Raw genomic sequence first — 144,179 nt, 5'->3', positions numbered from 1 at the left:
CTGTTCGTAAGTTCCATGTCATGGCAACATTTATTTTTGATCAAATAGGACACCACTAAAGCTTTGAAATAGAAGACTTATTTTTTTTTTTATTCCTAATCATCCCATCATTCCTTTGACGTACATTTACTGATTTCTAAGTATTTTCCTTGCCTGGTTTCTTGGAATTAAATTAATGGAAGTTTCAAAACCAAATCCGTCAAAAGAAACTCCTGGATTTTTTTTCATTTGTTTCCTTTTTTTTTTTGCCACTGGAAAAGCTACAGAACAACCACAGTTAGCTAATTACATACTGTTAAAGTTATAGCAATACGTAGTTTTCAAATTGGAATACTTATGAGAGGTTTTCGCACTTAATGAGAGAATTTGTGATAAACGGATATTAAAACTGATTAGCTGCATGTCACCTTTATATTTATAATCATTTTTAACAGTATTTAATTGTTATGATACATGATAATAATCTTGATATGATAATACAGTCATGGAAAGTAATGATACTAATTTGATACCAGGCTGCTGCCTGCATTGTCCAGTTTAATAATTATAACATCAATTGTTAGTGTAAAGTAGACTCATTTTTCTTGGGTATTTTTATCCTGACTGTCTCTTTCCTGAGACTTCGACTTGCTTATCAAAGAGTTAATAAGATACCAAAGTCAAGATGTCTAAAGAAAACATTTAAAGTCAATTGTTATTTCCATTTCTCCTAATTTCTCATTTGTTAGATATCAGATGCATAGGCATTTAATGCAGTTTTGATTCTGAGGAAATGTTTAGTAGTTTCAATATTTTAATATTGTTTTCCTTTTCCTTTTCTTGCCTAATTTTAGTTTTTTAAGTTATTCATTTGATGAATTTCAGTGCCATGCTTTCTTTTCTGTCCTTAGGAAATGAATACATAGGTCCTTCCTGAATTTTTTCCATTACTCATTCTTTTAGAATTTATAATTCAAGGGAGGAGAGAGAGATAAGAGAGACGAGAGAAGACAGAGAAAGGGACAGAGACCACTTTCCAGATCCAGAGAGAAGGTTGAAGCTGTCCCAGAAAGGTGGGAGAGTCCAGTAATGGTTAGAGCGCTATAGAAAGGACAGAGCAGAAGCACCAATCTACCCCAGGCTACTTGTGAGCCAATTCAAGACATTCAGGAAATCTTAGCGTGAATATACAACTTGCCAAGTTTCAATCAGTCTTTAATCAGCTTTTACTCTGCTAGGCAGGATAGATCACACCAACGTACCTATTATACCCTGCATTAGGTGATGAATTTCTTTTGAATCTCAAGCACTAAGTTCCATCAGAGTGGAAGGGAAGAAACCTTGCTTTCTGACTTTAATAATCAAGTAAGTTTTCAATAGAAAAGGTGGCATTTGAGTTAGACCTGACACACTTGTCACAAAGAAGGACAGAATAGCATGCTTTTTCTCCATGTCTTGAATACTCCATGTCAAGAGAGCAGAATGCATTGCTCAAGGAGAGGCACTAGGTAATTAGGTAGGGCTGGCTGACCAAGTTTGAAACCCATAATAAGGGTTTCAAAAGTTAGGAAATAATACTCATTTTACACAGAGAGAGATTTAAGTGATTGGAATTTAATCATATTAAATTTAGTGGCAATATTTTAGGTGGTTTATAGTGAGGGGAATCCGAGAGGCTAAAATAAGCCTAGTAGTTAAGTTGAGACCCTGTATATAGAAGTAAAAGTGAGAATCAACTGAAATGAAAAGAGTCATAAAACGTTCTTGAAGATGCTTATTTTTTTAAATTTTTATTTATGTAACAGATCAATAAGTTCTTGTTTTCTGTTGGATATTGTTTCAAGTACTTATAAATATTAATTCATTTATTTTATAAGACTTATTCATAAATAGTTGGATAGAATGAGGAACAATTGTAAAAAGACCAAATGTGCACATGGTCAGAAGAATTAACACAATGCAAGTGTAATGGAAGTGTGATTTAAAACAAGTCGTGCCACTGGATGGCCTATAGTTTGTATGTTTAATGAGAAAAATCTATATGAAAGAATTTAATAAGCAGCAAAGACTTGAACAAATGCCCAAGATATTATTCTAATTACTCAAAATTGACCAGAAACATTAAAAAAATCATATTTGAATAGGGTTGGAGCCAGTCAGTAGATTATCAGAATAACAGGAGAACTAGTTAATATATAGCACTTACATCTAGGGAATGGTGGAAAAAAATGTTCGCATGATAACAGAGCTATATAGCCATTATCTGGAAACTGCTATGTGATTATTTTTCATGTACTTCTTAGCATTTTTTTTTGAGATGGAAAATCCTTGGAATGCTCTATTTTCCTTTTTGCATTAAGAAGGCTTTCATAAGAAACTCATTGTGCCAGAGTGATAATTTTGCATAGTTTAATAGTTCCCATGAATCATGAAACTACTTTCAACCCACACATCGTTTGACCCTTGTCAGCTTTTACACACAATCCCAAAAGACAGAATTTGGATAAAATAAAGAAGTACGAAGTATAAAAAATTATTCTGGATTAAAGACAAAGATGAAGGAAGTATTTTGATTGCTATATCTGTGTGCTTTATGATATGCAAAGCAAAATGATGCACCATGTTCGTGTGCCTTAAACAGGAGTGATAGAGTTAAGTCAGAAAATGAAATGAAATGCTGTGGATCCCACAAGGGAATGAATTGGTTTGATTTTATTATTTTTAAAAATGATAGCCATACTAACTTTTATTTGTGCTACTGTTTCAGTTTTGTTTCAGTCAGTTTCAGTTTTGTTAGTTATATAATCCAGAAAAAAATATGTTGTGGACTTCTTGGAGAAAAATCTACTTTCTCCTTTGAAAATTTCATCTACCTTCATTTCAAGTAGTATTTGTAGGCTTCCTATTATCAAATGTTTATCTGTAGGACTAGCCATTCCCAGATTTCTAGATTAATACAGTTCATCTGCTTGAACCTTCCTGTCCAACTGTCACCCACATACTAAGTATCTCTCTCCTGGCTATTGAAATTAACCTCTGAATGGATCACCTGACAGCATTCTCTTCCCTGTCCAATCAGTGCTTCACACGGTTATCCAAGTGATGATACCATGATGCAAATCTGGTTGTATGCCGTTAAAATTTTGTACTTATTTCCTAATGCTTAAATCATCAATCTGAACTCATAGTTTTGCTGCTATACTACACAAAGTTCATGCCCCAAGTTTAACAAACTCTCTGAAATGCATTTGAAAATGTCAAGATAGGTCCAGGTAGGTCTTACACAAAACAGAGTGTGGGGTGAGGTCACCTGAGCGGTGAAGTGAAAACTTAGAGACACGCATGCATGCGTTCATTGTTTCATTCATCAGCGTGTGTTTAGTAGGCATTTACTAGGTGCGCCATGCTGTGCACCCAAAGACTGGTGTGACATAGTCTTTACCCTTGAGCTGTTTTTGGTCTCCCACGAGAGGCATCTAAACCACCATTTGAAGTTATACATGTATTTGTGAATAGGTTAAGAGGGGACACCTGAGCAAAATCTTGAAAGACAATGGAGTGTTATTCAAGAAAAGAAAGGAAACTGAGTTCTTTGCAATGGTGTAAGCAGAGCTGTTCTCGGTAAATTGCAGAAATGAAGGACAGACACCAACTATATGTTTATACACTCTCATTAAATGTTTATTTGGGTGGATCAGATTCATTTGAAGTGGCTAGGATGCCATGAAATAGTTTTTCCAGTCATGGTCTTACAAACAACAACAAAACCAAAACAGATATGTATCATTCAGTTTTTTAGGAATTCCAGTGTAAATGATGCACTTTTTTCTTTCTTCTTTCTTTCTTTCTTTCTTTCTTTCTTTCTTTCTTTCTTTCTTTCTTTCTTTCTTTCTTCTTTTCCTTTTTTTTAAGATTTTATTATCTGAGATAGAGTGAAAGAGAGAAAGAGAGAGAGCACAGGTAGGGCAGAGAGGCAGAGGGAGAAGGAGAAGCAGACTCCCGACCAAGCAAGGAGCCTAAAGTGGGACTTGATGTCAGGACCCTGAGATCATGACCCAAGCCAAAGGCAGACACCTAACCGACTGAGCCACCCAGGTGCCCAACACACTTTTTCTCTGATTTAAGGCACAAGGAGTTACACGATATATATAGTTCTTTATTTCTCTGTTTATGGCTATGATATTCCTTTGAAGTTGGGAAGCTGTATACTAAGTTATGGATATTGGCTTTGAATACTCCCTGGTTATCAATAATCACCACTACTCCTATTTCTGTCTATTATTTATGGACACAAGAGAGTCAATAAGGGCAAAGTGATGACAAAAGAGAATATGAAGAGAAAAAAGCTGTAAGGGACTTTAGGATCTACTAGGGCTTTGCTAAAACTGCTGAGCTCGATTGAAGATTTAAAAGCTCAAACTAATGTTAAAAAGGAGGCATTCTTCAACTTTCTAACCTCGAGTTCTGAATATAATTAAAGCTTTATGATTAAGCTTTGATGGAACAATTTCCAGGTTTTCTTTTTCTACTTTTGCAAGTTTTTTTTTTAACTGTAATTATTCTTCTATTTAGAGGTTTAATTGCTTAAATTTACCACTTGAGCAATTTTAGTCAACCAAAAGAGCTAGCGGATATCCAATTTTTCTGTTCCATTTTTCTTTTATCTTTTATTACCAATGTGTTTACTGTTAACTAAGGACTTAAATGTTCAGCTCTTTTTTGCTCTGTGTCAAAAACAAACTGGCGGCAAGTTAGAGTTGTAGTTACTTTGATGAGAAGCTAAGATCCCTAATGAATTCTAGAAACTAGGAAAGTTGGTTTGTGAGGGACGTGGATATGCGTGAGAGATGTACAGAATTAATCCAATGAGGAAATTTGATTCATGCCCCAAGGCCCACGATGCCTGTGAACCAATCATTACATAAAGACTTTTTTGTTGCCCCATGCTTTTGGCCTCTTAGTGAGGTTATTATTTTGGCAAATGATCTATCTTAATATTACACAAGGGAAGCTTTGTATGGGCAGTGCATCATCAGAGTTCTCTTGTTCTAGAATAATGTAAGGAAAAGAATGTGTGCAATATCAAACATGAGGGTCCAGAATAAAAATAGTATTCCTTTGTTACATAAATGTAAAAGTAATAGCAAAAAGCAATGACTAAAAAAGAACACTGGAATTATGGAAACTCAGCATCTTTGGAAGATTATCTTCAAATTACATGTTCACATCACCAGTGACAACATTAATATTAGTTAACATGTGTTAAGTGTTCTATATGTGCCAGTCATTGCATTACAAAATTGTTGGGGATTATCTCACCTATTCCATTCACGTACCAAAGTAATCAGTTGAGTTATTAATCACATAACCCAGATGAGAGAAGAGAGGCTCCCATATGTTAAAAGTTTACTCACAGTCACACTTTCTGACCCAGAATTTCGACTCAAGTCAACGGTTTTTGATGTGGTATTTACAGCCACCATATTTCCTTCCAATAATGATGTAAATTTTAATTTCTCAAGAAATGCTTAATGTTATGTAATAAAATGTTTTGTTTACTGTTACATTAAAGGAGATTTTTGGTATTAAAATGTGCATGTGAAGCCGAGGGAAATTTTGAAACTGTGTCTGCCTGTCTTCTGTATTCTTAATCTTTCTAAATTGTATTTGAATCATGGATTATTTTAGGGTTCATGTATTCCTAGGAAGTATACAGATATGCCTTAAAAGACTGATGACCTTCCAGAATTGTAACTTAAACTTCATGTACATGCAATTTGTTATACGTTTCAGCAATGTCCATATTACAATCCTCCCCACCAGTTTAGCAAGATGGAAACTCTACTCCAGGAGGATGCAGCAAAGATGAAGCTCCCTCTCCCTCAGCATTCAGTCTAGGTCTTAGGTTTCTCCCAGGAGTGCCAGGCTACGAGCATTTCTAACCACCTTCTCAATCTTGATGTTGCAGAATCTCTATTCTAGGCAAAATCTGCAGAGAGGTTGGGGGCAACCTTTGTCCAATCAGCCCCCACTTGGAGGGCAGAAGCTCTACTCCAGGTGTGACAGGCTGAGAAAACTGAGTCCTTGTTGTCATCAGCACAGCTCAATCATAGGCCAGTGGTTTTCACACTGAGAAGGGTAAGCTCAAACCAGAGGCTATCACCCACAGTCAGTGCCCCACTGATAGAGCAGGATTCTCACTCTGAGAGAAGCAGGCTGCTGTTCCCACCCCAGCTCTAGAGCAATGATTCAGAGGAACTGGCCAGCGGAAGAGGCAAGATGTAAGAACAGAGAGCTCCAGGACTCTCCTTAAGAGGACTGACTCTGTTTGGAACAGAGTGAGGAAGTTCAAGCTTAATGATGCTGTGTCAAAGCAATGAAGATTTTGATGGAAAGTAATTAAGAGGAGGATGGTGGAGGTGTGTCTGGGTGGCTTGGTCAGCTGAGCATCCAACTCTTGATTTCAGCTCAGGTCATGGTCTCAGGTCCCTGGGATCAAGAGCTGGGGTCAGGCTCCATGCTCAGCATGGAGCCTGCTTGTCCCTCTCCCTCTGCTCCTCCCTCTGCTCTCTCTTTCATTCTCTCTCTCCCAAAAATAAACAAACAAATAAATAAATAAAATCTTTTTAAAAAGAGGAGGATGGTAGATTTATGACAGCAACAAGAACAATAGACTAGTTCGAAGTTTAGAAGTCAAAATACATGCATGACATTTATTTGGATTTTAGCATTTTCAATCTCACCACCTCTGCCAAGGATTAAAAGTTTATGGACCCATAATTCTAAACTCCACTTGATCTTTCAGTTGCTCTATCCACCATCCTTCCTCCAACACTTGCCAACGCTGTCATTTCTGCACACATTTTTGGTGTCTCTAGCTATTGTCCTCAAATTGAGCACATTCCTCATCAATTATTCCTATTGATATGTTAAAATAGAATTTAAGAACAGTCAATGCATTACAGAAAATACAGTCTCTTCTTCAGCATGTATTCACCAGTGATTTTGAACTCCTATAATTAGAATTACCAGTCCTTCCTTCTGGAATTCTTAATGCCTAATTCAGTTACTTCCCAAACCAACTGTGGGGCCACTTCTTTACATAACACCAAAGTTGGCAAATAGCCTTTAGCTTTAGCCTGAGAAACATCTCATGTGTATGTGAATCCATGTTCTTTAATTAATAGCAGTAAGTTAAATAGGTTTCTTTGTTTGTTTGTTTTCACAACTATGCTTTCCATTAACAAATAAATTGTGGAAGGCAATAGAATTTGTTTCAATTTAGTATCTTTCTTTTTTTTTAAGACATTGCGTAGTTCACAGTTATTCTGACATAGAAGTTTACTGAATTTAAATTTATTTAATAAATAAATATACTTAAAAATTCAAACAGTAGCTAAAATATTCAGTTAGAATGGAGAGAAAGCTGATTACTATATAAAGAAGGAGTCAATGTAATACAATTAAGTGACGGTTTATTCTTTTTGTTTACTGCTCATCTAGTATATTCTAAATGTACTACTAGTTTGGTTTCAGTTAATATGCATACTTGTGGCCTATAGAGGATCCTGTATTAAAATAAGAAAGCAGTTTTATAAGAATGGCACACTAAATCTTGAATATGATCTTTGAAAACACTTTCATATCTAAAATTCTATGAGTCTTTTTCAGCTGTTTCTGCTAATAGAAATATGATCTATGGTTTAGAAGAAATGTACCATCGTGAACTTCCCTGTAAATTTCCTTTAACGAAATTCTCTGTTCTTACTAGTAAAATAGGAGATTATATTTTTGGAACAAAAATTCACTCCGAAGATTAGATAAAATTTGTATATAAGTGTGCAATAAACTACTGTCTGAATACTTAATGTTAAAATAACTGATAATATATAAATGTTCTAATCTGCAAACTATAAATAATTTTCCAAGTCTGAAATCCTTTCTAGAAACTCGTTAGAAGCCAGAATCATATAAGAAGATAGATCCTTCTGGTCCCTTGTACCCACCCACCCCCTTCTTTTCTTTTTAATGCTGAAAATTTTTCTTAAATATTTTTGTAGGAAGATTTTAGCTTCCATTTCAACAGTTCATATTATGCCAGAAAATAGCTTTTATAGGAGTTAGGGCTGGAAAAGACAATAGAAATTTTATGGCTCTAATACAACCATGGTGTTTTATAGCTAGGAAAACGGAGTTCTAAAAATTATGAGGAATTTCTAAGGCATTCACTGAAGTAGCACTAGAATCTGCATTTCTTTGGTACACTAGACTTTTCTCATAATCGCAAGAAGTCAAAACACTTGTGTTACAGTTCTGGTTGGAGAATTTTTGAGGAAAAGTGAAACTCAATTTAGTTTTTATTATTCTCTCTTCTCTATTTTTCTCTTTTTCTAAACTTCATAATCAATCTTTCTTCTGCCTGTCTCCCATAAACAAATTATCTATTTTCAGTAAAGCCACATTTGATGTCAGGACTTCCTCAACAGCCAGTCACAAATGTCCTTTGTAGTAGTTGGTAATTTAATTCACTGCTTTATCAGTCAAATCCAACAGCTACTGTTTGACAGGCAAGGGTTACCAACCTGGGTAGCTTTTGACATGGATTGTTTACTAGCCAGAATCACAAATCGATGACTCTGGAGCTGAATCCTGCTGCAGGTGTATATTTCTTTGGTTGCGCTGAGTTTTTAAAAATTGAATCTGAATGCCTTTATTGAGGACAGACTCACCGTGTGTCACGGTTCCTACCTGCCTAGTACTTTTGTGTGTGACACCTGATGTTCCGTTAACGTTATGATTATGGAGCTGAAACCAACATGAATATTGCTTTGTGTTTGTTTCCTTTTGTTATTGGAGAAGAGGAAGCATGGATGTTTTCTTCTCATAGAAATAACATTTGGAGAGCGTGGCAACTGTCATCAGAGTAGTAGAGCTACGGATGCTTCAAAGTCGAAACCTTGAGAACATTAAAAACATTTCTGACTATGCATAATATTTAGACACATTTCATACCTCTCATTCGCTAAATAGAAAGTTGCATACTCTCTAGGAATGTGATTAAATGGGTCAGTTTTTAAACGTTGTCTTACTGAATGCTGCTATCTTTTGAATTTTTTAAAAACAGCTAATTATAGAATTTCAAAAAATGGCATTTTAATATATATCTTTGAGTATTATGGTATTAATACTTTTGTAGTCATGATTTTAACTAGAAACACAGTAGTAATATTCTACTTAGTCTTTCATAATATTAATATTATACTATTAAAATGAAATGCTAATATTAAAAATATTGCCTTTTACCATAAATGCAAGGGCAAACACCAAATTGTAATGATTTTATAATCTAATTAAATGTCATTAATGAAAGCTTTAAAATATGTATAAACTGTAGTTTCATTTAGTAAATTGGAGAATGATCATATTTGACTACAATGGTTAAAAAGGCTAGACTTACAAATAATGCTAAAAGTGAGTTTTTCTGTAAGAAATTTGTCATGAAAATTAAATATTGCCTGCATAAGACAATAAGAAATATTATGTTGCAAATTTTGTTTCAAATATGCCTCCTCTGCAAATGTATTAAAAATTAAAATCAAAGAAATTATACTTTTTCTTTTCAACAAATATTAACAAATAATGATTAATCTGAATCTGAATGAGCACATCAAAACATCAGATAATAAAAATGATTGGAATCTTGTTTGCAAACAATCTAAATTATGAAAATTAATGCTGCATGATCTAAATACATTTTAGTTCTTCATTGACTAAGAAAATGTGATCTTTCTTTTGGTATACATAAAATATATTATAGTTGTTCATACAGTTTTATGAAGAAGAATTTCCCATTTTAAAGTTATTAGCTGTTTTTAGCCATAATATTGACAAATGATGTTTATCACTTTTTCATTATAATATTCTCAATATTTCCCATAAGCATCTATTCAGTTTCATTTCATTATTTTAGTATTTGATAATTTGCTTACCCTTTCAAAGTGTGAAATATATAAATATGCCATTTTGTTTTTTCCAATAGAAGAGAGCTTTAATTTTTTTGTATTTTTCTTGAAAAAGCCCACTTCTATTGTGCGTTGGATCTAAACCAATGTTTTGATTAATATTAATACAGCCATGGATTTGTGTGTGTATGTGTGTGTATTTCAAAATTTGTATTCTACATCACAACACTAGGAAAAAAAAAATCTGTCCCTCTGCCGGACTAGTGTTAGTTTGATGATTATACTAATATTAACTGCTTCACTTGAGTAAGCAAAGAAGAAGTAAAATACCAGTCAGACCAGCTGTTAATTCACAGAGTGTTGTACTATGCTTATTAAAAATACCCAAAAGATGTACCTTTGTGGTTCAGTCTTTTGAATTAGAATCAGAATATTAATCATGCCTCAGGCCTAAATTAAACATTGGAAGGCCCCTTAAGAATTTTCACCAAATTTTCTTGGATTTTTCTTTATTGGGTCTTCCTGGACTCTGTTTAGCTCTGTAATTGCTTTGCTCCTTTGTTGATAGGTTAAAGCACAATGTGATTTTCTCCATGTCATAATATTTAAGAGGGCGGCTCAATGGTCTACTCCAGGTTGCAACGTGCAGCTGAGACACTGATTTATAACAGAAATAGTGTTTACAATGTCAAATAAAGTGTGAAGAGAGAACAATTATGTATCTCAAAGTCCATAGTTATAAAAGGATCTGAATCATTACTGTCTTCATATCATTTGTATCTAAAGGGGTTATCTTAAGCGATCATGCCAAATTTGGTTGAGTATGCCAATGGAAGAAAACATAAGGAAAACCCATCAAAGATGTTTAAAACATATTATTGTCTGATTTTAGAAAATCGTCATTATTACTAATGAATTACTGATTACTTATATATGGACACAATTTCAAGAGTAGAAGTGTGTGATTAACAGTATCATTTGTGCATATAGCTCTATTTATACGTGCCATATAAATTCCAAAAAAATTGGCATGGTCTTGAAATATTTTTTTAATGTTTAACACTTCTCTACTATTTCACTCTCAAGGTAAAGGGATGAAATGAAAGCATATATTAATTTGAGGGAGACTGCATTATTTTTAAAAATAAATAATGATAATAAAGGGCCACTGTTATTCATATATCACAAAATTTCTCTTCCCATTTCTCAATTGAATTTATGATAAATTACTAATATTTAAGTAAGAACTCCATTAATTATGAACTCCCCACAATTATCTGTGGAGAGAGAGAGAAAAAAAAAAAAACACACGTCGGCCGAAATTGATATTTCAATTTATTAACCCATTTGTTTAAAGCAACATGCTCTGAGTTTTAAAGGTTTGTTTAATAATATTTTGGCAGAACTGATACTACATGTGCTTTATCTTAGTGATATCTATATATTACATAACATAACAGAATAATAAATATAGCCGTGAAGGATAAAAAGAAAGAAAAAAAAAACCTTATCAATTCCCAGTATTGTTAAGACAAAAACAAAAATAATTATATATTTTGGGGCAAAATGATAAGAACTGACTCACTGGTATGTTCACTAGTAACCACAAATACTCCAGGATGTATATTAACAAATAATGCTCCAATATTTTTGTTGCAGTATTTTAAAGCTAATTCCAAAAGCTTGTATTTCAGCACAAATCCTTCAATACATATCCCTAACAATTGCAGCTTATTTAAACCAAACAAAATTAAAAAATATAATTCCTTAATATCATCTAATGTCTCCACTTTTTAAATGAGCTCTATTCTTTTTCAAACAGCTTTTGAATAAGGATATAAATAAAGTTTATATGTTATACTTGGTCAATTAAACCTCTAAAATCATTTAAAATATATAATGACTCATCCTTTTCTTCTTCCTTTTCTTCTTTTTTTAAATTAACATTTATTGATTTAAAATCCTGGATATTTGCCTGAAGAATTTCCCACATTCTGGATTTGGTTAATTCTCCCATATTTGCTATAAAGTTAGAGTCACATTTAGAAATTTGACTAGAGGGGCGCCTGGGTGGCATAGCGGTTAAGCGTCTGCCTTCGGCTCAGGGCGTGATCCCGGCGTTATGGGATCGAGCCCCACATCAGGCTCTTCCGCTATGAGCCTGCTTCTTCCTCTCCCACTCCCCCTGCTTCTGTTCCCTCTCTCGCTGGCTGTCTCTATCTCTGTCAGATAAATAAATAAAATCTTAAAAAAAAAAAAAAGAAATTTGACTAGGTTCAAGTTCAACTTTAAATTTCCTTCAAGAACTTTTTCTTTGCATTCATGGCTTGATCAACTGTGTGAATCAAGTGGCCTAGCTTTCTGCTTATCTTGGCTTTCAGCATGCCTTCATCAGTAGACTTAATCATTTCCAGGTTTTGATTTATTTTTTTTAATTTTTTAATTTATTTTTCTTAAAGATTTTATGTATTTATTTGAGAGGGGGGCACAAATTGGGAACAGAGGCAGAGGGAGGGGGAGAAGCAGACTTCCCACTGAGCAGGGAGCCCACGCAGGCTTGATCCCAGGACCCTGGGATCATGATCTGAGCCGAAGGCAGACACTTAACCGACCGAACCACCCAGGCACCCCTCTAAGTTTTGATTTAAAGTGAGAGACCTATGTGTGTTCCTTTCACTTGAATATTAGTAGCCATTGTGGAGTTATTAATTGGTCTGACTTTAATTCTGTTGTGTCTTGGGGAATAGGGAAATCCAAGGAAAGGGAGAGAGACAGGGGAACAGCTAGTTGGTGGAGCAATCAGAACACACACAACGTTTTTCTTTGGAGTTAATCATGATATACGGGCTTGACTTGTGGTGCACAAAACAGTTACAATACTAATATCAAATATCACTGATCACAGATCACTATAACAAATATAATAGCAATGAAAAAGTTTAAAATATTAGGAGGATTACCAAAATATGACACAGAGACGTGAAGTGAGCAAATGCTGTTGGAAATATGATGGTGATAGACTTCCCTGATGAAGGGTTGCCACAAACCTTCTATTTGTAAAAAACTCAATCTCTGTGACGTGACGTGTGTCTGTATGGTCAAATAATTTTGTTTAAAAGTTGTTTGAAAAAAAAATTTCCCTGTGGACGTTGTGCAACCACTTATGTATAGTTAGATTATCTTTTTTTCAGTTTGTTTACAAAATTTAGGAATAGTTTTCTATTTTTTATTATTATAATTTATGTGAAATACATCATATTTCTATTTTTAAAATGACGTACTTCCAGAAAAGACTAACTTCTAGACCACTCCCATCTCTATCCCTCCCTCTTTTTTTAGGTATCCATGCTTATTTCTTTTCTGTGCATAGGTATTAGAAAAATCGTGGTGAATTTAAAATATATTGGCCAAGAATTCCCCTAGAGTAACTACATAAGAAATATTAATAATAAAGAAGCAGAGTTAAATATCATCAGTCCAAAAAACTGTATCAGCAATATGACAAATTATATTTCTAAAGGTAACAGACAAATTAAAACAAGCAATAAACAAGAATATAACTCCAAGGCATATCTAGTATCTCAACAAGGCAGGTAAATAAAACAAATGAGAGAACTGATGGTATTATAATGCTACAGATTTTAATAGTACCCTTAAAGTCTCAGAAAAGCAATAATTCAATATATTAAATATTAGTTGTTAATGTGAGAGAAGGGGAAAAAAAACCTTCATACTAATGTACAAGATAACTAACTCAAGACATTTAACTGTCCAGAAATCTTTGGAAAATGCTGTGTTTTAATTCATCAGGTATACAATTATCAAAAATGACAAGTTAGTAAAGAGTTGGCTGATGTTTGCTATGCCAAATATTGCTGCATGTTAAATGGAGAAAAAGCTTCTTGATCATAATCAGGGAAATAATTTCTGTATTATTGTTAAGAATGTTTATTGGGTCAAGAATTTTACAGGAGAATTAAATAGATTACTACAGAAGAGTTCTGTAAGCTTCTGAATATTACAATTCTAGGTCTCCACTAATTGAACCATTTAATTGGAAAACATCTTAGTTTGCAACCAGTTCTTTACTAGTTAAATGAATCAGAGAATTAAGTCAGCTATCTATTTGCCTTGAAAAAAAACATGTTTTCTTGAAAAGTTTCAATCATTTAAACTTTTTTGGTTGTTTTGTTTTCTCAGATTATCAACACAATTACCTAAAATCCTCCATTCTTTTGACTGAAGAAATATAGTAATTTCTAGTTTTGTTTATGATGTATGCAACAGGAGAGAAACATTTTTAATATTTTGTATCTGGTGAAGCCACAGAAAAACTTTGTAATTTGGATCAATGAAAATACATCAACAAACACAAGATTTGTATGAATAATCATGTATTCTGGTTAAGTTTTTCTATTTTTATTGCTGATCTGAAATCATGAAGACGACACTTCTCTGTATCTTCATGGCCATCGGGCAATTTGTTCCTTTAGCATTTCTTTCTCTATACCACACAAGAGTTACATAAGTTATTATTACCATCACTATTATTATTGTTATTTGTGATTAGGCTCTCTAACTTTGAAATGCATGACTGTCAGCCAAAACAACTCTTTGAATTGTTTCTAAATTTTACTGAACGTTGGTTGTATGCATTCTTTATATTCATTCTCCTTTTGGCTCTGCCTAAAGTACCCAGATTATGGTTAATAACTATGATAGGCTTAGTAATGGCCCCCAAAGATATCCAGATATCTAATTAATTAGATATCCAATACATGGAACCTGAGAGTGTTACATTATATGGCAAAAAGAACTTTACAGATGTGATTAAATTAAGGATTTTGACATGGGGAAATTATGTGGGTCTTAAATGTTGTCACAAGTGTCCTTACAAGAAGGAGGCAGAGGGAGACTTGAGTATAGACAGAAGAGAGGAAGGTAATGAAGCAAGGTGCTCTGCTTCTGGCTTCGAAGATGGAGGAAGGGATCAAGAGCCAATACAAGGAATGCAACTCTAGAAGTTGAAAAAGGCAGGAGAACAGATTCTCCCAGAGCCTCTGGAGGGAGCCCAGGTCTCCTAACACCTTCATTTTGGTCTAATGAAATCAATTTCAGACTTATGGCCTTCAGAATTGTTAGGATGGATAAATGTATATGGTTTTATGTCACCAACTTCATTGTAATTTGTTATTGTAGCCATTAAAGTAGCATACAATGAGCCTATTGGTAAATCCCATGGATAATTGAGAATGTGTACTTGATTGAGTCTGAACTAATGAGATATAAAAGGACTTTAGCTAAAGCTTCTGGTGCAGGAAAATATATTCCTTTCTCTGTAGTTCTCTCTTTCCCATTGGCCAAGAATATGTTCTGTCTTTTGCATTTATTAACTTTCATCCTTCAACCTTGCTATAATCACTTAATAGTTCCAGGAGATTTTTAAAGTCAACTCTTTCATATTTCCTACATGCATAATCATGTCATCTTGAACAAAAACATTTTTACTTCTTCCCTCCAAATATGTATACTTTTATTTCCTTTCTTATCTTATTGCATTAGCCAGCACTTCCAGTATGATGTTTAAGACAAGAATTTGAATTTCCAAATTCTCTTTATTGATGGAAGAAGAGCTCTTTCTCCAATCTTGGGAAATTGATCTTTATCTGTATATAAATCATAACATTTTCATGTGGGAGAGATGCTTCATAAGTGAATGTTGGTTCTTTATAAAAATTCTAACACCACACTTCCCTGATCATAATGGAAATTAGATCCAAACATATCCAGACAGAGAGAAAAGAAGCCTGATCCACAATGAGGTAGCCTGCATATTAATATGTTGCAAGATCTTGAAATAAGAATCAGCATAAGTCTGGAGTACCTGAATATAAGTTAATCTTAAGTATGCAAGAAAAGGAGATAAATAAAAAGAAATAAATATTAGATTGGAGTGAGAAGAATTTATTATGTTGAATTCAACTGGGCATCTGGCATTGACATTAACAGTCTTTTACGTAGCTTAATTAAAGCCTGCATTTAACAGTGGTCTAAAATCAGTGAAGGTATAATTCTGGCATATTTTTGGCATGCTGTAGGCTCAGAAAAAAAGGGGTACTGGAGTGAATCTATGATCTGTAACCCACTCGGATCGCTCCTCAAGCATTACTCAGATGAGGCTCAGTGAATTCTCCCAGCATCCTTGCAAAGATAAGTGGTGGCTGTCTTCTATAGGCAGGGGATAACAGCAGAAGGCATCACAATGGAATGAGGTTCTTTGGCTTCTGTGGAAATAGTGGGATCACTGAGTGAGAGAGGCCAGATTATGGCTTTCAAGCATTAAAGAAAAGGTGCCTACAAGACAATATAAACCACAGAGATGTAGAATAACAGATAAGGAACTTGGTATTACCTAATTAGTAGTGTTATAGACAAAATAAATAGGGAGCCTACTAAATTATTGCTTAATAAATACAAAGAGAAAAATTGTGTTTGACCAACAAAACCTGATATAAAATGACATGTGGGGATTGGTAGTTTCTTATTCAGTTCATTGTCCTAACTTTGTCTTGTCTAAATTTATTGATTGAAAATTAATCTCCATGAAGTGATGCATTCCCTTTTTACAATACAGTAAACATTTCTACCTACTGGTTCTTGCTCTTCTCTCCAGAGCCACACAGATGGAATCTCTATTCTACCAAGTAATTCTTCAAAAAACCTAACACAGTTTGATCTTCAAAGTTTTTTTTTAAGATTTTATTTATTTATTTGAAGGAGAGAGAGAGGGAGAGCACAGAGCATGAGAGGAGAAGTGGACTTCCCACTGGGCAGAGAGCCCAACGTGGGACTTGATCCCAGGACCCTGAGTTCATGACCTGAGCCAAAGGCAGCCGCTTAATTGACTGAGCCACCCAGGTGCCCCTTGAAGTTTTTTTTTTTTTTTTAAGATTTATTTATTTATTTGAGAGACAGAGAGAGCACACAAGTGGGGGTAGAGGGGCAGAGGGAGAGAGAGAAAATCTCTAGCAGACTCCCTGTTGCGTGCAGAATTCAACTCAGGGCTCGATCCCAAGACTCGGAGATCATGACCTGAGCCAAAATCAAGAGTCAGATGCATAGCCAAGTGAGCCATGCAGGGGCCCCTCTTCAAAGTTTTAAGTTTCCTTCATTATTCTGATTGTCAGTTGTATTTTTGTTTGTTAATGACGATGTCTTGAATCTTCAATTGTGTGAGTTGAAGCCTAAAAGTTGGTCAGAATTATCACTGCCATGGTTCTGTTAATAGTGCTTCTAATAATGAAGCTAAGATTGAAATAGCTCTTTTGCCAGCTTCATTGCAAAGTTGAATATAATAAAATGTAATCTTAAAAGTTCTGGGAAAATGGAATAAACAGTTGTTTAAAAATGTATTTTTATTACAAGTCCTTTATAGAGTGCTCTTCTCAAACCCATACTACTTGTCCATTCATTAAAACATATCAGAAACTCCTTCCTGAAATGGGCTTCATACATTTTGCCTTGGATTTAATGAGTTCAGTGGTGTAAAATTGCCTTATATTCATGATTCATTTCAAGCTGAGGTACAGCCAGAGGAAACATGGTGAAAATTTAGGCCAGAATGGACTTCATACTACAAGTGATATATTTTACCCACCAAAGATTGCTATTTCATATGACATGCTCAGTTTTCATGACACTCAAAATTCTGATATTTCAAAGGACACTTATATGTGCTAACACAAATAAAATCAATGTTAATTTAAAAATGGATCTAGAACAAAATGCTCATAAGAGAGGTTGCCATAAATTTAGCCTACTTCGTTCTCCCACCACCTTGGTAGTAATCAACGTATGAACAGAATGCTTCGATTACACCTTTTAAGAAAACCAATCCAGTATACTCTTAGGTTGTTGGGGTTCTCGCCCCCCTTTTACGCTGCTATTAATAGACTTATTTTATTCAGTTACTATTTATACAAAGATATCAAAAATTTTACAGTTAATATCCCCAACCTGAAATCTGAGAAAACAAAAGAAAGTAGCTCATGTGTTTCTAATTAATATTTGGGAGGAAAGTTTTAATGAAATAATCCATAATCCCTCCTGGAATGTTTAATTTCCAAGCCTAAACCATTCCTAACATTTAAGTACATACCCTCTGAAAAACCTCTCCATACCAAACCAAACTAAATGAAACCAAAACAAAACAAAACAAAACACCGGAACCACTCTGAAGATAAGCACACTTAGTAAAAGAGAAACAGGCATATATGCCCGCTAGAGGTATTTTGCAAGTTAAATATCTATTTCAGTGCGTATTAGGGCTTTGCATAGAATTGCATGGGCCATAAGCAGCTAGGTTTCTTTAACTGGAGTCTTTGGAGTAGACATTTGGAGGCCAGTGAAATCCTTGAAACTGTATACACAGTTTTCAGGATAAACGTACAATGTGCATCTATCTAAAAAAAAACTCTCAGATTTGTCAGATTTCCAAAGTAGTGTAGAAAATGCACTCCCCAAAAGATTAAATAGCTTCGATAGATAAATAGGTTGTGTGATATATTCATAAACTGATAGTCTGTGCTTTTAAAATTAGGGTTTTTGAAGGAGACACTGGAGCTTTGAAGTGGGATATTCATGGGTAGCGGGAGAGCAAACTCTAGATGGTAGATACAGTTTAGATCTGGCTCTATCTGATCTGGCTAGAACACTATAGATATTAGTTCTTTTAAAATATCTCCGGAAAGGCTAACACAGTAGGTGTGTTTAGAGCTCTTCAGAAGAACCAGATTGGGAGGCCTGGAGATTAATGATCTTTGTTGCATGAGGCCAGGTATAAACTCAGGGAGCCTCCTAGCCAGTCCTCCACATTATCATGGCAGTGGATTTATGACCTGACCTAAAGAGGCAACTTCTGTTGAAGAAAGACAGATCCTTCACATCTATGGGCCACAGTTCTTTAAGAAGTGAAATAAAATATTTTATTGTAGAAGAGTGTTTTTTTTTTAATGTGGCTATATTTAACGTATAAAGAAACCAAGCTGGAAGCAAAACAAAACTGATAAACTGATGAAATTAATATCACCGGAGAGGAAATCTACAAATTTTCTAGTCAGTGGGACTTATCAAGAACCTGATTATTTGTGTCTAAATTTAATTTACATAGTTGTTAAGACAAAACTCACCTTTCTTGAAAATATACACATTATATTTTGGAAGGAGGATTCCATCCTGGGGGATATTTAAAAAGCATTTTGATCATTGTCCTGCAAAATCTCAAAATAATATGAAACTTCTTCCTCTGTGGTTAGAAATGAAAGTGCTCCAATGTGACCAGCTGGACTTAAAGTGTAGTTCTATTTTTTGCTAAGAAAATATTGGTATATTTTTTATTCTCGATAATCAGGCTATTGTTGGATATCCATGTCTCTCAAACTTTAGTTGCCACAGAATCACAGAGGAACCATGTTAAAATTCAAATTCTGATTCCGTGGTTCTGGACAGGGTCTTGAAATTCTGCATTTTTAGCAAGCTCACAGGAGGAGCCAATATTGCTGGTCTCTGGACTACACATTGAGGACCAAAGCTCTCTACGATATGCCTATTATGTGTCCTCAACACGCTATGCAATGAAAACATGTCCAATTTCCTATAAGAGGCTTATTTTTATAGAGATAGCGCCTACCCTAAATGACATTGAACTAAAAATAAATGTATGACATAGCTCTGTACTGAAAGAAATAGCAGTTGATAACTGAAGTTAACATTAAAATACCATGCGAGAAGTCAAAGGTTTAGGTTAGGACTTTTCAAAAATTGCTTTCACCTGATGATTCCAGAGCTGTATAAAGTGTCTTTGCCTCGTACCATTGCCATAAACGCTCTACTCCCTTTTAGTGGATATTTTTACATAGTTTATCAGGTTAGAAAATGGGGCAGTCTTATTGACAATTTCTCTATCATTTATTCAAATGGTGAGATAGCTTCTGGCAATAGTCTTTTTGAAGAGTGACTTAAAAGTACACACACACACACACACACACACACACACACACACCCTGCATTCAAAATTCAGCGTTCATATGTAAAACCGGGTGGGATGTACCTAGCCAAAGCTGCAATCAGCACCTATTTCACCTGCGGAGAACTGGCAGGGTCTGGGACCACTGTGCGGCTTGCTTGCTAATGTACAGTACATTTCTTTTAAAACGGAGGTGCGTGTGTTTTTTGACTTTGGCAGAAAGGACAAAACAGGAGCATAATGAACTATAAATTTTAGTGTATTTATGAGTATTTATAGCTCACCCTAAGGTTTTGCTTTCTGTGTTTTTCATATTTCCTCTGAACTTGGCTCCGGCAGCAAGTTCAGTATGTTTGACCTTCTGACTGGAGCAGCAAATCGGGTCCACATTAGCTGGCAAATGTTTTATTTTGTGGAGAGACTTGCAGCATGCGGAAAGGCTAGGATGAGTCCTAATGAAACACGCGGACGGCACTACGTTTAGGCAGAAACTTGCACTTATTCTCCCTTCAGCTGCATTTTTAAAGACAGAATTGGTAACTGACGTTTGAAGTCACAATACTAATTTTTAAAAGAAATGCAGCTGCCATCGTTTTTCCAATATGCATTATCATTTGTCCATAGGGGAGCTTTGGAATGTGACAATCCTTTTGAATGTGAAGGGACAGGTAACTATGCGAGCCTTCTGCCGATTCTTGAGACCCTTTACAAACTGCGTAGATTTAAATCTCTGGACCTAATTGACTTGTATCAGCGTGGGGAAGATTACCCAAGTTAACTGTGTTAGGCTTCCTACAAGAAGAGAATACGGTATTGATTGACAATGACGTCTCTGCCACTTCAATTGCGGCCTAGGACTTCACGTGAGATGTTTCTCTGCTATTCTAGCTTATTTTCCTGCCCGCCAGCACAGCATGGCCGCGGTGGGATAAGGGAGGGAAACTGTGTGTGTGGCCTCCCCAGCAGGAGGAAATCCTGCAGGCCCACTGGTGGGCGGAGGCCCGCTGAGAAAGGTGGCAGAGAAAGGTCCACTCTAGGGACCGAGGCTGTCACTCAAAGAGCCCCTACCAGGTGGCAAGGCTCAGGGGGAGGAGTGTCCATCAGAACAAAATACTCTTATTTTCATTCAATAGAATAAAAAAAAGTGTTTACAATTGTGTTCATCCAGATTAAGTATTTAAAGCCTCTCTTTCCTCCTTTTGCCATTTTTTCCTTAATCACCTCATTAATTTCCAGTTTGGCTTAAAATATTCAGCAGGCTGGAACTATACGGCTCATTTATTCTATGTTACTTTATTTACTTTTTCAAAGTAAAATGGATAAAATCAATTAATAAATTTAAGCCCATTTACTATGATTTCAAGAGCTGCTAAATAATATATCTTCCTTTCTTCACTAAAATGCTATAAAGTAATTCATCTGTGAAAATAAGGCATACTCTTTCTCAAGATTTTTAGGAAAGTGGCAGATCGTTATCATTCTGAGGTTTAAGTCCCGTTCGGCCCAGACCCAAGATATGGGCTACCTTGCCCACACAGAGATTCTAGCATATGCTATCGAAGCAATATTTCATCACTGGCTTGTGTTACTTGTAGTCAAAGCACAAAGAATTAATAGATCAATATTCTGATTCGCTTCTACCTGGACATAGTAGTGACTAGTGGCTCTCTTTCTAAAAATGATAGATTCCAAGGATGTGTTTGTTTGGGTTTTAAACTAAACATGTAGAAGGAAGGCCAAACTGCTCTTCAGCACAATTTGGAGAGCATATGGTTAATAATAGTACACAGACACACGATCTCTGCAATGTTGTCAACTATGTTGGAATGAGTAAAGTTACGTCCAGTGGGAAGATAGGGAAGGTATGGCTTCAAACATGAGAAGGCAAAGGAAAAAGAATATTGCCCAGAAAAGAGAGAGAGAGAGAGAGAGAGAAAAGGAAATTGTAAATGGTCTAGAGAATATCTGCAGACCTGCCTGAGGACAGTAAACTTCTAACTATAATAATCTGCCAGTTTAGGTGCAGGCTGTTCTCCCAGCTATTAAAAATAAATAAATAAATAAAAATTTAAAAAAAGGAGTAAAACCACCAGAAAAAAGGCTTTCAGGAACACAGGTCCATCAGTATGTGATATTAAAGGGAATTCACACAGGGCTGTCAGGGGCATTGCATGGCATAAGCAAGGTGCTTGGACCAATTCATGGGGTGCAGTCAGTGCTCCATAAACATTAGATGTAATTGAGATACACACACACATGCACAAATGCATGCACAACATACACACGCCGTGAGATGTGTGTGTGTATCCCTAGCCCTAGCTCTCTACCTCTCTAGCTATCTCTATCTCTATCATCTGTATCTCTATCTCCATATACACCAACTACTTATGGAAGGAAAGGAAAAGGAAACAGACGGCTATGAAACAAGTGTGCACAACTTTCATAAGGCTAGCAATATTTACCCTTTCATTTTTAGTATGTAAATACAAAACCTATATGCTTATTGTAGAAAAATAGGAGCTGTTTTTGTCCCGCGCAGCTGTATTACAACTCCAGTTCACACGATATGCACTGACAAGGTTGACAGTTTTTAGATATATATCTTCAGACCTATATCTTTCTCTATATCTTCACTGATAAATTTAACCACATAAATGTAGTTGCTATAACAAACATCCAGTGAAAGATATTTTTTAAAAGTTTCTCTTAAATGTTTCTCTCTCCGTGTTAATGACCTGATAACGTTTTGTTACGGCTTTCTGAAAATGTGTGAAGTGTTCTGACAGTATGTCAACAAAGCGTCAAACACGGAGAGAGAATCAGGAATTGGAATCATAGTGTCACCAAGTGTTAAAGCTGGACGGGACCTTCGAGCCCCTTCATGTTGGAAGTGATGGGGCCACAGCCCAGGAGGATTAAGTGATTTGTTCAAGGTCACTCACAGAGCGAGTGAGGACCCAGGAGGAGAACCTGGGTCCCCTGGCTCTCAGTTCTGTTCCCTGTTAGGTTTGCGATATAGCCTCTAACTATATTAATTATTTTGTTTTGTACAGAACAAAACACAGATTGTACAAATGAAAGAGTCCGTGCTTTTTTGGAATCTCAGTCATTTTAAAGGTCATCACATCGCTCATTAGTCCAAGTTTGTAGCTAGCTACCCCTAGTCGTTTATTTAAGCATTTAGTCCACATGTAACTCCTGGAGATATTAGCTTCTCTGATAATGAGGAACAGTAGTTGTGGTTTTGAATAAATAGAGTCATCTTCTCATTGAGGAAGCATATTTTTTTCTTTCCTTTTTTTCCTTTCCTTCTTGCATTCTTACTTTTTTAATAGATATATATTTTCTCTTAGCCCCACTAGATCCTGACAGTCAAGTAAATAGAAATTATTATCGCATATGCACATGCATAAACATCATGCATGGGACACCTGACAGATGACAAAGCACTTCCATATATGAATCCTTATCATAATCGCAAATTACTTGAGTGTTCTCAAAAACCCGTTTTATAGGTGGGAAAACAGAGTCAAAGACTTGTGATTTTCCAAAGTAAAGGTCAAAACTAGGTCTTTTATCTTTGAAATATGTTCCCTTTATACACACACACACACACACACACACACACACACACACACACAATGGATCATAGATCTTTAGTGGATAATTAAGTTAAATGACACTATTGCAGAGTGTACTCTAATATTTTAGAGTTGATATAAAAGAGGATTAAATAAACTTTTCTACATAGTTCTCAGGGAGAAAGGCCAATATAGTATTAGAAAAGCTAAATTTAGACTAGTTTTTTGGTGCTTTAAAATTTAATCTTTAAAATTCTGAGCCTATGTTGAAAGGTAAGATTGATTTTCCATATTTTAAAATTAATTTTATAGCTATATATATGTTCATATATTCAGAGAACATACTTTATTTATAATCTCAAAGATATCTATGTTTAATTTGGATAATCTTCAATTGGTTCCCATTACTTTCACTCTGTTTTGCTACTTTATCTTTCCTCCTTTAACCACTTAAAGAATTAACACCCCAGTCCTAGAGCTTATAAAGAGTATTGGACCAAGAGTCGCAAGACCTGCATTCTATTCCTGTCTTGTCCAATAACTAGCAATGTGCCTTTAGTGTAATCACTAAATGTCTGGGTCTTAGTTTAGTCTCTTAAAAGAAGACGGTGTTAGATCAGATGATCAACAAGGTCCTTTGATTGTTTTAAATGTCTATGATTTATAATGTATCTCTCCCATATATTGATTTTATTAAATTAAGATTTTATGTTATTTGTGTTTTTTTAAAGGAGACACATAAGAGAAAAATCTAAATATAAAAGCAGAACAATTCTATAATTATTACACACATATGCCTGCATGAAAGCACAGTCATAATTTCTGGGGCTTCATTAACATGCCAGCAAAGTAACTACCTCTTTCAGTGGAAAACAATAAAAACAACTGGTTCATCTTTAGAATAAATTGGTGTTGAATGTAATTACTCAGTAGTAAATCTATTTAGTTAAGTAGTTCAAGCAGTTCAACTACATTAGTTCAAATGGTACCCTGACTTGGTTGAGATGTGGACACTGAAACTAAAAGATATAAGACAAAAACCTTGGGGGGCCTGAGTGGTTCAGTCGGTTAAACAGCGACTCTTGGTTTCAGCTCAGGTCATGAGATCAAGCCCCAGGTCAGGCTCTGCACTCAGCGGGAAGTCTGCTTGAGATTCTCACCCTCCCTTCTTCCTCTGCCCTTCCCTCCACTTGTGCTCTCTCTTTCAAATAAATAAATAAATAAATAAATAAATAAATAAATAAATCTTTAAAAAAATAAAAACACGGGACAAAACCTTGAGGCCATAAGCTATCTTTCAGTCTTCAGAATATGTGAATCCATTTTTGGTTATATTTTTGAACATGGTAACATGTTTAATAATACCATGATTAATCAGCAACTTCATATGTACATATAGTCTTATGTACATGTGTAATACTATGGACCCTCCCAAGAAATAATTATACTCCACCTACATGTTTTTAAGATCCTTCATAATATACACTTTAATATGATTTGAAATATGTTACAAGTTTACATTTTTAAGGTCGGTAGGGGTAGTATGCTTCTGACATCAATAGTATTTTCTTTCTGATATTTTCTTTCTTGAACATTTAAAATTGTCTAGCATCGGGTAAACATGAAGATATATTTAGTTTGCCATAAATATTTCTGGAGTAAAATGCCTAATAAGCCCAAATCTGAATATTCAAAATGTCAGGGGCATTTCACGTGCACACATACTCGCAGAACCTGTTGGCTCTCCAGACAGCCTGGCGGGAGTTTACAGGGTCAGCACTATCCAGGCAACATTTTATTCTCTTCTGCTTGGGAGGAAGCTTCTAGTCAGTAGGTGCTGATAAAACCACATTTCTACTTTTGTTTAAGATGCAGAAATTCACTGTTTCCTGGGGCTGCTGGAACAAAGTACAAACAAATTTAGTGCCTAAAAACAATAGGTCGTTGTCTCACAGCTCTGGAGACCTGAAGTCTGGTATCAGTTTCACTGGGTCAAAACCAAGGTGTTGGCAAGTAAGTCCACACACCCTCTGCAGTCTCTAAGAGAGATTCTGTTCCCAGACTCCCAGGTTTTGGTAGCTGCTAGCATTTCTTGACTTGTGGCCACGTCACTCCCATCTCTGCCTCCATGGTCACATTGCCTCTTCCTCTGTGTGTGTTATATCCTTCTGCATGTCTTTTCTGAGGACATCTGTGATGGAATTTAGGACCCAACCAGATAATCCAGGAGTGTCTCCTTATCTCAAGATCCTTAACTTGATCTCCAGTGCAAGAAGTTACCATATAAGTAATAGTTAAAGGTTCCAGGGATTAGAACTGTGACACATTTTGGGGAGTTACTATCAGCCTACTACATCTATCCTGCATTCACTCAACAATGTGTAGTTAGTGTGCAATGAATGCTTAAACTGTGCACCTGAGAAAAAGATTCCCTGTCACTTATGAGGTACAGAAAATTCATGCATACTTGCGACATTTTAAGAATACTAGAAAGAAGATGGGAGACGAGATAAGGTGCAGTACTATTTAAGATCAGGAAAATGCACTGAAACTAACTGAAATGTATTATTTAAGATTTGAGTTTAATGAAAATATAGTGTGACGATTTGATTAGATCAAATGTTTTTCACACCCAAATTTTAAATACATTTCTTTTATAATGCTCTGGCAAAAATGGCTTTTCTCTTGCTGTCTTCTATGCTTAGACATGCATTTCTTTTCAGCTCCCTATTCCTCTCTTCTTGTCTTTTGTGTCTCAGGTCAAATATAACAGCAGTGAAGAAGAGGCTGTATCACGTAACCTTGATACACTTTAAATAGCCCTAACCGCTACAGGACATTTTAATTATTTGTTGCTTGTTTTACTATTTCACCAATCTCTCCACAGGATGTCAGCTTTATTAAGGTCAAGATCTTTTCTGTCAAATCTCAGCCCCCAGAACTGCATGGACCTGGCATAACTGGTCTCAATGGGTATTGCTCAATAAAGTAGAGAATCCTTAAAGATTTTATTCAGACGTCACTCTCTCGAGAAGGCTGTCCCTGCTAAGGACAAATTCCCCCCTCCTCTATGCTCTCATCTTACAGATGTTGTACATAAGCCTAACATTCATCAAGTTGCATTTTATTAATTTATTCATATATCTGTCTTCTAAGTAAGTTCCATGAAGGCAAGGATTTTATCCTAGCCCTCTTCCTATCTATAAATTAATATCCATATTAGTTTCTCGTGCATAAAGGCACCCAGTGAATATTCTTCCAATGAATTTCTCTTTGAGAACACTCAAACTTTCATAAAAGCAGTTTGTTAAATCCATCCTTGACAGTTCTGTGTGTCAAGATGACTAAGCCATAGAACCTTACTAGTTCATCAAACACTAATCTCCATGCAGCTGTGGATGGGGTTAACATCTATAATCAGCTGACCTGAAGGAGAGGAGATTGTCTTCTATCATGTGGGCAGCCCTCATCTAGTAGCTAGAGGTCATTGAAAGCAAAATCTGAGATTTCTCAGACAAGAAATCCTGCCTCAGGATTGCAGCATTAACCCCTGCTGGAGTTTTCAGGCTGTTGGCCTGCCCCTGCCCTGCCAGGACCCATTTTCCAGGAACTCTAACTGATATACCACCCATCTTTCCATTTAGGCCTAATTTAGGGCAACGGTGAGAATGTAACCATGTCTCACCAAAGTAGCCTTGAACCAAGTTGGTAGGCTTTAGAAGTAAAGGCAACAGAAAATTGAAACAGACAATAATATGGCCATAAAGGAAAAGAAAATAAATAAACTCTGAAAAATTGAGCAAAGAGCTAAATGACCATTCAGAACAGTAAAAGATGACTTGAGATTATATTCCAATAGTAAAATATTCAATTATGTTCAATAACATTAACTTTAGAAATTAAGTTAGTTCAAATTAGGATTTTGGAGGGAAGATTTAAAGTATCAACTTCTTTGTGGTATACCATGAGAAAAGAGGGATATCTTTATAGTTAGTTGAAATACTTCACAACAGTTTGCAACTTCTCAACGAGTGGGGTAAGAAAAAAACGTCTTTTTTCACCGGGGTCCATAGTCTCTCATGGTTCATCTCCTGGGAAACAATCTGAGGGTTTCAGAGGGGAGGAGAGTGGGGGGAGGGGGTAACAAGGTGATGGGTACTGAGGAGGGCACATGCTGTGATGAGCACTGGGTGTTATACTTAACTAATGAATCACTGAACACTGCATCAAAAACTAATTATGTACTATACAGTGGCTAACTGAACATACTAAAAATAATAAATAAATAAATAAATAAATAAATAAATAAATAAATAAATAAATAAAAGAAAAGGCATTTTTCCCCCCTTTAGACTGCCACTTCCTCCCAGGAAAGGAGGCAGTGTCCATTAGAAATAGTTACTTTGAGGTTTTCTCTACTACTGACTGAGCAGTGAAATTCTGTGATGGGCTGCATTTCAAAACCCCTGCCATTGGCCTCCTCCTGAGGCCAGGAATAAAGATGGGAACTGACTATTTTCATCTCTTCACCTTTCCCATCCCACCCCCTCCTGTAGGACCTCTTCTTAATCAAAAGCAAATACAAAATTCTACCTACACTGGATACAACTACTTAAAAACACTGCTATCTTAACAGATCTCATTTAACAGATTTTGAAAAGAGATGCAAAGAAGCACATTTTGTGAGTTCTGGTATTGGTACTGTGAAATATATTTTCTTACTTCATTTCCTATGTTGTTTTCTACGTTTTGTGCAATAAAATAAGAGCACAAATAGAAGATTATGGCTACTGACATCTCTCCTGAGGTTTTGATATGCTAATTAAAAATGATTCAAGTAGGCTGGGTTTGATCAAAGTTGACTTTCTAGATGAAGAAAGAAGCAGCAGAACATATCCTGTTTTTGAGGGACTCAGAACTTCAAGGTGGCCTGGGAAAAACCAGGTGGAGATGACATCAGGGAGTAAAGGGAAAGAATGCAGGCTGCTGACTTAGAGTCTGACCTGATCTTTTCAGTTTCCAACACTTCTAAAACCCCACTTCTTCTGTAAATGGCCGCACTCCTGACCTCCTAATTTCTATAAGGAGCTCCACATTTTTCCAGTTTTATGTTCAAGCCCTCTTTTACTTTACTTCTTCTCAGTTGCTCCTTTACCCCAAATCCTTTCTGTTCACCATTTTTTTTTCTAGTTTTGTTATTTATCATTTTTTCTGCATTGTTTTATTGCACTGCAATCACTCTAATTCATTTTCACAATCTTACAATGTTCTTTTCTCTAGACACCCAGACATGTAATCTCTCACTCCTGCAGCCTTTCATGAATTCACAGTAACCAGATTAATCTTTGTATAATACAACTATCAGGCTTCTCTTTGGCCTGAAAAATTCAGTGTGCCCATGGATGGTTTCAGGGGAGTGAAGATTCTTTCATTTGTCACACAGGTTTTTCCAACTAGGACCCTACCTGCCTTCTTTTATCCATCAACTTTTCATAGTAGCCAGGTTAATCTCCTGTCTTCCAAAATGATACCCAAAGTGAATTCTATCTAAATGCTTTGCCTTCCTCAAAAATAGAGCCAGAGACTTCTTATTTAAGAATTGATGGACAAATTCCAACATAAAGCCTTCTCTTTACCCGCACTTCACCTGTGGTGGGTCTTTTCTGAGATACAGCATAATGTAGTAAAAAGAATCTTATAGATACAGATTGGAAGCCCACTCTGCCCCACTCTGCCATCTACTAGCTGTAGCAGGGTGGGCAAATGACTTCACTACTCTGCATCTGTTTTCTGAAATACAGAATGGGGATTAAAATGTTTATCTTAGTCGAATTATTTATTTCATTGTGTTTATTTTTATGTATGGCTTCTCTCCCTGCGTTACAATGTAAGTTTAAGAAGGTAGAAATGCTGTCTGCTTTGCTAGTTAATTTCTCCTCCCAGTACCCAGACTGATGTCTGGCACAGAGTAGGAAATCCACACTATTTGTTAGAAGAATAGATGGTGAGCATCTCGTAAAAGCTTCATAAATGATGGCCATCATCCTCATCATCATTTGTCATTCAGCATCTTTTTTAATGTTGCCCGGCATTGCTTTTTATTTTATAAATGAAGTCAGGATTATGTTATTTTTCCTTTATAGGTACTTAGTGACTACTTGGTGATTGGCCCTGTCCAAAAATGTACCGTAGCTAATACTACACTGGATTACATGAGGTTGACTATTTGAGGAAATGAGAGTCTGAGAATAGAATCAAAGCTGATTCAGTGGCATTTTTTCCCTAGAGACAACACATTCACTTCTTATTGCAAGTAATCCAACCAGAGATTATCATCCGCCTCTAGGCTCTTCATGCCACACATATTTACTTTTTAAGCAGCCATTTTTAATTATTTTCTATTCCCCTTCAAAGCTCATAAAATAATAATATGTCACATTTTAATAGGGCCTCAGAGAAAATGATTTCTGACCAACACATGAGACTTTTAAAAAGTCAGATCTGCAGGCATGTATGTGAGGAGGGATGATGTTATTAGTAGGATTCTATAGTGAGATTTCAATGGTGCTATGAGAACATTAATTCTAACAGCTAACCCCCGACTCAACCCAATGCACCTCCACAGGATACTTCAGTCACCTAATTGGTCAGTTAGTCTTACCTTATGCAAACATCTGTCTCTTGGGAGATATGATCTTCCTTTTTTTTTTTTTAAGTAGACTCCGCATCCAGCATGGAGCCCAACATGGGGCCCAAACTCATGACCTTGAGACCAAGACCTGAGCTGAGACCAAGAGTCAGATGCTCAACCGACTGAGCCACCAGATGCCCTTTGAAAGAATTTTTCCATTCAATCTTTTTCCTATGCAAGATTTGGTAAAGAAGAAAGAAATCAGAGAGTGCAAAGCCAGCACTGTCTCATGGAATTTGCTACTTCTGCTTCCAGAAGCTCTGCAACCCACCAGAAACTTACCAAACCTTCCTAATCTCCTTGTTAAAACAGGCTACTCCTCAACGCAGAACTACAAAATAGGTGTCATTATCCCCAATGAACAGACCAAACTACTGAGGTTCAGCAAGCTTAAACAACTTGTTCAAAGTCCTGCTTCATAATCTGAAGGCCTTTACTTACTTATGAAAATCAGACACTTGAACAAGGATAATCAATTATTGGCTTTAAATAATTTATTTTTTGTACGTTTTCTTACCAGTACTGTAAAATCATCTGTGTTGCTGTGAATTAAAGAGGAACCTTTCAAATTCCTCTGTTGATTGTCTCTCTCCAAGTGCCGGCGACCATAAAGTAAAGGGAGAGGAAAAAGAAAAAAAATATTTGATTGGTAATCACAGTGATTCTGTCCTACCTATGTACTTACTTGATAATTTTGGCTGAATAAATTGTGAATAGTTCAGGGAAAAGAAAAGTATGTTCTATTAGCAGGAATTTTACATATAAATCTCTGGTAAGATAGTCTTGAATTCTGAATAATATCTTTTTGTTCCTTTTTTTATAAAAAAGGAAAATTAAAAGTATATGTTGTTCTTAAATCCCAAAATTATGGTTCTGAAATTTAAGCACCTATACTTTTTATGTGCCCTCTCTATTATTTTTTGTAACCATTACATAAATATAGATTCAGAATATTGTGATTGAAATTCCTAGAGGGGATTTTTGTGAAACTTAACAGCAAAATGTCGTTGACACTCGCTCTGTGTTACCCTAGGGCTATAGTTTTGATCACAGTCTGAGTGAGTTCATTTCCGTCAGCGCAATAAGTTTTATACTCTTGTCATAGGTAAATTGTACAATCCTTTGCCTTTTTCAAGTACAAATGAAGTAAGAATGGATTCAGTTATAATATTTTAACTAAGATGTAAAGAAAATAATAGTATCAAACAGATTTAACATCAGGCCCCTTCACTTCTGAATGCCTGATTAAATTTACTGTAAAGCTAATATAAATGTAAATACACGCACATTTATACACAATCATTTTTAACATCAAGCTCATCATGGTAAGCAGAAAATAGGAACTAATGAGGTAGGCATTTATCAATGACTCTGTAAGAATGCAGTGGCCACTTTGTTACTATATCATGTAAGCAGGGCCGTCCATTATGTGTCATCCTTCACTTTTAAAACATTTTCAAGTGCCTATTCCCCTTTGCACAGGTATTAGACACCAGTGACAGTTGCTTTGAATTTTTTAAAAAAGTACATTCTGATCATAGGTTCCCAAGAAGGTTAGATATAAATTAGTCATAAAGCCAATGAAACAGACAGGAAATGATTAGGCTGTATAATTATTTCTAAATGTACAGTGTTTTTAACACTACTAGTGTTTAATTAAGGAGAAAACGGAGGCCGTTTTATTTTACATGATTATTTAAGACCTCAAAAATTAATGTTCTTCTTACTCTGTGATGCTGCGGTTCTAAAGCAATGTGGAAGACAACAAAGTCCCATTTGATAGTCTAGCCTTTCAGCGAAGAGCTCTTCTTCCTGTCTTTGATGTAGGAATGGTTTATTTAATCAATTATTAATCAAAGTTATGGCATTCTTCTTATATATTTAGGTAAAACTAAAAGATGACTTTCCTGAGCCTTATTGCTTAAATAAAAGTTTAAATAGACTGAAAACCCTTGACTTTGACATGGAAGACATTGCAGGGATTTCAGTTTCAGAGAGCCACCGGTCTCCACTGGGTGCTTAGATGAAAGGAGGGGGTGGGGTAGTGTGCGTGTGTGCGCGTGTGCAGTGTGTGTGTGCATGTGTGTGTGTTCACTGCAATTTTATAGAAGTAGATGATGAGCCTGGGCCAAAGTATCCAGAACACTTTTGATAACCTTCCTTCTGATAACAAAAGCCAGTACAGATAATTTGATTAGTGTTTTCTTTGCACAGGTGTTAAAGTTGACAGGAAACAGCTGAAAGACACAGCATTGTGGTGCAAGCCGGGCAGCTGGACACTTTGTGCATGGAGAATCTTGAGCAGTTGGTAACATTTGGCAGCTTAACATAGAAAAAAAAAATGACTGCTAGCAAAATCTCAACTGCTGCTAATTAGCAGCAATGAACTGTGGGTAGGACGGTGCATTTTAATGTGAGAAGATTTTTACAGTAACCACCACACGAAGGGGGGGGGACATAGAAAGAAATGCTCCCTAGCTGACCCTCGTGGCAATCCAAGCTGCATATTGCAATAATCCTGTAAATTACTATGCTTTCTTATACAGTAACTTGGAGTTAATTAGTAATTTAACATTCTTCTACACTATTAAATGTCTTTCTTGCATTATATTATGTTGTTTCATGGGCTTACCTTAACACTAATGGGGTTTTGTTATATTTTCTCAAAACAGTAACAGTAAAATAAAACTGAGCTAGAAAATTAATTAGTTATCTTCTACCTTTGATTTACCTGTTATTAACAAATAAGTGGTGGTACACATTTTTAAAAGTAGTTTCGGAGGTTACGTTGAGATGAGTGTACTTCCAGGATATATTACAGAGGAAAAGTGAATAAAAATGAGTGGTGTACATGCTTCCAGAGACTATGGTATAGATGCGGAATGCAGTGCACACGCGTCTCGTATTTCTCTTCCAGTAGGGAGGGGTGAGAACTTGTGGCTGGAGGAAGGCAAGGGGGGAGAGAGGTAGAGGAGAAAAGCATATTTAACCACATTCACTAATTTTTAAGAGGATCTTTGCAAGGAAAAAAAAATCCATACTATTCACGTGTTTATGTCATAAACCTTTAATGTGCTAGAGTGAGGTAGTGGATTTTACCATATAGCCATATAGAGAAGAAAAACATGCACGTTTTTGTAGCTTTTTGGTTTGTAAATATTTGCCAAAGGAGTTTGTAGGATTCTGTAACTGGGGAAACTGCAACTCAAAAATTCAAATAACACAAATCAATGCATGCAAGGTTCACTGTCAAGTAGAAAACCCTGAGAGGAGGACTTGTGAAAATGAAATTCTTCTGTTTACTTGCACAGAATAAAGAAATTGAAATTATTAGTACTTTTAACAGTTCCTTAAGCAGCCATCTCTTTCTTCCCCTGCAAACCTGATTGAACGAAGCAGACAAATAAAGCAGTATTACACACATGCACTTTAAAATGGTTATTGTACACCTGAAACTGAAATTCTACTGCATTCTGTATATCAAAGATAAAGGAGGTGTTTTTATTTGGTGTCTCGATGATCAATGTGAACTGGAAGGAAGAACAATTTAGTAAAAGCAGGGCTTCAGAAGGAAAAAAAAAAAAAGCTACGGATGTGTACGTGGAAAGGAATGAATTCAGTACAAAACATTTCCAAAAGATTTCGTCTCTTGGGGCTCCCTCTAAAAGAGTGTCTGCTACCATTTAAAACCCCATCCTTTGCAGCTGGATTTGAACATTCCATAAAAAATTCATCCGCGCTTTAAGAGATTTCTGCTTCTCTGTCCTCTCTATTGTTAGACAAATTGAAGTGTGCACTCGGAAGGAGAGTGGCAGTGAACTGCGAATTTATTTACTCATTCGATTCTAATATTGAGAGAATCTACTCGCTCCGTTCAAAGGGTAGAGCAACAATGCAAGTGACATCAGGTCACCCAGCACTTCATAGCTACCTGTGAGATAGAATTGTTCTCCTTGCAGATAGGAAGTGACTGAAACCTCTTTTTCTCATCAATGTCTATTATGATTGATGGCTCTATGGTCACATTGAATATGCCCTTTTTAAATAATTCACAATGTCATCACCATAGTACTAGTTTATAACTAGCCTGTTATTTTTACCTTTGTCCATTCACTATCAGAAGGTTAGATAAATTAAGTACTGTGTAGATTTTGGTAGCATTATAACCAACCAAAGTAGAGAGTTTATAGCCCAACAACAACAAAGCATCGGTTTTATTTTTTTTTACAACACTCTGAATGTCTCCCTCTCAATAAATCCTAAAAGGAAATTCTGATAAAGCAGAAGCACTTGTAGCATACTTTAACCTGAAACCACACTTTGGTATTAAGTCATCATAAGACTTTCAATATAAAAAGAGTCACGCTGCATTGACAGGGATGAAATTTTACCTAAATTCTATGCTTACTTTAAAATAAAATATTATATTTATCTAATGACTCCATAGCAATAAAATTTACAGCTCACTTTCAAATACCTAGTGCATGAATTGTTAAACCAGAATTTGTACAAGAGCAGTAAGAGCTTATATTTTAAAATATAGTGCTTAATATTGGGCGTGTGCTATATGAGAAATAACATTTCAGTTTATTTTCTAACTTGATTAAAAATCTGTTTAATCCTTGAAATGTTGTTGATGACCTTCAGAAGTCCTTAATCTTAGAAGATACATTTAAAATTATTATTTAGCAGCTTTGTTGGATGGATCGGCACTAAATAGTCACTGAAATGAATAATCATGTCTCTTTGATAAATTAAATTTTTAAAAATTGTTTTACATGCTAATCATTGATATATCAATTATACAAATTCAAAATATCAATCAAAGGGTTATATATTGTGTTAAATAACCAGTTTCCTTAGATTTTTATTTCAATGTTGGGATCAACAGTAATTTAAAATATTTTATTTATGGACGTTTTCTCACAGAGTATAAATGCTTCAAATCTAATGTTAAGAACATCTCTTTTCATAAAACTTGGGCATCTTGTATATATTCAATCTATAATAAAATGTATAACTTTTAGAGATACATTGTGTGCTTAATGGGAGTGTACCTTTATAAAAATTAACCTTGGTGTTTTTATTTTCAGTCTCCTAATTTTGGATTCTTATTTGTTGATTTTACTATCAAATTTTGTTTCTCAAGCTATCAATATCAGGTGGAATGAAGGAATATAAAACTTGTCTGGACTTAAAGTTTGTGATCAAAGTCTCAATATGTTACCATAATTAAATGAGGCAAAAGTGATAGCTAAGAATTGCCATGTGATCAAGAACACTATAATTGAAAGTACAGAGCTTCTGTGCATTTATTCACCCAATAAATATTTATTGGTCACTAGGAAATGGAGAGACCTGGTTCTGGTTCCTATGATACTTGCATTCTATCAGACAACAAACATTTTTTTTTTTTTAATAAATAAGGCAATCTCAAGTGACAAGTGCTTTGGAGAAAATAAATTAAGATAATGTGCTAGAGAAAGAGACTGGGGAAAACAGATCTTAAAGGCTCATTTAGAGTGGGAGGTCAGGGAAACCCTTCCCGTGTGAGTGGTATGGTGTGGAGACAAATAATAAGCAGGCACCAGTCATGCAAAGATATGGGGCCAGAGTATTCTGGATCATCAATTCCCAACTCCTGCTATGGAAAAAAACATACCTGGGATTCCAAAATGACTGGAGTGTTGACGGAAAGGCAGATACAAGACAAAGGCAGGGAGAGAGGCAACAGCTGGGGCAAATGGGCATTTAGACCTTGAGATGGATGATACTCTATACTGTGTATAGAGCTATGAAGCTGAAGAGTGACATCCTTTGGTTTACATCTTACAAAAAATGCCGGGCTGTAGAGTGGGGCAAATATTCGAAGCCTTGCTAGCATTTGCATCTCTATGCTGCTTAACTTCTGGAAGCTTCAGTTTCTTTGGCTCCAGTAGAGAGAGAGGCTCAATGAGAAAGATCAGTAAGAAAGTGCCTAACACAGTGCTTGGCAACTTGAAAAGGCTCAATTAATGGGACATCTTTTCTTTGCCCTTCCTTTTGAATGTAGAGTTTCAAAATTACTAAGCTTATCATTACTGATGTTTATTAATTCTCATTTTTATATTAATTCAATTTATGTTTGTGAACTAAATGAAGTAAAAAAAATGATCAAGATAGCTAGCTGTTTCATAGGAGAGGCCGCATAAGTAACTAGAAGTATTAGTAAATTAATTACATTTATTGAGACTTTAGGATGTACCAGACACTATTCTAAGCTTTTCACATACGTTAGCTGATGTAATGTTATAACAAAGCTATGAATTCATACTGTTAGGCTCCCATGTTACAAATGTAGAAAGAGAGGGCCACAAAGATGGTAAAACACTGAAAGGATCTAATATGGTTAACATATATTTCTCAATTTATAGGTTAATTGATACATATATAAAATGAAAATTCAGTTGACTCTTAGCATCATCATTTTATAAACTAAGTGGCTTAAGCTTTTAAAAATATGTATTAAAGATAATTAAATAAAGGTTTGCTTATTTGAAAAGAGAATAATCTTTTTTGTTAGTTTCAGACTCAGACCTTCCCTTTTTTAATTTTTTAAAGATTTTATTTATTTATTTGTTTATTTGAGAAGTGGGAAGAGATTACCAGAGGGAGAAGGATAAGCAGACTCAGGGCTGAGCGCTGGGCCCAACGCAGGTCTTGATCCCATGACCTTGAGATCACAACCTGCGCTGAAACCCAGAGTCAGATGATGAACCAACTGAGCCACCCTGGCACCACAGACCTTCCCTTTAATAAAACTAAAAAGCAATTTTATTTCAAAATGATTTAAAAATATTTAAAAATAACTCATAGATTTTTCTTTTCTATATCAGTTTCTTCCTTACCCTTAACCTAAAGATAGCCTCAAAGAACATGTGAAATATAAAAAATATAAAATCTATTAAAAATTTGACAAGTATTTAATTAGAGAAAAATCTCCTTGCATTGAAATATGAGTTTTAGCGTTATGAAATGAAAATGAGCACTTTAAATGTACCTCAGAGCCTATTATCACAAACAAATACACAAATAAGCAAACAAAAAAACCCTTCTAGTCAGAATGGTAGTGGAAAAGTTCGACTGTGATTTTTGTTTCATAAAACTTTAAAGAAGAGCTCGCTTCATGTGTATGGCAATTTAATGACTGGAATAAGACATGGACAACTCAAGAGGAAGCTAAGAAATCAGATTTAACAAAGAAGGGATAAACTTTGAGAACCGTGGAAGCTTAAAACTCACCTTTAGTTTTTACTTAGGATGGAAGAAACCATGCAAGGGAAAGATTTATGTGATAGTGGAGGCATGATTTCACTTAGCTAATAAATTCTATTTTGTGAAAATAACTCTTTAAAATAGGATTATCTCTAGCTATCCTATTTACAATTTCATTGGCTTTCTATAGAAATAGCCACCCTCAGTATGCCATTTTGCAGGTTTTGCCTCACTTTAAAACACTCATTCATCAAAATAACCATAATAATAACTTTATTACATGTCAACTATGTTCAAGGTAATCTGCTACACGGCTTGAAATCTAAAAGACAACAGTAAATAATGCCCAGGCACAAGGTATTCAGTTGGGTGATTTGGAAGAAATAATACAATTGGATCAGAACTCCCACCAATATGGACCGGACTTGAACATGTTAAGCTTGGCAGTTCACATGATGATGTCATTAATTATTTCACTTCAGTGAGATTGAAGTTATAGTTGTTATTTTTCAGGAAAGATTCAGGGATGACTTTTTATTAATTAATGCAAACATTCAGTCTTCTCAATAACTTCTCCGGTGAGTGAATATTGTCTCCTAAGTCCATGAAGACTTCACATTCCAAGATGACTGATACCAATCTTAATTACTGAGAAGTATCAGCAGTCTCTGCTCAGCAGGGGGAAGATAACACCAACTGTTTCTACCCTAGGAAAAAAGCTCCTAGATAGTTCCCATAGGGTGAGACTTGATAAGTGATAAAAGAAAAAAAAATACATCCAACCATCCATACGTGCAAATAATCCAAAGAAATGAACTACAAATATCTCAGTGCAAAGAAATTTAAATCAGGAAACTTAAGGTATATGGAGTAACAGCAATCTGATCAATGGCTGTCATAAATCTGAAGGCATGAAGGTAGAAGTTGGCATAATAAGAAGAGTTGATTCTTCAAAGGGAAATCTTAAGAAGGTGAACAACAAAGTTCTAAGGATAGAGTTTGTGGAATGAGAAGTGGAATGAAGAATAACAACAAAAAAGAGATGGGGAAATAGAGAATATTAGGAGTCCTGGGAATGCAGTATCATTGAAAAGAAGGGGGAAAATTTTTTCATCTCTATTTTCTTTTTAAAAAAGTATGCACACTGGCCAAGAATGGTGAGAGCAGCTTCAGAAGAATTATTTCTTTAGGAGAAGGACAGGGAGACCTGGTTATGGGGGGATAGATATGAAGGTAGTAACACTTACTTTCAAAGTTTGACAACTGTTTTTATTGATCATGATGGCAAAAATGAAAACAAAGGCGTTTGTTAACTTTAAAAATATTAAGAATGTATAAAATTATAATCCAGTCAGTGTACTTGGTATTTTGAAATAGGCTTCTTATATGTGTTTATTAACACATTGTGTTACTCTTTCCTTACATAATTATCCTCTAAAACATAATATAGAATTACCTGTGACCAAAAATTTCAGGAAAATTTGAGAGGAATTTTCAGAGATGAATGTCACTGGTCTTGACACATGAAAATGTGTCACTTCAGAGAAGGTTTAAAGCCAATTCCAAATAGTTACCAAATCAAGCCACAACTGCAGATTCGAACTCCAAGAACAGTATCAGAGAATCATTTGATATATATATAATGACTAAAGTATTGGCAATTTGAGTAATACCCTGCTATCTACTTTATGACAAAGCTACATATAACCAGGGTTCTAATTAAAGTGAAAAAAAAATAAGTTTATGGTTTGGAACCCAATCAGTCTGGGAGCAAAATATCAAAGCCATGAGCAAATGGGCTCACTGCATTAAGGAAAAATTTTTTTTCTAAAACAAAAGACAACTGTCATTCTGTCATTTGGAACACTCTCTTAAGTATAGCATAGCATAGTATAGTGTATTATATTGTCATATACTATCACATTCTATAAGGGGACATTGGAGTTAACGAAGACTGAAACAATCATCTTTCCAAATCCCCATTTATCACACACTTTTCTAGGAACATAATAAATAAAACAAAGTCCTTGCTCACATAAAGCTTATAATATAGTTTTAAAAGATGAGAAAATTCAAAGAATTTAAGTTACTTTTCTAACCCTTTTTATCTCTCAAGTTCCCTTGGCTAAAAATGGAAAATTAAAATAAGAATTCAAGTCATCTGACCCCTAATTTACTAATATTTCTAATACTCTGGTCCTGGAAGTCAGAAGAATTATTCCAGTTTGCTCTTCATTGGCAAATACTTTAGAAATGGCATTTGCATATGACATATTCATTTCTTTATATCTTTAAAAAATGTTCAAACCAATAGTATCTATGGTTTGTTTGATCCTTTAATAGGAATGCCGTTCTCACATACTAACAACACCTTTTTCTTTCTTATATGAAGAAGGTAAGAAACAGGGACTTAAAAGATGGCTTCCTAGTATAAAGATGTCCCATTGAACAATGAAGCAAATGTATTATTCATATTGTGAAGTTATGTGCAGAGTAATTGAACTAAGCTTGTCTGTGACAGCTTTCCACATAAAACATCTAATTTAAATTTAAAAAATTCTCATTACTATTACACAAATTTCACCAATCTTACCACATTTGTGAGTGAATGAGGTGGTATTAAAAGTAGTATTCAAATTTTGTAAGTTATTTGTTCATATGCCTTGAGATTGGGTATTTAGCCCCCTACAAAATACTTCTTTTTCCAAAATATTTCCAAGTTTTGCCAATATTTCTTTTACATACTCTGCTACAATTCTGCTATGACTAACTCATGCCTAACCTGTTTTACAGCATCCTGTCTGGTGCCCAAGCATGTCAGTTTCCTACTAGTAGTTGCCTCCACTCTATGGAGCATTGGAGTTATCACCAATTCACCACCAGCATAACCATCTCTACAAGATCTTGATATTATCCAACCTTCCCAAATGAGCACCACATTCATTCCTACTCCTCCTCTAGGAATGGTAATTTACGTTTGGTGGCTATACTGTTCTCTCACAATGCCAAAAGTGATTTGGCAATGGTGGCCAAGAGGTATACTCTCTTATTTGTTTGTAGTCTTTGAGGGTTGTCTGAAGTGGTACTGATAGGATCCCAGTATTACAGAGATACAACTCTTAATATTCTTACAACACTCTACCATGTATTTGGTCCTATCTTAATGAAGTAATATTTATACTATGGAACTGTAACTCCCCTTTCAACATCTGGTTAAATAGGACAAACTTATACTTAGCTCCTTAGCAATGACTCAAACAAAACTGAAATTAAGGTTTTAAAGAATCTTAAAAATTAAATGTGAATGAAAGAATAACACCTTTAAAATAGAAAATGAAAGGCTGGGCATTGCTGACTACTCTTCAAGATGTCTTTTTAAATACCAGGACAAAGAGCAAAGGTCAATACTTGGGTATCTATCTTATAAATTCTTCACCCTGCATAAGTAATTCTCTAGTAACTTATAGATGGTCAACCCATTGATGAGATATTTAGCTATAAGAAAATACTGATTCTGCCAAAAGTTCAGACTTTCTAATGCAGAATCTGTACTTACATGAATTACTTCCCTAACATGTAAAGAAAAGGAACACTCACTGCATCTTTCCCCTTTTTGTTTTTAATGGATAGTATATTAGTGTTTTGCACCCTATTTGCAATAGAAAACATTTGAAGCCAAAATGTTGTCTTGTTATTTTTAGTATTAATATAAACAGACAAAACAACAAAAAGTAGGAACAATTAAAAAGAGGACCAACTTTATTATTGCTGTTGGCTGATGATCTTGTCTGATCAAAATACAGCAATAAGCCATGATCTAAGAACAGACTAGGATTACACAAGAGCTTTCTGGATGTGGCTGGAATGTGAGAATTCCACACTGATTGTACATGTGCTTTGAAGGATTGATCTTCTACAAAAACAAAATAGAAATAAATTACCCTTATCCATACGAAACACATTATGAGCAAGATTGGTTTTCCAAAATCCATGTTAGATGGGATTGTAGTGTCTGAATGGAAGTCTACTTTATGAAAATTATAATTATTTTGATTTTTATCCACAATCAGCTTGAAATGTTGCAAAACTCTGCAGGTGCTCGCTGTTATAACAAAACCATGGGAACAGATGGTGCAAGGTACCAGGCCAGCTCAAGGGATTAAATGTGAGGCTTTTGAAATTTAAAATTAAAGCTGGGTGATCTTGGGAAAACGTGCCTGCCAAATATGGCTGCTTAAAAAAATAAAAATAAAAAAAAAGTTATCCAAATTCTCTTGACAAGCTTATTTACATTCAAATGACTGGGAAATATTAAGTAGTTATAAAGTACTCTTGGCGGGGGTATGCCCTACCTGACCAAATTAAAATATGAAATGCTCACTTCCATTATGGTGCTAAGGCTTTGCATGCAGAGAACCCCCTATTAGGTTTAGTTTCTAACAGGAGCCAAGTTATTTGGGCAAGGTGGTACATTTTAGGTGCTAAAATAAAGATAATCTAAACACTATCTCTTTTAAATGGGCAGAGTGAAGGGTCTTGGTTGAGTCACTGATAATGAAATTAGGGCTTTACATCAATTGCTATTGACAGAAGAAATGAGAAAGTAAAGTTTCAAAAGTTAAAATGGTTACAATTAGATTCATTTATCTTAAGAAATAAACCCATGCTAAAACATACATGAATAGAAATATTTTTAAAATTTCAAAGTTGTTATACTTATTTGGGTATTCCCAGTATATTCTTTATAATAAAGTAATGAATAATGCCTTATAATGCACATTAGCACATTTGAGCAACTGCTATGTAATATGAAACTTATGTATATTAACATTAATACTCCCAATTTTTTTTGCAAGGCAAACACTATTATCTGTATTTGTAAATGTAGAAGCATTCTACACTGCTTGCCAGTAAGTTTTGAAAAATTGAGTGTAAGAATAGGTGAGTTTGGCCTCAAATACCATTTTCTTTTGTAGTTTCCCAAATATACTTGTAACTGTCATCTCATGAGGCCCCATCGAGAATACATTAGGTCAGTGCATATGTTATAATACCTGTTTTAAAGATGAAAACAACAGAATTTTTTAGAGGAACTGGGAATTACAGTATATCACAATGGTAGAGCCAGCCATAATGCATGGGTTTCTTGTGCTCTAGTTTAGTATTATTTCCACTGACTGATTTATCTGAGGATGTGGGTATATGCACTTTAGCTTTTGTCTTTTCCTCGGGAACATCTATCTTGTGGCTAAACATTATCATGTTTCTTCTTTTCTAGGTTATGGTGTTGTTCTTGATCATGGGTTAGAATTCTTTATATATTCTCTGAGAGATTTTAAGGTTTCTAAGAGGTTGACCTATACATGCAAGACATTGGTCTAGGCATTTGAGATGTAACGGGAAGTAAAACACAGACCCTGATACGAGGCTGGTCACAATCTGGTAAAATTGCATTCTATCTCAGATAATGCTGATGACTTAAATATTTGATCTCATCTAATCTCTTCAAAAATATGTTGTTAGTATCGTTATTCCTGTTTTAAATATGAAGAAATTAAAGACTCTGAAAGATTAAGTCGTTTGCCTGAAGCCACAAAGTTAAAACATGGGGATGCTGAAATTTATATACAGGTCTAATTGAATAAAGCCATAGAAAGGGAGAGAGAATATACACAATTGAAGTAAGTGAGAAAATAAGGTAGGGTGCTATAATTGGAATATAAGTAAGATAATAAATAAAAACATTCTGTTTGGGGGCAGTTCTCATTATAGGTGGTAACATTTGGGCTACATTCTTCTTGAAGGAAGGGTTTGCACCCTGGCCTAGAGAATGAATGGATCTCAGGTGGGGGAATACTAGTGTCAATAAAGCCATGAAGTCATGAAATTTCATGCCACATTGAGAGAAAAGTGGGATATGTGTTTGCAAGTCTTCCTCATGGAAATAAATAATATTATGCATATATATGGCAAATTTGAGGAAGGAGAGGTTCAAGGTCATCTATTTATCTTGGATTTTAGAAGGCTATTACAAATGTTTAGGCAAAAGATCACAGTGGAGCCACTGTACAAATTAACAATTTATCTTTGCATATATCTCGCTCAAGTACCCAACAAAATATTTCTAAAGCTACACCTTAGATTACACAGGAAGACTTGGATATATTCAGGAAAAAAATGCTTACTTTGTTTAAGATAATGTGTTATTCCTTCCTGAGGTTCTACAACGTTTTTCCTGGCTACTGTCTTCTTGGGCTCATTAACAATGAAAGCTCCACGGCTTCTTCATGAAGGACGCATTTTTTATTTCGAATTTAAAAGTCTTGTACATTGTACCTATATTTTGACTGGACAGAGAATTGACTATAAATGAAATCAATTGTGTTTTGTAAATCTTCAATGAAGGTCTATTCAGAGTAAAATATGAATTTACTCATTTTACTGTTTAGTGGATGAATTTTTCCCAGGGTCCTAGATATCAGACGCCGTTTTGTACCTGTTAATGGTGTTAAAATAGGAACACGTGTAGTGCAGATTTGGCATTCTCAACAGACCCAGAAATGGAACACTTGCACAGTTTTATGTCTCTTTACTTAGCCTCTGTTTGTCTGTAGGAATATTTCAATATTTCTAAAATTGTGGCTATATTTGCAGCAATACAAAGTATAGCTATACTAAATTGATTGGTTATTCAGTTCAATATGCGAATAGCAGCAGATAAAACCAAACACACATATATAGAATAAATTTAAAAACTATAGAATAAAATTAAAAACTATAGAATAGAATCAAGTGCAATGCATTCTGTTATTTTTACTCACTTTCCTATAGAAATATTTTTACCTTTTACCGAATCACTCATAAAATATCCTGGACATACATCGGCATTTTAGCAACCATAATTCCTCATGGACTTTGTAAGGAGAAAAGCATCTATTTCTCTTTATTCACTGAAATGCTAAAAAGCGTCAGCTCACAAGGACTTAGAGAATAATAGACTCAATGTGAAGTGGGGCAAAGATTGTGTTCAGATTGTGTTTCAAGAATTTCACTGGCATCCATTGTAATTATTACATCATGCACAAGTGTGGGACATACAGGTTTTCTGTATATTTAGAAAAGACCAAAGCTAATTACAGTTTTATAGGAACATTTGAGCACAAGGAGGAGGTGTGTACTTTTCACGCAGCCATAAACTTGGTGACCAGAGTTGTGCAAGGCTGCAGAGGCCACAACAGTTTCTTCAAAATTAAAGCCTCTTGCAAATCCAATCTTACTGGACTATGTTTGCTTGTACCTTTGTTAATGTGCTAGATAACCTATTAATTATAACCTTATTATTCATATGAAAAATATGCCCAGAGGACAATTTAATCATTTATTAAGGCACTTTATGTACTTTCCCTCACTTTCTTTCCCAAGAGTTTGTGTTCATTAACTAAATATGTTATAGTGGAAAGATTCTGGAAGGCACACTAAATTCATTGTACAGTTGGATCTCACGACCTTGGAAAAAGAGTGTTCAGGCTCCAGTAAACCAAGAAGCTGATCTGACGGTACCAGTTGCCAAAGGCGTGGGAAGACCTGATAGGGGCAGAAAAGCAGATTGATGGGGTTGTGTGCCATTGGCAGCCAATTTGGTAATAATAATTGACTGACTTTCTTATCTTCCTCCTTTCATACATGTGACCTATCTTGTGTTAGTAAAGATCTTAAATACTTTAATTAGGTGTTATAGAGATGGGATGGAGAAAAAGTCTGCGAGGATCAGACCAAACCTTTCTGATTTGCACACTGGACATGTGATTGGGATGTTTTATTTGGCAGGTACAGGCTGGCAAGCAGAACAAATTTAAATTAACTAGAAAAGGGAAAAAGGTATATTCAGGGAGCAGTTTAAATTAAAAAAGAAAAAAAGAATTCAGAGCGAAGGCCTTTGTCTCTCTCCTCGCGCTGTGTCACCGGAGCACATGTGGCTCTTTATATCAGCCTGCCCTGTAACAAAGCCAGTGTTTATTCTGGCTGATACTTGGAAAAAATGTAAGCTGCAGAGTAAAAGCATCAGGGACCATGTGAAGACATTAATTATAAATGTATCGTTCTTAAAATGTTTTTGTTCAAAACTTTACTTTCTAGGAAGATTTTCTACTTATATAAAAAAATAACTTGTCATCCAAGATTCTTTTATTTTCCAAATAGAAAGACAATGCCTTCACTACAATATATGCAGAGACAAAAATCCCATCAATACTATAACCAGGTAAAATGTTACCCAGTGTAGGAATACTACAGCACATCAGAATTATAGTTTCTAACATTTTGATACATAGTAATGATTTTGGTGTGAAAGAATATATTACTCTAAGAAAGAAAAAATACATTACGTTGGTTGCATCCAAACTTTAAAGTGTTTCTTATTTTAAATTATCCATCTCTTTTCAATTTAGAAAGAGTTTGGTTGCATTCACTCCTATTTTTGTAATATCTTAGGATTTTAAAATATCACTCTGTTTTGAAATGTAAATTAGGACACGTTGGTAGGAAAGGAATGGATTATGAGTTTTTATGGGCCAAAACTCTAATATCCAACCATATGGTTCTAATCTGAATTGGAATATTTCTTTTTTAGTGGAAATAATTGGATTTACTCTGAGTCATTGAGACATTATCAATTTAGAATTTTCAGGGAACTTAGAAAGTATCTTCATCTAGATGGGGAAATAGAGAGTTAAGTCATTTCCCTCCTATCAAGCAGCCAATGAAAAGCATAGCTGTAACATAGTCTATATAACACCTTTCTTCCACACATGTCCCCAAAATGCATGGAATACATTCCTCAACTTTAGAGGTGATTCATAGAATCAAAAGTTAGAGGAGAATAAAAGTTGTATGTCAAAGGAGCTATTTCAACCTGCAAATTAACTCAGAACAAATTGACATTAACTTTTCTTACCCCAGAGTAGAAAGAATCTTTTGCAGATTCTCTTCACTACACCATCCTAACAAATAAATCAGACTACTTTTCCTTTAAGCATCTAAATATTCACTGTGAAATAAAATAGGGTTTAAAAAGTCAAAGGACACTTGCAAATACTTATGTTTTGATATATATATTACAGAATTTACAGTCTTCATAATATGTTGTTTCAATTTCTATGGAAGTAGAATGATCTTAAAATTATTTAAGTTATATACTAACAATGACTATCTGATAACACTTAGGAGGGTCTAAATACCATGTATTTTAATGTAAAAGTTTTAGGGTTAAAAAGACCCCCACATTTATTTTATCTTGATAACAATTGCCCACCTAGTAGATTATTGTGGTCATTTTGATGCCAGGCCAGCCATGTGCACTGTATTGGCCATCATCCATTACTCTTGGGACATAAAATCTTGGGAAAAGTTTTTGATAATAAACTTAAATATGAGAAAATCAAAACAAAATCAAATGGCGCATTTCAAAATCAAATCAAGGGGAGTTCCTCTTTTAAAAGAGAAGAAAAATAAAATCCCCTTCTCTTCTCAGAAATAACTTTAAAACAAAGAAGAAAACAAGAAGCAAAGTGTGTATTCTTCCTTGACAAAACTAAGAGGTGACTATAACCTCAAACAATAATTTGTGAAGAAGCACAGCTAAATAGAAGGAAAACCAAATGAGATATGTAAAGATGCTGACAGAAGAAGTTTATGGTTTCAAATCTCAAAGTGGCAGAGCAGAATTCACTAAAAAGAGAGGTTCATAATAAAGAGTCAATCAAACAAATTGCAGCCTGGAATAATAGAATGGGTGTGTGTGAAAAGGAAGCACAGATATCAGGAATGAATTCCATGAAGGGTAAGAAAGAGAAACCCTGCATTAGGAAGAAAGAAGGTTAAACTGCCAGCATAACAGCTAAGAAAAAGTTAAAGTAGCTTGTGTCACAAGGGAACTTCCTACTATCCTGGAATATGTCCTTGGCTCCTTCTCTACATGAATCACCTCTAAACAATCTGTTCAGAAAGGACTCATTCAAAATTAATAATAATAATAATAATAATAAAGGAATGAATACAGTCTCTGTAGAATAACAATCAATAAGGAACTAGCACAATATTTATAAAGACACTGTAATGGAAAATATGAGAAAGAACTAGAGACAATGGTAAATGAAAGATACAAGTTAGGAAAACTGTTACCGAGCAGACAAAAATTGAAAGAAAAATTTTGCTCTGAGTTAAATTAAAACAAACAAACAAACAACTTAGTGAACTATTTGTCTTTATAAACTAAGAGCCCAAAGCAGATGTACAAAAGCTTAGAAGAGATATGATTTAAAACTAAAGCTCACCATGAGCTGGTAGTAATCAAGACAGAAGAGAAAGAGGAAAAAAAATGTGTGAAGAAAGGAAGTCCATAGAGAAAGCAGTTCAAAGGAAATTTTCATTTTTGAAAATAAAACAAAAACAATAAACAACAGTTAAGGCACAGTACTGAGGAGTTAAAAGAATTTTTAAATAAACTGCAAATGAACAAAGGTTTCTAACAGATTAGAGAAAGTGTATGTATATAGTCAGAAAAAATGGCTAACATATTTGATGTTCATGAGGATGAGAAACAGAAAGAGAAAAGAATAAAATGTTACCAAAAATTTGAGAAAATCTGAATCTACAAATTAAAATGGCATATCTTATCCTAGGAAATGCAAAACAATCAATACCCAGACATAGTCTAGTAATATTAATTAGTCTAAGCAGCAGCATTATCAATCTTTGGCATGTCACATGGAAATAAAAAGCAACCATCTCCTAAACAGCTTTTGAGACAATGAAGAAATCAATCCAATATTTTAAAAATGTCTAAAAATAATGATAACATAAACTTGCACATCAGAACTCTGTCAATTAAAGCAACACTCAAAGGAAAATTAATGCTTTAAATATTTATATTAATATAAAAGTAAGAACAAAAATAAGGTAAGGCTCAATAAAGAAGTTAGAAGAATGAAACCAAAATAAACCTTAAGAATCATAGGAACAAATCAGTAAAGAGGAAAGCAGAGATTAATATTATATATAGATAAATTTAATAATGAATCTAATAACTTTTCCTCTCCAAAAGAACCAATGAAATATAAACATTTAGCTTACCTAATCAAAAATAAACTGACAAAAATACATGTACATAAAATTAGAGATGGCACTCAAGGAAAAAAGATAGAGGAAATTAATATAAATAAGCAATACTTAAGTGTAAATTCAGAAAAAATAAAAAAGAAAATCTAAATAGACCACCATTGTAAAAATAGAGGTTGTAGTCAAAGAGCTACCCTCAAATGAGTACCAAGCCAATTTACTTTCACAGAGAAATTATACTAAACCATTAAAAGTCAAAACTCAGGTGAATCAGCTGTTTGAGGATATATGGGGGAAAAATTCATATTTTCACATTGCATTAATATAACTGACATAAATTACAAGCAAAAGAGCATACAAAACAATCATATAAAATATTGGTATTATAAAAACCCTGAATAAAGTACAGCAAATAGAATTTAATAGTAGAGTTAGGCCCCTACCTCAACATATACCACAAGATGGGTTACATTTTTCAAACAAACAAAAATCTATATAAGGACTCTAAGAAGACATGCTGGATTTTAAAAATAATCTCATGGTGTTTCTATTTATAAAACAAAACTCAGAAGACATAAAAAAATTGATAACTAGAAATACCTGAACAAATGAAATATTTTGCATGGCAAGATACATAATAAATAAAAGCAAATACAACATTGTAACTTAAACAATATACACATTTCCATTTTCTTAATATAAAAATAAAGTATATAAATAAAAAGATCAATAGCACAATAAAATATCTTATAACTAGTTAATGAAAAAAATACAAATGATCTTATAAAAAGTTGTTTAAAAATCACTTACAATGAGATAAATCCAAAATAAAATTTTGAGAACCATTCTTCATCTACAGGTGGGCCAAGATCAAAAGGTCTGCTGTGAGAGATTACAATCTTCTTTAAAGAATACTACATTTTAAATTTTAAATGGACATACTCTGACCCAGTAATTCTACTAGAAGGAATTTATCCTAATATTGTTGTCACACATTTATAAACGATTTTTCTCCTTTGAGATTTATGCAATATTGTTTGTACCAGCTCAGGAAAGACTAAAGAAACTTTTTCTCATTTGTTTGTTGGGGTTGTTTTTTTTTTTTTGTTTTTTTGTTTTGTTTTGTTTTGTTTTGTTTTTTTCCCGTATTATTCTGAACATTCACGAATGATGGTTGTTTCTGAAAGGAAGTTGTGATACTGGGTACCTTAGATTGAGTTATCTTAGAAATAGATGTTGAGACAACAAAGAGCAAAAAGTGTTCTTGGGTGTCGGTATGTGTAAGGGAGTAAAGATCAGTGGGAAATTGCAGTCTAGTCACAGAAATGACAGAGGCTTACACTGATTCCACAGGAAACTCTGGAGCTCAGATGGCCCCTCAGATTTTCCTTGCTTGATGCAAGAGGATAGAGCTGGGTCTTTACAGCCTTGGCCTCAACAAAACAAATGCAGTGAATGACAAGGATAATTGAGAGATAATTGTCAGTCAGAGAAATATATAAAAATCACCACACATTTTTTTAAATTGGGTTATTTGGTTTTCTTTGGTGTTGAGTTGTATATGTCTATATAGTTTGCCTATTAACCCCTTATCAAGTATATCATTTGCAAATATCTTCTCCCATTTGGAGGGTTGCTTTTGTTTTGTGGGTGGTTTCCTTTACTATGAAAACATTTTTATTTTGGGGTAGACCCAATAGTTGAATTTTGCTTTTGTCTCCCTTGCCAAAAATGCAAGAATCAACAGGTATTGGCAAGGATGTGAAGAAATAGGAACCTTTGTGCACTGTTGGTAGAAATGTAAAATGGTACAACCATTGTGGAAAACAGTATGAAGTTTCCTCAAAAAAAAATTAAAAGTAGAATCACAATGTGACCCAGTAATTCTACTACTGAGTATTTACCCAATGAATACAAAAACATCAATTCAGAAAGATATATGCACACCTATGTTCCTTGCAGCATTCTTTATAATAGCCAAATTATGGAAGCAACCCAAGTGTCCATCAATAGTTGAATGGATAAAGAAGATGCTGTGTATATATTACCCAATCATAAAGAAAAAGAATGAAATCATGCCATAAGCAACAATATGGTTGGATCTAGAGGGTATAATGTTAAGTGAAATAGGTCAATAAGAAAAAGACAAATACTATGTGATTTCATTCATATGTGAATTTTAAGAAACAAAACAAATGAATGAGAAAAAAACTATAAGCAAAACAAACTCTTAAATACAGAGAACAAATATGGTTGCAGAGGGGCAGTGGGTGGGGGATGGGTGAAGTAAGTGAAGGGAAGTAAGAGTACACTTATCTTGAGGAGCCCTGAGCAATGTATGGAATTGTTGACTCATTGTATTGTACACCTGAAACTAATATAGCACTGTATGTTAATTATTTTTGAATTAAAAAATAAATAAATGAAAAATTTTAAAGAATCATCTGCAAAAGACCATTTCCCCCAAGCTGTTCCACAATTTTCTAGTCTATGCAAAATCATGGTGGGGAAGAAGATGGGGAGTTCTATTTAATAACAAGTAGAACATCATCTGAATGAAGTACTATGTTAACAGTGAACAATCTGCTTACTTCATGAACTGACAATTGCTGAGCTTCAGCCTACAAAGGGACATAATAACAAGGACAATCAATTCAACCATGCCTCATATCCCTGTCTTCTGTGGCCACTGGCCAAAATGCTATCCCCCTCCCCCACCATCAGTAATAATCTTTCCCATACTTCTTTGTGTTGCTTCTTTCTGAGTTTTCCACTGCCTACATTTCTCCCAAACCTTTCATCTCCAATTCCTCAATCTCCTGTTTCAGTCTATCTATACAAAAACTCCCACTCATCCTCAGTCTTCTTGGGTGCCTGGGTGACTCAGTTGGTTAAGTGTCTGCCTTTGGTCCTGGGACTGAGCCCCGCATCCAGCACCCTGCCCAGCAGGGAGTCTACTTCTCCCTCTCCCTATGACCCCCATCCCCCGACTCATGCTCTCACTTGCTCTCTCTGTCTCTCTCAAATGAATAAATAAAAATCTTTTTAAAAAGAAACATTTCTTCTACCTCCTTAAACTTAATAGGAATGCTTCACATTTTAAGCACCACACTGCCCCAGCAGCCTTTGTGTGTAGGTGCAGCTTTTTTTTTTTTTTCACATGTAACACATGGACATGAATACAATTATACAACCAGGTAGCCATCTGAAACAAAATAAATATCTCATTCTCCCCGTTGTCTCTTTTGTGGAGGGGAACATCTGCAGCATTGCTTTTTCACCTGTGCAAAACCCTCCCTCCCATTTTGAGCTTCAAGTCATGTAGCTGTAACATGTACTTTCCCATTTGTACTCTTTCTTCAATATCCTAGATGATCTGAACATTAATATGTTGGATTTTATGTACACTAAGGCAAAAACACCCATTTCCAGAAAAGAGAGAAGGCAGAAAGGGCTACCTCCGTTCCTGACTTTATAGTTCTTGAGTTGAATTCCTTGAGAGGTCTAGCTATCTTGGCAGCCCTTAGATTCTGTTAAAAAGTGTTGGATTTCTTCCAGTTAATTATTTTTAGTTCTTGGGTGAAAAATACTTGTCATAGTGAAAAACACACCGGCTGCTTGGGAGTCAAAATAACTGAGTTTGTTCAACTTTTTACTTGAATCCTGTTGAGCAAATTTCTTTGTATTTAGGTCTCAGTTTTTCATCATTGGCCCCCTTAAGGACAGTATGGTGCAGTGGATAGAGCCCTGAATTTATGGTCAATGACCAGGTTCTTTCTCCTGCTGTTACTTAATTATCCATTTCATCTTAAGAAAGTCATTTAACCTCCAAAACCTTAATTTTCTCCTATTGGTGATGACTCAAGGGAGTCATCAAAGCAAGTAGTCAAAGGATTTAATGAAGAAAGAAAGAAGAAATAAAGAGAGAGAGAGAGAAGAAAGAAAGAAAGAAAGAAAGAAAGAAAGAAAGAAAGAAAGAAAGAAAGAAAAAAAGAGAAAAAGAAAGAGAGGGGGGAGGGAGGGAAGGAAGGAAGGAAGGAAGGAAGGAAGGAAGGAAGGAAGGAAGGAAGGAAGGAAGGAAGAAGGAAGGAAGGAAGGAAGGAAGGAAGGAAGGAAGGAAGGAAGGAAGGAAGGAAGGAAAGAAGGAAGGAAGGAAGGAAGAAAGGAGGAAAGAAAAAGAAAGGAAGAAAACTGATACTCAATTAGAACTTGACCATATGATTATGGACAATTATTTAGCCTTGTTAGATCTTATCTATTGGATAATCTGTTTTCACACTTCTTTTTCAAACCAGGGAAACCCTTTAAATGAAACCTGAGTGGGACCCCATTTCTAAAACTAACGTTTATCATTATAGGGTAGTGTCATAACATTCAAGTGTTATTGAATGATGTCAGAAATGATGTCACCTCCTGCATACATTAACAAATTAGCAATGGCAAATATTATTCCATAAGACCATATAGTTCAAACGGTACAATAGCATGTTTTTTTCAATTCTTTACACAGTAAATTCCCCTAGGCATAAACCGAATTCTTCTCTGTAATAAAGCTATAGCATATTAATAAATTATGATTTATTGAAGTATGCTTCCTGTGAAATAGTTTGTTCATTATTGTCTTAGTGAAAATATTCCATTCTTCCGACTTCCTATAGAAGTGTTAGGATAAAGAAACTATAACACATATGTGTATATATTTTTTAATCTCTGCAATGATATTAAATACATAGATATATAAGTAGATACAGATATATGCTACTGTTATAAGCATGAAAAAGTTGCTTTCTGTCTTCTTTCTGGAACCATGCATAATTTTTTACTCATGTCCTTTCAAGCTCCATTTAAAAATCTGTGTTGGTTATACAAATATGTATTTTAAAATATTAGCAACCTCTTTATCTTACCTGAATCTGTTGGAATTATTAATTGATCCACCAAAGCTTCCTTATTCACCAAACATACAGTTAACATTTAAGTCTTTTAACAGTAGTTTCTAGTTGCTTGTAGATGTTTTATTCAATAATAAGGATTATATTGTGTTTAATCCTATGAAAAGATACTGTAATTAATTGGCAAATTGCTGCGGCATTGGTAAGTATTTTAAACCTTAATTACTTCTTCCTTTTGCTTTCTGCTTCAGATCTTCAGTTAGGAAAGTCTGGCACACACACACTTAAATAAAAAAATGAAAGAGCATTTAGTCGAAGAACCAAAATGTTAATACTGAAGTTTCTTTATTTTACAGATATTCAAAGTCTAAATTGTCTGGTTCTTTCTAAAGTTCTAAATTAATGGCTAGGACAAAGAGAGGCTTAATTTGTGGGAAAGAAATCTCAGATGCAAAGAACTTACTTATTCTTTTAAGCTCCGAAGAAATGTAGTGCATTTATCAGCTTTGAGTGGATATCATTGTGTTTATAACAGAGTGGAGGCACCATGCAATTTTGCTCCTGAAATTGGTTTATATAGATGACTGGTTGCTGTGAAGTGTGTGTCAGAGTTCCATGCAGCTGTTATGAAGTAGTACAATTGTCATCGCTTCTTACATGGTTGTTGAGAAGAGCTTGAGAGCCCAGCTCAGTCAGCTGTTGAATAGATAACCCAACACAGTTAACGTGGCATACATTGTAAAGAATTACATGCCTGCTACAATGAGCTTTGGGCCTTTGGTCTAGATAATAATCCTGGTGGGTGTACCACGTGTAGTGGCTGTCTGATCATTCAGATATAACTGACGAAACATAAAGAAAAATGTCAGTCGACTGAAAGAAAAATGCCGCTGCAAGTTTGTTTAAGGTTCATGTAAACGGCTATGTGTATTTTTTAACCCCAAGTCTGCCAAGAACTTGACTGCCATGTTCAATGTCTCACGAGGAAATGCAGGATCTGGAGATGATGACCTATTTAAGGCTGCATTTAAATACGCTGGTGTGCATGAGAGCCCTGTCTATTGCTTTTGGTTACAGAGATGAGCATTTCTGTTTCATAGGAAATGAAACCTTTTTGAAAAACAACTACATGTACAACAAATAAATAAAGCAAAACTAGAAAAGATAATTATTGACAACTTTTGAGTAATGATGGCATTTCATTTGTTTTCCAAAAAACAATCAGAATGGCAATGTGGATATTTTGAGTGATTATTAATTAAAATGAAATTAGAAAGTGTGAAGAAATACCACTGTTTGCCATTTAAGCATAGACACAAACACTGGGATAATTAACATGTTAAAATAATGTTCTTGAAACCCAGAGGGGATGAAAACAACTGAAGTTATAGGATTTCGAACTTAATGCTTCTATTTTTTTCCATTCCCTAACTTGTGTTTCTGGACTCGGTTGTCGCAGCCCATATGGCATGTCTCAAACATGGCTGGAATTAGGACTGCTTTGATTCCTATGCTCATTGGGAGGATTTATGGATATAACATCTGCTTAAACTTGGAGATTTTTTTTCATATCTGGTAATTTATATCTTCAAAACTCATCATTTTTTCTCTTTAACATCCGTAAATATAACTGATTTATCAGCAGATAATTGCAAATAAAAAAAATAACATCCTGGTTTTCTTTAAATGACCCACATAATAGGAAATGGTTTTACAACATAAGCTAATTTCAGGTTCTTATTATTTGTAGCTAGATTCTACAAATATGTTTTTATAGTTTACTTTCAAACACACTTAGGGATACTTAAGTGTTAGTAGTATATTCTGAAAACAAGAAAATTCATTTAGTCATTTCCCCAGATCTCATATTGAAGCTGGAAAGAAATTTTCTATCTTTCAGCTCAACCTCTTACAAGAAGCATGAAACACAATTTGTATGACTCATTTTTTTATAATGATAGTATGAGAAATATTTCAAACAATATACCATATACCATTCAAAATTTGTTTGTTTTAACTTCTATTTTTATTACTTACCTTTCTGGGAGTTGTCTTCTGTTGAACACATTACTTAAATCTGTGTCTCTCAAAAAACTCTCTAGGCACAAAGTACATCAGTCTCTTGATACAAAATTGCAGTTTTAGGCTTAATAACCTGCATTGTTCTTCAAGATCCTTTATATACACATTAAAATCAGAGGATATTTTTATATAATATTAAAGCATATTATGAACTTGTAAGGAATATTTGTAGATCCATTAAAATCCAGTTTTCTGTGATGATCATTTTTACAGTGATATTTTGTCATTAGGCCACCCAAGAAAAACGAACAACTCACACCCAATTAATTATGACTTTTCCCATATATTCACCTCTCAATAAATAAACTCTTCAAATGCTATCTTTGTTTATTCCTGAAAGATCTTAAACTACGAGAATACCTGAACAATAAACAAATGATATTATTCTCTGTCCTACTCTTTGTGGTGTGGATTTAAAATTTCCAAAATAAAAATGTTTAAACACTTTGTATTAAAAAAAATGGAAATAAGGAAGACTTAACATGGCCACAATTGTTTTCCATTTCCTCCCATCAAAAGTGAATCCATTTCCCAAGCTCTTAAATCTAGACTGGTCTTTGAAGTAGCTTTGATCAGGGAATGAAACAGAAATGCCTTTATGAGACTTTTGAATAAAAGCCTCTAAAGTTTCAAAGTTTCCACACTTTTGTTCTTGGGACACCACTGCCACTTCAGATGGAACCTGGTCTATCCTGCTAGAGAGGCTATATGGTGAAGATTCTAGGCATTGTATCTGACAGACCAAGTTACCACTAGACTCATGAGTGAGGCCATCTTGGAATGTCCATCTCTGGTCAGACCTCCAGGTGACTGCTTCCGCATGAGTAATACTAAGCAAGGGCAGAAAAATCACCCAGTGGATCCAGCCCAAACTATAGTCATGAATAGCTAAATGATCATTATTTTTAAGCCACTAAGGTTTGGTTGGTTTGTTATATGACAAGATAACTAAAACAGATGATGATTTTCAGATGATTTCTTTCTTTTTGTTTTTTAAAAAACTATTTATGTGTTTATGTTAGAAGAGAGAAAGAAAGAGAGAGCACAATTGAGCACAAGTGGGGGAGGGGCAGAGGAAGAGAGTGGGAGAGAGAATCTCAAGTAGACTCCATGTCCAACGTGGAATCCCATGATGCAGGGCTCGATCCGATGACACAGATATCATGACCTGAACCAAAACCAAGAGTTGGTCACTTACCTGAGTGAGCCACACAGACACCCCAACTGATGATTTCTTTCTCTGAGAAACATTTTTGTATAAATGGCAGCACTATAATAGTAGCAATTTCAATCTCAAGATATTAAGTTCTTGTTCAACAACGCTCACTCTCAATGCAAGAACCTAAGAACAGTGTATACTATTTGTGGTTGAAGAAACAAACTCAGAAATATTTGTCTCTGTATTATCAGATAAACCATCTGAATAATGAAAATTTTATGCATACTTGAAAAATACTTGTTTTTGTTTTGTCTAAATGAAAACAAATGTGCTATCCCCCCCCCCCCCATATGAACTGGTTAGCTTTTTAATACATTGACTATGTTTCGTTACTTGGAGGAAGAAAATTCATCCTCCTCTTGATATAATGGGATTGCTGACTGTCTCAACTTGATGATCATTCCTACAGAAGACATATTTCTTGGATATATTAGAGCTAGTCAGCACCACCCAGTAAGGAAAAGATGGCATTTTTAATATTAATTCTTATTTTAAAAAGATATTAAAATGGCATAGTTTGGCTGACCCAGGAGCTAGCTAACAAATTGTTTGTGAAAATATGCCACTTGGTGGTAAATATACAGATTGACAGTGATTTTTATAGAGATATTTCATCTATTCAAGCCTGGCTGCATTTCTGAGCAGTAGGAGTAAGTTATAGTCTAAAAATATAATACATTTCTGTCCTTCCTTTGAGACAGATATATTGGACATTTATGAGTTTGAGTTACTAGTTTCTTTTCCTCACCCATCACTTCTTTGAAAACTGAAACAACTTAATGAGGAGATTTCTCTTTGAGAGTTACTGCCAAAATTTTATTTCAATGGGAAATGCCAGTAACATCCTGCCCAAGATCAACATATTCCTATGTGAGAGGCCAAGCTCATACTTTGAAGCCCATAGCTTGATAGGCATTACCTGATGTAAACCCACTTTTCACAGAATAAGCAAGTAAGAAGCAAATTTAGGGAACAAGTAGGCTCATTACTATTAGGGTCTCCCTGGTTCTAGACCCTTCAGATGACAAAAACAGAAATTATTCTGCATACTAACTCAGATTCATACACACACACACATGCACACAAACACACATTCCTATATGTAATTGTATGCATCTAGATTAAACTAAGAACGAGTTCATACTGAAGTCTCTAATTCTAATCCATGACCATGTAAATCAGTCTAGCCTTTTCCCCTTGCTTATCTGTACATACTACTCCAAAAATGAGAAAACTGGCTCCCACTACAGGCTACCCATTTATTTCATTATTCAATCCCAGTATACATATGTGGACATATCAGAATTGTTCATCCATAACTGTGGGAAACAATTTTATCAACTATGCTACAATGTTAATATGCAACCCTCCCGTTGTAAGTATTAGAAGTATTTTTTTCACCTACAGAATATCTGCAGAGATTTGTGGAAACCCTCAGCTACACAGAACTTCATAGAATATTTAGCATTGCTTGTCCTCACTCAAATATGACGTTAGTGCCTTTCATCAATAGAACAAGTAACTCTACAAATCTAAACAATTGCATCCTATTGACAACCACTGGCCTACTAGAAAGCCAATATTAATAAAATAAATAAAACTCCCTTTAAGAAAGCATAGGCAAATTTTGCACAATATAGTTGCTATAAATGTGTATAGACAGAATGTTTATATTCTGGCAATGTTCCATAGATTTCCCTTGGCGCAGTCTTCAGTGGTCCTAAGAACACCTAGAGTTAAAACATTGAGTCTGGTGTTTGGGTCTCAAACACATGGGAAAGAAAATCTGCCAAAGAATGAAAAATATATTTTAAAAATATTTTAAATGTTTTTTAGACTTTTTTTATTTGGGGAATAAAGAGCATACTACTAAGAGGGTATGAGGGTAAATTTTGGGGCTCAATTAAAAAAGAAGTACTTTCCACTTAAGGAGAATTTCCTTCTTCCTTATGGAAGCAAGTCTGCATTTGGAGCCTTGTGTGGTTTTCAGGTAACTTTACTCTACTTCACAGCTAAAGTCCCTGTCCTAATAAGAACTGATAGAAATGATTTTTGAAAACAACTACAAAAGCACTGGAATTGAGAAAGTTTGAATCATACTCAAAATTAAGGAGTTTATGGTGACATATAAGGATAATGCTGTTATTAGAGAACAATTTTTACAAATTAGTAAGTAAAATATGAATATTTGGGTTTTTGATTTTTGGGTTTTTTGTTTGTTTGTTTGTTTTGGTCTCCTGATATCTTGCAGTAGGGCAACGTGTACAGTCATTTCAAAAGTCTTAGTGATTTTTGTTGAGTACATACTTACTTTATTTTTCCATTGTATTACTTATTTCCATTCTTATTCATTGGGTAATCTCAAAAAGTACATGACTTCTACTATTACACCTGTAAACTAAATATTCTCTAGTACAAATTGCAGATCTCATTCACTTTCTCCAATCTATAGACCCAATGGCATATAAACCCGAATATCCCAGACTTTCTCATTGTTTTCAAATGAACAAATCAGCTTCTTATTTTGAACCACAGGACCTCATGAGATTCTTCTTCTAGAATTCAGCCATCCATATTTTCTGCCTGAGAGACTTCAGATAAACAACCAGAAGTCATCCTTGACATTTTCCTTTTCTTCACACTTTTTATCTAACAGATAACAATTGCAGTCAAGTTTAGCTCTTAATATATCTCATATCTGCTTGCTCTTCTGTATCTCTACCACTATTGCTTCACTTTAAGCCTTCATCATCTATATCTGGAGTATTGACATAGATGCTTGGTAAGTTCCCCTCACTGTAGTCTCACTTACTTTAAATTCCAATTCATCTAACCTAATCTGATCTTTTAAAAATGAAAATCTGGTCATGTTTCTCTTATTCTTAACGTTTTTCATGATTACCCCATAGTTCAGTGATAACCGAGAATTCTACGATTTGTTTCATTTCTGTAAATCTAGCCTCCACCCCCAGCTACCTCCTGAATAAAGAAACTAATTCCCTGTCTCTCAATTAGCCATGTGGTATAGTCATGGCTTTGGATATGCTCTACATTGTGCTTGGTATACTTTGTCTTTTCCTTGGTCTGTCTGGTGATCTTCTATTAATTTCTTTACTAACTAACATGGGGATATTCATTATTCTCTGGTCGTTATATCAGTAATCCATGGTCATAGTAATGCTGTATAAAAAACAAACACAGTACCTCAGTGGCAGTGACAGCAAAGTAAGGCATTTAGATGGCTCTGCTGATCTTGGCTGGGTTTACTTGTATGTCTGAATGTCAGCTGATAGCTAGCTAATGTAGGCAGGCCTCGACTGGGAAGATTAGCACAGTTTAGCTCTGCAGGTGCTACTCATCCTGGATTAGCCTGGGCATGTTTTCACAACAACAATAGAGGTACAAGTAAGGGCAAATGAAAACACCCTAACTTTTTGAGATTTAGGTTCAGAAATGGCACACGGTTACCTTAACTCATTCAACTGGCCAAATGAGTTGCATGAAATAAGGAAGCATACTTCACATTCATGGGAAGAAATCTAGAAGCATGTAGATTCAGAGAAGGGCGAAAAATTGAAACCATTAATATAATGGTCCAACCATACCTCTTTAGAGCATTTTCATATTTTATTAAAATTATTTTTACACGCTTTTTATTGCATATTCTTTAACATAAAGGTCATGTCTTTTTAGCTCTCTATTTCACATATACCTAATAATTCTTAATAGGTAATTATTAAATAATAGGTCACCATAATTTAATGAAAATCAAATACATAAAAACATACAAAATATGTATTTTATGTTACTTATGACATTTAATGAAGAACATATGTAATATAACTTTATAAATATGTGAATGTTTTTCTATTTGCTAAAATAAAATTTTAAAAAATACTAAAAATCCTATATCTAAAGAGTGATAGCATTTTTATAGAGCAATCATAAATATAAATATTAAATATATAACATTATAACAACTAAGTAATTTGTATGGCAACAGTTCATACGTCCCAGAGAGATGATTATAATTTTTTTATTTGGTTTAGTGGGAAACTATAGCTATAAATTTGTGTTCACAAAGCTTAATACTATGAAAAACAGATAATTTGTTCATATATTTTCATTGCTTTTATTTCTTAGCTTTGCTGTATACTGTAATGTATGAATAAAATAAGTCACTGCTAAAAGAATTTGTTACTCATTTTGTATGTAATTTGGTTTATAAAAAGGGCACATTATGAAAGAATATTAGAATACCTAGACTTTTTGCCCTGATTTCCTCTTGTCTCACTACTCACCCTCCAGAACTTTCTGTAGATGAGTGTTTTTGTCTTCTTTTTAGAGTTAGATAAATGGACATACTTTGGAAATTTCCTCATAATTTCAAAGTCTCATTGGCTATGAAATTCAATAGGATTGTTTGATATTCTTTAGATATATTTAGATCAATTAATAGAAGCTGCTTTGACTGCTGTTTCAAAGCTAGCCTTGGGAAGTTTGTGCCCAACTGGGAAATTTCCACAGTAATGGAGTATGAATTGTTAAGAAACTTTTAGAAAATGAATGTAATTTGCACAGCTAAAATGCCCATATTTTAAAAACTTCTTTATGACATCTCTGCTACAGAAAGTAAAGGTTTTTTTTTTTTTGCTTTGTTGTTTTGTTTTGCTTTGTTTTGTTTTGTTTGCAGTTGCTCCAAACTGCAATCATCACGTAATAATGTCAAGTTGTGGTTATTAATATTTCTTTTCCTTTTTTTAACTTCTATATTGATTAGCTTTTTTCACTGGCTGTAAATATCTTTTGGCTTAAAAATAAGAATAATAAAATAATGTATTTTGTTACAAGATCTCATTATAATTGTTTAGAGTTGAAACTATAGAAGAATCACGATATGGAATATTAAAGAATAGTTTCCGATTTATGAGATTCACTCCTGATTAAAAATGACAACTAATAAGAGCTTATTACTTGGTTTCCTCATCCCTTCCCCCATTATACTTTATTGTTCTTCTTTTTGTTGTATATTATGACCTTTAAACAAGTTTCCTCATATTGTTAATTTGTGGTCTTGTCCTTTAAATTAAGGCACTTCGATGAAATTTGTTTACTAAAATTTCAATAGCATGCTAATTGTTATGATCCATCATGTATTTTCAAAGTTTAGCTAAGATCCCAAGCTTGACCCGCATTTACTTATCCCTGAATCATTTAGGTGATCTTTGTGGACAGATATATTGAGCATTACTGATATGAGATCCTGGGCCTTGAAAATGTTCATTTTGAGCCCTGAATTTCTCTAACCTGATGCTTTTAAATTTTAAACCCATCTAATTTCTCTTTCTGGTAGTTCATTATTACTGTATAGAAACTCAACAGATTTTTGTGCATTGATTTTGTATCCTGCAACTTTACTGAATTCGTTACTTTTAACAGTGTTTGACGGAGTTAGGTTTTTTTATTTGTGTATCATGGCATCTACAAATAGTGGCTAGTGCCAGTTTTACTTCTTCTTTCCAATTGGGTACTTTTTTATTTCTTTTTCCTGCTTAATCACTCTTGCTAAGATTTCCAATACTATGTTGAATAAAAGTAGCAAGAGTCTTACTCCTGAATTAGAGCTTTTCACCATTGAATATGATGTTAGCTGTAGGGTTTGTCATATACCACCTTTATTATTTTAAGGTATGTTCCCTTTATTCCCACTTTATTGAGAGTCTACCGTAAGTGGATGTTGAATTTTGTCAAATGTTTTTCTCTGTATCTTTTGAGATGATCTTATGATTTTTATTCTTCATTTTATTAATGTGGTGTATCACATTGACTGATTTGCAGATGCTCAGCCAACCCTGTATTTCTGGAATAAATCCTTTGAGCATAGTGTATGATCCTTTTAGTGTATTGCTGAGTTTGGTTTGCTGATATTTTGTTGAGTATTTTTGTCTATTTTTATCAGGGATATTGGCTGTAATTTTCTTTTCTTGTGACATCTGTGTCAGATTTTGGTATCAGGATAATTCTGGCCTCATAAAATGAGTTTGAAGTGTTCCCCCCTCTTGTATTTTTTAAAAGACTTTGAGAAGGATAGTTATTAAATCTTCTTTGAATGTTTGGTAGAATTCTCCAGTAAAACGTGTGTTTCTGGACTTTTGCTTGTTGGGAGATTTTTAATTATTGATTAAATCTCCTTACTAATACTAGATCTGTTTAGATTCAGTATTTGTAGGTTGTATATTTCTAGAAACTTATACATTTCTTCCAGGTTGTTTAATTTGTTGTCATATAATTGTTCATAGTAGTGTTTTATGATACCTTATATTTCTATGCTGTTAGTTGTACCTTCTCTTTTATTTTTGATTTTATTTATTTGAGCCCTTTCTCTCTCTCTCACTCTTTTTTTTTTCCTGGTGAGTCTAGCTAAAGATTTGTCAATTGTTTATTTTTCCAAAGAACCAGCTCTTGGTTTCATTGATCTCTTCTATTGTCTTTTTGGTTTCTATTTCACTTATTTCTTCTCTAATCTTTGTTATTTCCTTTTACAAACTTTGTGTTTTGTGTGTTCTTTTTCCAGTTTCTTGAGATGTTAAGACAGATTGCTTATTTGAGACTTTTCTTGTTTCTTGATGTAGAAATTTATTGCTATGAACTTCCCTCTTAAAACTGCTTTTGCTGCATCCCATAAATTTTGGTATGTTTTACTTTCATTTTCATTTGTTTCAAGTTATTTTCTTTCTGATTTCTCTTTTGATTTTCTATTTGACCCATTGGTTGTTTAGTAGCATGTTGTTTAATCTCCACATATGTGTGAATTATCCAGTTTCCTTTTGTAATTAATACATAGTTTCATATCATTGTAGTTGAAAAGATGCTTAATATGATTTCAATCCTTTTAAACTTGTTAAGACTTCTTTTGTGACCTAACATATGATCTATATTGGAAAATGTTCCATATGCACTTGAGAAAAATATGTATTTTGTGGGGTTTTGTTGTGGTTTTCTGTAAATATTAATGAAGCCCATTATCTCCAAATCTCCAAAATTAAAGATATGGAGAGGAGAGAGTTATCAAAAACCAAATACATCTCCCAAAAGCATTTGGAGGAAAAATATTATATTTGGAAGAAATAGATGAGAATGTGCATTCTGAAGGCCAGACATGTATACCTAACCCTCTAAAAGAAACAAAACAAAATCAAAAACCTGAAACCATGTAATTCCTCTGACTCTACTTTTTTTTTAAGATTTTATTTATTTATTTGTTTGACAGAGAGAGCGAGAGAGCACAAGCACAGGGAACAGCAGAAGGAGAGGGAGAAGCAGGCTCCCCACTGAGCAGGGAGCCCGATGCGGGGCTCGATCCCAGGACCCTGGGATCATGACCTGAGCTGAAGGCAGACACTTAACCATCTGAGCCACCCAGGTGCCCCTCTCTGACTCTACTCTTGAACTGAGAAACCCTTTTAGGTACATATCATGAAAAGCTAAAACCAAAGTTCAGGCAAGAGATGCAACTGGATAGTAGTAGAAAGGGAGAGACCACAAATTAAGGCTTGAGAATGAATGTGGGAGAATTTGCAGAATGGCCCAGGGCAGAGGTCTGTGGGCTGTGCAGGGCTTTGTCTTAGAATATTTATGACTCTGTGTTGATAAGTAAGTTGGAGAGGACCCAAATGATAAGTGTTTTTCTTTTTTTAATCTTTAATTCATCTGACTTAATAGTGTTAATAAATGATAGGCTAATACTTTTCTCACCAAAAAGGCCCAGTAGAATTAACTATTATTTTTCTAAAGTTTTCTGTGTATTAAAGATTTTGTACCCATTAACTATTTAATTTTTAAAACAATCTTATGAAGTATGCATTATTATTATCATCATCCTTATTTTGCTTAGGAGAACACAGCTAATTAACTTGTCCACTGTTACCCAATTAACCCAAGATAGGGCTAAGATTTGAACCTAGAAAAATCTAGCTTCCAAACCCCTCTGCTCTTGGAAATGTCTTCCCTTCCCTCCTACATAACACATTCTTCAAACTGTTATTAAGTTTTAGGATTGATGACTATGTCTTTTTCACCACCCAAACCCCTTTTCTTTCTGTACAGTAGACACTAGCTGAGAGGTTAGGAGGAAGCATTCTAATTAAACTTATTCATATTAATGTAGAGAGTGTTAGTCACTAAACCTTCCCCAAGGTGTTTTCATTTTTAAAGAGGATACTTATTAAAACAAATTAATCTATCATTGGTGAAACACCCATTGTATAAAACCAGAAAACAAAATAGTTTAGGAATGTGAGATGAAAATATTTTTGAGCAGAGGGGCCACCCATGAAGCAAATAGATCTGCACCTTCTCTAAATAACTCCTTCCTTATATAGTTGCTTTGATTCTGCCTGTTACAACCCAAATTTTTGTGTTTTGGCTTGTTGCTTTTTCACCGCTTTCTCAATAGCAATAAGAGTGGGGATTCTTGAGAAACAATGGAAAAAGTAGAGGCAATGAAGTGTGCAAAGAAAATAAAGTAGATGGAAAGATAAATAGCCTATTTGAGGAAAATGCATATACAGCCTATGGAGGACTGGGAGAAAATACATGTACATTTATCAATTTATTAGAATTTATTGATATCAGTAATCCTTAACTATCTTACAGAACATAAGTTATTTTAGCACCTTCAATGATAACTCAGTGTACATTCTTTTTTTTCTTTTAAAGATTTTACTTATTTATTTGACAGAGAGCAAGAGAGCACAAACAGGGGGAACAGTAAAGGGACAGGGAGAAGCAAGGAGCCCAATGCAAGACTCGATCCCAGGACCCTGGGATGATGACCTGAGCTGAAAGCAGATACTTAAGCATCCGAATCACCAAGGCATCCCTCGGTGTACATTCTTAAAATCATAAACATGTATACCCTCTTTGAAATTCTCATTAAAACAATGAAATACAAGGTACAAACTCACTAATTTCAATGAACAACTAGGATAAATTATATTAAATTAAGCCAATCAATATCACTGCAAAGATAAACCAACACTTTAATCCTGAGATATTTTAGAGTCCAGCCTATTTTCAAGTGATTGCTTCTGCATGTATATTTCCTTCTACTTGTTTAAATATAATCCCTGAAATCTTCTTCGCTTATTTGTAATAAGCTTAGGGGGAAAAAAAAGTCCAAAATAGTCATCTCAATATAGATTTTACAGAGTCATCTTCTAGCAAAACTGTAGTTAAATAATTATATGGCAGACAATGATCCATTCTTTCTTTGCCTTCAAAAGTTCCAGGCAAGATCTTTCTAATCAATGGAAAGCTTTTAGCAGCATCAACTTTATTGACATTTGCCAAACATGAAAGATAAGATATAGGACCCAGATTAATAGAGAACTGATAAATATTTGTGCCTACTTCTATCAAATAATAGATCATCTTTTCATCTTTTTTGCATCTTTGTAGAGCAGACCTATCCTGAGAATGTCCTTCAGAGTGTGAAATTGCCCCATGGTGTTGTGGAACAAGGCGAGAATATTTTATGGATGTGGTCATCTATCCTGACTGTTCGCTTGCTCTGATAGACTCTGCTCAGCTGAGAAAAATCATCACCGTTATTTTATAGGAGACTGTATTTAACCTCGTGGATTTAAAATGTACATGCCACTCTCCTTTCTGTTTTAAGCAAAAAATCCAAATTTGAAAGTTTAAGTTGGACTGAGCAGATAGAAATTTAATTCTGAGAAGGAAGAATTTAGTTTTTCACACAAGTATTGTACCAGAACCTTGCTGTTATGAGAAGGCCAGCTACTCTGATACATCTCTTGTATGTAAGAAACCCACAAGTCACCCTTCTAAATTGTTCTTTTGTTTCTGTTTCTAAAATTCCAAACACTTGCATCATTGATTTAAGTGTCCCCTGAAATGTGTAATTGCAAAACATTCTGAAAATTAAAGTGCTAACATTCTTTTACCCATCCATTACTACTGAGGTGTTAAAATAATTTATTCCATTTTATTAACGATTGCTTGATGCATCAAAAGATAATTTGCCATGTAATTTTGTTAAACCTGAAACTGTAGCATATTTTCTTGATAATACCATTAATATATCAAGAGTAAATAAAATGTTTAGTGGTAGGCACATTAATTATCGCCTTCATCTATCGGTGTTTAAAACTTAGAAATAATTAAATGTGCTTTAATAAGATATGGTTCTGAGAAAGCTGGATCATTTATGAATCACTAGAGGTGCGTGGAGCTGCGTTTCCCTTGAGAGACAGAATTTATGCCTAACACCCCGCTGATTGTTCAGGAGGTAAAGAACCAATAGCTGCATGTACAGAGGTTTAATTTAAAGTGTGTTTCTCACTAGGCTGCTCACAACACTTAATTAAACTCTGCTGTTTTGGCAATGACAAATGCTATAGTGCAAAAGGAACCCGAGTCGCGGTGACTGAGAAGCTTTTGTAATTTCTTTCATGTGCACGGGCAGCCAGATCCAGGTCAGAAAGGAAAGTGAGAATAAAAGAAGACATATTTAAGGTGTTCGGACAAAGTTGCCACTCTCAAGCATCTATTGTAGGTACTCCAAAGTGCTGCATTATTTAAAGGACTTAAGCATGTGGAGTTCGTGAAAAATATGGCATGTGACCAGAGAAAACAATTTGAAGTCCATTGCTAAGTTGTTGGGGCTTCTGGAAAAAGCTGCTTTTTCATCGGCAACCATAAAACCTGAAATAATAATGGATGCAAATTTAGCTAAATATGTAGTGCTTTGATCGCTAGGCAAAGTTTTTATGATACATTTGATATGTCTTTTGCCTTGTAGGTACGTGTAAGTTCGTTTCTGAGCATATTTTCAAAATTAAGGAAGTCTCCTATATCGATCAAGGAAAGAAAGCCGAAATGGTTATATTTATGTAAAATTAATTACAAAGGGAAGCATGGACAACCAACTTGTAAAATTCTTCACGTTAAAATGATGCTTAGTTTGGAAAATAGTCTGAAAGTCCCTTCATGTGAAACTATCATCTCGTTTGCCCTAGTTCATTTATATAGAGCTGTGCTTTTAATGAGGCATAGACCCATGACTCCATTTTTATATCATTTTCATCCCCAAATAAGATAAAAGGTAAAGAGAACAAAATGTTGAAAAAGATAGCAAAAATTGTAGTGAATGTTTACTATGTGTCAAAAACCACCTAAGCGTTTTTACGTGTACAAACTCTTTTCAGTTACCACGGCAATCTATGCATTCAGTGTAATCATTGTCTCTACTACTCAGAAGACTGTGGTGAAGAGGGGTTAAGAAGTTTATACAAGGTCACAATTAGTGACCATTTAGTGAGAGCGCAAGAATGCAGACCTAAAGTGATCTGTTTCCACAACCAATATCCCTAACCAGTCAGTACACCATAGGGACAAATTGAAATATTACAAATTATACAGGGAGAAGTCACATCAGATCAAAGCGAAAATAACATATACACGGCAGTTATTTCCCTGCTTATCATTATTTAAGGACTCTACTCTCCCTCTGAAAATCAAATCCCTGGAATAAATTAGGTTTCCTCCAACTCCTATCTAAATACAGAAAGTGAGGTGCAGAGGGTTAAGGAAATGTACAATACTGCAGAAGTGGCCAGTGGTGGACCAAAAATCAAGCTTCCTACTGCCAGCCTTGCTTTCCAGCATACCATGTTTCTTTGCTCTTGACTGTTAGCATACCTTATCTCAAAAGTAAATACTTGCCCTGGTTATTACAATTAAGGAAAGGTGAGATATAGTTAGTCTATTATTGTATTCCTTATTAATTAAAATGTGGCCATATTATTAAAACAATTATATCACATTTTTTATTTGATTGAATTTTGTGGACAAGAACTTACATCAACATAGTGTTCAAAGTAGTTCAAATATATTTCATTGAATGATTCATTGTTCTCTTCAACTGGTGTCATAGTTTCATATAGATTCATTTTACATCATGGAATTATAGAAAGAATTTCAGAGTATGGAGAATATACCTTTTTTTCCCTGATGGATAAGCACTCATTCTTTACATGAAACCATCCGAGGTATAAAATCTCAACTTTGCATGACAACCTGTGATATTTATATTATTACAATAAACAATTTTCTGGCTTATTTCAGCTACTGGAATTTGCTTCATTAGTTAGAGAGTGGCCAGGTCTCAAGGCTGTGTATCATGAAATTTGCTATAAATGTAAAACAAATAAAATGTGTTTAAAAACAAATAGCATGAAAATATTATGGAAGGTAGGGAATGTAATTCATTAGCTTAGCTCATTTCAGTTTTAGATCTGAGGCTGTTATAGAATATGCTATCTTAAACTTTATAAAAGAAGTTTCTACAATGAAATCATATCAAACATTAAATTACTCATGTACATTAAGAAATTGTTGAGCTCTAGAGCAACGAACTCAATAAGAATTATATGTCCTCGGTTTTTAACAATCCATGAACAAGTATCCTTGCAAAAGAATAAAGCATAATTCTCTCTTCTATTGGAATATATAGCATATTCAACTTGACAGTTTCCAAGGCAGGATACACCAAAAGTACCAAGTTTGAAAGATTGTGCCAGGATGTGTGAAATGATATCCACAGGAGGGAAGTATTGCATAAAGCTTTCAATTGAAACTCAGGGTTTTGTCGGGTTTTCATTTTTTTTTCTTTTCTTTCTTTCTCTCTTTTTTTCAATCCAAGGCAGAATAATTTTTATTTGTAGTGGCCTTATACTACTAATGTATTTGAGTCTGAATAATGGAAAGAGTGAGTAACACAGGCAGAAGAATTCTACCAGTGGTAGAATTGAGTATTGGATTTGTAGAAAAGAGGCCTCATAGATTTTCCTATTTGCGTTTGAGGAAAAAAATCTGTCTGTAAACTCAGAAAGGCATAGCTCTCCATATGTTCTAAAATGGGCTATGTATTAAAAATGTAAACTACTGTTTTGATCTTTGAAATGGAGAGTAAAATAACTTCTGAAGCCACAATGGGATCGACGTGTTTTTCTCATAAACATATTCATTGGAAGTGGACATTTGGCTTTTTGGAGGGCTAACAGGGCACACAGCGATAGATTTTGTTCTCTACTTCTTCATATTTAGGCAACTCCACATTTAACAGAATACACACCTTCTTAATGTCCAAGTGAAGCATTTTGATCAAATGATTTCTGCTTCCACAAGAGACTTCTCAAAACTTTGTATCTTATCTGCATTGAAAATTTATTTTCTCCTTTGTAAAGACTATGTTTATTACTTAACTAAATATCTTTCATTTTGGCTTAATGACTACCTTCTTACAAATGCATTCTTTGGTTATCCTATCAAAAGAATACTCTTTACTTTTTTAAAAAAATTTTCTTATTGCCAACCTCAGTTTCCTTCATAGCATTTGTCAAATTTTGTAATTTCTTAATTTACATATTTATCCATCTATTTATTTCTTTATGTTTCTATCTCCTTTTCTAAGATCTTCCAAAAGATCATATGCAATATCTATGTTATTCTTGATTAAACCCTCAGCATCAATACAAGTCCTTGTCATTTGAATTGCTCAGTAAGTTTTTACTAAAAGGATTGATAAATAAATGAATAAATGTATGAAAAAGTTGTCCACTCTCCATATACCTACTGTGTTTCTTTCTCTATATTCTTACTTTGTATTTGCTGCCACTCTGAAAGGGCCTTTGCTTCTTCACTCAGGAGATTTGCCCTGCTAGCTGAAAGTTCACTGTTGTACCATTTGGAGGCTCACATTCTCAAGTCTAAGACTGCAAACCACAGGTTTTCTGAAGCTTGATAGGTATTTCTCCACAAGAGGAAGCACACAGTCAAGGAAAGAGAGGATCTCACAGACGAGAACAGTTGGTGTGACAGAAAACCAGTGTTCTCGTGTTCATTTTGCTTTCTCACTAGCTGTGTGATATTGGGCATATCATCCCAGCTTGTCTGAGATTCTGTTACTGTATGTAATATGTGGGGATAATAAAATTTGACAGAATTGTGAAGAACTGGTTGAGGTCATATACTTGAGAAAGCTATCATAAGCTAAATAATTATATGAATTCAAGTTCTAGTAATAATAATGTATAGTATACTAGAAGTATATGACAGTCAATGGTTCTTTTATACAAGCAACACTTTGGATTTTTTTTTTTTTTTAATCTTCAGTGACAGTAAATTTTTTTGCTCGGACATTTCAAGCAATGGTTCTATCATCTATACAATGTATTTGAACAAATACAGGAAAACACAATAGTGAAGTGTAGTGATGGTTACAGTTTATTATTCCAAGCGTCTGTTAAATAGACCTTTCTCTTTGGCTTTCCACATTTTCACTCCCTTAGATTTTTCTAAAAGCTGAACGGCTTCTGAGAAATGAAAGCAGCCCCCTCTCTTGTATTCTCCCTATGTCCTTTGCAATGCTTTAAATGAACTTAAGCTGTAAAGGGGCTTAGTAAATTTCACCTCTCGAGATACTCAACTCTCTGCTCACATCCCATCACCTAACATGTAGTGGTACAGAATGTACTTGAGTGGTTAAGGCTGAACTTCACGTCCCCAACATTTAGAGAAGCAATTCAAAGCAGATAGTGAGCAATTCAGCCGGGGCCTATTTACCCTAGTCATTTATTTTAAAACCCTAACACTAAAACCAGACCATTTTAAATGGTAGATAAAAGGCAGTGAAATTGATGAATGCCTTTTGGCAAGTACAGTTGAGTTTCCATGGGGTTTTATACATTATTGACACTGTCAGTGATTTCGGTGATTGTGGCTACAGCTGGGATGTTATTATTACCATGTTGCAGTACTTCTGTTGGGAGGCTATTCCGTGGTCACAGCTGGAAGTGTTAGTGGCATTTGATGTTCATGACCTGCAGTAATTGTACCATTTTATAAGAGGAGTTCACGAAATCCACAGTCAAGAATTAAGCTGTGCCCGACCAAGTGACTTACGCAAGTAGGCAAGAGAATGAACAGGAGTGGCCTCAGTCAGAATTCAATAGTTGCCACGAGAGACTGAGCAGGTCGTTGTGAGGGTAATGTTACCGCACAATGGCGCCAATCTACACAGAAGTCTGGGGGTTGCTGTGTTGGCACTGATACATTTCCTTCAAGGCTGTCTTTGGGGTGGGGATTTTTTATGCCTTTAAGGCCAAGTGAATTCTATTCCACAAATGCATTGTGTGATGAATAACCCTTTTACTTTCTCTAGATTTATTTTTTTCAGATTAAAAAAGTACTACGTGTTTATTATGGATAATTTGAACAATACAACAAAGAATAAATTTGAAATCACACTTAGTCTTAGCACTCAGAGGCAGCCAATTTTAATATTCTGGGGGCATCTTTCCAAATATACATGCATAGATAATTTTAACAGAAATTGAATTAATGTTGTGTATACATATTTTCAAAATTCTGCCTTTTCACACTGACATTAATTAGGACTTAAATAATGAACTGATTCGTATAAAAACAGGAACCAATAAAAATTCTTTTAAATTTCTCAGATAAAGAAGAATAAATTGATTTATTACAAAAACAGTAATCAGTCTTTTGACAAAAACAGTCTGTAAAATGTGTATTTTTTTTTTGGTGTATAGTTTAGGGTCAACCTTACAACAGAAAGAATCACACCTAGGGTAAGTCAAGCAGAGGCTTACTCTACGTAGCACAATGGGCATTGCGAGACAGCTTTGATATTCTTTGCCCCCGAATACTTTCCTTTGTTGACAATTTCCAGTTACCTAAATTCATTCTGAGGGATTTGTCTTTTGGAGGACAACTGTGTCTGCAGACACCCTCTTTTGAAAAGCAACCATTCTTAGTGAGGTAAGGCAAGTAGATTATTAGCTACTGACATGGGCTAGTTTACCAATGTCTTCTGAGGTTTTGGAAAGCAGAAAGCTGAGGAATAAGAACCCAGGAAGGCGATTTGTGACAAGGGAAATGAGGGATATAATTGATGCATACCACTGCAATGTATATGTACATACAGCTTTGTTACCGCAGTCATAGGATGGTCAAGGTCACCATCTAAGTGCTAACCTTCATGTCTCTGTATACACGATGAGCACAACAAATTTAATATGGCCCGGATTAAATATGATGTGCCACGACCAAGTCAGAAGATTCATGTGCTGACTTCCATGTCACTGTTTGGATAATGCTTTTCTTCTCCCAGGAATTTAAGCATTATAGCTGAATATCCCCTCCCTTTCACACATCCTATTTAAAATATACTGCCATGGGGTGCCAGGGTGGCTCAGTCAGTTAAGCGGTTAAGCGTCTGCCTTTGGCTCAGGTCTTGATCTCAGGGTCCTGGGATCCAGCCCATATCAGGCTCCCTGCCCACCAGGGAGTCTGCTTCTCCCTCTCCCCACTTCCTCTCCCCTTCCCTCCACTCATTCTATCTCTCACTTTCCCTCAAATAAATGAATAAAATCTTAAAAAAAATACTGCCATGATTTATTAATTTTACCTAAGTGATATTCACCCATACTAACTACTAGGGCATTTTTGTTTTGTTTTGTTTTTTGTTGTTGTTATTTGTTTTTAACTACCAGGCCTTTTTCATACACTTATCTTCTGCCTGGCCTATTAGGAAAGGCTCCTCATTAGTCTCCCTTGTTTCCATAATTCCTGGTCAAATATTTCTACACATAATAATTCATTAATATTCACAACAAATTGCTGAATCTAGCCTGCTGATCAAAGCTGTCAGTAGCACTCTATTGATAGTAATAATAATAATACTTTAAAAAATAATAATCATAATAATAATACTAAATGTCTTAAAAACTGAGATCTTCTAGAATATAACCCAAATCCCTCTTCCCAGATATAATCCCTCTAATTTCTCAATGGCATCCCATACCTCAGTTTACATGGTCTAATTTCTATTCTTTACAACCTATCCTATACTTTCTCCTCTCTGCGATTTGGCACACATTGATCTTTCTTTCTTTTATCTCCTTTTACCATTATTATTTGTTAAAATCATTTCCATCATTAAAGGTGCAATTGAAATGATTTATTTTCCGGAGTAAAGATTCAGATTTCATCTGAATTTTGGTCTCCAAAGTTCAGACAGTAACATCACAGAAAAGATACTCAGTAGATGATAGAATAAATATGTTGAAATGAATTCATATCCTTGAAAAATATGACTGTTTCAAGACAAGGGTGGGAATCAGCAGATAGGATGGTTAATTTTCTGTGTCAATTTGACTGAAGCGAGGGGTACCCAGATGTTTGGTCAAACTTGATTCTGGATATGTCTGTGAGGGTGTTTTTGTATGAGATAAACATTTGACTCAGTAGACTGAGTAAAGCAGATTGCCCTCTCTAACATGAACGGCCCTCATCCAAACAGTTGAAAGCCTGAATAGAATAATAAGACTGATGTCCCCCCTGCCCAGAGTAAGAGGGAACTCCTTTTGCTTGATTGATTGCACTGAATATTAATCTTTTCACGCCTGTGGACTCAAACAGAAACAACAGCTCTTCTTGGATCTTGAGCCTGATGGCTTGAAGACTAGAAGTACACTTGGCTTTTCTGGGTCTCCGGCTTTCTGATTGCAGATTTTGGGACTTCTCAGAGTCCACGATCATGTGAGCCAATGTCTTATAGTACATCTCTCTTTTTACACACACATTCTGTTGTTTCTATTTTTCTGAAGAACTCTGACTAATATAGGAGATTTGCCTGAGAGAAGAGTAGTGAACTAAACCCTAAAAGCAGAAATAAATATGCTCTCTTTAAAGGGAATGAACAAGAAAGGAAATGCAAGGAGATACTTCCTCATTGAAATGATTCCTTTAAAGCAATTGCATGGATTTTTCACATTCTTTCACGCTCAGTCTGCCTGCACTGACCCTGGTCCACATTCTACATTCACGGTGTAGCCCTCGAGTCCTGAGAAACAGGGGTCCGTTGCAGCACATGCTGATCTGAAAGGCAAATAAGACATGTTCGGTGTTACTTAGGTCTACCCAAACTCTAATCTGACTCGTTTGTAATAACAGAAAAAGCACTAATGGAAATTAAGCAAAGAAAATCATCACTAAAAATGATATTAACTTCTTGATAAAAAGCATTCTAATCTTTGATCTGAGTTTGATTATTTTATTTTTTGTTTTCCTAGGTCAAATTATCTGGTTATTAATGAAAATATAAATTTTAATTTAAAAATCTTTTACATGATCCTTCTTTGGTACTAAGAGGGCTTATGCTCATTGTAAATTATCAATGTATAAAATAAGGCTCATGCAGGGTGACTGGGTGGCTCAGTTAGTTAAGTCCAACTCTTGATTTCAACTGAGGTCATGATGTCAAGGTTGTGAGATTGAGCCCCATGTCAGGTTCCATGCTGGATGTGGAGTCTGATTAAGATTTTCTCTCTCTCACTCTGTCCCTTCACCTGTGCATGCTCTTTCTCTCTCTCTTTCTCTCAAATAAATAAATAAATAAATGAGCAAGATTTTTGGTGTATTAGTCACATTTACATATCTGAATTTTATGTGTATGAATTAATAAATCATGGACGTTTGACCCCAATGGTTATTATTGGATATTTTGCTGCCACTTTTAATTTTTAGTTTGAACTAATCAATATTTAATTTTATAAAAATTAGAATATAATGCAAAGCAAAAAGAAAATGCAAATCATTTATTATCCAATGACCACTGCATATATTTTTATATTTATCTTTTCAGACTTTTTTTTGTATATATGAATACTTATATGCATACATACATCTTTTATGAAAATGGAATCCCACCACACAAATGAATGCTTCTCTCTTCCTATTTATATACACATACACACGATTATTTATACACCCATATGCATATACATTAAAGTATGTGCAGACACATAACTAGCTATAAATGTAAACTTATAATTATGGTTATAGAATATACCTTGGGAAGAGGCATGTAAGTAGACAAATACTTTTAATGATTGCATATTAATCCATTAAAAAATGCTACTGTAATTTATATAATTATTTTCTTATTGTAGGCTAAGGTAGCCAGCACTGTAATTTATATCCTTGGTTATATATTTTCCCCACATGTCCTAAACTTGAATTGCCAGGATATGAAAGGATAAAACATTTTTAGAAATTTTAGTGACTTTTTTTGGGGGGGAAATAGAGAGAGCAGGGGGGAGGGGGAGAGGGAGTGAGATAATCTTAAGCAGGCTCCACACCCAGCGCAGACCCCAATGCAGGGCTCAATCTCATGACCCTGACATCATGACCTGAATTGAAATCAAGGGTCAGACACTTAACTGACTGAGCCACCCAGGTGCCCCACTTTTAGAAATTTTGATACTCATTTCTGTATTGCCCTTTAGAAAGTGCATCACAATTATCTATTTCTCTATTACTCTAGTCCACAATGGATAAAATATCTTTGGAAAAGAGCAATATCTCATTATTTCATAAATTTGCCATTCTTCAATTACTGATACCATTAAACAATTTTCTTATAAGTATTAAGAATTCACATTTATTATTTTTAACTGTCCATCATTTATTTATCTAAAAGCTATTTACTGAGTGTCTAACATATGCCAAGTAATACACTAGATCCTGTATATATAGAAAGAACAAAATAATTGATAAGCTCAAAATACCAACAGTTAAGACCAGAGAGAAACATACTTTAAAAGCTAGTGTGGATATGGCTGTTTGTGCATGGTGCTGACTGGAAACAGAGACCTGACTACATGTTTGAGTAACTTTTACTGACAAAAGAAATTTAGTATTAAATGAGTTTGGGACTTTTGAGACCTAAAATAAATTTTGAATCCCCAAGTTTCTATAGGCATAAAACAGAGTGAAAAATTGCTTAGTCCCCAGAAGAAAATATTTACTAAAAGCTAACACAGATGTGGCTAAGTAATAGAAAAGTAAAGCCTCCAAAAGACCAAGTCAAAAGCAATGAGGAATGATAGACTATGCAACAAATGTCTGTAAGGGAAATCTGAGGATTTAATCAAGGAATATTTCCACCTCTCCAGAAAAATACAGTCCTTTGCTTTATCCATCTCATGGGATTTCAGTAGCTGTTAGCCATAAACTTTTTAGTCATTCTTCCTTAACCAAACGGATTTTTTTTTTGAGAGAGAGTCGAGGACAGAGGGAGAGGGAGAGAGAGAATTCTAAGCAGACTCCACACCCAGCATGGAGCCCAACATGTGGAGCTGATAAGCAGACTCCACACCCAGCATGGAGCCCAACATGTGGAGCTGATCTCATAACCTTGACCCCTGAGATCATGACCTGAGCTGAAATAAAAACTTGGGCATTTAACCAACTGAGCCACCCAGGTATCCCTCAAAATGGGATTTTTTGAAGTTATCCTGTGGTTTTCCACTAATGTATGTCATATATGTGGGAGTAAAAAGCTTATTTGTTATTTCAGAGTTTTCTGCATCAAGAAAAATGATATTAAGCCCTAAAGTAGAGATGATCTTGAAACTTTGAGTCTGGTGCTGTGATTCGATGAGAATTTTTAGGTGTTTCTTGGTAGGAAGCTAAAATACTTTGTGCAGAGAAAGAAGAGACATGAATATTTGTAATCAAGCATGGGGAACATGGTAGATTGAGTTAGTTTTCACATTTATAACTGTATAAGAGAAGTGTATGATATGGAGTTATCTTTGTGAAAAGAGTGTACTTTCCAACTTGTTATCATGCTTGGTCATATAACTCACTTTTGCTAATGGAATAAGTGTGGAAATGACTACATGCAATTCATGGTACAATATTTAAGAGCCTTCTTTGGTTTCAATAAGCCGTTTGCTATTTTCTTTTCTGCTACATGAACAGCATGTCCAAGATTGGGCTGTTACTTCATAACAAAGAAGGTACATGAATGAGAGAACCAATCAGAGCAGACTCAAGCCAACCACCAACTCCCATGAAACATGAACAAGAAATATTGCAATCGGAAGCCACTGAAACTTGGAAGTTGTTTCCATAGCAAAGCTGGCCAATACCATGCACATTTCAGTCTCATTCCAGATTTCAATGAGAATTTTTTCAGCATAGTAGTCATTCAAAATGTGGGCCCCACACCACACTGCGAGTATGCGTGACTAACAAACTGTTATAGATCTCATCAATGCAGTGTCAGGTGCCACGCACTCAGCCATTCTCGTGATCATAAAATGAGAATTCCATCCTCACCGATAAGGTGAATCGGATGTAATCAAAACAATAAAGCCGATCTTGAACTGAGGTGTAGTTGACTCCAACATCTATTCTCTAACATAGGAAGACACCAATATGTGAAACTGTTAATAAACAGGAAAACAGCATAGACAACAATACTTTTTAAGTAAAATTTCATCTCGTGGAAATTTTTTTGTTCTCAAATATTGATTTTGAAAGTGAGGTGTACCACATGTTAAAAATAAAGAACATTGACCAACCACAAAAAACACTCATTTCACTAGTACACCTGAAACTAATATAGCATTGTATATAAACTATACTCAAATAAATAAATAATAACCATAATCGTAATCATAACTGAACAGGAGCTGTGTGCATCAACATGAATTAATCTCCCAAACATAACATTTGATGAAGACTCTTGTATGATGGCATTCATTTAAACTTTAAAAATATGAGAAATGAAACACTCATTTCAGACCTTATTGTCTGGATTTAATAAAGGATGTAACAGGGGCACCTGGGTGGTTCAGTCAGCTGAGTCTGCCTTCAGCTCAGGTCATGATCCCAGGGTCTTGGGTTCGAGCCCCACATTGGGCTTCCTGCTCAGTGGAGTCTGCTTGTCCCTCTCCCTCTGCCCCTCACCCTGCTTGTGCTGTCTCTGTCTGTCTTTCCAAATAAATAAATAAATAAAATCTTTTTGAAAAATAAAAGATGTATCAGAAAAGTGGTATGTTGAATTCAATATTACCAAAGGAAATCAGAGGTAAAATTTCACATTAACTTGCTTCAATTGGTAATAGTTTGTACCAAACACTGCAGAAGAAGAGGACAATACAGTTAAATTGCACAATACTAAACAAATTTTTATTATGTAGTATAGAGGAGGCCAGAAATAAGGAATGCCAAAAAATGTGTTCTATAATTCTAGCAGTTATTCAAAACACTGTCCATTTAATAAAGGATATATTGTCAGGGATGCTTATACACAACAACATTGTAATTGTCCATTACTTGATTTAAAACTTTCTAAAGGTTCCAGAGTTGCTGTGTGGCTCAAAGTCAGTATTTGGTATACTAAAGCAAAGAAAATGAATATACAGGGAAGTAAGTACAAAAAGTAATAGAGAACAGTTTGCCAAAGCAAAGGAGAAAGCACATACTAGTATTTTTCCTATCGATAATCATAAATGTTATGTAATTTACAGTAAATTATATGGAAAGTGTTAAGAGCTTTACCTTGCCTTACAGATGGGGAAACCATTTGTGGAATTTAACTTAAGAGCCCTACTCTTTTTTTTTTATTGAGATATAATTTATATACTACAAAAATCACCTTTAAAGTATATAATTCTATATATCTCCAAAATATACAAAAATCACCACTATCTAATTCTAAAATATTTCCATCACCCCAAAAATAAACCTCATACCTATTACCAGTCATATTCAATTCCTCTCTATCTCCATCCTCTGGCAATCAGTAATCTACTTTCTATTTCTATACATCTGTCTATTCTGAATTGTAGACAAATGAAATTATGATATATATTGTCTTTTTTGTTTGGATCTTTCACTTTGCGGGTTTTCAAGTTTCATCCATATAATAGTACTTATTTCTTGTTTTGCTGCGTAATATCCCATCGCATGAATATACCATGGTTTGTTATTCATCCGTTAATAGATGGCCATTTCAGTTATTTCCACTTTTTGGCTATTACTAATCATGTTGCTTTGAACATTTGTGTACAAGTTTTTGTGTGGATGTATATTTAAATATCTTAGGTATATACCAAGGAGCAAAATTGCTGAGTTATATGACAACTCTAACTTCTTGAGGAACTGCTAAACTATTTTCGAAAGTGGCTAAAACATTTTATATTCCCAACAGCAACATATGAGGGTTTCAGTTTCTCCACATCCTGGCTACACTTGCTAATGTCCATCTTTTTTATTCTAGCTAGCCCAGTGGGTGTGAAATGGAATCTCATTGTGGCGTTGCATTTTTAATTTCCCTAATGACTAATAATACTGAGCATCTCTCCATGTGCCTATTGACTGTATGTATATCTTTCTTAGAGAAATGTCCATTTATATCCTTTTCTCATTCTTTAACTGGGTTGTCTTCTGTTGTTGAGTTATAATAGCTTATATATTCAGAATACAAGTCCCAAATATATAATTTGTAAATACTTTTTTCCATTTTGGGGGGTAGATTTGCACATTCTTAATATCCTTTGATGCAAAAAAAGTTTTACTTTTGATAAATTGCACTTACCTATTTCTTTTTTGTTATTACTTGTACTTTCAGTGGGACATCTAAGAAATCATTGCCTAATCAAAGATCACTAAGACTTATGCCTAATTTTTCTTCTAAAAGTTTTACAATTTAGCTCTTAGGTTTAGGTCTTTGATCCTTTTTAAGTTAATTTTGTATATAACAAAATTATGTGTGAAATCTTTGTCTGACTTCTTTCTTATATGGATATCAAGTTACTTTAGCATCATTTGTTGAGAAAGTTATTCTTTATACATTGAATCATACCCTGTTGAAAGTAAATTGACCATTATCACAGGTTTCTTTCTGAACTCTAAATTCAGTTTCATTGATCTATATATTGATTTTTATGCTAGTACAAGGCTGTATCAATTACTATAGTTTTGTATTCTAACCCGAATCATAAAGACAGAGAATCACAGCCTCTTAATCAATTCCCAAATTTGAGCCGGTTTACAGATCCAAAATCCTTTGAATGAAGGGAAGGTCAGGTCTCCTTAATGAAGGACCTCAGTATTCTATCAACAATTTATATGGTTAATCTTTCTCCCAGCCTTCCTCAAAGGGGACTACAGCCTTTTACCAGGGTAACTGTACAGTGTGGAAAAAAATAATCACACCTTTCAGAGATGATTGAACACTGGCTCTGAACTGATACTAATTCCAGGAGAACCATAACGTCACTGTGGCCCTCCAGTCTGAACTGGGGCTTATGGAGGTCAGGTCTGTCTCACAATGGGTTCAACCTGTGGTTATTTCTCTAGTTCCAGAATGTTTAATTGGAATAGACATACATAGCAGCTAGTAGAATCCTCACGTTGGTTCCCCAACCTTTGGAGTGAGGGCTATTATGGTGGGAAAGGCCATGTGGAAGCTGTTAGAAATACCTCTACCGAGGAAAATAGTGAACCAAAGGCAGTATCAATACCCACAGTGATTGCAGAGATCAGTTCCATCATCAAGGACTTAGAAGATATAAGGGTGATGATTCCCACTATACCCCCATTCAACTTGTCTATTTTGTCTGTGCAGAAGATGGATGAATCTTGGAAAATGACAGTGGACTATCATAAACTTAACTGGGTGCTGCCTTTAATTACAGTACTATACCAGATGAGGTTTCATTGTTTGGGCAAATTAACATATTCTCTGATATCTGGTATGCAGCCATTGATCTGGCAAATGGCTTTTTATCCATACCTATCCATGAGGTCTACTGGAAATGTACCCTGGATTTTTGCAAGTTTGATTAATTTCCGGAGTTTTCCAAAAGCTAATTTTTGCCAGTGTTCTCACTGCTTTTATGGAAGAGAGGATTTCTCAGAGGTCCTTATCATGACATCCTTCTGAAGCTTGGGGCCTACCATTTCTAATATTGAAAAAAAAAAAATATATATATATATATAAAATAGAAATTATATATATAATAGAAATTATATATATAATAGAAATTATATATATAATAGAAATTATATATATAATAGAAATTATATATATAATAGAAATTATATATATAATAGAAATTATATATATATAATAGAAATTATATATATATAATAGAAATTATATATATATAATAGAAATTATATATATAATAGAAATTATATATATATAATAGAAATTATATATATATAATAGAAATTAATTAACTTACAAAGATTGAGGAATTGGAAGCAGAGGAAGACAATGGAAACTATAGACACAAGGGAGAAGTAGCAAAGCATGTGTGAAAGCATGAGCTTTTTTATGAGACCTGCAACAGTGGAGTTGGTAAGATAGGATTCAACAAAGTTTTTATACTGTATTAAATAAATGCAGTTAATGGTCAATCTTCTGGTTTCTGACTGTGAAATATAGCATAACACTAACCTTAGAATTACACTTTATGTTATGGCAGAATGCTGTGTTCTTGACTCTATTAAAAAGTGGAAGGAGACGAAGAAGTCATTTGAAACTCAAATGTAAGCCTTTGTAAATTATGTAGAAAGCTGAGGTATGGGTGACTAAATACAAGAAAACTTTTGATAAAAGTTGCCTATTTAAGCATTCATAGAGAAATGTTTGGTATAAATACGTAAAGTTTATAGTCAAGAATATTTGCTTCATAGAATATTTCTGAGTAAAACAATTGTCAGGGGGGCCTGGGTGGCTCAGTTGTTAAGCGTCTGCCTTCAGCCCAGGGCATGATCCCAGAGTCCTGGGATTGAGCCCCGCATCGGGCTCCCTGCTCTGCTGGGAGCCTGCGTCTTCCTCTCCCACTCCCCCTGCTTGTGTTCCCTCTCTTCCTGGCTGTGTCTCTTTCTCTGTCAAATAAATAAATAAAATCTTTAAAAATAAAAAGGAATTGTCAGCATATAATCTTGGTAAGGATATTAATGGAAAATGTAATTCCTATGACAAAAAAATATAGATATCCATAGTTATATAATTCAAAATCAGTCTAATAAGATTTCTAATTTCATAGTTAGATATTAATTAAAGATTTTGCATAATAGAATTTAATAATTTCTTTTTAAAATTATTTTGGAGATTTAATTTGATTTGGAAGCTTTGTGAGGGCACGCATTCTCTCTCAATATCTCCCTCTCTCTCTCACTCTCTTTCCTTCTCCCTGCTGTTATCTAAAGCATTATATTTAGTATGTAATTTGAATACAGTGATATTGAACCTAGTGATTCCATAAGGGATAGGTACCTGCAAAAATATGTCTTACTGAATTCTGATATTACTCTATTCAAGATTTTCTCTCTATTTTAATTTTTTTGTGGTAATAATACAGGAAAACATCTCTCGGATAGCCTGTTGTGTCTTCTAAGATTTTAGAAAGTAAATAATCTCACAAACAATTCTGTAGGAGACGTGTGACGCAAATTTATCACCTAATAAGAAGGTAGGCAAATAGCATGTTTTGAGTGCATGACAACACTACACCTTTCTTATTTTCTAATACTAAAGCTAAATCAAGGGGCTTTATCACATGCTCTTTTGTATACTCTCAGGACTGAATCTCCTCTTCTTCTCATCTCCTTCCACCTCTGTCTATATTATTCAGAGATGTGCCCTTAATTTTAGCCAGTACTGTCAAACAGATACATTGCTTCAGCTGATAAGTACAGATAAAAAACATAGTTATTTGAGACAAGCATGAAATTTATTCTGGTGATTGTGTTTTCTCCTCCTTTTCTATTCTTCCTTCATGAGACTGATTTCTGTCTCCTCTCTCTCCTTTTTTCTGTCATCCTTCCTTTCCTTCCTCATCTTCCTCTTTCCTCCCTTCCTTTCTTCCTTCATTCCTCTTCTTCCACCTGTGGTCTGTGTGTGGCTGTGTGTGTGTTTGAATGTGTGTATATTAATATCCTCTCTAACTGTCACCTTCTCATGTCCTTAGAGCATCCAGCGAAGTATCTGAAAGATGTTATATTTTTTTCTCCATTATTATCACAAAATGCTAAAATAGAGAGCAAACCAAGAAGACCTCCAGAACCTCAAAAGCGGTCTTTAAAGAATTTCTCTCTTGGAGCAGTAGAAATGAGTGAATGAAAACAGATTAGTTTCTTTCTCTTTTCTTTCCACTTTAATCTCAGTCAACCTTAAATACACACAGAGCTTAAATTTAGAAGCCCAGTGTCTCCATCCAATTAGTATTTTTGTGACAGAGCTTTGTCAGATGTCTCAAAGTCCCTTTATGATGATCTTAGGGTCATCTAAAAATCCAAAAGATTCTGATGTTGTGGTGTTTTAAGAAGTAATGAAAGGTGTCTTTGTGCAGATTGGAATGTGTGCACAGAAAGGAGAGGGGGTTAAGCACTTTGGAGCAGAACAAATGATGAGATTACCTGAACTCTGCTTCTCTTTAGTGGCTACAGGGGCAGTTGTTCTCAACAGAGCTCACAAAATAGATTACAGAATAAGAACATAGCTTTAAAAATTATTAAAAAGGTCCGTCCGAATCCCATAGTGCACTGTGTGCCTGAATGACTTCCACTTAGATCTTTAGCTCAAAAGACGCTGCTAATCTTTCAGTGAGAAATAAAACGTGTTTAGAGAGCATAAATGTTTAAAATGCATCATGACTTACGATCAACATAAACAACTGATTAATTTGCCCTTATTGTTTTGCATTTTAAAATTGTAAGAGTTATTTTATTTTAAACATTCTTCTAAATTTGGAGAAGGTAACCAAAACATTGACCTGGTCTGATAAAACCAATATAGATATTTTGTTATATTTGCTCCCCAAATTACATCTCATACATTTATATTTAATGTTTTTCTTTATTGACTTTAACTATAATGTGTATAATAAATTAATTATTTATTTCAGGGCATGATGTATAAAGACAAAATAAACATCTTCTCCCTACCTCTGCTGCATTTCTCTAGTCCCACCACTGAGAGGAATCAATATAAAAATTTATATCTTGCTTATTCTCCAGCACCCTTCTTTATACAGCTATATTTTGTGTTTGTTTTCACTGATACAGAATCATACGGTACCCATCAGTTTGAAATTCTCTATTTTCACTTAATATAATATAAACAATTTTACAAGTCAGTATACATAACTCTAGCTCATGTTATAATTGCTTTATAGATAGGTGCATATATAGATATGTACTTAAATAAACAGGAAGATGACATATCATACATCTTTGTTTTGAAGAAACTATTTTTCTTTTGCTCTTCACTTCCTTCTTATCTCCTCTGCATTTCTACTAACAGTTGCCCAACCGCAAGATAAATAGAAGTAAAGTGGTGATAACTCTTGACAATGGTGGTATCAAAATAATCCATGCTTGACTGGAATGCACAGCAGGCTTTAAGTGAATCATTCAATAATGTGGCTGTTGTGACACTTGGATGATATACTGGTAAAATAGGCTAATGCATGATGTGGCTATGGTATCAAGGATGGAGACTATGTAGGAGCTGTTTCTCAACAAGAGTTAGCTAGTTACTGTCACTGCCACTAGTAGAAAGTGATGCTGAGCTCTCAATATGCCGAGATTCCCCAACAAAACTATCAAACTACTGTGTGGCACATTGATTATATTTAATCATTTCCACCTAGAAGAGGCAACAATTTCTCCTGACAGGGATTGACACTGTATATAAAGTATTAAAGTTCTGCCTCCATTGCCCTAGTACTTCTGACAGAACCATGATCCAGGAATCCCAAATTGATTATCTCATTTCCCAGAAACATCCAGTCAGATAAAACAGTAAAATTACTTGTTAAAAGCTAAAGGGTCAGGTTGGTGTCAACACTGTTGAGATTAGGGAACTTTGTTCCAGGAGTTGATACATGCATTAAGCCAAGAGCCTACATATTCTGTTGTATTCCTAATAGCTAGAATAGAGAAACCCAGGACATAAAGGATAGAGGTAAAGTTGGCCTCTCTCACCATCTAATGATTCATTAGTGACTAGTCCAGAATTTGTGGTTTTCATCTCTGAGATTTCAGACTCTGCTGGATTAGAGGTTCTGCTGCCCAGCTGGGGAAGACTTCTGCCAAGAAGCAACTATCACTTGGTTACTTTGAGAGCTCCTCCTTCCTATCCGGTAAAAGACTAGTCAATTACTAAACTCATGGGAATATCTGACCCTGAAAAACCATGAAAATCTAGGGCTGCTTCTATACAATGGGACATGGAGAAATATGTTTAGAGCTCTGGAATGCACTGGAACATCTCTTGGTGATTTGGTTCCCAGTTATATGTTATGAGGTCATTTGCTATAGTATTTTATTCCCAGTTTTATATATACATATATGATAAGTGGGCAGTGGAGGCAAACATGACTTGAGAAAGGCAGAACAACTGAAGATTCAAACCTTGCTGGATAAAATCTGGATTGGATCATGCAACCAGTAAAGAAAGCTGCCTAACGCCTGGCCAAATGTGAAAAAATCTAGAATGGTTCAGAGGAAGAAGATCCTAAATGTATATTATGACTTTAGCACAAGTTACAATAGAAAGGACTGCAGTTTATTTTACAAACTATTTTTCCTTAAGTTTTTTTAAGATATTGCAATTGACCACTACTTTGAATGGGGGCAGTGATGGATTGGACTTCATAAGTAGATTGCACCAGAGACCACTTATGTATCATTTCAGATTATCTCAACTTCGTTGCCTTCTTATTCCAGTGACCTTTGTAAAAATCAACTTAGTTTTTACAGGGATACAGCCAACTAACTTCATATGGAAGGTACTTATCAGTAACTTACCTCAGGCTTGGACCATGTGATTTCCACTTTCCTTCCTGTGGAGCACTCGTTGCTCGTACATGTGCAACTATTAAGTAGAGGGGAATTCACAATCTGTGTAGTAAGATTTGACTTATCAGGGCAGGATTCCCCCAGAGGGATGTTCTGAGTTGCATTTCAGGGCTCTCAGATCAGATTGTATCATCAAGCCACCATTTATCTGTAGCAATAAGCTATTCAATAAAATGTTGTTGTACTGACTTTACCTCCTTCTTACACTTTAGTGCCCATCTCTTTCTCCTAATCCCTAGATCAAATACCCTGCTAAATATTTGTAAAGTACTGTGGCACACAGGCTAGAACATCCCAGAGTGAAGGCAGAAAGGGATGAAAAACTGTTGAATTTTGAATATATTCTCAAAGTAGGAAGGTAAATACTGAAATTTGCTCTATCGAGGTAGTTTTGATGGAATGATGGTGAAATACCATGTTGGGATGGGTTTAGGAAAGAATGGAACAAACAGAATAGGGGACCTGCGATGTTGTGGCACTCCATCTAGCCAAACTTACGTCACCAGTTGTCTCGAGACTTTTTTATCCCTCAGAAGCCTGACTAAGGTCCACCCTAAAGCTTCAAGCACAGCTGGCCCCCAGTCTTGAGTGGTGTTGCTTTTTTCAGTGGATTTAATGTCAACTTACCAAAACAAACAACTGTTGCTGCTCAGCACTGAAGAAGGGTCCCAAGGCCTGTATTGTTACCCAGCCTAGCATTTGGTGCTTGCAGTCTCTTGACTGTTTGGGGACTTGAGGGCAGGGAAGGAATGCTGCTCGGCTTGGATCTCCCTTCACAGAAGGAAGAAATAAAGGAAAGGAGTTGCTGGGGAAGGAAAAAAAAAAAAAAAGAAAGAAAGAAAGAAAGAAAGAAAGAAAGAAAGAAAGAAAGAAAGAAAGAAAGAAAGAAGAAAGAAAGAAAGAAAGAAAGAAAGAAAGAAAGAAAGGAAAGAAAGAAAGAGAAAGAAAGAAAGAGAAAGAAAGAAAGAAAGAAAGAAAGAAAGAAAGAAAGAAAGAAAGAGAAAGAAAGAAAGAAAGAAAGAAAGAAAGAAAGAAAGAAAGAAAGAAAGAAAGAAAGAAAGAAAGAAAGAAAGAAAGAGGAAGGAAGACTCATCTTGCCTGTACAACTCTAGATGGTTCTTCCATCCCTCTCCTTCCACTCACTGTCACTAAGGGGGTGCTGATCAGGGTCCACCCCAGTGGCCCAGGAGGAGGGTAGAAGAGACACAACAGAGCCTGTTCCTTTCACAGGCTCTGTGGGGGCAGGATGAGCCTGCTGGCTGACTTGTCTCTATTAAGGCTCTCATTCTTCCTTTGCGGCTCTGGTGGAGACAGTGGTCTCCTCTACCAGGCCTAGCACATGATGTGAAGAATAAGTAAATGCTCGGTTCTTACTGTTTAGATTTGATGTGAAATCACAGCTGCAGTGATATATATATATTTTTTCAGTGCTTGGTTTCTTTTAATCACATGCATGCTGTTTTATTATCTTGTTCCATATAAAATATACCTACTCAAAAACAACATGAGAGAAACAAACAAAACAAAAAAACAAACTCCAGAGAAGTTTCTGTGAAGTCCTTGGGGTTGTCTTTGAAGATGACCTTGAAAGGTCATTTTTCTCTCTTTCTACTTTTCTTCTCCTAGAACCACTGTTGAGCATTGTTTATCCTCACTCTGGGTGGGGTATTGGGGTATTGAGTAATCTTTAGTATTTCAATCCAAGTCTCTGATATATGTATATCTCTGATCTTTAATTTATGTCATGCTGTAGAACACTTAGAGTAGTCGTATATATTTGAATTTTTTAAAAAATTATCAGGCAAGAGAAAAAAATGCCAACATGTCATTTTTTTACTAGTTTATTTTTACTACTTTATCTTTATAATATATTGACTTTTATCTACTTTGATGATCCTCACAATTGTCTTGGCTATTATTAAATCAGATCAAATACAGTTTCTCCCCAAACTCCATTATTTTCCTAGATCATCTATGATTTTTATTGTCTTGTTTTCCAGTTTTGGGCATGATGTAGTCGTCCATTTTATTCTTCCCCTTTATACCAGCATCACTTACTGATTAAACCATCTTTTTTTCCCATTGAGTACACAATTTTTTTATATTTAAATCCAGTCATTATGGACTGGAAGTTTGTGTCCCTCAGAATTCATATTTAGAGGCCCTAATCCCCAGTGTGATGGTACTTGGAGGAGGGGACTTGGGGAAGTAATTAGGTTCAGATTAGGTCATGAAGATAGGAGACTCATTATAGGATTAGTGCCCTTTAAGAGGAGGAAGAAAGAGATCCCTCATTCTCTCTACTCACACATATGGAAGAAAGGCCATCTGAGCACACAGTGAGAAGGTGGTGATCTACAAGCTAGGAAAGCAAGTTCTTAGCAAGAAATGAATCTGCTTGCACCTTGATCTTGTGCTTCCCAGCCTTCAGAACTGTGAGAAATAAATTTCTGTTATTTAAGACACCCAGTCTATAGAATTTTGTTATAGCAGCCTGAGCTAAGACAGGAGCATATTTCTGGAATATCTGGGTTCTTTGGACTAACCAACTTGTCTGGTTATGGTAAAGCTAGGCTGCTAAAACAATACCTCCAACAAAATTATAGCAAAGAGAAAAATAAAAAAGAGACTTGTCTTCCTCCTACATAAAAATTCCCATATGAAGTGCTCTCTTCAGCAGCACATATACTAAAAATTCCCATATGAATAATCTGGTTCAGTATGGGAGATGGTCCTTCTAGTTATTCAAGATCACATCACTCCTTTGTCCACACATAAGCCAGATTGCTGCCCTGTCCAAGTCCAAGTTCTAGCTGAAAGCAAGGGTTCTGAATATGGGGAAGTGTGCTGATTATACTACGTACCTTCTGGAGAAGTGGAACACTGAATTTTGCTAATGTTTCATTGGTAAGAACTTAGTTATAGTCATAGCTAAACTGAATTGCAAGGGAGTCTGTGAAAAGTAGTTTGGCTAGGAAGCATGTGTGTGCCTATATATTTATTATCACAAGAGAAGGAAAAAATGGATTTTTGTGGACAACTAGAACTTCCCACCATGTATCCTAGTGCCAATGTAATGCAGATTTGTTAATACATGTTTTATTGTCCTGTAAAGCAAGTACCTACCTCCATTCTTCCTTTTTTATTTTTATTTTTTTACTTTTTAAAAATAATTCTCATTGTATTCTATTTAAAACTTCTGTTGGCAATCTAATTACACTTATGTAAAATATATATTTTTAAATTTATAAGCACTGATATTTTCATATTAAGTTTCTCATAAGAACACAGCCATTGAAATAGTTTATCAAATGCTTATTTTTCAGTGAGATTTATAGTTTTATTTATATAGTAGCTGTCTCTTTATTAAATTTATTCTTAACTATTTTATAAATTCTGTCACTAATATTAGTGTTATGTTTGTTTCTATTTTCATTTCTAGTTTTTATAGCTAATTTTTTGTGTCAGTTCTTTAAATGTGTTCCCTACCCTCCACTTAACCAGGGTCATTTAAGTTCTACTATGCATTGGCTTTTTTTTTTTTAAACAAAAGACTTCTAAAATGGAATTGTGATCAAGCCACTACTCTGTAAGAATAATCCAAGTTACATACCGTAGAATGGAAAGTCTTCGAGATATGTTCTGACAATATTTCCGGCCTTAAGTCTTCATCGTCTTCGCTCAGGTGCCTCTTGTTATAGCCTTACCAAACTACGTGGACTCTCCAAAACCACAGTAAATCTTCCTTTGACTATGTGATTACTCTTGCCTGAAAACCCCTGCTATCCTAGATCATTTTGCAAATGCTCATTAGTTTTGCATGTCATAATAAATCGCTTGACTTCTGTAGGTATATAAACATCTGTGAAGAGTAATCATTTTGTTTCTAAATTTCTAGTAGGTTCACTTCATTTCAATTTCGGTTTTTCACATATGGAGACAAAACACTGCTAAATTACAATAACCCTGAATTTTTTCTTATTTTTATAGGGGATATATATATAGAAGTTTGTATCATATTTCTTCTTTATTCCTTCACAAGAAGGAAAAGGAGGAGGAGGAAGAAGAAAAGAGGAGGAGAAAGAGGATGACAACAACAGTAACTCAAATTTGAATTGCCAGAGAATTTAAAATAATGCAGTTTCATCACTTCAAGTGTTAGAAGAAATGCTGATAAGGCTAACACTGAACCGTCTAGAAGACCTCCTCTTAGTGAGTTGTTAAAATATGTCATTGTTTATTGTAAATATCTATCTCTTGGGTTTGAATAGAACATGTCCTTCATGCAGTTTAAATATTCTTTCCACTTTGCATCTGCTCTGTGAGAAGACAGACTTTAATCTATACATCTCCCAAATTATCACCAAACCTCAATTATTATCCAAATCATTAATATGCAGTTCCTTAAAAATCCAGATTTGTGAAAAAAAGTCTGTATTAAGACAAAACAGTTTTACAAAATGCTACATCCCCACTTACCCTCAGATCATACATTATTTATAGCCTGATTTTCACATGCTACTTATTATGATTGTTACACTGAATAAATAGAAGCATATTGGGTGGACAGCATAATGTGTTAAACTAAATGATTTCTAGTGAATTACCTTTGCTACCTTATCATGTTATATAACAACTGTTTTTAATATATATTTGATATCAAGAATGTAATCTTTCTCAGATTTCTTAATTTCTCTCTGACTCCATGTCCAATTTTGCAAAACAGGATGAGAATAGTACATAGCTTAGATGTTAGACAGTGGTGTACCAAGTGGGGGTGTGTTATATACTAAATGTTTGTGCCACCCCCCCATTAATGGTAAAGCCTTATCCCCAAATGTGATAGTAATAGGAGGTAAGGTCTATTGGAGGTAATTAGGTTTAGATGAGGTCATGAGGGTGGAGCCCCCATGATAGGATTAGTGTCTTTATAAGGAGATGAAGAAACATGAGAGTTTCTTTTTTTGCCATGAGAGAATACAGTCAGAAGGCAGACGTCTGCAAACCAGGAAGAGCATCCTTACCAAGAACCCAACCGTATTGGCACTCTGATCTTGGACTTCCCAGTTTCCAGAACTGAGAAGTAAATTTCTATTGTTTAAGCCACCTAGACTGAGATCTTTATTATGGCAGCCTGAGGTAAGACAGAGTAGTAGGGGAAGACAACTCTGAATAATGGGGTCAGTAATGGGGTTCATTGTGGTAAGAATATAAAAGAGATGTAACTGACAATGTTAGTCTGCTTTTTATTTTCACCATGTGATGAAATTTCTAAGAAATGTCAATGAGAATACTCTAAAAAAAAAATCATTCCTGCCTGAGTGAACTATTGTCCACATCTCTTCACTACATCACTGGTTTCAAAGAAGATTAAATTAAATTCTTAGCATACTGCTTGGTGTTTGGTGGATAGTTTTTTAAAAAATACAACTGTGCCTGTATTCTGTTTATCATAGCATCCTTATTTACATAGAAGAAATAATAAAAATCCAAAGGCCTTCTTGCAAGTATTAAGAAATACTATGATTTTCAGATTGGAGAGTACGAAGAGGTTATTTCTGCACACAGTTTTGGCAAGGACTTGGATGCACGAATGTCTCCAAGAAGTGGAGGGTCAGAAGCACACAGCTTCTTACCAAGTCGGCAAGTAGCAGCTGTGACTGCTGGTGCCCCTAACTGTCCTGGGACATCGCCTCAGAGCTGACGCTGCTCTTATGTATCAGCTCTGAGACAAGTAATTACAGAAAACCGGTTAGGGTCAGGGATCTAGGATTGCAGTGTCTCAGCACAGCCACTGCTTTTTATATTGCTAGAACCACAAACTAACAGGGCCCCGGGCCAGCAAATATAGGAAGAGAACAATGTCATTTTTGCCAGATTTTTTTTTACCACTTAAAGATTGTCAAACAGCTTTTGAATGAATAGTCTGAATATCGAGAATGCTCTATTTTAATGACCCATGAAGGTAGAGCAGATTAACGAAAGTGATGATTAGTATCTCAGCACCTGCTGGGACAGTAAGATCTTACCATTGAATTCTGCAATCATCTGTGTTGAACACATAGACTTCAAAGGACGAAAGTCACTGGCATCTTTGAGACTGACCAAAGATAATTAGTCCCTAAAAGCAACTAGATTTTCATATAAGATGCTGTATAAGAACTAGAAATTAAAAAAAAAAAAAAAAGAATTAGAAATAGATCCAGGGTAGAGAGAAAGTAGACCATTTTATTTTCTGTGGCTGGTCCGTAATCTTTCCACTGGTAACTGATTTCCTTCTGTTTCTTGATTGTTTCTTTATAAGAACAAAGGATACTCCCAATTCTAGCTTAAGGTAAACCAGGATTATTCTGAAACAAAAGTAAAGCAAAAAACAAAAAAACAAAACAAAAAACACCAAAAAACGAGTTTGAATTTGTTAATGTGAAAATAAGAAGAAAGTAAAAAAAATCTTACATTTTCTACCTCAAAATAAAGCTAGGAAGAATTCAGTCCTTATTAACTAGAATTTCCAAATATACTCCTGGCTAATGAATCTTACATTACTATTTAATCCAGAAGAAGAAGAAGAAGAAGAAGAAGAAGAAGAAGAAGAAGAGGAAGAAGAAGAAGAAGAAGAAGAAGAAGAAGAAGAAGAAGAAGAAGAAGAAGAAGAAGAAGAAGAAGAAGAAGAAGAAGAAGAGGAAGAAGAAGAAGAAGGAGAAGAAAAACAGAAAGACATAAGGGTGGGAGGGAAGAAGAGAGAAAGAAAGAGAAAGAAAAGAAAATGAAGTAAGATCTTATTTCTATCACTTAGATGTAAGTTTCCAAGTCATAAAAGCAACATACTGTATAACAACTGACACATTTTCCCAGGCCTAGCCTGTGTTAAGACAGGAAAGAATCAACACAAAACTTGTTGGCTCAGGAATAGAATACAAATGATTTTCTTAGGTATAAGGAATATTTGAATTTATGTTCAAGATTACATGGACTTCTCCAGGGTTTTTACATTTATGGGGAGACACTAATAAGTTTAGAATGTGTTGTCTTTGTTCTTTTTCTTTCTTTTTTTTTTTTTAAGATTTTATTTATTTATTTGACAGAGATAGAGACAGCCAGCGAGAGAGGGAACACAAGTAGGGGGAGTGGGACAGGAAGAGCAGGCTCATAGCGGAGGAGCCTGATGTGGGCTCGATCCCAGAGCTCTGGGATCACGCCCTGAGCCGAAGGCAGACGCTTAACCACTGTGCCACCCAGGCGCCCCGTCTTTGTTCTTTTTCTGATAGTCTTACTTGAGGTTGGAGTAGTGGAGTACTGGACTCACAATTTTTTTTTCATTCGTGGAAATGTAAAAGAGTAAATGCTAATATAATTTTTATGTCCAGTGCTCAATTTATTTATTAAGATGAAAAGAATTCAATAAATATGAATCTTTTAATATTTCCTGTATCTTTAACATTCCATCCATTCTCTTGGACAATTTATTTTACTTTATAAAAAAAAGTGAGCAAAAGTTTGAAGAAATGTGTGTTGTATTTTTGACTCATTTTACTTGTAGGTGTATTATGCTTGCTGAATAATTTAAAGGTAAAATTAAAACAAATAACTGTAAATGGTAAAGTACAATCAAATTGTGCTTAGTTTTGCTTTAAATAAAGTAAGAAATTGTGGACAAAAAAAGGCAAAATTCACCAGTAATATATTTTAAAAAGATTGCACATTAGGCATGATTAAATAGATTAAGATAAGTGATTATGAATTTTGACATTTTCCAATTTAGAGATACTTTATATGAGGGGCACCTGGGTGGCTCACTTAGGTAAGTGCCTGCCTTTGGCTCAGGTCATGATCCAGGGGTCCTGGGATGGAGCCCCACCTCCAGTTCCCTGCTGCACTGGAAGCCTGCTTCTCCCTCTCCACCCCCCTGCTCCTGCTCTGTCTCACTATCTCTCCCTCTCTCTCAAATAAATAAAATCTTTAAAAAAATACTTTATATGAAACCCAAAGACATTACAAAAAGAAATCACTGCCCAATATCCCTGATAAACATTGATGCAAAACCATCAACAAAACATTAGGAAGCCAGATTCAACAATGCATTAAAAGGATCATACAACATAACCAAGTAGGATTTATTCCAGGGATGCAAGGAGGTTTCAATACCCACAAATCAATGTGATATACCACACTAAGAAAAGAAGGATAAAAATCAAATGACCATTTTAATAGATGCAAAAAAAAATATTTGATAAAATTCAGCATCCATTTATGATAAAAACAAACTCTCAGCAAAATGGGTATAGTGGGAACTTGTGTCAACATAATGAAGTCCATATATGACAAACCCACAGCTAACATCATATTCAATCCCCTTTTTTACTCTTTAGACCAATTCTGTTGCTTCTATTGCCATACCTTGATTCATTTCTATAACCATGTCTACTTTCTGAAGCTTACAACTCTTACCTGTAATTTTCAATAAATACTATTGTACTTATTTCCCTATCTCCAGTAAGTCTTCATTATAATTGATACTATATATTTCTTACACATTTATGTTATTAAAAGAAAATCTGTTAATATCACTGTTATTTTTTAATGTGAATAGTAAAGTTGACTAGTTTATTTAATTTTGTCATTTGTGCAAATGGGTTCAATTTATGCAACTCTTGTAGAAATCCATAATCCCTATAAACAGAAATGCTAATAGTTAAAACATCCTTGGATAGAAAAAATTCCAAACTTCCACTTATATAATCTAAGTGTTAATAACCAATAATCCTTGTAAATTTGGATTTACTGACAGAACAAAATCAATAGCTAATTTTGATTAATAACTGACTAATATGAGGTTTACATTCTGTCTTTGAGAGATTGATGTAATACATTTCTCCTTTTGATGTTCTTTGACATTTTGCAAAATAAATGGAGCCTTAAATATGATCCTCTTCAGCACAGAAGTGGACAGAATCCTTTGTGACTACTTATTAACTTGTGTCCGAGCACTCAACTCATGATCCCACAAGACAACTATTCATTTGTTATTATATTTAAGATCCAGAGCTCTTTAAACTTTGTTTCATGGGTTGATAAACAAGCATACATAGATGAAGCTTCAGTCAGAAATTTTAAATGGTGGAATAATTAAGCTTATTATAATGATATCCTTTCATTAAAAATGTGCAGCCATTACTTTAGCCCAGGATGAGTTGTACTTGAAGTGCAAACCACGCTATGATTCTGATACTCACCAATAATAATAATGATAATATAATAGTTGTAAAAATAATAACGAATAGTCATTATAAGACAGTATTTACTAAGTGCTAGATGCATTTCTGAGAGATTCGCATGCATTAAGTAATTTAAACTTTACCAAAACCCTATGAGTTAGGTATTATTATAAACCCCAACTGTGAATGTGGAAATTGAGAATAAACTTCTTTAAGTTATATTTACCAAGATCACAGAACTAGTAAATGGTGGAACGATGTCTTGAAACCAGACAATCTAGTTATTAGACCCCATGATCTTAACCAGTATGCCATACCACCTTTAACTCAACTTTTAAGAACATACCATACAGAAGAAATTGTGCAAGACAACTGAGGGTTTTAAGAATCCTGCAACATGCCACTGTAGTTTTAAAAACTGAAATCTACAAGGACCCAAAAAGGGCCGGCAATGGGTGGACACGGCCCACGCGCAAGCAGAGCTGCACAGGGACATCGAGGTCCAGCCAGTCTTCTCATCTGAAAATTAGAGCCCAGTGGCATTAAGATGGCGGAGAAGTAGGGGACCCCTTTTTCAGCCAGTCCCCTGAGTCGAGCTGGATAGGTACCAGACCAGCCTGAACATCCACAGAATCAGCCTGAGATGCAGGAAGATACATCTGGATCTCTACAAATGAACATCTCCAGTGCTAAGTATTGAGGTACGAAGTGGGGAGACATGAAACCGTGCACTGATATCGGAAGATAAACGGAAGGGGGAGGGAGCCGCCGCGTTCGGGCACCAGGAAGCGATAGCCACCTGCACAGGGGAGCGGGCGGACTCGCGGACCGGCACCCGCAAGAGAGCAGACTGAGACCGTGAGCCTGGGAACGCGCAACCAGACTGAAATGGAGCTCCGGTGTGCTCACTGGAACCACACTGAGACCAGGAGCTCCGGAGTGCACGGGGGTGGCTGGCGGCTGGTGGCTGGTGGCTGGCGGTATTAGAAACACAAAGGACAGAGGCGTGCCGGCCCTGGAAGTGAGGGCTGGGACACCGGGTGTGGGGCGCACATCCCGGGACACTGCAGGGTTGAGCAGCACCAACAGAAACAGAGTTAAAGTGGCCAGAACATCAGTGGAGAACGGTCCCTGATCCCTCTGTTCTGAGACAGAGGCTGAGATTCGGCCGCTGCTGCTCTGACTCTCAGAAGAGGCACAGCAGACCGCCAGGGAAAGCCGCCAGAGAACAAAAGCCTGGAAAGACTGGCTCGCAGTGTGCCCATCTCCATCCCCCCTCACAGGGAACACGGAGACTCTACCCAAACAGGGTTGCCTGAGTATCGGCATGGCAGGCCCCTCCCCCAGAAGGCAGGCTGAAAAATCAAGAAGCCCACATCCCTAAGATCCCTTTAAAACAAGGGCACACGGCCTGGGTCCCGGTCAATAATTTGGGCTCTGGACAACCCCGCAACCTCTCCTCATCAGAATGAAGAGAAGGAGAAATCCCCCCCTAGCAAAGAAAAGTCAATGAGTCTGTGGCTTCTGCCACAGAACTAATGGATATGGATACAACCAAATTATCAGAAATGAAATTTAGAGTAACCATGGTCAAGATGATGTGTAGACTTGAAAAAAGTATTAATGAAAATTTTAATGAGAATATAGAATCTCTAAGGGTGGAAATGAGAGAGAGTCTGGCAGAAATTAAAAATTCTATGAACCAAATGCAGTCAAAACTAGAGGCTCTGACGGCCAGGGTGAATAAGGCAGAAGAACTTATTGGAGAATTGGAGGATGGGTTAGTAGAAGAGAAAGCTAAAATAGAAACTGGGCTCAAAAAAAGCCAACCTCAAGAATGTAGGTTATGGGAGATTACTGACTCAATGAAACGTTCCAGTGTCAGAATCATTGGCATCCCCGAGGGGGTGGAGAAAAACAGAGGTCTAGAAGAGATATTTGAACAAATTGTAGCAGAAAACTTCCCTAATCAGGCAAAGGAAACAAACATTCGTGTCCAAGAGGCAGAGAGGACCCCTCCCAAGTTCAACCACGACAAACCTACGCCATGTCATGTCATAGTGTAATTTGCAAATATTAGATCCAAGGATACAGTATTGAAAGCGGCCAGGGCAAAGAAATTTCTCACGTACCAAGGCAAAGGTATCAGAATTACATCAGACCTGTCTACACAGACCTGGAATGAGAGAAAGCGTTGGGGGGAGGGACATTTTTAAAGCTCTTTCAGAGAAAAACATGCAGCCAAGGATCCTTTATCCAGCAAGGCTGTCATTCAGAATTGATGGAGAAATAAAGACATTTTAGAATCGCCAGTCACTAACCAATTTCGTAACCACGAAACCAGACCTACAGGAGATATTAAAGGGGGTTCTATAAAAGTAAAAAGGCCCCAAGAGTGATACAGAACAGAAAGTCACAATCTATAGTAACAAAGACTTTACAGGCAACATGGCATCATTAAAAGCATATCTCTCAATAATCAGTCTCAATGTAAATGGCCTAAATGCATCATTAAAAGCATATCTCTCAATAATCAGTCTCAATGTAAATGGCCTAAATGCTCCCATAAAACACCACAGGGTTGCAGATTGGATAAAAAGACATGACCCAACCATTTGCTGTCTACAAGAGACTCATTTTGAACCTAAAGATACATTCAGACTGAAAGTAAAGGGATGGAATACCATCTTTCATGCCAATGGACCTCAAAAGAAAGCTGGGGTAGCAATTCTCATATCAGATTGGATTTTAAACTAAAGACTATAGTTAGAGACACAGAAGGGCACTATATTATTCTTAAAGGATGCATCCAACAAGTGGATATGACAATTATAAATATATATGCCCCCAACAGGGGAGCAGCAAGATACACAAGCCAACTCTTAATCAGAATAAAGAGACATATAGATAAAAATACGTTAATAGTAGGGAACCTCAACACTCCATTATCAGCAATAGACAGAGCACCGGAGCAGAAAACCAACATAGAAACGAGAGCTTTGAATGCCATACTTGACGAGTTGGACCTCATAGATATATATATAGAACACTACACCCCAGAACCAAAGAATACTCATTCTATTCTAATGCCCATGGAACATTCTCTAGAATAGACCATGTTCTGGGTCACAAAACAGGTCTCAACCGATACCAAAAGACTGAAATTATTCCCTGCATATTCTCAGACCACAACGCTTTGAAATTGGAACTCAACCACAAGGAAAAATTTGGAAGAAACTCAAACACTTGGAGACTAAGAACCATCATGCTCAAGAATGATTTGATAAACCAAGAAATCAAAAATCAATTTAAACAATTTATGGAGACCAACGTGAATGAAAACACAACCGTCCAAAACCTATGGGAAACTGCAAAGGCAGTCCTAAGGGGAAAATACATAGCCATCCAAGCCTCATTCAAAAGAATAGAAAAATCTAAAATGCAGTTTTTATATTCTCACCTCAAGAAGCTGAAACAGCAACAGAGGGACAGGCCTAATCCACGCACAAGAAAGTTGACCAAGATTAGATCAGAAATCAATGAATTAGAAACCAGGAGTACAGTAGAGCAGATCAACAGAACTAGAAGTTGGTTCTTTGAAAGAATTAATAAAATTGACACACCATTGACAAGACTTATCCAAAAGAATAGAGAAAGGACCCAAATTAATAAAATTATGAATGAAAAGGGAGAGGTCACAACCAACACCAATGAAATTGGAAGGATTATTAGAAACTTCTATCAACAGCTTTATGCCAATAAATTAAGCAATCTGGAAGAGATGGAGGCCTTCCTGGAAACCTATAAACTACCAAGACTGAAACAGGAAGAAATTGATTTTTTAAACAGGCCAATTAATTATGAAGAGATTGAAACAGTGGTAAACACCTTCCAAAAAACAAAACTCCAGGCCCGGATGGTTTTCCTGGGGAATTCTACCAAACATTCAAAGAAGAAATAATACCTATTCTCCTGAAGCTATTTCAAAAAATAGAAACAGAAGGAAAGCTACCAAATTCATTCTATGAGGCCAATATTACCTTGATCCCCAAACCAGGCAAAGACCCCATCAAAAAGAATTACAGACTGATTTCCCTAATGAATATGGACGCCAAAATTCTCAACAAGATCCTGGCTAATAGAATTCAACAGTACATTAAAAGGATTATCCATCATGACCAAGTGGGATTCATCCCTGGGATGCAAGGGTGGTTCAACATTCGCAAATTGATCAGTGTCATAGATTTTATCCAGAAGGAAAAAGCCAAAAATCATATGATTCTCTCAATAGATGCAGAAAAAGCATTTGACAAAATACAGGATCCTTTCCTGATTAAAACCCTTCAGAGTGTAGGGATAGAAGATACATTCCTCAATCTCATAAAAACCATCTATGAAAGTCTACAGCAAATATCATTCTCATTGGGGAAAAGCTGAAAGCCTTTCCCTTAAGATCAGGAACACGACAAGGATACCCACTCTCACCACTATTATTCAACATAGTACTAGAAGTCCTTGCAACAGAAATCGGACAACAAAAAGGGATAAAAGGTATCCAAATCAGCAAAGAAGTCAAAATGTCTCCCTTTGCAGATGACCTGATACTCTATATGGAAAACCCAAAAGAATCCACTCCCCAACTATTAGAAGTTATAGAGCAATTCAGTAATGTGGTGGGATACAAAATCAATGCTCAGAAATCAGTTGCATTTCTATACACGAATAATGAGACTGAAGAAAGAGAAATTAGGGAATCCATCCCATTTACAATAGCACCAAAAACCATACGTTACCTTGGAATTAACTTAACCAGAGACGTAAAGGACCTATATTCTAGAAACTATAAATCACTTTTGAAAGACATTGAAGAAGACACAAAAAGATGGAAAAATATTCCATGCTCATGGATTGGAAGAATTAACATAGTTAAAATGTCCATGCTACCCAGAGCAATCTACACTTTCATTGCTATCCCAATCAAAATACCAATGACATTTTTCAAAGAACTGGAACAAATAGTCCTTAAATTTGTATGGAACCAGAAAAGGCCCCGAATCACCAAGGAACTGTTGAAAAGGAAAAACAAAGCTGGGGGCATCACAATGCCGGATTTCGAGCTGTACTTCAAAGCTGTGATCACAAAGACAGCATAGTACTGACACAAAAACAGATACATAGACCAATGGAACAGAATAGAGAACCCAGAAATGGACCCTCAGCTCTTTGGGCAACTAATCTTTGATAAAGCAGGAAAAAACATCCAGTGGAAAAAAGACAGTCTCTTCAATAAATGGTGCTGGGAAAACTGGACAGCTACATGCAAAAGAATAAAATTTGACCACTCTCTCACACCATACACAAAGATAAACTCCAAATGGATGAAAGACCTCGATGTGAGACAGGAATCCATCAAAATCCTAGAGGAGAACATAGGCAGCAACTTCTACGACATCGGCCAAAGCAACTTTTTCATGACACATCTCCAAAGGCAAGAGAGACAAAAGATAAAATGAACTTGTGGGACTTCATCAAGATAGAAAGCTTCTCACAGCCAAGAAAACAGTCAAAAAAAACTAAGAGGCAGCCCACAGAATGGGAGAATATATTTGCAAATGATGCTACAGATAAAAGACTGGTATCCAAGATCTACAAAGAACTTCTCAAACTCAGTACAGGAGAAACAAATAAATCATAAAATGGGCAGAAGATATGAACAGACACTTTTCCAATGATGACATACAAATGGCTAACAGACACATGAAAACATGTTCAAAATCATTAGCCATCAGGGAAATTCAAATCAAAACCACACTAAGATATCACCTTACACCAGTTAGAATGGCAAAAATTGACAAGGAAAGAAACAACAATTGCTGGAGAGGATATGGAGAAAGGGGATCCCTCCTACATTGTAGGTGGGAATGCAAGTTGGTACAATCACTCTGGAAAACAGTGTGGAGGTCCCTTAAAAAGTTAAAAATGGAGCTACCCTATGATCCAGGCATTGCATTACTGGGTATTTACTCCAAAGATACAGATGTAGTGAAGAGGAGGGCCATATGCACCCCAATGTTCATAGCAGCATTGTCCACAATAGCTAAGTCATGAAAGGAGCCGAGATGCCCTTCAACAGATGACTGGATTAAGAAGTGGTGGTCCATGTATACAATGGAATATTACTCAGCTATCAAAAAGAACAATTTCTCAACATTTGCGGCAACATGGATGGCACTGGAGGAGATAATGCTAAGTGAAATAAGTCAAGCAGAGAAAGACAATTATTATATGGTTTCTCTCATCTATGGAACATAAGAACTAGGAAGATCGGTAGGGGAAGAAAGGGATAAAGAAAGGGGGGATAATCAGAAGGGGGAATGAAGCATGAGAGACTATGGACTCTGAGAAACAAACTGAGGGCTTCAGAGGGGAGGGGGGTGGGGGGTGGGAAAGACTGGTGATGGGTAGTAAGGAGGGCACATATTGAATGGTGCACTGGGTATTATACGCAACTAATGAATCATCAAACTTTACATAAAAAACCAGGGATGGACTGTATGGCAACTAACAATATAATAAAAAAAAAACATTAAAAAAATAATAAAATAAAAAAAATAAAAACTGAAATCTAGCAGGCGCCTGGGTGGCTCAGTCCTTAAGCATCTGGCTTTAGCTCAGGTCATGATCCCAGGGTTCTGGGATTGAGCCCCACCTCAGGCTCCCTGCTTAGCTGGAGGCCTGCTTCTCCCTCTCCCTGCTGCTCCTCTTACTTGTGCACTTGCTCTCTCTCTGTCAAATAAATGAATAAAATCTTTAAAAAAAATCTGAAATCTAATTTTCAAAAAGCCAGAATATCTGGTCACATAAAGGAGACTAAAATGTAATCTCTGTCTTCATTCATGCTGCTCAGTATCCATATAGAAATCTGTACGTTCTATATATTCTATATTCGTAGTATGCTTTTACTGCTAAGAATCCTTCATGTAAAAAAAAAAAAGTCCTTCTTGTATAATGGCCAGTTTATATTAAAGTCTTTTTTGTTACCCCCATAGCAGAACTCACTCCTTTTCTTGATCTTATGGGACCTGGTATTTGTGTGCCTTTTTAGGGCTCTGGGCCCACTGGGTACCAGATACCATGATCAAAGTCTCCACAAACGAAAACCAGAAGTAGAAATAGCAATCAGAAGCAGCAGCATTAGGAGTAATAGCAATAAGAAGTTCACGCAAAAACATATTTGTCAGCCTGGCAGTTAATGATGGCAAACTGAAGACATTTATTTGCCTCCATTTCCTCCAAAATCCTTGCTAAAATAAGTCTTCCCAAAAAGGGGTGGTGATGGATAAATCCACAAAATTAAAATGAATACAAGAAAGGAGATACAAGAATTTTTGAAACTTGAACATAGATTGATGAATGGTCACTGTCTTAGACAACTCCAGAAAGAAAACCCTATGGTCCATATGGGAAAGGCGAAAAAGCCTGTGTACACTTCCAGGGTTTCTTCATTAGCTGAACTTTGAAGTCCTCTTTTCTTCTAACATTCAGTGTATTTTATTTGTACTTATTCTTGAAATTCGGACTATTCCTAACACCTTAGCTTAATTTTCTAACTCTAAGTTTAAATGGCAAATTGTTAAGAATTAAATACAACTTAAATTCCAAAAAACTTTAAAATGCACTAATGAGAACTTTAAGTAAACTATCCATACTTACTGTGAATTCTCTCCCTCTTTTAAAAAGGCGGGCACTTATGATGAGCTCTGGGTGTTGTATGTAAGTGATGAACCACTAAATTCTACACTTGCAATTATTATTATACTGTATGTTCACTAACTAGAATTTAAATAAAAACTTGGGAAAAAAGGATTTTTGCTACTTCAAATATTTTATTAATTTCTTTTAGGCAGGTCACCAATATCTTTCAAACTTTTTTAATGTAATCGTATTACATTGTTATTTGGTATAAGTACATAGTAACACCTAAAAGCAATAAGAACATTGACAATAAAAATAACAATATAGTTAAATCAGTAACACATAGTAGCAAAGTCTCAAATACATAAATGAACACATTGGCAAAGATAAAAGAAAAATTAGAAAAATTTACAATTACAGATGGAGACTTAAACATCAATCTTTAAGTAATTGAGTAAGTAGATTAAAAATAATAAATTGAACAACACCATCAATTAAGTCGACCTTATGGATGTTTATACAGTCAAGTACCCAATAACAGTAGAATACTATATTTTTCACACATTTGAATACAGTACTGGCTAATATTGACCATATGCTGGGCCATAAAACAATATTAAATGTATTTCAAAAGATCAATGTTATTCAGAGCATGTTTACCCACCACAATGGTATTTAATTAGAAATATATATATATAAAATAAGATATTTGGAACTTAAAAAACACACTACTTAAACTGAGTAACCAAACAGTTACTTGTGCTTTTTAAAAATAATAGAGAAAACAAGGTGCCTGGGTGGCTCAAAGTGTCAGCATTCAGTTCAGGTCATAATCCCAGGGTCCTGTGATCAAGCCCCACATTGGGCTCCCTGCTCAAAAGGGAGTCTGCTTCTTCCTCTCCCTCTGCCTGCTGCTCCCCCTTCTTGTGCTCTCTCTCTCTTTGTCAAATAAATCAATAAAATCTTTAAAAAAATAAAAATAATAGAGAAAACAGAAAAAAAATCACAAAAAAATCTAGAATATAAATGATTAAGTGATACTAAAAACATAACCTATCAAAATTCATGAGCAGCAGCCAAAACAGTCTTTAGAGGTCCATTTCTGTATAAAAATGTTCTCACAGTCTTCCAACATCTTTTTTTTTTAAAAGATTTTATTTATTTATTCAACAGAGATAGAGACAGCCAGCGAGAGAGGGAACACAAGCAGGGGGAGTGGGAGAGGAAGCAGCAGGCTCACAGCAGAGGAGCCTGATGTGGGGCTCGATCCCATAACGCCAGGATCATGCCCTGAGCCGAAGGCAGATGCTTAACCACTGTGCCACCCAGGTGCCCCTCTTCCAACATCTTTGATAAGTCTTTCTTGTTCTCCTCTGCTGGCACCTCCCTCTCTTCTAAATTCTTCTTATATGTTGGTATGTTTCAAGCCTCTATCCTAATCTCTCTTTTTTCTTATAGTATGCAATCTCTAGAAGATCCTATACATCTTGAATTACTAATGATTATTACTTTATTTATAGCACAACTACCTAAGCTTTAAACCCAACAGCTATTTATGTATCCCAATTATGATTGTTTTGTAGCTCCCCAGACTATATTTGTAACTAAACTTGATTTTACCATCTCTCTTATTATTTCTGTTCTTGTGTTACCTTTATCCATTAAAATACTTTTTATAAAGCTTAGAGTGAATTTTAATTGTTTTCCTTACATCTATTCATTTTCTTCATAAAATAATCTTCAGATTAAAGTTGGGGTGATAATTGTAAAAATGTAAATCTGATCATAATTCTTTCTTACTTCTGTCGCCATCATAGTCCAAGCAAAAATAACTGATCATTTTTACACGAGTCTTGAGAATTTTTTAAATTTAAAGGCAAGTAAAGACTTGAAGTGTTCAAGCAGAAATAAGTACACCTATGCAATATTAAATGACAGAAGATAACTAAGAAAAGTTTATTTTGAAAGGAGTTGTTATTCATGTGTGAATATTATAGAAATATTTAATGTAGTAATAACCCAGGAGATATACCCAATATCTTTTCAATTTCTTTGGACAATCTAATGCAGTCAACTAATTCATAAATTAAGATTGGAAAATCGGAAAATCTTGTTGTTAAAAAACAGATTTGAATGAGTATATAAAGGATTGGAAGAATAAGTAAATGTGCGCGCACTCTCTCTACACACACACACACACGTGTGTATATAGTGTGCTAAATATATATAAAATCCAAAGATCATTTAGATGAAAGATAAGATGTAAATAAAAATGCATATAAAACATTTTCATAAAACTCCAAGCTGGTATTAAAAGAAAAATGCGTGGTGTATACCGAGCTAGCTACACTTCCCATGTCCCTTTGGGAGGACTTGTAGCCTCTTCCCACAGCCTGTATCTAGCTGTCAGCTCTTTCAGGGTCTACCTCAGCTTCAGAGAACAGCATTTCCTAAGGGCTCCCACTTCTTAGGGTGACTCTCATCTCACAGCTGATGGAGGAGATGGTATCAGGGTAGCCATTTTGATACCACACCGGACAACTAGGATGGGTCATATATGCTCCAGAGTTCCACGTGGAATTTCCCGCGGTGTTGAAAGCTTGCATGGCAGTTCAATTTCTCTCAGGTCTGCCTTCCACCTTCCCTTCCACAGGTGTTGATCCCTAAGAAACATCCTATGTGCTCAAGTCTCTATTAACATCCAATTGCAGAAAACCCAATCTACAAAGAAAGGTTCCTCGTGGCTATGAGGAGATGCAGGACTTTCACTTTTCATATAGTACTGATCCATTTTACAATGAGCATGTTTTATGCTTTTCCTTTTCACATGCAATCTTATAAAGGAATTACATTACTCGCATTATTTTATCATTATGTAAAAGTTTGGAAATTATAAATTAAGCAGCAAAGAAAAATCTACCCACTTAATTAAAATGACCAACTCCACTTGAAATTCTGAACAGAAAGAAATCAAAATTACAACTAAGAGGTATTTGGAAAATAATGAGCATGTTTTCTACAAAAAGTTATGAACATTCTCCCAAGGTGTACCTCATAGCGGATTCATGAGCAAAAATGCTATCATTTTTAAAAAGCACATCTTGAAAATAATCAATTAACATCCAGTTCATAGAGTTAGGTAAGAAACTCTAAAAAACAGGAAGGAGAAATCAATTATGGAAAAATGAAACTATCAAATCAGATAAAAGAAGAAAATCATAATTATAAACATAATGTGCCCAACATGTAGATATAGAATACATGGATAAATATCATTAAGGAAAAAAATAGCAAAAATACTCACAAGCATGTAACTTAGGCATGTAAAAAAGATTATTACTATATAAGAAAGTGATTTTAAACAATTAACTTATAACTACATGCTAATAAATGTAGCAGGCTGTAAGGAATTAATGAAGTTGAGAAAATATAAATTATCGAAATTATCTGAGAGAATGAGTACCTAAATTGCCTTAGAAGAAAATGGAAAATATTTGAATTTGCAAATGATTATATTCAGAAATTATACCAACTTTAGATGTTTTCATGAGGTTATTTGTGGCTGAATTTTAAGGAATAAATAATCTATATGTCAGTTAGAGCATAAGTATTCCATAGCCTACTTGAAAGGAGTTAATTAATTGATTTTAAGGTGCTTTCATGGCCTTCATATAAAAAGCCTGTTTAGGAAAAATAAAAAGAGGAGGAAACAACTGACAAGCACCATTTACAACTGTATGTTTATTGAGCATTCTAGTTTCTATGCTAAGGATTTTACAAACATTATACCCTTTAACACTCTCAACCATCTGAAAGAGTAAGTTATTTTATTATCTCCACATTACACAAAAATACTAAGGCTGAGCTGGTTTGGACCAGTTGCCTAAGGTTACAAGCTAAACTAAGATGGCAATGGGATATGAATTCAGATTTTTCAAGGTTTAAACTATGAACCCCTGCAGTCTGACTCAAAATATCATAAATATGGTATTAGAAAAATATCATCAAATAAAGTGTCAAAACCTGATAAAATCACCAAATGTGCTATTTTCTAAAAAAGCAAAAATAATCTGACATTCTGATATCTGTGTATATGATTTTTCACATCAATAGTTCAAAAGGGAGAAAAATATTAACTCCTCAACATATGCTAAGAAGGTTATCAGAAATATTTGAAATGCTTTTCTAATTATACAAAAATGCTGCTATTCTATAAAGTTATGACTAGTCAAATTTGAGCTCTAGATACTAGATTTTTTTTTTTTAAGATTTTATTTATTTGTTTGACAGAGATAGAGACAGCCAGCGAGAGAGGGAACACAAGCAGGGGGAGTGGGAGAGGAAGAAGCAGGCTCATAGTGGAGAAGCCTGATGTGGGGCTCGATCCCATAATGCGGGGATCACGCCCTGAGCCAAAGGCAGACGCTTAACCGCTATGCCACCCAGGCGCCCCTAGATACTAGATTTTTTTAACCATGGGTTTTCTAGCACTTGGCCCAAGAGCTCATTATTATTATTTGCTTATATCAGACAACATTTCCTATAATGATTAAACATAAGTGCAATTCTTATTAAAATTCATAATCTTTCTATTCTCATATTTGTTGTTTAATATCTATCAAATGAATCAAAGAAAAAGAAAAGAGCTATATAAGGGAAAGGATTATCATTATTTACAGATAACACAATTCTTATCGTAGCAAAGTAAATCAACTGAAAAATTATTACACTGATTAGGAGAGTTCAACAGGATGACAGGTAAGAAAAGAATTATTCAAAAATCAGGAGTTTCTTATGAAAGTAATAACCATATAGAAATATAATGAAAATTTTTTTCATAATGAAAAGAAAATCTAAATATTCAAAATAATAATCACGTGCAAGTACTAGAGAGAAAACCATGAAATTTTAATAAGAAAAAATATATATATAGAGAGAGAGAGAAATGGCACTAATCAATGAATGAGATATTGATGCCATCACTATCAACAGGGAGTCAATGTCTGGGAAATGAGTTTATGAAACATTTTAGATGCATATAGTAGAACTCAACAGATATCACACACGAGTGGAAGAAATATATTACTACCTCTACTGTCAAGACCATTAAAAAATTCTTCCTCAGGTTGGAAAAATAAATGAGTATATTGAACATGACCTTTGCATTAGAAAATGCTCAGGCAGATATGTGAGGAAGAAAAGGAAACTCTCCGTTACCGCGTTTGTATTTGTTGATGAGGTAAGAAGACACCAGTCATTTTCTTCTAATCTCTTCACTAAACCCTTTGCAGTGTTAATTCTCCCAGAGTAAAATAAGAGTTCAAATGGCGCGCTTCCGCACAACACTGCCTCACTTGATACTGGAAACCTGTTCTTAGAAGATTTAGTTGCAATTTTTTTTTTCAAATGTAACTTCGAGGTAAGTTTCTTTAAAAAAAAAAAAAAGACATATCATTACCAAGAGAGGGAAAAAAAAAAACCAAACCTTCATTTTGATTTTTTTTTTTTTGGTTTAGAACTTTTATTTAATATCTTTTTTTGTCCTCTTTAACAAGGCATTCATAGAATAGTGCTAAATTCAGATCATACCCTAGGTAAGGCACTGTGCTAGGATCAGGGCAACATTCTTAATCTTTTGTCCTGATTGCAAGAAAAAACCACAGGAACTCACACATACTCAAGAGTTTAATAAGCATTTCTTAAGCAGATGTATTTAGAAGAAAGGAATAATTTGTCGGATTATGTTATGAAGAAAAATAAGTGAAGGTAAAGGGCTGAAAGAATGCTGCGCAGGAGTGGGTTGTAATTTTAAAGAGCATTATCAGGGAAGGATTCGGAGGCCACTGACATCGAAGCAGATATGGAAAACTTGTGAGTGTGAGCCATTCATTTCTAGGGGAAAATCATCCTAGGCTGAGACAAAAGCATTCACAGAGGCCCAGGGTGAAGTGCATTTGTGAGTCCTGGGACAGAAAGGCAGCAGGATATCTGCTAGGAGATAAAGTGAGGGCTAAACAGGGATGACTCATGGGGAACCTTGTGGGCCATCGAAAGACTTGTCATTTTATTCTGAGAGACAAGAGAAGTCATTGGATGGCTTTAAGCAAAAACAACGATACTATCTCACTTTTTGTGAGGATCACCTGTTTCTGTGTTATGAACCAACCTTAGAGGAATAAACATACAACTAAAGAAATAAGCTGGGAGGATATTTTAAAGAATTTAGGTAAGATTTCATTATGGCCTGGACAAGAATGTCAGTACTGGAGGTGATTGGAACTTGTTGGATGTATTTTGAAGACCTCACAGTGTAACGTGCTCATGCTCAAAACCTGAGTTCGCATCTCCTCATACCATGGTCTGCAAGTTCCTTCTGGGTTGGCCCCTGCCTACTTTCCCACCTATTTTCTGTTACTTTTTTCATGAATGCCCTCCTGTGCATCAAATCTATTCACAAATGTGATATCCTCTGAGAAGTCTTCCCAGAATAGCCATCTTAAATATACCTGCATCCTTGCACTCTCTTCTTGTCCTTCTTATTTATTTATTCTCCCTCTCCATTTTAAAACATAAACATAAAAGAAATATTATATTTTGAAATAGATACAGAAACATTCATACCAGCTTTACATGAAAATTTTTACAGTTGTTAATTATGTGACATTGCCAGGAAAAAAATCTAAAATCTTAGAAATACTAAATGAATTCTACAGTCATTTATAATTTGTGTTCTATCTTGTTCATTCTGCTCTTTTCCACTGATTCAATAATTACATTTAATCATAAATGTAAGAAAAATTACTAAACCTGCATGTTATATCTTCCCTCACATTTATCATTTCACCATGTCAAAAAAAGAAAAGAAATTCCTATAAAGTAAAAACAGGGGTATATAATTATGAGATCCATTACATTAATGATCTAATACCATAAATGTCTTTTTAGCACTGAGTATGTTCCTGCATTCTTAAATTAATTCAAGAAGTTTACTGAAGACCTTGGGCCAGCCGGGTGGCTCAGTTGGTTAGGCATCTGCCTTCAGCTCAGGTCGGGATCCAGGCTCCTGGAGCCCCCCATAGGGCTTCCTGCTCAGTAGGAGTCTGCTTGTCCCTCTCCCTCTGTACCCCTCACCCCCACTGTGTGGTCTCTCTCTCATTCTCTGTCTTTCAAATAAATAAATAAAATCTTAGAAAAAAAAAAGTTTACTGAAGACCTTATATGAACAAAGTGACAGAATTCAATTAGACATTACTCTTGCCCTCAGAAAGCTTTTAGTCTAATAGAGGGTAGCATATTGCTATCAATTGCAGAATTGACATCTTAATAATATTGAGACTTTTCATCTATGACCACAATGTTTCTCCATTCATTTCATGTTCTTTAATTTTTTAATCAGTGTTTTAGCATACAGGTCTTGCACATACATTTTAGATTTATGTCTAAGTCTTTCAAGGCTTTGGTGCTATTTTAAATGGTACTTTTCCCAATTTTCCTTGAATTTCTCACTTTTTACTATTCATATATTGCAATGCAATTGATCTTTGTATATTGTCATTGTAACCTATGACCTTGCTTAACTCACTTATTAATTATGGTAAATTTTTTGTGGAGTCTCTGAAATTTTCTAGAGTGACAATCCTATCAATCTAAAAATTAAGACAGTTTTATTTCTTGCTTTCCAGTCTATATGAATTACATCAATTTTTCTTGTCTATTGCATTGTTAGAATCCCCAGTATGATGTTGAATAGGAACGGTAAGAAAAGATATCCTTTCTTTATTCCATGTCTTTGGGGGAAAAAAAAACAGTATTTGAATCATCAAATATAATGTTAACTGTAGTTGGTTTGTAGATGCATTTTGTATACATAAGGACTTTCCTTTATATGCTATGGCTATTGTGACTTACAATTAATTGGTTTATGGATATTGAACCAGCTTTGGATTTTCAGGATAAACCGCACTTATCACGAAGTATTTTTCCATTTTATATATTACTGGATTCATTTACTAGATTGTCCAGGGTCTTTGTATGTGTGTTAACAAATATTGGTCTGCATTTCCTCTTGTCTTTTCCTTGGTTTTGATAGCAAAATGATGCTGACCTCATAAAATAAATAGTAAATATTCACTTGTTTTCTATTTTTCAAGAGATTAGTATTATTTATTCCTTGTTTGGTAGAAATTAACAGTCAAGCCATGTTGTCCTGATGTTCTCTTTGTTGGAGGACTTCCCCCTACAAATTCAAATCCACAAATAACAAAACAGTTCAGGTTATGTATTTCTTCTAAAGTTAAGTTTTAATTGAGACTTTTGTCCATTTCCTTAAAATTCTTGAATTTATAAGCTTAAAGTTGCTCATAATAGTCTCTTATTATCCTTTTATTGCCTGTTAGATCTGTAAGGATGTCCCAGTTAAATTGTCAGTATTAGTAATTTTGACACACTTTCTCTCTGTCACTTGCTTTCTGTCAATCTCTCTGTGCTTAGTCAATGCTAGCTAGAAGTTACATTTTAAAGAACCAGATTTTGATTTGATATTCTCTGTTGAATTTTTGTTTTCATTGTATTGATATATAATCATATCTTAATTATTTCCTTTCTTTTGCTTGCTTTGTGTTTATTTGTATCTAATTTCTTAAGGTGGAATGTTACATTGATGATTTGAAATCTTCCTTTTATAATTCAAATTATGATTTTTATTTTTATTTTTACTAATATAATCTTATATTTCATATATGATTATTATATAATAATTATTTTACAATAAATTATATGTTCTATAATAAGCACTGCTTTAGCTGCCTCCCTTAAATTTTGAAATGTATTTTTAATGTGTTTTAATTTTCACTCAATTAAAAATATTTCTACTTTCCCTGTTGATTTGCCCTCTGACCCATTTTTTTTTTACTAAAGGAATATGTTGCTTTTTGTTTGTTCCAAATTTTTTCCAAATAATTTGTTCCAAATATTTTAGGGTTTTCACAATATCTTTCTGTTAATGATTTCTACTTTACCTCTCCCTGTTTTGTTTTTTGTTTTTTGTTTTTTGAGACGGAAAGAGAGAGAAGGGGGAGGGGCAGAAGCAGAGGGAGAGAGAGAATCTTATGCAGATTCCACACCCAGTGCAGAGCCCAAAGTGAGGCTGAATCTCAAAACCTGGAAATCATGACCTGAGCTGAAATCAAGAGTCAGATGCTTAAGGTGATGCTAAAGGACATCCAGGTGTCCCCATACTTGAACTTCCCTTTCATTAAAAAATAGATTCTATATGATTTCAATATATATTGATTTCTTTGAAGTTTATTTATTGCTTAGCATATAGCTACCTTGGTGAATATTTCACATACTCCCGAAAAGAACATGTACCCTGCTATTTCTCTATAATCATCAATTAGGCCAATTAGATTTATCCTGGGTTTTTCTGGGTCTTTTATGTCTTTTCTGATATTCTGTGTACTTTTTCTATTTATTATTGAGAGAATATTGATATCTCCAGTCATAATTTTGGAATTCTCTATAGATTTCGCCCTTCATTTCTATCAATTTTTGCTTATGTGTTTTGGTGTTTTGTCAGTCAGGACATTCCCACTTAAGACTGTTACACCTTCTCGGTAAATTCATCCCTTTGTCTTCATGGAATGTCCCTCTTTATCCCAGATAATAAGTTTTATTTTGAAGTATGCTTCATCTTTTCTTAGTCACAAGTTTTTTAAATAAATGTTTATATAATAAATCTCTTTTGTCCTTTTATTTTTAAACTCTCTATATTTCTGTATTTAAAATACACTTCTGGAACACAGCATATTGTTATATTTTGATCTACTCTTCATCTAAGAATCTAACAATCTCTTTCTTTTAATCTGTTTGTTTAGATTATTTACATCTGATTTACTATTATGGTTGGATTTAAATCTATTAACTTCCTAGTTTTTTTCTGTTTAATTTTTTTCTCCTTTCTTCTTAGACCAGTTTTAACGTAATTGAGTATTTTTTGTGATTCTATATAAAGTATCATACATTCTTAGTATATGTACAACAGACCACCTCGTTCCTTTAGATACATAAGCAATAGGATAAAATACCTTAATTTTCCCAATTATCAGGAAATCTTCATTTCTTTGTATGGATCTAGGTTTCTGTATGGCATTGTAGTCCTTATGTCTAAAAAGCATCCTTTAAAATTTTTTTATAATGCAATATAATGCAGTATAAATTTCCTCACTTGTGGGGGAAATCTGCAATATGAAGAAATTTACATTATTAAAGGGGTCTGTACCAGGAAGAGAGCTACTACCCGAGATAACTTCTACCTAAGAAATCATCTGCATAACAGAACAACTCTTGTTTACCAAACATTTCTTTGTCTCACCTTCCAGTGAATTTAATACCAACCACAGAAAGCCCAAACCCTTATCTCTTTCCTTAGTTCAGAATGGTATATAAATCTGAAGAGTGTGGGTGCCTTTTGAGTCTCATATTTTTGTGGAACTCCCATAAGTACATAATTAAAATAGGTTGTTTTCTCCTGTGAATCCGTCTTTTGTGAATTGAATTCTTAGACCAGGCACAGATCCTCTTCCTCTTTCTCTGCTATAATCATGTGCTTAGTGTGGACTGTTCGCTGGAGGATTTTTCTCAGTATTGCTGCTCTCCCCTCAGTGGAAATTCTGAGACCTCTTCCCTGTACTTGCATCTCAGAGAGGGTCTCTCTCCAGGGTTTTGCCCCTCTGTGACGACTAGGTGGACTTAACTTGTAACTCAGCGCTACGGAGCCTCCTGCATGCAACTGGGGCAGGAGATCTCTGCTGGCCTGATTCAGTACCAGTTTTAGGCAGACTTGTGCCACAGTGGCACAGTGACAGAGACATCTAATTGTTTCCACTCAGGACAGTTTCATTCTGTTTTTCCAAGAAAAGGGGATTTTTTTTTTTATTTTACATTTCCCCAGCCACCACATGTCTTTCACACTGCCGTGAGGTTGACCATCTTTGCTGCTAGGTCCTCACCAGCTTAATGGCTTTGGTCCTTAGAAGAAAGAGGACTGAGAAGGACTTAGTGTTTTTCCCTGCAGGATCAACCTCTCCTCTCCTACAGGCCTGGAATTCTCAAGGTAGTTTTTTTCCAGCCTTCTGTCCTGCCCTAATCTTCCTCCTGTGCACCCTGGAAGGTCACTGGAGAAGAGCCCACCTGTGGATGTGAACTCTGCTTGTGCCTGCAGCTCCCAGGGATTCTATAACTTCTAATCTCATGCTCTCCCACATTCATCCTTTATCTTTTATTAAGAATTGTAGGTGAATTCTTTTTCCTACTTAAAACAAAGCCTCATCTGATTCCTGCTCCCACAGGAAGCCACTGTTCTTATCCCACCTCTCTGTGAAGGTATCTCTCTTTCGTTAGATTTCAATGTTGTTGCCTTGAGACTTCAGTTTTCTAGTAGGTTCAACAAAAGTTGTGAGTTTTGAAGATTAACTGGTTCTTTCTTTTGATTAAGTGAGAGCTATACTCTCTAGCTTTCTCTACCCTGGATAGAAACCAGAACTAGTTTATTAGCGATGACATACTTCTTATATTAACCCATTTATTTGTTGATTTCTTTCTTCTTTATAGTCTTTTGGATCTTATGTTTTTTCTCTTAGTTTCAATTTCCTTCTGTCTGAAGTATATCTTAGTATTTTAATTTTTAATCAATTATATGTAACTGACAAAATCTCTCAGGATTCATTTGCATGGCATTGTAATTCGACAGTTTAGGTATAGAGATCTAAGTTGAGAGCTTCTCACTGGTCATTTTAATGGTACCCTTTCACTGACGTTTGGTATTTGTTGCGCAAGGAGACATTCATTATGATCCAAATTATTATTTACTTTTAGGTAGTTTATCTTTTCTTCCTGTTTTTAAATTTTTTCTTTGTCTTTAAAATGAGAAATTATATTACAATGAATCTAGGGTTTTTTGGTTAGTTTGTTTGTTTGTTTGTTGTATTTTACTTGTGCATCTCAGAGCTCAGTGAGCTTTCAGAACCTGGGAACTCATCTTTTTTGCTTGTTTGTTTACATATTGGAAAATTCTCAGCCATTATTTCTTTCAATGTGTCTTCTTCCCAATTTCCCATTGTCTCTTTTTATAAGTCTTAAGAAATATATGGTGGATTTTCTCATTCTGCTTTTCATGCTCTTAATCTCTCATATTTTCTAGCATTTTTGTCTGAATTGTTTGATTTCCTCAAATCTGTTGTATAATTCACTTATTTTCTCTGAATCTGTATCTATTTTAATCTCTCAGTTGGATTTTAATCCATCTATTGGGTTCTTCACTTCAATGAGCACACTGTAGTATTTCTTCTATTCTAACATGCATATTTTTCATATTTAACACCTCTGAAATTGTGATATATTTCATACCTAATTATATATTAAAATTTTTATCACCAAATGTGTTGTTCTTAAGTGGTCATTGTTTCCACATATATAATTAAAAGCATTTGTCTCATAACTTGCAGAATGCTTGTTAGTCCATTCATTAAAAAAAATCTTCATGTAGATTTTGGATTTAAAAATGGAAATATATTGCTCTTGGCTAATGCCAAGTAACTGGCCAATGCCTCAAATCTACCTCTTATCTTTCTCATAGCTACATATGTTACCATTAAATGGCATTTCAAATGACCAAACGGATCATATTCTACTTTTTAAAAAAATACTCAGGTTTCTACTATAAGCTAAAATAAAATGGTGATATAATTTCCTGTCATTTATCATTTAGTTAAAAGTAATAAAAATCAACCAGTATTTATTGAGAAGCTACTATATGCATCTCACTAGGTATACATGATACTAGTTAAGAAAATGGCGTTTGATTCAGACACACCTGTCTTCAAATTTGGGCTCTACCATTTAACAGCTGTGAGACAAGAAGTAAGTCACTAAATCTCTCTGTGCCAGAGAATGGCAGCTGACTATCCAGTCTATTTTTCCAGCCTTCCTAATGATGAGAACCTAATTTTGAGATCAACACATTGCTACCAAGATCAAAGTCTATGTTATCCAGCTTACTTTATAGTTATATAAGGCCATGTGGATAGGTGGCCATGTGGATAGGTTCTGGCCTGTATAATTTAAGGGGAAAAGTTGTGTGGTACTTATTGGAAGGCTCTTTCAGTAGGATGAAGCAAATCCCTTTTTCCTTCATTTTTCCCACTGGTTGAAATATCAACGTAATGGCTAGAACTCTACCTGATATCTTCGATCACATGTTGATCTGCTGTGTAAGGCAAGGGAGAAAGAGAGACTTCTGACTTCCTGATGACACTTTGGAATCACCATGGCAGCTCTGGTCTTTTTTTATATGAGAAATAATTCTGTTAAGACCCAGATATGTTTTCTTTTTTTCCTATTAATTGCTGATGAGCTAATCTGAGCTGAATCATCTTTTAACTTTTCATCTTCTCATGTGTAACATTTGGATAATTATAGTAACTATTTCATTAGGTTGCTTGTCGTTAAGAATACATAAGACAATGTATTAAATTGTGAAGCCCAGTTCATGGTAAATAGAAATTGTTTTTAGGGGCGCCTGGGTGGCAGAGCGGTTAAGCATCTGCCTTCGGCTCAGGGCATGATCCCGGCGTTATGGAATCGAGCCCCACATCGGGCTCCTCCACCATGAGCCTGCTTCTTCCTCTCCCACTCCCCCTGCTTGTTTTCCCTCTCTCGCTGGCTGTCTCTATCTCTGTCAAATAAATAAATAAAATCTTTAAAAAAAAGAATTTGTTTTTACAATGTTAGCTATTTTTATGCATTGTAAAAGAATTGGTAAGGTGGTTTCTTTCTTTGAGAACCTCATACATCATGAAGCCCATTTTTTTTCTTTTTATCTTCTACAATCCGTGCAACCAATAATAATGTGATTTGGAAATAATCCTAATATACAAGATTTATCAAATTAGCTAAAGAATATGTGCTAATTCTTTTCAAAGCGTTTTATTAAATATGTTATTTTGTTCAAAAGAAAATTGTTATTTCTTGTATATGACGCATGTCATTTATGATTACAGTACAGAATCAATCCTTCCCTGTATAAATAATGTCCACTCAGACACCTGCAAAGGGAACTAAGAGAATTTTATTTTACTTTTTTTAAGTGGGTGTACTCTACAGTGATTTAGGCAAAGATTTTAATATGTATATATATATCTAAAATTTTGGAATAAAGAGTAGTTCTTTAATACCTCTTACAAAGTTGTTCCATTTACAGTGGATCTGTCATTATTTCCTACAAAATATTCCTGGAAGATCAACCACTCTTTAGGTTGAGTGAAAATTGTATAAACACAGGGGATTTTATTTTAGCCTACTGGAAGACAATCATTGAAATTTTACATCCCTACTCGTTTACATGGATCCAAACTTATTGACAACCCTAGAATTACATTGTCTATGAGATCATACATTTTTTTCGGGCAACAGGAGATATCTGGATGTCAAGTATGAGTTGCATTGTTGTGATTGACTATGTGTCCCCATGTATTAGAAGGCAGGGCACACGGTAAAGATAATCCAGAAATCTTTTCTTTGAATCCATGTCACAGATAAGGTGTCTTCTGAATTAGTCTGATTCTCAGTGGGTGTTAAATCACAGAAGCTTCTGCAGCAGACACATAAAGAGACCTAATTTTGTTGAGGACAGAATACGCATGTTGTGTTATGGAGGCTGTCTTATCACAGTCCTTGCATACGTACAGTGCAATTCTGCAATGCCTTTGATAAGTACTTTTTCTTATTTTATTGAAAAACAGTAAGTAGTGACATAAAGCCCATATAATTTGCTGGCTTGTAAGTTAAGGCTTCAGATAAACCATTCTGTCTTTTGTCTTGTCCCCCACACTTGCAGGGCAATCCCAACGTCAAATTACTGTCCATTGAGAGGATATTTTATACTCTGGTCCCCCAAAATAATAACCGTCAAACATGTTAAATTTTTTTCTGTACCTTAAATGTGATCTTTAACCTATTTTTTTCTTTATTGTGTTATTCATGAGTGAGGTGTATATATAAATCTTAAGATGCATGCTTTTGGTCAATGAGACATATGTTTTTAAAACCAAAAAAAAAAAAATATGGCAAATAATGTTTTACTAACTCAGAAAGTGAAAGTGTTAATTATCCTGTGTTGGAACAGCACTTACCTTAATACCGATGTAAGGGCAGATACCATATTTATCTTAAACTACCCCAGAGCAAAGAACCTGTGAAGAAGACAGTTACCTTCGGAACCATATTTATCATGTAAATAGCTCAGGAAAGGATACTGCCAGTTACATCTTTAAAATACAAAAATGCATGCATTTCACTATTTTGTAAATGCCAGAGAGATGCAGCATCCGTTAGAGTTAACGGTGCGGCACTTTTGTGTTCAGTAGCATGAATCATTAATCATGAGACAGGCCATATTCTTGTACTGCTTCTGCTTTCATTACTTGGCCTAATTAAACAGTTCTCTGAACTGGAATCTCAGATTCCTCTGTTACAGATTATCATTAATTATGGTGAAAGTGCTCAGAGATGTTGGACTCAATTATATTCTACTCAACTCTGGCACCGTGTGATTCATTGCGCAGGCTGCTCTGCAGATGTACTTTTCTTATCTCGCACTCCCACTTTTGTAAATTGGGCTCTGGCAGCCAACAAACTAAGAGTTATGTGCTGCGTTTTCATTAAAAACATGTTGGAGAAGCAGAGACCAATTAAGGATTCTGTATTTTATAAGGAGTGATGAGATGAACGGTGGATTCTGGGAGAATTAGCTCAGTGAAGAAGCAATCTCAATCCCATTGTATGGCTAAATTTGCTCCCTATTTTCTGTATAGGGTTCAATTGGTTAAGTCGCTGGCTTGAAACTTTTTTTAAAAAATAATTTAAAATATATCAATTTCTTGCTAATCCATAGGAAGAAACTCAAAATTTTGTTTGGTACTGTGTGAGCTCCTGGAAAACATGCCCAGTGACCTATGCCAAGCACATTATACCTCCAAAGATACTAATTTCATTCATTTGGACAGTGATTTTTCATGCTATCTAATGAAACTTGTTCTATAGCACTCGGGCTAGGCAGGCTGGAGCAATATATGGCATAGACAGAGCCAGAATATCAGGATTTGCAGGCTTTTGGTCGTATTTGAGGTGTGTGTTTGGAGGAAGAGGAGTGTATGATTTGACATATGGCACATGCAAATCAAATTATCCCAAACTAGTTCCATTGCATTTAGAGTTTATTTGGGGAGCCTCTCTTTTTTTACTTCCTTCCTTTACTCCTTTTCTTCCCTTTAGGAAAATGAAAAGATTTTCCTTTTGTTTTGAATATTATGGAAATTGTGTACATTTAAAAAAATGTGTTTAAGCAATTAAAACAAAAAGCAAAGCTTATAATAGCATGATTTCTCCAGTTTTCCCACTGGTTACGAAACTACACACAAAAGCCAAATGTTTAAAATCAATGGCATTAAAACATTTCATAGAAAGACAATGTATTTGTCTAATTCAAATTTGAAAACTACAAAAAAAAAAGGATAAGTTTTATTTGTAGATTATCCATTAAGAAGTTAGAAGGGTTTTGAACAGCTCACGGATCATAATTTGGAGATTTATAGAAATTAAACTACAGTGATAAAATAGGCAAACACATTTGGGAAGAATCTGAAAAGGATCTCCAGTTTTCCTTGCCTAGCATGAATTTTAAATTATAATAGAAATGATCTGCTTTTAGAACAGCTGTTCTTAAAGTGAAATCCATTGTCATTCAATTTACTTCTGCTGTCATTTTTTTAAAACACAACAAATCATCAAGGTTTTTACCAGAAAATATTTATTTAATTAAAAATGAGTATTACCCCTGATTTAGATAATATGGAAAGTTTGTGTTATTATTAATGAGACAATTATACAGTTCAATAGGAGGGGTTTTTCAAAAATGTATCATGGCAGGATATGATTTCACAATCTCATCTTTAGGGAAAAAGCATTCAGAACTCTTCTTACAAACCAATCATTTACTTAATTGCAACAACAAATGGATTAAAGCCAGTGCTTCCTACTTGGTAATTGGCATTATTCTTACTAATATGTGAGAAAAATCTATAAATATGATTTGTTCAAAGTAAATATGAGGTGAAGGATACTCTTCCTCTATCCGATTCCACCTGAAAAGTATGGTACCAAATCAAATAGTTAAAATTGCTGTTTTCTCCCTTTGTTTCTCACGTGAGACGTTAACAAAATAACACACAAGTAACTCATCACAAAGCGTATTCTCAAGGGTGAAATATGGACAGCAGTGTCCTGGTTCAAGTTAACTCAACTAGTCACATGTCTTATCATTATTGCTAGTTTTCTGTTTTTACAAATATCACCTTTTTCTACTAGACATTAATAATTGTTCTCATTTTCATATTAAAACAACTGTCCTATATATTAAAATATGTATTAGATCTATTCACCTACAAGAGTAGCTCCAAAAGTAAAGGAAGGGTATACCCTTTTTCCAATTTTCATTTTTTCTAAAAAGTTTCTATTTTGATATTTTCTAAATGAGATTTAATTTTTATGATTTCCATTGACTATATGTCCATTTCTCCTGAATGCAGGTCAGGAAGAAAACAGAATTAAAACAATGTGGAGGAAAAAAAAAAAGTTCTAGATGTAAGCCTTTTGGCTTAACAGTTTGTAGGTTTTCATATCCTGCAGTAGTTTCAGGTTTTAATATATATGAAAATCAGTGGTCTTGTATCTATGCATATGTGTCATCTATAATATAATTTTGACAGATGGTAAGCTGGATAAATCTAGTCCCTGACTATCAAAAACCTTGGCTTGACTTGCACTCTACCAAAACTTCTTTAAAAAGGCATTCACATGTATTTATTTTTTAAATAAAGATGCATTTTTTTGGCCTGCCCTTATTTCTCATTGAGATGCTGGCATCCCCATCTTTGATGGTCCCATATACACATTTTACCTGAGCTGTTATGATTTTTTTATAGGATTATTCCATGCATAATGCTGATGACAATACTATTCTACATCTCCTCCTTATGAAAAATAAATATGTTACCTTGCCCCTGTTTGCACCATCTAAAATTCTGACAACAATATCTTAGTTAGAAAAATACAAACCTAGAAACCAGGAAGCAGTTTCTCCCACTAGCAGCTCCAGACAGACTGCTCATTGAAAATGTAATACACTGCTGCTGTGTCACAGGTCAGCTGGCAAATGGCAATCTGAATTTTAAAAGGAATATGAATAAAATTCTGTTTTATTTTGAAAATGAACTTTCTGCCCTCCATCATGAATCCAATATATGTCTTAATCTTCTATGCTCTTGAAGCCTGCGGCTCCTGGCTGAGTCCTTTGACTTCTGAACCTAATAAGGAAATAGGTTGTTTTCTCATCCTCGTCTCATTTTTAGAAGGGCTGAAACAAACAGTCCCCTATTTCAAATGTAATTGACAAAGCATAAAAACATGTATGTTATATAATTTTAGGTTTACAACCAAGCCCAGCACTGGGATGTTTTATTTTTAAATTTGATTAAGATGTTATACCTTTGGAAATGTGCTGTCAAGATTCAAAATCAAAATTTCCAAGTGTACGATTACATGTTTACCTTAGAACTGTACATGTGAGGCTGATAAAGGATAGAATAGATAACGGTACACTTCAATTGGGAACATTTTCATTTAACCTGAACATTATTTGTAGCCACAGAGAGAGATGTATAGGCAGGATTTTAAAAATATATTTATGGCTGTTGTTGCTGTTTAAAAACCGATGGGGTATAGGCTGTGTCTGTAGCTACGTTGTTTTTTTCTAACTAAAAGTTACTTCATCATTATGCTCATATCTTTCTAAATTGAATGTGTCCACATTCATTTAAATTTATGACTTCTAATTAGAAAATAAAATGCTCTTCTTTTCAGAAAAAATAATATTTTGAGTTTTGGGTGTGTTTGTCCTTTTATTTAAAAATCTTAAGAGTGATAGATTGCCAGGCCTTAATTACTCTTGCTCTTTTTTTTTTAATAAAATAATTATGGGAACTACTTTTTTAAAAAGAGAAATGGTAGAATGTGAAAACACTGAGAATGAGTGGAGTTAGGCATGCCTGCTGCTATTGTATCTCATAATTATATTTGTGTAGTATCATCACAATCTAACTAATCATTCTAAGGAAATAAATGCTGGCATTTCATTGAGTGTGTGTGCAGGTTGTGTGTGAGAGAGAAGCACACATGCACACTTGAGCAGAGAGTTATTTTAATCGTTGGATTATTTTTAAACCTAAAACTTGTCCCTTGCTGTTTTTCAGAATATAGCTATATTTTATATTTTGGGGGGTATTATATGGACATTCTAAGCTTAGAGCAATTAATATATTTACAATGACACTTCAATTATTATTTAAAGACAGATAACTTTTTAAACTTTAAACAGCTATAGTTAACCCACTCCCTTTCCTGATATTCCAATAATATAAATGTTCAAATAAAACATAAACCAAGATAGGCTCAATAGAATGGCTTACAGTTCAACAAATAATTATTGGATATGCAATACAGTCCAAATATTGAATTAATAACTAAGTATACAAAGATGAATAAGGTGTGGTCTAGAAACAAAAAGATGGATCTTTTAGTTGGAACAACCAGACAAATAACATGGTAATTGCCATGAAGTGAGACAAGTAAAATTAAAGAGTTAGGTAAAGTTGAGTTAGAAGCACACAACAGGGCAAATAACCTGACATAGAGAAAGAGGAGCCCAGGGAAAGCGTTGTGGGAAAAGTGACGCTGAAGGGTATTCTTAAGGGAAGATATGGAATAGGTTACTTGAACTGAAGTTTAGATTATCTTCTGATAGAGTGAGTTGATATCATGTGAGTATGAAATTTTTAAATGTGTACGGGAAGGGATTTATAGGTATGATGGGTAACTGAAAATGTAGACTATAAATTCTACATTGTGGATTATTTCTTAACATCTGTTTTACTGCTTCCCCATTGTATATCGGCCCTTTCATTTGGAAGAAATTAGTTCCAGGTCCAGGGATACATGTTGTATAGAATAAACCAATTAACATAGTTGCATTTCTATAGACAGTTATTTTTTCAGAAACTTAAGTTTATATAAATCATCTTATAATTATGCATTTACAGACATCTTATCTTATTTCAGGTGTGAATACATGACCTGATTGACACAATTATACTACAGGATAGTGGTTTTATTTCATGGCCATGAGAATAGTGAACTCTTTCTTCCATTAGTATGAAGGCAGCAAGGATGCTAGAACTGTAGACATCGAATGTCTTGGAATGTCCACATTCCAGACAAGAAGGACAAGGAGCAAAGGGTGCACTATCAGCCGAGTCAACCTCCAATAACCAGAAACCATACCCAGTGAATTGTGTTTCTATCTCAGTGGCCAGAACTGTGTCTGATGTCTACATCTAGCTGCAAAGTAAGTAGAAAATGTACTTTCATCTGGCATACACCCATTCAAAAATAAATTGGAATTCGGTTAGTAAAGAAAGGGAGAATGAATATTCTGTAGCATACTGTGTCTAATATACAGTCACTGACTTCAAAGTCTACTTTGGGAAATAGTCTACTATTTCTACCATACCATAGTCTACTATGGGAAATAGACCTATTAAAATACAGTCTACTTAAAATTCTACTTTAATAAATGTATCAACAATATAATGCTAAGGAGTGAATTATCTTTACGTGGTGAGCTTTTACTTGTAAGAAATTAATACTTACATTTTCCTATATAGAAATTCAAAGCAGTTTCTACTTCTGATACACAACAAACTCCAACATCACAGAAAAATAAATAAGTATACAAGTTAATAATTTCTGAACACCAAGAAGCAACATTATATCTGGAATGATTCTCTGATGCATTGTTTCAGAAGAATCAGCAAAAACAAAACCAAAGTAGAAAGCCGAGGCCATGGTCATGATTTGAGGCTTTTCTCAGAAGCACTTTTAGCTGCTTCTCTGGGAAAATGGAGAAGCATAGTGCCCAATGGCCTTGGGTGCTAACCTTTCGAGGGGTTAAAGTGCACTGTATTAAAAAAAAGTCTGTAGCCACATGATGGGAAACAATGACAACTCTCTCAGCCACCTAGAGAGGGCAATATATCCCCACTGCCATAGAGGGTCCCAATACAACATCTTCTGCAGAGTTTATACAGTTTTCATCAAGCATGGAATTTTTACATGACAGAAATTTCACCATGCATCTGATGTTGGATAACACCCCGGTATTAAGTGAAATTAGTAGCCAAGGAAACACAAACAATAGAGAAATCTGAAAAAAATTGTAAGTTTAGTTAATAGTTAAAAGGCATATACATGAAATAAGACCAGGTGATTATAAGAAAATGAGAGATTTTGGAAATGAAACAATATGCCTATTGAAATAAAAATTTTGCCATGATATGAAGTCTAGATAGCAGAATGGATGTAGATAAGGAGCCGAGAAAGTCTGCCTGAACAACATAAAAAGATGTAAAGAGATATAAAATATGAAATTGAAGCTAAGAAATGTAGAGGATATTTCAGAAGTTCCAATATACATCTAAGAGTAGGTCCAAAATAAGACAATAGAATTAATAAAAAGCAAATTTAAAAAAGTGTGGAGAGAAGAAGATTGCCTGGGATTTTTTTTCTTCAAAACTAACACAATAAAATATTTCACTAAGAAACATCAGATCATTTTTTTCAAGCCACAGTGTTTTTATAGTTCATGCTCAACAGAATGAGAATAGATTTGGCCTCAAAATTCTCAACAAAAAGGGAAATTACTTTAAATCCACAGTGCTTTTTCTAGCCCTATAGCCATATAAACACTAAGACAAAATAGAGAGGTTTTTAGTCATACAACAACTAAGGGAGTTAACCTATTACAGATGTTAGTAGAAAATGTAATTCAGGAGCTAGAAAAGAAAAGAAAGAAGAAAATCCAGGTTGAAAAAGCATGTTTCAAGTAGCACCAATGAGCAACCTCAATTAAACACAAGGTTAAATATAAATAAATATTGACAGCATTAAGTATTTACCTTAATAACAGTCTAAAATTATTATTCTAGATTATAGCAATATGAGTATTGGTCAAGGATGTATGGGGATAAAAGTCAAGCAAAATAAAACTGTATTAAGGGAATGGTGGAGAATATTTTCACAGGTGAAAGGATAGTAAAAGACATTTTTGACATTAAAAATAGTCAAAAATATGAAAAATTGACTTTTCAAAATTAATAACACTTGTTCTTTAAAAGTCAGTGCTGTGAAAATCAAAAGGCAGGTTGACAGAAAATACCCGCAATGGAAGTGCTAGAGAATTACTTAGAACATGGAAAAAAAAAACCCTTACAACTCAACAATACAAATACAAACTAATCAGTTGAAGATGTTAGACACTTAATAGACACTTCATACAAACATGCACAAAAATCATATGGCCAAAAGTCAAATGAAAAAATTCTTAACATTAATATTCTCCAGAAAAATTCAAATTGTAAACATGATGAGATGCTACTATACATCTACTGTAGAGGGGCTAAAATTTGCAAGGCTGACAATACCAAGTGCTGACAAAGATATGAAATTGTTACGTTGCTTGTTGGAATGCAAAATAGTACAGTTTGGAAACTACCTGGCTAAAATTAAAAATAAAAACAAAGCCAAGAGTTGAAAGGAACTAAAACAGGCAGAAATTTTATACATTTTCATGGGAATGTAAATGGCATAACTACTTGGAAAAACTGTTTTAGCAGTTTTTTTAATACATTTAAGTGCACACAAGTCTAATCAAGCAATTGCATTACTAAGTATGTCTTTAGTAGAATAAAAATATATTACTAAAGACCCAGGAAATATTCAAATAATAAAGGAATACTATGAACCGCTCTATGGACATAAACTCAAAACTTATATAAAACAGAACAATTTCTTGAAAAGCACAAACTACCAAACTTATCCAAGATGAAATAGATACCCTATATAGTCCTATACTATTAAAGAAATGTAATTCAATTTACAGTTAAAAAAACATTCCAGTAAAGATATCTTCAGGCCCACGTTTTACTGATGAATTCTAACAAAGATTTAAAGAACAAATAAAGACCAATTTTGTACAATATCTTCCAGAAAATAAAAGAGGACAGAACAATTATCATCCAATTTTATGAGGCCAGAAGTACTCTGGATTAAACATCAGATGGAGAGAGTACAAAGAAAACTACATACCAATATTCCCAAGAAGATAGACACAAAATTCCTCAACAAAGTATTACCAAATCAAATCCAACAATTAAAAAAGCAACATATCATAACCTAATGGAGCTTATCTCAGGAATGCAATATTCAATATTCTTAAATTAATCAATTTAGTTGATTATAATCCACATGATTATATCAATTCGTGCAGAAAAAGCATTTGACAAAATTCAAAACCAATTTATGATAAAACCCTTAGCAAACAAGAAATAGAATGAAAATTCCTCAATATGATTAAAAAAAAATTAGAGAAAAAAACCCTTTAGCTGATATCATAATTAACAGTGAAAGACTAAACACTTTCCTCCCAAGATAGAGGACAGGGCAAGGATATCCACTCTCATAGCTTCTATCCAACATCTTATTAGATCTACTCAACTTAATATGGCAAAGAAAAGAAATAAAGTACATAAAAATTGGAAAGGAAGAAAGAAAACTCTCCCATTTGTATGGACATGATTGTCTACATGTCAAATCTCAAGGAATCTACAAAAAAAAATTGTAGAACTAATGAAAGAATTCATCAAAGTCACAAGATACTTGATCAACAACAACAGAAAAAGCAGTTATATTCCTATATAATAATAATGAACAATTGGAAACATTTTTTAAATAACATTTACTACAGTTCTAAAATCATGAAACACATACCTACAAAACTAACAAAACACTGGTAGAAACTGCATACTAAATCTACAAAACATTCATCAAATAAACCAAAGAGGATCTAAATAAATGGAGAGACATGATCTGTTCATGAATTTGAAAACTAAGTAAATTTTCAATGATCTGAATATTCACATAAAAGTTTAACACAATCCTTATCAAAATCCTAGCAAGATATTTTGTAGATATAAACAAGATTACTCTAAAATCTATATTGCCATTGTCTTCAGAATTTCTTCCCTGTGTGGATTCCCTGTATGCATGCCTATTAAATTTGATTTTTCATGTTAAAAAATGAATAATAAATAAAATTTATATGGCAAAGGAATTAAAATAGCTAACCAAATTTTGAAACAGAAGAATAAAGAGAGAGGAATCACTTTACCTGATTTCAAAACTTCTTATATAGCTATAGTAAACAGTATTGTGTCGTATTGGCAGAAGGATCAACATACAAATTGGTGGGACAGAATAAGGAGCCCAGAATAATACCACACAAATACAGACAGCTGACATTTGACAACGGTGTAAAATTAACTCAATGAAAGAAAGATAGTCTTTTCAATAAATAGTGGTAGGAGAAATTCAATAACCATAGGCAAAACAAAACAAAACAAAACAAAATAAAACAAAAACCACTTGAAGTTAAACCTCACATCTATACAAAGAATTAACTCAAAATGAAATCACTGATTTAAGTGTAATGTGAAACCATATAACTTTTAGAAGAAATTATAAGAGACTATTTCTGAGAACTAAGGCTTGTTAAAGAGTTCCTAGACATGACATTAAAAGAGTGATCCATAAAAGAAAGAAAAAAATCAATGGATTTTTTTGGAAACCACATATATGACAAATTACTTATATCCAGAATAAGGAACAAACTCTCAAAACAGTAAGAAAATAAATAACCAACTTTAAAAACTGGACAAATAACTAAAATAGACACTTCACCAAAGAAGATGTACAGATGGCAAGAAAGACATGAAAAGTTTCACAGCATCATTTGCCATCTGGAAAATGTAAATAAAAACCATAATGAGTTAGCACTACACACCTGGTTGAATGGCTAAAATATTCTTTCAAAAAATATTGAGAAGAGCAAATGTTGGTAATAATATGGAACAGAACTCTCATTCATTGCTGATGGAAATGCCAAATGTACACGTGGAAAACAGTTTGGCAGGTTCTTACAGAGTTAAATCTACTCTAACCTTATGACTCAACAATCCTGCTACTGGGCATTTACTCTAGAGAAAGGCAAATTTATGTTTTTGCCAAAACCTGTGTAAAAGTTGTGTTTATAGTAACACTGTGCATAATCTCTAAAGTGTAAACAACCTTAAAGTCTTTCAATAGGTGAATGGGCATACAAATTACTGTATTTGTACAATAGAATGCTATTTAGCAATAAAGAAGAAATGTATTAGCCAGGTGATCAAGGTTAATATCAACAGTTGATAGTATGTATCTGTGATATTGTGTGATGGGAATGGCATTTTATTTTTGTGGTCTTCTTCTCAAGGACCCAAAACCTTTTTCTAATCATGAGAAAAACATCAGACAAATACCAATTGAGAGGTGTTCTACAAAATGCCTGACCAATAACCTCAAGACTATAGAGACCATCAAAAATAAAGGGAGTCTGAGAAACTGTCATAGTCTAGAGGAGCCTAAGGAGACATCAATAAATGTGATGTAGTGTCATGAATCGACGCTTGGCACAGAAAAAAAAAATAGGTAAAATGAAAGAAATATGAATCATGTAAGGACTTTATATTAGTAATAATATATTTATATTGGTTCTTTAATAGTGATAAACTAATAGTGATAAACTCATAGTAAAACAAGAAACTAACAATAGGCTAAAGTGGATGTGGGGTTAATGAAAATTCTGCATACTACATTTATATTCTTTATCAAAGAGCTGCATACTACATTTATAACTCTTTATCAAAGAGCTCCTTTAGAATGTAAAGTTCACTAAAATATTTTTAAGTGCATGGGAAGAAACCTAATAATTAAAGTCTAAAGAGAAAGAAAATATTTCATAACAAAATAAGAAGCTAACTATTGAAATGTACAACTAGCTCTTGATATGTAACTATGAATCTCAAAGACATTACTCTGATGAACAGAACCAGTCTCAAAAAGTATGGTGTATGGTTCCAGTATGTTCTCAAAAAGACTACAGTGGTGCAGAACACCTCACTGATTTTCAGGCGTTAGGACTTGGTGAAATATTTGACTACAAAGTGATAGCACTAGGAAATTTTATGAAATAAAGGAGCTATTACATATTTTTTCTGTGATTATGGTAACACAAATCTATATATTAAAATTGAATTGTTAAAATTCAAATAACTGTATATCAAAAAGACAATTTTATGTTGACTGAAAAAACAGAATAAATGAAAAATAAAGAAGCAGATTATAGAAATACATGTATAATATGGTGTCCTTGGCAGGAAGGGAGAAGGAAAAAAGAACATACAGCTCGACTGGCTTCTATATGCATAATAATTATCTGGAAAAATAAAGAACCCACTAACCTGGTTACTTGTTGGATTGAGCTGGAGGGAGGGTTTTCATTGTTTGCCTTTTAATATTTTTTAGTCCATTATTTATTTCAAAGTTCAATTAAAAAGAAAAATATGTCTACATAAAGATTTTTACATGAATGGTCATAGCAATTTTATTAATAATAGGGTGCCTGGGTGGTTCAGTCGTTGAGCGTCTACCTTCAGCTCAGGTCATAATCTCTGGGTCCTGGGATCGAGCCCCGCATTGGGCTCCCTGCTCAACAGGAAGCCTGCTTCTCCCTCTCCCACTCCCCCTGCTTGTGTTCCCTCTCTCGCTGTGTCTTCCTCTGTCAAATAAATAAAATCTTAAAAATAATAATAATAATAGTCAGAACCTAGAAGCAACCTAAATGTATATGACAAGAGAGATGGATATGGAAGGTATGGCATAGCAATATAATATTACTTCACCTAAAAAGTAATATGGATTTATCTCAAAAACATGATGTTAATCACAAAAGACAACATACATACAATGTGATTCTGTATCTATACAAAAGTATAGAAAAGACAAATCTACTCAAGTAAAGGAAAATGGATCAGAGGTCTCCTGGAGTGGAGGATGATGGAGGGTTTGGTGAAGAGTTGATTGCCTATGGGCTTGAGGAAACGTGGGGTGATTAAGATATTTTATATCTTGATTGTGACAATGGTTACACAAGAAAATATATTTGGCAACATTTATGAAACTTTATACTTAAAATGGTGTGTTTTATGTAAATTGTCTTTCAAAGTTGATTTTTTTGAAGAAAAAGTATATCTAATTAAAATGTAACCTTTAAATAAATTGGGGCTATTTGAAGGGGAGTGGGAAATGGTTTGGAGAAAGTGATGTCATTTTATTTATTTCCTTTTATTTTCATACATCCTGTAAATGAGCTACTTCAATTGGTGAGTGCCTGATGGATCAGTTAAATTTTGAATGTAAATAATAGACATTAGCTTCAGAAATTAGTCCATAATTATGAATTTAAAACTATGCTGTCATTGTCATCTGTTATTTTTCAGCATGAGAACAGTTTGTTGTAGTGTTCAAACAGAACAAGGACCAGGTATCTGTGAGCAACTAGAAAGAGAACCATCATTCATTTGACAAAGAACAGAAGAGAGTAGAAGCCAAGCACTGGGATAGGAAATTAGGGTCTATAGGGAGCATGTCCCATGAAAATTCTTGGGGACAGAAAAGCTGTCACCTACTATCTCCAATAGTATTTTTTCCTATTTTTTTTTTCATTTCTTAAAAATTGTATGAGAGAATTCATTACTCCGTCTCTTTCTGAATTCTTTTAAGTGTTGTTAACCTAATTGGTATGAAATAATAGTTAATTGTGGTTTAATTAGTGTTTCCTTGATTAATAGCCAAATTAAATGTCTTGTTATAGGTTAACTGGCCATTTGGTTTTCAACTTCTGTGAACTGCCTATTCAAACTTAACCACTTATTTTAATAGGGTCTTTCTCTCTTATTGTATGTATGTAGTCTTTACAACACTAATCCTTTGAAAGTCGCATGTGTTACACAGATTTCTACTTGTGGCTTGTATTTTTCTCTTATTTATGGGTTTTTCATGTTTGCTTTTGTAAGTACGTTTTATCTCTTCGGTGGATAGTCCATCTGGAATTTATTTTTGTGAATGTTTTAAGGTAAGAATATTTTTTCCTTCCTTTTTGGGGGAGTAAGCAATTTTGCACTGGAAAATTTAATATTTCATCTTTCCTATTGATTTTTAATGTCTCCATTTTCATCTAATTTCCATATATAGGTTGGTCTCATTTACAAATTGAAATTAACTTACAAACGGAAAGTTGCTCATTTATAGGGTATACGAAACCAAATGAAAATAAATAAAATGATGTTGGTTTATTTGTCCTTTTTTTTTGCCAATACTGAATCACCTGAATCATATTAACATTATATTTATTCTCCTTAATTATAAAACCGTTCCAATATTGTCCCTCTTCTTTAAAATTATCACACCTATTCTAGGCCCTAGTTTAAGAGGTTATGTAGAATAATCTTTGCAATTTTGTTTGAAATTGCAATCAAATACAGAAGAGTTTGCATTGTATGATATTGTCTCCCCACTTATCAACATGAATATTTACTTACATCTCACTCTCTATGTCTACATTTTATACTGCTTTCTGATGTTAGATTTAATCTTAGGTATTCTATAGTCTTTATTACTTTTCTGGTATTATCTTTATATTAAACTATACTTAACGCATCTTAATAATGCTTTGCTGGCATAAAATATAGTCTTGATTTAGGATAACATGTCATATCCACTAATATTTCCATAGATTTGCCTGGAATTTATAAGTAGATAATTCCTTGTCTGAAAACTAGCCTTTTCTTCTCTTCTTTAATTTCTTTTTTTTTATTTTGTTATATTAGTCACATACAGTACATCCCCAGTTTTTGATGCAATGTTCCATGATTCATTATTTGCGGGTAACACCCAGTGCACCATGCAATATGTGCCCTCCTTAATACCCATCACTGGCCTATCCCAGTCCCCCACTCCTGTCCCCTCTGAAGCCCTCAGTTTGTTTCCCAGAGTCCACAGTCTCTCATGGTTCATTCCCCCTTCTGTTTACACCCCCTTCTTTCTTCCCTTCCTTCTCCTACCAATCTTCCTATTTCTTATGTTCCATAAATGAGTGAAACCATATGATAATTGTCTTTCCCCGCTTGACTTATTTCACTTAGCATAATCTCCTCCAGTCCCATCCATGTTCCTGCAAATGTTGTGTAATCATTCTTTCTGATGGCTGAGTAATATTCCATTGTATATATGGACCACATCATCTTTATCCATTCATCTGTTGAAGGGCATCTTGGCTCCTTCCACCACTTAGCTATTGTGGACAATGCTCTTATGAACATTGGGGTGCATATGGCCCTTATCTTCACTACGTCTGTATCTTTGGGGTAAATACCCAGTAGTGCAATGGCTGGATCATAGAGTAGCTCAATTTTTAACTTTTACTTCTATTCATTCCTTTTTAGAACACTGCACAGTTATTTGGAGGCTCTTCACTGTGCCTAGCTTTTATCTTAATCTCCTTTATATTTCATATTTCATCTCTTTTACTCTATGTTATATTAAAAAAAATTTCAAATTCTTTTATTTTGCTAATTCTCTGTTCAACTATATCTAATCTGATGGTTAACTTTTCAACTAAGATTTTATTTACTTCTGTTTTCATTTCTTAAAATTAAATTGAATTCCTGTTCAATTAACTTATGCTTTATTTTATATTGTTATGTTCTATTTTTTGGTTTTTCTATTCTGTTTTCCACTTACTCGAACATATAAATTATGTTATCTAAAGTCTAATCTTGCTGTTTTTATTTGCACAGATTCTTAACCATAGTGTTTTTTTAATCTCCCCATGTGTCTTGTAATTTTGCATTGTGAGATAGATTCTATCTATTGAATTATTTGCCATTATTGGACATGCTTGCCTCTTAAAGAATTGGTAGTAAAAGAATCACTTTCTTCTTTCAAATCATCATAGATCTATACTTTTGTAAATAAAATAAAAAGTAATTATTAGAATAAATTAAATTAACAGAGACATAAAAATAAAAGTGTTAGGTTTTTACAAATATTAGATCAAGTTTACATTAATTACTCTGTCAAATAGCTAAAACCATTCCTAACACTCTCAATGTCTGTACTTGTCACTGATGAGTAGCAATCAGCTCATGAACCAGCACTAATCCACAGATCACACCTAAGGTAACACTAGAGTTCCCTAGAATGCCTTTGTGTTTGTTCTGTCTTGCACAGCAGATTTGTTATTGGTGTGAGAGAAAAATGTACCTTTAATTGTTGGTTGAAAGAGTCTCAGATTAGGTGGATAAAGTAAATTTGAACCTGAAACTTACTTAAAGTACAAGACAATGTTTACAAATTCTGAGAAGATGTATTCATTCTTAACAAGAGACCAGTAACCAAAGATAAGCTTCTTTTCCATCTCTCATACTGAGGGATGGATATTTTGTCTATCCTTTTCCTTGGGGTATAGCCTTTTGAAGTTTACTGCTTTTGTGGAAGTCCCAGTGGTAATAGTCCAGTATGTGTGGGCACAGACACACGATCCTATTCCTGAGACAGACCATAGCTTTTATCCAATTGATCTAATTTCACTCTTGGTCATACAACTGCAGAATCTAATAAAAACTGATTTCTTTAATTTTAAATAACGCCCTCATTTCTCACTTCTTCATTGAAAAACATGTTAGATTTTGTCTTGCATTTCTAATGCTTTATCCAATAAGTTCTATTCTTATTATTCAGTCCAAAATAATCCTCAAACCTGATACATCCTAGAATCTAGAACCTAGATGGAACACTGGTACCTATTCTTAAATCTGAAGGTCTTTCTTGGCTTTTTTGCAATTTTTCTTTATGGTGCTTAGATTTTTATGAAACTTATTCACTACATAAAATACTGGGTGATCTCTTGTTTGCAACCACCCAATTCAAAACTGATAAAATATGTAATTTTAAAAAATTACTAGATGTAAATAAAAAGAAAACAAGATAATTTACATAACAAAAGACAGAAAAATAAATAACTGGAAACTTATACCCTCTTCCAATTCCAAAAAAGTTGAAACTATAGCCAACTATGTGCTATAGACAGGGGACATCTAAAACAAAATGATATGATAATATAAAGTACTGGGGGAGAAAAGGATAGTATTCAAACTCTAAAACAAATAAAGAAAGTTACAATATTAATAGCAAATTATTTCAAATTTACTAAATGAAACCAAGAGAGCACACAATTTATTAATTCAATTATGGATATTGTTCTAGGCATTTTGGTCACAGGAGTTGATAATACATAGAGGATGTATGTTAGTAGAAAAAAATCAGGCCAAAAATAAGTGAATAAAATATTCTTTTGATTGTAGGAAGTTCTAAAAAGTAGATAATAAAACATAACCTATATTAAGGTTGAGGACGCACAATGTAGAGGTATGTTAAATAATATGGTATGCTGTAGAGGAAGAATATTCTAGACTAAAGAAAGAGCAAATTCAAAGACCTCAGGCAGGAACAAGATGTTTTCACAACTGGCAAGAAACTCAGTTCTAATGGAAAGAATAAAAGTGCTTACAAGGTGGTATGAAAATGATAATTTTAATGGGAATCATCAGGCAATGATTGAGCAGGAAAATGAGTTATTATAATTTCTATTTTAAATATATCTTCTTGGCCACTGCATGGACATTAGGCAATATATTGGTAAGTGTGAAAACAGAGATCTATTTTAGTAGTCCAAGCAAATGGACACAATTTAAAATGAAGATGAGGAAATAACTAAGTATAGGAACAAAAATGGAAAGAATTATAAGGGAGTATATGACAAAATGTTATGCAAATAAATCCAAAAATCTGTGAAAGGTGAATTTTTAGTAAAATATACACAAACATGATATTGAACTACTACCAAAGTGCTACCTAAAAAAAAAAGAAACATGTCTGTATTGTTTTGTTGCTAAACTCTTTCAAATAAAAAGTGAATAAACAAATCCAAATGCTATTGAAACTTATCTCAAACATAACTTTCAGAACAAAACTTCTAAATCTTTTTAAAACTCTATTATACCATCAATAGTAAAACTTGACAAAAATACCAAAGCCAGACAGCCAAAATAACAACAGACAAATCTCACTTACTAAAGTGATACCAAATTTCAAAAGAAAATATCAAATCAAATGAAGTAGATGTATAAAATAACATTCTGTGGACAGACACATTTCATCCCAGACACATAAAGGTCATTTCCTTTCATAAAACATACTAAAATGATATATTAATTATCACACAATCAAACACATTTGTAAATATTGAATTTATATCCACAGAAAAGCTAATAAATATTTAGCCACTTGCTCCTCACATTAGTTCTATGGGTCACTATATGACTGCATTCTACTGGGCTTTGCTAGGCAATGTTAAGCTGAGTTGTGCTGACAAGATTCTCTAAGGACCCAGGCTTAAGGAATATTCTATCTGGAGTATGCTCTTCTAAATGACCTAGGACAGAGAGGTAAGAGTGGGCCAAACAATACAAACCCATTTAAAGCTGCTACACCTATGTATCACTGGTCAAAGCAAGTCATGTGACCTATTCCAAAGTCAATAGAGTGGGAAATGTGGACAAAGAGTCAGGAGAAAAGGTCACCATACAATCTATCTCCCAAAATAAACATGCAAAAGTGATCAAATAAGAACCTTTACTATCCTAGAAATAGATGGGTTATTTTTTGACATAATAATATATATAGAGAGAGCTATTAAAAGCCAAAAGCCAACATATATTTTAACAGTTTAACACTAAACACATTTTATTGAAGTGATAAAAATGAAACAGATGCTTACTTTATCAGTATTATTGAACAATATTCTGGAAAATCTAGCCAGTGCAATTAGAGAAGAGAAGGAAATAAGTGGCATACAAATTTGCGAGGAGAATGACAATTTAACACTTTATGCAGATGGTATGACTATATAAGCAAGAGAATAAATAATGATCACCAAGCAGTAAAGAATTTAACAAAGTGAATAGCCAGCCAATTAATACAGAAAGTAGTTTTCCTATATATAAACAATGGCAGGTCAAAATATAGAGAAAGAAAAAAATTATTATCACTTATATTTACATCAATAACATTAATAATCATCATCATCATGAGCATGCTTAACCAGATATATACTGAATCTATATGAAAAACATTATAAATCCATGATCTATTATATGCCAGGCATTTTACAAATGATAGATAGCAACAGTCTTGAAGGTATAATAGGAAAAACAATGTTTTTTGATAAGAAGCTATATTATTATAATTGTTCCAAAATAAATTCATAAATTCTATTCAATACCAATTAAAATTCCATCAGACTTTTCACTTGGGGGCACTTGACAAAATGACACTAGGGTTCATAGGGGGGAATAAATATGTGACAATATCCAAGAAATTTCAGAAAAAGATCAGTAATGAGACCCTTATCAGATATTTAAAAGGCCACTAATGAGGGAGTTTTTAAATAAATTTTAGTTCTTTTATATAATAATTAATATGAAGCTATAAAAATTAATGTGCATTTCATATGCAAACTTCCAAAATATTATTTTATATATATAAACATAAAAATTTAAATTTAAAAACACACACATGAGAGATTTCTGAACAAATAAAAGAAACTATTAAGTGGTTATATATTCAGAGAGGCACTAGTGGTTTTCTACTAGAGAAAAATAAAAAACTTGCACTTTTCATCATTTGATTGCCTTTTGGTGATGTGTGTATTATTTAGTTTTTGTTCTTAATTGAATTCTCAAAAAGCTTCCCAATGCTGATGGGCTTTTGATGTGTCTAGGAATCACAGTGAAATTTGTATCCATAACAAATATTATATTAAAACTTGCTATAGAACAAAAGAAATTCAGATCAACCTATGGAACACTTTAATGATTTATTTTCTTAAAGTGTGCACTGTACTATTAATTTTAAGGTATCCATTTGCCTCTGCAGACATATATTCCACATACATTTCTCTGATTATAATTGCAATATTAACACTAAAACACGAAGGGTTCTCGTTTGACAATAGCTAAAAATTATCTGAGACTCCCATTAACTTTGATGAGTTTCTACTCTTTTTAACTCATCGTGTGGCTGTATTACATTTCAAAGGAGCCAGTCAAAAATACCTGAAATATTCTGATTTAGTAAAGAGTTCAATGACATCTCCTTGAGACACTAAAAGATTACAAACTATGAGCAAAGAGTATCAAGACAGAGTGTGCAATAAATCTCCCCTGTTTGCTCAAGGGGCCAGATAACTGTACCTTCTTCTCATGAAAAAATAAGTATTATTTAAACCTCATTCTTCACTGGTGTTTCAAAACTCTTAACTAAAATACTCAAGCCATTGTGACTTTCAAATACGAATTTTTCAATGTTTGAAATGTGCGAATGTCTGAAATAACCCCCCAAAAGATGGGAAAAGTTAGCGAAGGTTTAATGCAAAGGACACATACATGTACCTTACTTGCAGCAGCATCACTAAAACATTTTTGCCCAGGAATCTGGCCCTATGGAAACATATTTGATGTTGAAACAAGGTCTCTTTGCTAGTTATTTCATTGCATGTCCATCTGCTGTGTTGAGAGCTTGCCAGCTCACAAACTGGTCTGCTATTTTCAGTAAGCATGTGCCAAAGCAGCACATGGTTTAGACTGGCAGATTACATAAGGCTGCGAGTATCCACTATAATAAAAATTTAGTCTTTTGCCCAGTGTGTTTGATCCTTAAATTGCTCACTGTGCATTCATTAACTCTCAAAAATTCCCTTGAAAGAGGTGACATATCATTAGTTTACTTTACAGTTAGGGAAACTTGACAGGAGATGAAGTGACTTAACCAGAGCCACAGGTAAATCTCAATGGAATGTCTGGCTTTGTTTATTTAGAACTACAACTTCTCACCTAAGTTTCTGATACTTTTGTCAGGGGGGGAAATAAGTCATGTAATTCAATATGGTATAGACTGTGCGCACCATGGCAAATGTAGAATTTCTGAAAAGTAAGAATGATACTTTTGAAATAAGACAAAAACATGTATTTGCTAACATAAATTCTGATGTATCATGAGTCTGGAAATCCTTGCTTACAAACCAGTAATTGAACTATTATTATATTTTCCTCTTGAAAGTCTATTTTGGTGCCTACGAACACCTTGTTGGACTGGTAATCTCTGTACCAGAAGAGCCATACAGAAGAAACTTTAGGAATATTGTCTAGCACACAGAATTCTTGAGAAACCTTTGAGCATAACTTCTTTGGAGAGATAAGCAGATAATGTTTCAATTTTTGTCAACTTTTACAATCATTTTAAAGTTTAAAATTATGTATGAACAAAAGTTATGAAAATGTATAAACTTACTATTTCTAAATATCTAATTATGGCATTATAGCAAAGTTTCACTAGAATCATAGTTTAAAATAGGAGTTTTGAAATTTCATGGTTTGTTAGATCAATTGGAGTTTGTCTCTTGATCAAAATAAATTTCTAGACTTGTAAAAAATGAAATTTAAAATTTTTCTAGACTATTTTATTAAAGGCTCTGATGAGTACTGAGACAGCATACCAATTATATTTGTGAATTGCATGAATCTGAATGAGATATAGAAATTGTTCACCTATTATCAATATCTAAAAAAATCTTGATGGGCAAAAAAATAAACAGATAAATCGATATGGTTATAATATGGTACCGACTAATGTAAGTTCACCTTGTTCTAGAGTCTAAAAAAATCCAACTTTACAAAACCACAATAAGGAAGGCTTGCCTAGAAAAAACACCTATGCAAAAATCACACTGGACTTTTAGTTTAACTTTGTTATAAGTGTGACGTGGCCAGACCATCATATTTAGTTTAAGTTATGTCTTAACTTAAGACATGCTTAAGTCTTAAGCATGAGACTTAAGTACTTTACTCTTTGAGAACACAAAGCAGAATCATCAAAGACCCGAAGAAATGATATAATGCTTAGTTTAAGTAGTGAGATTATTTAACTTAGAGAATGTAGGTGAGACACAGATATTTTAAAATATTTGAAAGACTGCATGTGAAAATTTATTTAGCCATGATTTATATGATTCCAGAGGTAAGAACAAAATCCAACAATTGAATGTTACCAAGGGATAGATTTCAATTGAAGTTAAGGAAAAAGTTTTTTTCAGGTAGAAGTATCTGAGAACAAAATGGGCTTTCTAAGAGAAAAATTATTGAAGGGCTTTATGCTGAAGCTAGACAACTATTTGTAAGTTTGTAAGTTGCATATAGAAAGGTATTTAGTCATCTATCTGGACATGGGAGGGAAAGTAAGGGATTTGGAACATTTTACTTTAGTGGTCTTTTTAAATTCATACCCAATTTAAAAGAAAATTCTCTAGAAGTTAAGACCAACTGATTGAGCTAATATCCAATACATACATATATGCATATGTATGTCATGTATATTTTACACTCATTACTGTTTAGATACAAGCGTGTCTGGAGAATTGGAAGTTTTTTATGTTGTAAGAAGTTAGTGTTAGTAAATATTATCTCTTCAGGTTGGAGAAATTTGGATTCCAATCTTTTTAATCCTAGTTTGTCTTTGAAATCACTTGACTTCCTCTTAACTGTTGTAATGACTCTACTCTGTTTACATGGTTAAAATTGACTCGAGATAAAAGTGACAGCTAGGGCAGTGCGTACAAGGACAGAAAGGCGAGATAGGGGCGGGTTCCTTGAAGATGACAAGAGGAAGCCTGGATTTGCTGGAGGAGGCAAGAGGCCACGAATAAACGGATTCAGAAGGGAATGGTTTGGTCTGAACAACAAGAAACAGGGAAATGTTAAGCTCTCAAAAGCTTTCCAAAATAAAAGGGACATGGAGAATACAAGATGTGATATGTCCTAACCCTGCTATCTCACTGAGAGACACACAAAAGAAATGGGCAGATAAAACTGGCATTTATCAGGAATGGAGTAGATACACCCTTAACCTGGTGACTCCATGGGCAGACTACAAGCAGGAGGCTTACTTGTTCTGGGAGGCGAGTTCAATACCGACAAGGAAGGATAAGACCTGAACAAAGAAAGGGGGAAGTAAGTCTAAGGACCTGAGGTGGAAGCCTAATGGGATTGGGCAGCGATTCCCATTTCCAAGAGCAAAAATGACTTTTACAGTAAGCCTCAGCAAGTGACTGCGTTTCCATGTCCCTGTGCTAGTAGATGGGCAGCTGTGACCCTGCTAGGTATAGCACACTGTGGATTTGCAGACTTGTGTTAGGGGCTACGGTTCATTTTCTTTTCTGTAGCGACAGATATTTTCTTGGAAACAATGTAGGAAAAAAAGGATTCTATTATACGTACATCTCAGTATTCCGACTCGTATATGATTTTAAAGGTTTCTATTCTATTTCCCCCATATATAATATAGAAGGATATTCACTTGAAGAAGTTCTTTGTTAAATATGTTTATTGTGTGTGTGTATATATATATATATATATATATATATATAATGAGTTTTATATTTATTTCTATTTTTCACTAATGAATTTTATCAGATGTAGCTATTCAAGGAATGAAGTGGGCTATTATTGTTATTATTTAAAATATTGCTGTTTACTAGGTTAACAGCACGGATTTCATTAAAGTAACATATCAGATTCTAAAATCTCTTGCGTGCTTACAAAGTTGAGGTCTATCTGCAGAAGCTAAGTTGCTTTCAATATAACTCACCCCAGAGAGGCTAGCTAGAAAGCTCCATGAAAGACAGTAGTTCTTTGGCCATTCTTTGGTCATCAGCTCACAGTTATGTGTTCACTGTTTATGAAGAACTGTTTTGAGAAAATGGAGAGGTGCAATAAATAATAATTTGGGGTGTTTGTTCACCTCCCAGAATAGAATACTCAGAGACAAATCACGTAAGAACAAAGGAGAGAGGGTAGGCTACAAAAAGAGCATCAAGCTGTGTGATACAATGTAAGTAGGAGAATATAAACTATATTCAAATAAACTTTATGCTAAAGAAGAGAAGAGAGCAAATGAAGATCTCCAGGTTGGAGAACAAGTTACAGTCTGATGCTAGGTCTCATAAAAATGGCTTCCTTGTAAGAAAAAAGTGAGCAACTCTAAAAATTACGAAGGAAAAAACCAAGATAATCCGACTGCAGACTAATGCTATTAAACCCCTTTTAATTCCTTCACTCTCATTTCTCTCTGTGTATCTTCCATAAAGCAAGAGCTAGTGACTATTGTTTGGTATGTCAAGTAGATGACAGGTGGCTGAATTTCAAAATGGAATTGTATGAACGAAAGTGCCCTAATGGAAGGTGAGGGAAAATCTGATCAAACACGCCTGGGTGCTTAAAGTGATCAGATCATTCCCTACATCCAAAATTCAGGGAATTTCAAATCTATCTTCCAAGCAGCAGAAAATTCTGAAAATCCACCTGTGGGATGACAAACCACACCATTGCAATGTTCCATGTGAACATATGGAAAGACATCTTCATACTTTTTCTGACTAGAGGCTACATACTTCATTTTTTTTTCCTTTTTAAGAGAGGAACCTAGATTTACATTTCTAAGTAGTATGCAGTCTCAGTACTTATTAATTAATAAGACATCCAAAGAAAGAAAAGAAATTCATATGAAATAAATTCTCATTGCTTTTTAACATCATTTCTTTTATTTAACCATGCTATGAGTGTTATATTTGCAATCTTTAATTTTTAAAACACTCCTTATGGATAAAAAACTGAATTTCAGGCTTATCCTATACTTAAAATACAAGTATGTGGTCAAATTCTAGTATGAAATAAATTTTTTAATGAGTCGATAATAAAAATTTTTGACTAAAAGACCATTTATAAATGTATGTGTGAAACAGTCTTTGATATTCATTTCTATTCATCTTGACAGTAAAAAAGTTTCAAACATGGAAATGGACAGAAAAGTACAACGAGCAAGTCTAACTTAAATAATCACTTAAACTTAAGTCATGCAAGGAACGTTTATTATAATAGAAGTACTTGAAATTACATGGGAAAAAGCTACGACAATTGGCAGATTATGATTCAAGTACCTGTAAATTTTTATGACACTGTAATGTTTTAAAAAACGTAAGAGTAGGGAATCCATATGCTATTCAGTTTAGGATAAATTAATAAAATTCTGCATATGATTATCTACCTTAGTGATATTTTTGTGGTGTCTTCAGTTAAATTCAAACTACTGTAAATCAATTCAGTAATAGTTACTGAAATAAAGAGAAAGAAGATAAAACCTTGAATAAATGTACCAAGAAAAAAACATTATAGTCTTGGCATGTTTATAGTTCAACAGGACATTAAGTTAGCAATTCAGCAAAAAATGAGCCTTCCAAAATATTCAAAAGTCCTGATTTATTCTTTCATACAACCAGGCTAGTGATTTCTTTAAAGATCTCATCGATATGTAGACATTTATTTCTCACTGAAGCCACGGATAGTTTATTGCGCTTTAACTAGTAACCCAGGAGCTATTTTTTTTTTTTTTAAAGAGAAGAAAACCAGTTTTTCTCTGGATTGAACATACGGTTTGGGAGGTTTTGCTATATGAAATAGGGCAAGGCTACTTTTGAGAGTCTGCTATTTATCTCTTAAAAAAAAAAAAAACACTAAAGTTTGACTGACACTAATTTCCTGAACAAGATACCCTGGAAACTCCAGTTTATCTCATAAAATCATAACAGACAGGGTTTGTGATGTCCCCTCTGCAAGATTCTTTATTCTGTCAGTTTATAGCATTTGAAATGACGGAAAGAGATGCGTTGCTTTCATATGCCATCCAGGAGAACAGAAGCTGTCACCAACAGTGTAATGTGCTGTGTATTATCACTCTGAGTGATCCAGAGGCCCAGAGACTGTCATCTTTTTAGACTGTACAAGTCAACACAAATAAAACTGAGGAGGCAAATGATAATGTCTGAGATAGAGCCAGGCTCATTCTGGCCATTACTTTTTATTCAAACCTTAGAGATGACATGATGTGAAAAATGAGCCTATGTCTAGTTCAGTGCCCATTAGTGTGTGAGCACATTATCTTCCACTTTTCACATTGAATCTCTCTGTACTCACTCTGCCAGTTATAGCTCGGCAGCCTGTCAGCTTAAGGGGTTTTAGACTTCCTTTTGTTTTAATCAACTTTATGTAATTATAAATAAAAAGTAATATTATCTCTCTGTTGATATATTGCAAACATTTTGAGCTACTTGTTCACAAAATTAGTCACAGTATTTCCTCAAGTTTCTTAGAGATCATTCTTTTGTAGCTAAATCACTAGCCTGTTGTTTTGAATGTAAAATAACCACTGAGAATGATTTTTAAAAATAAATAGAATTTTCATTTAAATAAATAAGCTGAGTATTTTAATCTGCACTAAGACATGATTGCCCCCTCATTTCCTATCCATGATAAATTTTATAGTCTTTCCGTATCTAAATACCTCAGATATTCCTTATCA

Source organism: Ursus americanus, chromosome 1 (assembly GCF_024610735.1).
Source record: "Ursus americanus isolate L20-20 chromosome 1, mUrsAme1.1.p, whole genome shotgun sequence".
Lineage (NCBI taxonomy): Eukaryota > Metazoa > Chordata > Mammalia > Carnivora > Ursidae > Ursus > Ursus americanus.
Note: the sequence above shows the minus strand (reverse complement) of the source record.